General features: G+C 40.8%; 11 protein-coding genes across 11 annotated transcripts; 6 read left to right on the plus strand and 5 right to left on the minus strand.

Annotated features, from left to right (window-relative positions):
• Nucleotides 1-1,817: 1,817 nt before the first annotated feature.
• LOC308089817 (uncharacterized protein) lies at nt 1,818-15,120 on the plus strand. The gene is made up of 24 exons (XM_080434745.1): nt 1,818-1,911; nt 4,649-4,714; nt 4,951-5,045; nt 5,312-5,423; nt 6,119-6,213; nt 6,504-6,591; nt 6,784-6,878; nt 7,039-7,126; nt 8,044-8,138; nt 8,259-8,376; nt 8,533-8,630; nt 9,041-9,128; nt 9,307-9,401; nt 9,742-9,829; nt 10,122-10,216; nt 10,461-10,536; nt 10,932-10,964; nt 11,486-11,580; nt 11,866-11,953; nt 12,227-12,312; nt 12,892-12,979; nt 13,243-13,337; nt 14,526-14,619; nt 14,979-15,120. Exons 2-24 carry the CDS (start codon nt 4,679-4,681, stop codon nt 14,985-14,987), a joined length of 1,950 nt encoding a protein of 649 aa, XP_080290871.1. The 5' UTR covers nt 1,818-1,911; nt 4,649-4,678; the 3' UTR covers nt 14,988-15,120.
• A 6,238-nt stretch (nt 15,121-21,358) lies between these two features.
• Nucleotides 21,359-24,556, minus strand: LOC308090810 (transport and Golgi organization protein 6 homolog; the record flags this gene model as incomplete). The annotated part of the gene is made up of 1 exon (XM_080436083.1): nt 21,359-24,556. The coding sequence occupies one exon, from the start codon at nt 24,554-24,556 to the stop codon at nt 21,359-21,361; it is 3,198 nt and encodes a 1,065-aa protein (XP_080292209.1).
• A 457-nt stretch (nt 24,557-25,013) lies between these two features.
• Nucleotides 25,014-26,402, plus strand: LOC308090811 (ruvB-like 2; the record flags this gene model as incomplete). The annotated part of the gene is made up of 1 exon (XM_080436084.1): nt 25,014-26,402. The coding sequence occupies one exon, from the start codon at nt 25,014-25,016 to the stop codon at nt 26,400-26,402; it is 1,389 nt and encodes a 462-aa protein (XP_080292210.1).
• A 2,711-nt stretch (nt 26,403-29,113) lies between these two features.
• tbl2 (transducin beta like 2) lies at nt 29,114-39,070 on the minus strand. Its single transcript, XM_080435205.1, has 7 exons — nt 38,849-39,070; nt 37,106-37,227; nt 36,316-36,500; nt 34,211-34,362; nt 32,652-32,778; nt 31,868-32,020; nt 29,114-30,821 (listed from the first exon to the last, which is right to left on the minus strand). The coding sequence occupies exons 1-7, from the start codon at nt 38,970-38,972 to the stop codon at nt 30,353-30,355; spliced, it is 1,332 nt and encodes a 443-aa protein (XP_080291331.1). The 5' UTR covers nt 38,973-39,070; the 3' UTR covers nt 29,114-30,352.
• A 5,517-nt stretch (nt 39,071-44,587) lies between these two features.
• Nucleotides 44,588-50,456, minus strand: LOC308090495 (G protein-activated inward rectifier potassium channel 2-like; the record flags this gene model as incomplete). The annotated part of the gene is made up of 2 exons (XM_080435695.1): nt 44,588-44,937; nt 49,556-50,456. The coding sequence occupies 2 exons, from the start codon at nt 50,454-50,456 to the stop codon at nt 44,588-44,590; spliced, it is 1,251 nt and encodes a 416-aa protein (XP_080291821.1).
• An 11,502-nt stretch (nt 50,457-61,958) lies between these two features.
• Nucleotides 61,959-76,106, plus strand: LOC308090812 (hepatic and glial cell adhesion molecule-like; the record flags this gene model as incomplete). Its single annotated transcript, XM_080436085.1, has 7 exons — nt 61,959-62,040; nt 66,692-67,036; nt 70,772-71,053; nt 72,263-72,356; nt 72,737-72,795; nt 73,376-73,443; nt 74,900-76,106. 7 exons carry the CDS (start codon nt 61,959-61,961, stop codon nt 75,140-75,142), a joined length of 1,173 nt encoding a protein of 390 aa, XP_080292211.1. The 3' UTR covers nt 75,143-76,106.
• Nucleotides 76,107-79,693: 3,587 nt separating this feature from the next.
• Nucleotides 79,694-83,419, minus strand: LOC308089794 (cullin-associated NEDD8-dissociated protein 1-like; the record flags this gene model as incomplete). Its single annotated transcript, XM_080434720.1, has 1 exon — nt 79,694-83,419. The coding sequence occupies one exon, from the start codon at nt 83,417-83,419 to the stop codon at nt 79,694-79,696; it is 3,726 nt and encodes a 1,241-aa protein (XP_080290846.1).
• A 3,104-nt stretch (nt 83,420-86,523) lies between these two features.
• Nucleotides 86,524-87,180, minus strand: LOC308089804 (hypoxanthine-guanine phosphoribosyltransferase-like; the record flags this gene model as incomplete). Its single annotated transcript, XM_080434731.1, has 1 exon — nt 86,524-87,180. The coding sequence occupies one exon, from the start codon at nt 87,178-87,180 to the stop codon at nt 86,524-86,526; it is 657 nt and encodes a 218-aa protein (XP_080290857.1).
• Nucleotides 87,181-104,550: 17,370 nt separating this feature from the next.
• Nucleotides 104,551-108,050, plus strand: LOC308090813 (stonustoxin subunit alpha-like; the record flags this gene model as incomplete). The annotated part of the gene is made up of 2 exons (XM_080436086.1): nt 104,551-104,650; nt 106,321-108,050. 2 exons carry the CDS (start codon nt 104,551-104,553, stop codon nt 108,048-108,050), a joined length of 1,830 nt encoding a protein of 609 aa, XP_080292212.1.
• A 10,628-nt stretch (nt 108,051-118,678) lies between these two features.
• Nucleotides 118,679-122,176, plus strand: LOC308090814 (stonustoxin subunit alpha-like; the record flags this gene model as incomplete). Its single annotated transcript, XM_080436087.1, has 2 exons — nt 118,679-118,778; nt 120,447-122,176. The coding sequence occupies 2 exons, from the start codon at nt 118,679-118,681 to the stop codon at nt 122,174-122,176; spliced, it is 1,830 nt and encodes a 609-aa protein (XP_080292213.1).
• Nucleotides 122,177-132,829: 10,653 nt separating this feature from the next.
• LOC308090815 (stonustoxin subunit alpha-like) lies at nt 132,830-136,327 on the plus strand (the record flags this gene model as incomplete). The annotated part of the gene is made up of 2 exons (XM_080436088.1): nt 132,830-132,929; nt 134,598-136,327. 2 exons carry the CDS (start codon nt 132,830-132,832, stop codon nt 136,325-136,327), a joined length of 1,830 nt encoding a protein of 609 aa, XP_080292214.1.
• Nucleotides 136,328-144,179: the final 7,852 nt, after the last annotated feature.

Below are 144,179 nucleotides of genomic sequence, written 5' to 3' on the forward strand. Positions count from 1 at the left end.
ATTTCACATTTGTTTTGGCAGTGTACATGTATGCTTTCTCGATTCTCGTGCCTCATTGAATTGAATTGCACATGCATGGGATTTTGCAGTGTTGGCTCTTTACACTCTTCTTCTCCCAGGCCTGCACCCCCATCCATCCCACAATGGCTTGACTGATTTCAGACAATAAAGAGAAAACCTGGTCCTTGACACCAAGACAAAGGAGATGGTATTGACTTCAGGAGAACAAAAGGAGAGTCCACCTCCCTGTTCACATACATGGAGGAGCAGTGGAAAGCATGACCCATTGACCTAACCCATTGACTCCCAAGGTAATTCCATTTCTTTGGAGTCAATGGATCAAAACAGTTGATATGTATTATGTGTACATTTTGGTTAAATGTGTACATTTTGGTTAAATGTGTACATTTTGGTTAAATGTGTACATTTTGGGTAAATGTAATGTAACCACTGCCTTTTATAATTTACTTGCACAAACTTGTATATAGTAACCTACTGTTTTTATTGATGCGTTTTATTTTTACTACACTGAGAGAAGCCATATGTGCCATTTCATTGAACATGTGTGTATAATGGCAACAAATATCATTGCATGAGCAATCCAATGCAAGCTTTCGGTCATCTGCTTTTTGATTGATTGATTGATTGAATATTTTATTAGGCAAAAAATGTAAAACAGCACAGTTACATTTAAAATACTTTGTCTAACAGGTCCGTTCATAAAAGTCCTTGCGGACTTGTTTCCAATGAGGGCCTTGGTATTCAATTCATAGGCATATATAGTGGCACCACAGTTCAAATATCATTACAAAATAAACAGCAAAAAAAATAACACTATGTACAACAAAAAAAATAAAAAAGAGGGGGAAAAAAAATATGTACAAGAACAGGGGGGGAGGGTCTGCTGTTCTCTCTCTCTCTCTCTCTCTCTGTGTGTGTGTGTGTGTGTGTGTGTGTGTGTGTGTGTGTGTGTGTGTCTGTATTGTTGTATTATGCTTTCTGCTTTGGCAATGTAAACGTATGTTTTCTCATGCCAATAAAGCCCTTTGAATTGAATTGAATTGAATTGAATTGAATTGTGTGTGTGTAGGTGACGTGTGTGTGTGGGTGTGGGTGTGTGTGTGTGTGTGTGTGTGTGTGTGTGTGTGTGTGTGTCTCTCAGTGTGTGTGTGTGTGTGTGTGTGTGTGTGTGTGTGTGTGTGTGTGTGTGTGTGTGTGTGTGTGTGTGTGTGTGTGTGTGTGTGTGTGTGCGTGCGTGCATAGATAGATATATATCTATGTGTGTTGGGGGGAGGCAAACCGACCAATAGGCGTGGCGATTTATACAACACTGAACCGTTGCATCGCCAGCAGTGTTGCCATGTGGGCTTATTATAAGCGACTTTGGGCTTCCTTTTCAGTAAAGTTGCTTGTAAAAATTGGTAGTTGCGTTTTTTTTGGTCTTGTTTCTAAAGTGTAGTTGCTTATTTGGGCTTGTTATCTAAAAGTTGTTCAAACCAGTATTTCTCAAACATTGTCATGGCAAGAACCCCCAAATTCATATATATTTGTCTGTGGACCCCCATCTAAAAACATTTTGTACCAGGGACCTCCATTCAAGATTTAATTTGTGTTAAAATATTCCAAAATTACATATTTTCTTTTTTGAAAACAGCAGACCTACACTACAAGCTCACAACGCGTCGTGTTGTGAGCTTGTAGATCGGCTATTTTCAAACGCAGCCTAGTCGCTTCTTTTGGGCTTGTTTTCATAGACCTGGTTGCTTGTGTCTCTCACTAAATCTGGCAACACTGAGCGTCACACTGAGTGTGGTCAGAAATGAATGTGAATAACTTTTTACATGTATTCTGATCAGCTGTGCTGGAATCTGGAAACAACAAGAAGATCTACTTTCCTCCTCCAGCCACAAGGTATTGTGTCACATTGCTGACATCTGTAACTGATCAGTGATCAGTATTGGAATACATTGTTCATGAATCATGTTTACATAGCCTACTGTTAAAAGCATTGTGGTAGGCTATAAAAGATGCTACATTGTTGATGTACATTGTTACTGAGCTTGTTGCCATTAAATCATTTGATGATTTGATTACCCGAAGGGCAGTGGTGTAAAGTAACTAAGTACATTTACTCAAGCACTGTAGCCTACTTAAGTACAATTTTGAGTTTTTTTTACTTTACTGGAGTATTTCCAATTTTCAGCACTTTTACTTCTACTCCACTTCATCTCAGAGGCAAATACTTTACTCCACTACAATTGTTTGAAAACTTTAGTTACTTTGTAGATTTAGACTATTATTACAAAACATACATTAACCACTTCAACCTTTCAACATTTCTGCCATTTGAAATTAGCCGATCTACAGTGAGCTTGTAGTTGTAGATCTGCTATTTTCAAATTATTTTAATATATTTTATACATTTGAAAACTGGTGGCTCCTGGTGAATCATGACCATAAAATATTTGATTCTGTGGCAAAAGATATTTGAAAACGGCAAGAAAACAAAGAAAGGGTATTTAGCCTATTAAATATAGTATATAAATATTATTTTTACACAGCATCAAATGTTTTTTATGGTCATGATTCACCAGGAGCCTGGATGGCTTGGTTCCAGGCTTAAATATTATATAATATAAATATTTTCTGAAAAAATAATGGTCTTTCTACCTGTGGAACCACAAAATGGCCGCCACTGCTCTATGCTCTGTACCCCTTTAAAGACATACAAATAACATATGTAGTCTCAAATGTATTTTGTTTGAACATTACCTAGAGCAGGGGTCTTCAACATTTTTTTCAGGCCAAGGACCCCTTAGCTGAGAGAGAGATGAAGCAGGGACCCCCACTACTACATATTGTATAAAATTGTGTTGCATATTCAACTTTTTCATAGGTTTCATAGATAGCTTTGTAGACATGTTTGACAACACAGTGTTTCAATATGTTGGATACATGTTACTGTGTACTTTCAGACATTTAACCACTTGAACTGTCAATACTCTGTTCTTGGTCTGCTCTTTTTTCCCTCTACACCAAACCTATTCGCAGAAAATAGCAGATCTACAAGCTCACAATGCCCTCGCACTGCGAGGCGTTTTGTAGATCTGCTATTTCCGGCTAATGTTCCCCTCAGAAATAGGGATGCTACGGTTCAAAAGGTTAAAGGTTCACCCCAAAAATTACTTATTTTCTATCAATTACACACCCCATGAAGCCTTGATTTCATGGATTTGTTTTTGTGGCATTCCTAAGACAATAATTTGATGACCGTGTCGTGTGCATTTCCGGTAGGAGACACACTTTGTCATTAGCCGGTAGGAGACGAGAATCAAATTATTAGCTTAAGAATGCGACAAAAACAAAAAAGAATCCATGGATTCAAGGCTTCATAGGGTGTGCAATTGATAGAAAATAAGTCATTTTTTGGGTGAACTCCTCCTTTAATGTAACTGAAGTATCTTCCAGCCACAGTCATACATAAAATACTTATTTCATTAGTATAAATAAAAAGTTAAAATGAGAAGTCTGCTAAATGTTCCTTTTATAGGGGCACAACAGGTAAAGAGTGGGGCCAGTTGCTTAGAACGGCCAACAGCTACACAGTAGGTGTTTGGGAAAACAAAGACAATCATCTCTTGATATGATTAACCAAAGAAGCTTCTGTTTACCTGTGAGCTCTGTCCTATTGTATTCAGGAAGCCCCAGTCTGTTTAAAGCTTGGCGCATGGGGGACAGAATGTCAGGCACTGATTCATTTAGCATATTACCTGTCTGAGCAGCCTTTAAAGTTTATTCAATCACTGGGTTAAAACACAAAAGTTACTTTTAAGGATGGTATTAGTTCTGGGTAAAACGTATGTTGTAGTTAAAATGAACAAAGTCTTGATAACTAAAGTAAAAGTCATGTGAGGAAAAAGCATTCCCTCTGAACTGGTTTCGGTGTCATTAAAAGCCTCATTGAATTAACTATTGTTTACAGATGAATGGGGATGTGATTCTTGGTATCATTCTAAAGTATATAATGTGTAAAGTATTAATCTCATAACGAAACTTCATTGTGAAATATGGTTTTGTACTGAAAGCAGATATTGTTGAATTGATTTCCATGTACTGTGTGACCCTACTATAATATGCGCTGTAAGCTGTCCGCTCGGCCACGACGGATCAGCCTGTGATTGGTTGAAATTAGGACTAGGAGGAGCTGTGAAACTATGGAGCGCCTTTTGAAATCTACAGTTTGAATGTGAATGCTTTGTGCTGCTATGATCTGGACCCAACTGCAGTAACCATTTTTTGATGCTCCTTGTCGACAAATAAAGACACAGGAGAAAACCGTATCACCCTCGGACCCGTCTCTTTTGCTCTGCACTCTCACTAAAGTGTAGCGTTTTCCACGTCCACGGTGTGTCCGCAGTCTCCGCACAGTAGATACTTCATAACAAACAAACAAAGGCCCCCCTGTAGTAACTCTGAGGACCCCCTACGGGCCGTGGACACCCTGTTGAAGACCCCTGCGTAGAAATCACAATTATTCATGCATAGAAACTAACCATTTTAACCATAGTACCCATATTCTGGGGGGGGGGGGGGGGCAAAAGTAGCCGATCTACAAGCTCACAACATGCGTTCATTCTCATTATCACAGGTCTGCGTGTAGACTGTAGAGTGTCACATCATGGCTGCTAACAGGCTGAAGGAAAATGACAAGCGGGTGAGTACAAACATCGCATACATGAAAAAAAGGGGCTTCATTAACCAATAATGAGCTACTTATAAGGCAGTATCAGTGTAGTCAACATCCATACCGCAGCGCAAATTCAAACCGTTTTCTGTAACGTCCACCGCTAAGTAAATGTTTCCAGTGAATTGCACTAATCTCACAAAGACAAATTGCTTGTAGGTGCAAAACATACCTGGCGATACAAATAATTCCGATTCTCTCCATAGGTGCTGAGTTTGATAATGAGTTATCAAGGTGCCGAGGGCATCAGCATTCAAACCCTGAAGCGGAAACTTAATTTCATGAGTATTCGCATCATATGGTGAGACCCTCTCCTCTCCTACATTATTATTGTTTTACATTTGCCTCTGAAATAGTCAGGTCAGCTCACAGGAACCCTGTGAGCAGAAATGTCATACATATGTCTCTATATGGACAATGCGCCAGCAAGATGTTGTCCCTCAGGGAACTATGTGTCCTAACATGTGGTTGGTTTTGTCCCCATTTCTGTAAGAGCACTTAACAGCATTGTTTAGTTACATATTATCTAAATATATTATGCATCACCTTTCCACTGAACTCCAACAGGAAAACAGTGAAGTGGCTGGTCAACGAGGGACACATCTTTTCCACCATTGACAAGATGCACTACTTGTCGACACACTTCAAGTATCGCAACATGTCAACAGCTGCCATCAATGTAATGTTGTTATATTTAAATAAAATCACACCCTGTGTGAAGTGGGCGGTGTCTTGCTAGCTAATCACAATACTGAATGGAGTCGATCAATCATGTACAAAGGATAAATACATTTATTGAAACACTCTTTATGATGGACAAAACCATAACTTGAAAAAAACAAAATTTTGTTTTTTTCAAGTTATGGTTGCTTATATAGGGCTATGCACATGTGTCATGTGACACTGGCCAATCACAGTCCTGAATAGGCTGTGATTGGCCAATCACAGCGCAGGATAATTCTACTAACTTTTAGGGCCGGTTTCACTGCCCAAGATATTTGTACATTTTTTCAAATCTCACTTATAGGGGCGGTTTCACCGCCCAATAATCTTTTTACATGGCTGTGAACTTGGTTGTGTGCTGTGCCCAATTACCCATCTCCTGTCCAGGGAGTGGACTACAGATACAATTTAGCTTTGTAACTATATCTGGGACAGTTATTGAACTGCCTATTGCCCCTATTAAATAAAGTAAAGAATGCTAAAGACAGATAACTATGAAGCTGGTTCCTTCATGTTCAAAGATATTCACAGTGCAATTATTTTTCATGAATACTGTCGTTATTCAGTGTAGTGTACCAACCTCACAGAGACTAATTCCTTGTTAGTTCAAAACATACCTGGCAATAAAAATAATTCTGATTCTCTCCCAAGGTGCTTAGTTGGATAAAGTGCTTTCAAGATGCTGAGGGCATCAGCATTGAGGCCCTGAAGCAGGGACTTCGAGGCATGACATTGCTTGCCATCTGGTATGACCTTATCTTCTCTACTTTTTATTACATTTTTACATTTGGCTCTAAATGAGTCATGTCAGCTCACAGAACCCCTGTAACCAGAAATGTCATTCAGCTGTCTCTATATGGACAAAGCTGGAGCAAGATGTTTGGTCCCTCAGCGAGCTTTGTCCTAACAGAGCCAGCAGTACAAGACTTTTGGTAAAGTTGATTGTGGTTTGATTTTGTTCCCTTCACTGTGAGAGCACAGTTTAGGTACACACTATCTAAATATTATGTATCATCTTTCCACTGTCTTCTGACAGGGAAGCAGTGAGGTTCCTGAGCAACGAGAGATACATCTATTTCACAATCGATCAGGATCACTACATGTCGACGGACATCATCAATAAGGTAATGATTTTTTCTTCTTATTTTTACAAGGCTGTAAACATGGTTTCCTGCTGCACCTATCTGAAATATCTGTAAATGATTGTATATGCTTCTTAATATTAGTATCCTGTGTAATGCACCAACCTTACAAATTCCATGTATATGGCATGTGCAAAACATACGCAATAACAATAATTCTGAATTGCTCCTAAGGTGCTGCTTTTGATAAAGACTTGTCAAGATGCCAAGGGCATCCACCTTAATGAACTGAACCAGGGACTTTGTTGGATGAATATGTCTATCATCAGGTAAGACCCTCTCTTCTCCTTCATTGTTTTTTTTCTTTAACAGAGCCAGCAGTACAAGACTTTTAATAAAGCTGATTGTGGTTAGTTTTGTTTCCTTTTCTGTGAGTGCACTTACCAAAACAGCTTTGTTATGCATCACATTTCCACTGTCCTCTGACAGGCAAACAGTAGAGTTCCTGTGCAACGAGGGACTCATCTTTTCCTCCATTGATGGGCATCACTACAAATTGACAGACACCATCAGCAAAGTAATGTTTGTATCTTATGTTGTACTTGTACAGTACTAAACAGTATTTTCATATGGCTGCCTGTTGTACATATCTCATGTCCAGGGACTGCAGATTAAATGTAACTATGTTAATTCTTGGACAAGTACGGTTAAATTGTATTTACGCTGAAAATATAAAATATGGGCGGTGACATACATTTTGTCACCAGCTCATGTCCGCGCAGACATCTGTGCACCTCCCAGATTTTACGATTACACGATTACGTTTACTTTATATAAGGACAGAAGTAGTCTGACCTGCTGTGTTATGGGAGCATGTCACAATAAAGGATTAAAGTGATGTTCTTTGCAATAAATGGTAAACTATCAGAACACAATAAAAACCTGAGTAAAAGGACTTTAAGTAAAAGGAGCTTTGCTGAAGGAATTTATTGGCATCTGAGGTCTTCAGAGGATATGGGACAAAAATAATTGTAAAACTAGCCCAATAGACCTCATCTCACAACAGCCTCTTGCCATGGTACCAGTCCTTCAGTTGTCTGAAGGCGATCGTTAGGTTGCACCCTTTAGTTTGCTCTGTGCAGCGTGTTTTTCTTGAATGAATGTGCATCTGCAGCCAGACACCAAGTTTTAGTATGAGAACCACATCACTTCCGCAGACCCTCCTGGTTACATGGACGTGCAAAGCATAATCAGGCTGTTATTGGACCGTCCATTGTCTCTACTAAATCAACAGTTCACCAAAGAAGCTGGTTTCTTCATGTTCAACAATATTCCCCAGGGCAATTCTTTATGTCATTATATTTTCAGGAGAATATTTGGAATAACTGTAAATGTTGCTGTCGTTATCCAGTGCAATATACCAACCTCACAAAAACAAATATCTAATATGGTAAATGTACCTGGCAATAACAATAATTCAGATTCTCTCCTAAGGTGCTGAGCTTGATAAAGAGTTGCAAATACATTGAGGGCATAAACCTCCGGGACCTGAAGGAAAAACTAAATGGCACGAGGCTGTCTGCCCTCAGGTAAGACTGTCTCCTTTCCTACTTATTTCAATTGTTTTAACATTGGACTCAGTTTTGCAGTTTAGTTTAGTTAAACACTATTTAAATATTATGCGCCACCTTTCCACTGAACTCCGACAGGCAAGCAGCGGCGTTCCTGTGCAACGAGGGACACATCTTTTCCCCCATCAACATCAATGATGACTACGGACCGTGTGACCCCATCACTTATCACCACATGTCAACAGACACCATCTCTGTATGTTATCATATTGAAATGTACTTTATATTTTCACATGACTGTAAACTTGGTTGTCTGCTGTACTCATCTCCTGTCTATTTCCTTGTAATTCCTCCGGACTATGTATGTGTAAAACCTACCCGGCAATCAAACGAATTCTGATTCTCTCCTAAGGTGCTGATGGTGATAAGGAGGATTGGTCGAGATGTTGAGGGCATCAGCCTTCAGGACCTGGAGGTGGAACGTAGTGAAATGAGTTTCCAAGCCATCTGGTAAGACCCTTTCCTCTCCATCATTATTATTCATAATAATATTAATTTGGGTGTGCGCTCTTTCTCCTGTGTTTACCTGTCAAGATTTTCTGCCCATTTTGCTTTTCCTTCAAAACACACTTTTTACTTCTACTCCTACAAATTTTGTCCAAAACTCACACAAATCGGTACACATTATCTCTGCGGTCACTTGATCAAGACGCATCTGTCAGATTTAGCAGATTCCATTCTGATTGGCTATGGCTGAATTTCTAAATTTGCAGGCCCTGTCCGGTGTGCTCCGAGGAGCACACTTTTCTAGTTGTGGTTGCTTTTGTTCCCTGTCTTCTGGGAAGAGCACGTGTAGTGTATTTGGATACACTACACGCTATCCAAATATTATACCTCACCTTTCCACTGAACTCCGACAGGAAAGCAGTGGAGTACCTGAGCAACGAGGGGTTCATCTATTCCACCATCGACCAGTATCACTACACACCGTCAAACACCATCAACAATGTAATTTTTTTTTATCATATCGATAATATATATATTATTTACACATAATATGTGTAAATAATTATCCATGTTTCTTGATGCTGTCATTATCCAGTGTAATGCACCAACCTCACGAAAACAAATCTGTGTATGTGCTAAACATTCCTGGCATTAACAATAATTCTGAATCTCTCCTAAGGTGCTGAGTTTGACAATGAGTTGTCAGGACATTGAGGGCATCAGCCTTCAGGGCCTGAAGCAGAGAATGAATGGCAAGACTATGCCTGACATCAAGTAAGAGCCTCTCCTCTCCTACATTTAGTTTTCTACACTCGGCTCTGTCATGAAGCAAGCTAGCTGACGTTTTCTCTTCTTTCCTTTTATATGATGTTATGATATCCTAGGACGAGTGGTACAGTAGATAAATGTCATAACTCCATCCCGGGTCCGCCAGCAGCTAAAAACCTGCGCCTATTTTAGATCCGACGTTCATAGTGACAGAACACTATGCAACGTGATTGTCTTGAATGCGCCCCACCGGAAGTCTCCTTTAACTGGAATTCTCCTTTAACAGTTTGGTTTAGGTACACACTGTTTAAATATTATGCATCACCTTTTCACTGTCCTCTGACAGGCGAGCAGTGTCGTCCCTGACTGACGATGGACTCATCTTTTCCACCATTGACGCGTATCACTACACATTGACAGACACCGTCAACAAAGTAATGTTTTGTATCTTATTGAAATGAACTTTGTATTTTCACATGGCTTGGTTGCCTGCTGTAGCCATCTCTTATCTTATAATGTCGGGTGACTAAAGATTAAGCTGGTTTCTTCTGGTTAAGCAATATTCCACAGCACAATTCTTTATTTTGTTTTGTATATATGGTGAAAATATTTGTAAATAATTTAACTTGTTTCATAATACTGTCATTATCCAGTTTAATGTGTAAAATTAACAAAGACTAATTCCTGCAAAACATCCCTAATGCAAATATTTTATTTATCCTCTAGGTGCTGAGCTTGATAAGGAATTGTAAAGTTTTTGAGGGCATCAGCCTTCAGGACCTGAAGCAAGAACTTAATGGCATCAGTATGCCTGCCATCTGGTAAGACCCTATTTTTCTTGTTTATTATTATTATTATTATTATTAATAATAATTAGTCATGTCCCTTTAACCAGAAATCTCCTCTATACGGACAATGCCTTAGCAATATGTTTGATCCTTTAGTGATTTCCTGTATATGTCCTAACACAGATAGCAATACTAGACTTTTAGTAAAGTTGTATTGTTTATGTACCGTACACACTTTGCAAATATTATGCATCACCTTTCCACTCTCCTCTGACAGGCAATCAGTGGTGTTTCTGAAGAACGAGGGATGCATCTATTCCACCATCAACATGGACCACTACAAGTGTCATGATGTAATATCAGGGGCGGGTAGTAATTTGTCACACAAATAGTTTTTGTTTTGTTTTCCAAAGCGGTAACTTCAAATGTTCCTCTTTAAAACTGTTCTTTTAGTTTCTACCCATTTTGGTTGAAATCGTGCCCATATTTGGAGATGAATGATTAGTCATGATTAAATTAATATGAAGTAATCGATATACCAGTAATAAGCGAGAAAAGCTGCGTGATCGATATGCCAGAAATAAACTAGAAAAGCTGCGTGCAAATGCCATTATTGTATAAGTGAAAGACAGATCCACAGCCGATTTCTTAATGTTCACTGATTTCCACAGGACAGTTCTTTACATCTTAATGTTTTGAGGAAATTATTTGTAAATAATTGTAAATATTTCGTACTGTTGTTAACCAGGACAACGACGTGGCTGCGAGCCCAAATGAGAAGGTGAGTGGAAACATCTACATGAAGAAAAAGAACTCCATTAACCAATAATGTTTGCATGAGCTACTTGTTGGGCTGCTTCTTTAAAATGATAACCGTAGACATAGACATTTGTTAGATGTTGGGGTGAATCAGTCTCTCAACATAGGATAAATATAGAATTTTGATTGTACAACCTACGGTTCACGAGTTATAGGCCAAAATGTATAGTGGCCTGTTATAGCGCCACAATGAGGCGGATTTGAAAAAATCGGGGCGCAAGACTACTGGGAGTTTGCATGCAAAGATTGATGCCAATCGGTCTTGCGGTGTCCAAGATTAGCTGCACACAGACACACACATGGACGGACACACAGACACAGGTGAAAATGGAATCTCCACCTCCCGGCCTATCAGCTTGGCGGGGATAATTACTGTACATGTTTCTTAATACTGTCATTATCCAGTGTAATGTACCCCCCTCACAGAATTCCTTATTTGTGAAAAACATTCCTGGCAATAAAAAAAATTCTGATTCTCCTAAGGTGCTGAGTTTGATAAAGAGCTGTCAAGATGCTGAGGGCATCAGCTTACAGGGCCTGGAGGAAATGATTGATGACATGAGTTTGCCTGTCATCTGGTAAGACCCTCTCCTCTATCACATTATCTCTAAATTAGTCATGTAAGTGCATAAATACCCCTGTAACCAGAATTGTCATACAGATGTCTCTATATGGACAATGCTGGAGCAAGACGTTTGGTCCCTCAGGGAGCTATGTGTCCTAACAGAGCCAGCAGTACAAGACTTTTATTAAAGATGATTGTGGTTGGTTTTGTTCCCTTTTACTGTCAGAGTACTTAACGGCATTGTTTAGGTACACACTAGCCTAATATGATGCATCACCTTTCCACTGTCTTCTGACAGGCAAGCAATTGAGTCCCTGAGCAACGAGGGATACATCTATTCCACCATCGACCAGTATCACTACACGTCGACAGACATCATCAACGATGTAATGTTTTGTATCTTATTAAAATGCACTTTGTATTTTAACATGGCTGTACCCATGTACTGTCCAGGAACTGTAGATCAAATTTGGCTTTGAAACTAATTCTGTAGTCTCTCGCGTAGCCAGAAAACTACTCCACAATCTCTGAATGCTGTACAGAGTCTGGAACTACACCCCATGAAAGCCGAGAAAGGAAACTGTTCATCATTTCCGTTCACGGAAAAGCACCAACCTCACAAAAACAAATTAGCAATGCAAATATTTCTGATCTCTCAGGTGCTGACGTATATGTCGTTTTGGAGTGGGGGCATCTGCATGAGGGACCTGGCGCAAATTTGTGGCAAGAGTGTGCCTGTTATCAAGTAAGATCCTCTCTCTCTCTCTCGGACAATGCTGGAGTAAGATGTTTGGTCCCTCAGGGAGTTATGTGTCCTAACAGAGCCAGAAGTACACAGGCCTGTCACAATTCGTCTAATCGCAATTACTTGAGATAATCCCAATTATTTTAGCATAATCATTTCCTTGTTGAAAACCTTTCACACATTTTCAAATATTTAAAAATATTTAAAAGAAAAAGCAGAAAGCTGATCTACAAGCTTGTAGATCAGCTATTTCTACAAATTATTAAATATGTCAATAATTTCTTTCTGTACATTTCTGTTATTTGTCATATCTGCCCTGTGGAATGTTTGATTACGAAGCCTAAACGGCTTCATATGTTCCAATGTTTAATGCCAAACACGCAATTACATCGTTAATCGCAATTATTTGAGTGACAATTAATCGTCAACTTAAATTTGTAATCGTGACAGCCCTAGCCGTACAAGACTTTATCAAAGATGATTGTGGTTTGTTTTGTTCCCTTCACCGTGAGATCATTTGTTTAGAAATATTCAAAATATCTAAATATTATGCATCACATTTCCACTGTCCTCTGACAGGCAAGCAGTGGGGTCCCTGGTTGACGATGGACTGATCTTTTCTCCCATTGACGGGTGGCACTACAAATTGACAGACACCATCGACAAAGTAATGTTTTGTATTATATTGAAATTTTCACATATCTGTAAACTTGGTTTCCTGCTGTACACATCTCATCTCCGGGGACTACAGATGATATAGTTAATAAACATTCAATTGCCCCTACTAAAATAAATCAAGCCAAAGAAGCTGGTTTCTTCATGTTCAACAATATTCCACGGGACATTTTGTTATACAAACCTCATTGAGACTACTTCCTTATGTGTGCAAAACATACCTGGTGATAAAATTAATGATGGTTCTCTCTTAAGGTGCAGAGTTTGATAATGATTTCTCGAGATGTTTGTGGCATCAGCCTTCAGGACATGAAGCAGATGCTTAATGGCATTAGTATGCCTGCCATCTGGTAAGACCCTCTCCTACATTAATTGTATGTCTTTTTTTACATTTGGCTCTGAATAAGAAATATCAGCTCACAGGAACCCTGCAACCAGAAATGTCATACAACTCTCTATACACAGACAATGCTGGAGCAAGATGTTTGGTCCCTCAGGGAGCAATTTGTCCTAAAGAGCCAGCAGTACTGTTGCGGAGATGTCCTTATACAAGCACCGAATAGCATTATATGGATGACGAATGAAACGGTTATGCCCTAGGGCCGTCCTTATATGGCGAGTAGTACAATCTGCCACTATATAAGGCTGAGCCGATGTCGGATAAGCCAGTCTAGAGATATTTCAGTTCAGTAAGAATAATATTGGAACAGGTAATTGGCCTTACAACCCAATTACCGATAATAAGACTCAATGCCGACATAGGTTACTAGGGCTCCCTCGCAGAGGATAACCCAACTCCTTGCGAAGACCCCCCATTCGAGGATACCGCCCTGATCAGCGGAGCCCTGGACATTCTGCTATCAGCTCTCCACACCCTTTGAACTAGTCACTATAGAATTTAGTTCCCCCCAACAAGAATTTAGTTCCCCCCAACAAGTACAATACATTTAAAGGTATCATGACATTCACTTTTACACCACATTCAAAGTCTTTGTCCTGGTCCTTCAAAAGTGTACAAAAAGTTTTAAGTGAAAATTCCATTCCAGTGATCAATGGCAGGTGTTTTTCTCTCACATTTCTAAAGCCTTTTCAACTGCAATGAAAAAAGAAATCTTTGCCTGCGGGTGTTGCTGGTGAGGGATTTTGCCTGTCAATCATCGCCTCTGCTCCGCCCCCCCCCCAAAGGAAAGGATAGGGGAGGGGAGGGGCGAGGAGGAGAGTGGGCGGGATTAATCGACTGTGACCTCACTGTCGAAGGGCCAAGCTCAGATTACTTTTCAGCCTAATAATTCAGAAAACCCCAGACCACAGAAAATCCACTGAATGTTCTAAGTTCAGTTTTTTTGGGTGTAATTGAGGTCATAAAACCCCAAATAAAACATTGAAAATAAAAAAAGGGAAAATGAATGTCATGATACCTTTAATAAAGCTGATTGTGGTTGGTTTTGTTGTTTTGTTTTCTCAGAGCACTTAACCGTTTTTATTTAGGTACACACTATCTAAATATTAAGCATCACCTTTCCACTGTCCTCTGACAGGCAAGCAGTGTTGTATCTGAGAAAGGAGAGACGCATCCTTGACACCATCGACATGGAACACTACATGTCGACATACACCATGGGGCTAAATGAGGTAATGTGATTGGTGGGGAGTAACTTGTTACAAGTATTCAAAATTAGTAGTTTCTTTTTTCTTTTTTCTTTCATTATATCAGCTATTTATGCTGTTACAATTAGACTCCAATTAGAAATACTTTAGTCTATGCAGAATAAATGTATAGACACTGTATAAACATAAGTCATATGATCACTAGAATGATTCTGACAAACAAGTCTTTCCTTTGATGTAAATTAGCCTATTTCTTTTCTCTCACAATAATTCTTTACATTGTAAAATCTTGTTCATAGAAGCGTTAATTTTCATAGCAGGCAAATCATGAAGCACACTTCTGACACATTGTGAATATGATTCCCATTTCAAACTCCCTACAGATACTATGATCAGAATGTTCAGGGTCACACTGTGAAAACTGACCAGCATCAAGCAACTGCAATGCAAGACACACTTCACAACCAACAAATTGACTGGACTTTCCCCTCTGCATTAAACTATAAATACATTTATGGGTATACTACTGATGTTAATAGTCAACTTTCACATTTGTGTGTGTGTGTGTGTGTGTGTGTGTGTGTGTGTGTGTGTGTGTGTGTGTGTGTGTGTGTGTGTGTGTGTGTGTGTGTTCATGTAATTTCATCTAAAGATTGGATGATTTTATTTGTATGTCATTTCACTTTTGTTTTTGTGATGTTTTATTTTGTTTGGATGTTTTGTTTAAAAAAAGAAAGGAGAACTGTTTTGTTTACTCCAAAAAAATCATAACCTTTATTCTCCAATAAAAACATCTATATATTAAAAGATGTATGCATTTTATTTGGACCACTTCTTCACTCTCATCTCTGAATTGTTTGAATTGAAAGTGACCTCAATATATGAATGACCATTATTACTAAGTTATACTGAGGTAATCAGTTATACTCACCTGTCTCCAGAGTCTGTACAATACATCATCTACATTAACAGTCAGCTAGACATACTGATAACTACATAGATCAAGAACACAGCCAAAACTAAAGAGGAAAGTCAAGGTGAGAACCAATAGAATGTGTTTCCTATTTTCACACTAGCTCCATAAAGAACCTCTCACTCCGCTATATACAGCTCCGAGATGAGGTTCTATGTCGTTACCTTCCATAATCGGGTGAACGTCCGCCAAGGCTCCGCTGTTTACCCTTTTGTATATGTTGTATCCCAAAACTAATGGTAGATTCCAAGCCGCACGGATGTTTAAAGTTTGGTTCGGCGCATAAAATTTTAGGAACGGAGCGAAACTACCCGTTTAAATCGCTTATTTAGTCAGCCTGTGGCCATGTTTCCCATTCAACCCGGAAAACCCCCCTACGTCCGCTGCCAGTACTGCTCCCGGTTTGGCTACAATGGGAAACATGGCCACAGGCTGACTAAATAAGCGATTTAAACGGGTAGTTTCGCTCCGTTCCTAAAATTTTATGCGCCGAACCAAACTTTAAACATCCGTGCGGCTTGGAATCTACCATTAGTTTTGGGATACAACATATACAAAAGGGTAAACAGCGGAGCCTTAGCGGACGTTCACCCGATTCTGGAAGGTAACGACATAGAACCTCATCTCGGAGCTGTATAGCGGAGTGAGAGGTTCTTTATGGAGCTATTTTCACACATGACTTGTAGTTATTTAAGCCCTGTTCAGACTGGCAGTCCAAATATGATTTCATAACCAGATAGGAGTTGGATTGTTTTTTTATGGAGTCTGCTGTCCAGACTGCATAAAAATGATGAGACAATTAATACAAATTAAACAATCTCTCAGGATACCAAATACCTATCCAAAGCATTACATATAATATTCCTTGTCCAAAATTGATGCTCCTTCATGATGATGATGATGCATTAAATTTAAATGCAGTCCAAAGACGTTTCTGTCTGGCAGGAAATGTAGAATCAATGGTTTCTACTATCCACTTATGGAAGCTTGGGGAAGTAATACAAAAACTACAATCCTATATTAAAATTGGGTAATGGGAGGACCGGCCGGCCGATTTTCTATTCACTTGTTTGGTTTGAAGGTCGAAATACACAAGTTTTCCCAGTGTTATAGTGGAGGTATGGTATCTCATCATAACTGTTTGGTTTCAGACATGCATTTCATGCAGACCTGCCAACCTTTCTGCTCTCACCAGGAGAATCCTGTTATTTGACCCCATCTCCTGGACGTCTCCTGTTCTTCCATTTCTCCTGTTCTTCTCCTGTTTTGGGGGATTCCACCCTTTTTGTGTGGCCCCTCACTGATATGCAGCCACGGCCATTCATGTTAATTTGATATGCAAATCACAATGGCAGAATTTGATTGTTTTTTAGTAATCAGGCTAGTGGTTATTATTAAATATGGCTCTTTTATTGCTACTTTTAACTTTTTAATGGATCCTATGTAAGTAAAGGCTGATAAAAGTGTCAAACTCCCAAAATCCACCAGAATACTGGAAATTACATCTACCCCGGGAAATCTCCTGTTATTGGACGGTCTGATGTTGGCAGGTATGATTTCATGGCACAACCACTGGATGGCAGTGCTCATCAGTAACACTGTCTCATAAACTGTCATCTCTCAAGACAGATTCAACAGCCAGCAACTTCAAGCAAATTCAAAGAATCTTTTTTTTGCCGATGGGTTCCCAGATTGGATAAACTGTAATGAGATTATATCTAAACGAGATTAGCCAATTACAGCATTTTAACATTAGATTCAAATAAATCACATGGAAACTAAAAGTAATATATTCTCTCTTTTTTAATTATTTTGTATAGAAAACAACCATATGAATCTTTTCTCCAGGTTAAAGGACATGTTTTCCAAGACTGCCAACAAGTGTCACACTAACAGTGTCACCTGGCTGCCTGCCAACATGCACAGTCCTGTCTAAAAAGTGGCATTATTGACTCAATGTGATGGGCGTCTAGTTTTGTTCAGGCTATTATTAGAGGTGTTCAGATGAGCACCCTATGTATGCAGTTAGCATCCTCACTGGGAATACAGGCACATGAGAACTCTTCCTCTTGGTTCCACATGAGGGTCTCTGTCCTCATTTATGTCCCTTGCCTATATATGGACATCTCTGTATGTGTCTGCCTGCCAGTGGTGTAAAGTAACTAAGTACATTTACTCAAGTACTGTACTTAAGTAAAAATGTGAGGTACTTTTACTTTACTGGAGTATTTCCAATTGTCTATACTTTTACTTCTACTCCACTACATCTCAGAGGCAAATATTGTACTTTTACTTTTTCACTACAATTATTTGAAAACTTTAGTTACTAGTTACATTGCAGATATAAATTATAAAACATACATTAACCACTTTAGCCCTATTTTATACCTAGGCTATTTGAAAATAGCCGATTTACAAGCTCACAACGCGTCGCATCGTGACGCGTTGTGAGCTTGTAGATCTGCTATTTTCAAACATTTTAGTAGGCTACTTTTGGGGGAGGCGCGTTTCACTGTTTTAACCCAGCAACCCTATGTAAATTACACCACAGCTGAGAAGCAGCCCAAAATAATTGGGCCGCGCGGCCAGTCCGCCCCTGATGGGTACCGCACCAAGTAGCCTACTTTGACGAAGTGTACAACGGGTACTCTGTGGGTATATTGCATGTGTTCGGTGTTCCCAACTGGCATCGCCCTTGTATCTACAGTATAAATCCCATGAATCTCTCTGTCAGTGTGTATTTCTGTTGATATGCCCAAATATAGAGATGACTGACATCATAGTGACGTCATAGACTGGCCTCCAAGAACCATGACAACTGAAGTCATTGACGACTGCTATCATAGACCCACCCTTTTAACAAAGCATTTATTTTATCTACTCTGGTTTTACCTATAGGCTTTATGCCCTCATGTTTTAAATGTTTAGTTTCAGTTTCTTAGATGTCTTTAGTGGTGGTATAAATAAAATCCATTATTATTATTATTATTATTATTATTATTATTATTATAGACTGGCCTCCAAGTACTACTGACAACTGTTTCTCAACGATGGGTCCGGGGCCCACCAGGGGTCCAAATGGACCCTTACAGGTCTGTAACTCTGGTCAACATTGTTCCATTTGTACCCTTTCTGAGTTGAATCCCCCTGGGTCTGGCAAACAGGGGGTCCTTGAAACGAAAAGGGCTGAAAACCACTGCAATAAGTAAAGATATAATTAACCATCTGCTAACATGCATGGCAACCGTTTGTGTTGCGTAAGACGTCGGACTTGAGCTCTCTGGACAGCCGGGATATAAAGAGTGAAGATGCTTTAGACATCCACTTTGTCAGACATTGTTGTGAGGCTGGAAGGAGAAAGATAGAGATAGACGGTGATACGGTGATAACTAGACAAGGGTGACAGACAAGGCAGACAAGGCAGACAGACAGACAGACAGACAGACAGGGCAGACAGGGCAGACGGGCAGACAGACAGGGCAGACGGGCAGACAGACAGGGCAGACAGGGCAGACAGACGGGCAGACAGACAGACAGACAGACAGACAGACAGACGATGAGATCCCAGTTTTTCAAGACTCAGGTGTTTTCCTGTTCAGAGTGCACGTATGCCTTCACGTCTCAGGTCTTCCTCCAGAAACACATGAGGAGGAGCCACAATGACCGCTACTGCCAAATGCAGAGGAACGGACAGATCCCCTCAGCAGCCTATCAGGCAATTACCAGCTCTGTAACCGGCCAGAAACAAGAAGACACAGACAGAACAAGGTCTTACAGTTGTCATCAGCGAACAGAGACTTTAACTCATTCAGGAGGAGGAGTGAAGACGCAACAGCTGACCTGCACAGGGAAGAAACCCCACGTCTGTAAACAGTGCGACAAGGGCTTCACTCGGTTAAGCAACCTGAACAAACACCATCGTCTCCACACGGGGGAAATCCCTTTCCAGTGTGAGCAGTGCTTCAAGAGCTTCACAGAGTCACGTGGTCTTAAGAGACACCAGCGTATCCACACGGGAGAGAAACCATACCACTGTAAACAGTGTGACAAGAGTTTTGGCTGGTTGGATACTCTGAAAAGACACCAACGTCGCCACACTGGATATAAACCTTTCCGCTGTCAGCAGTGTAACAAGAGTTTCTCCGAGTCAAGTCACCTGAAGACTCACCAGCGCGTCCACACGGGAGAAAGACCTTTCCAGTGTAAGCAGTGTGACAAGCGTTTCAGTGTGTCAGGTCATCTAAAGAATCACCAGCGTACCCATACTGGAGAGAAACCTTACCACTGTAAACAGTGCACCAAGAGTTTCAGTGAGTTAGGTAGTCTGAAGAGACATCGTCGCATCCACACTGGAGAGAAACCATACCACTGCAAACAGTGTGACAAGAGTTTCAGTTGGCCGGATACCCTGAAAAGACATCAACGTCTCCACACTGGAGAAAAAACGCACCACTGTAAACAGTGTGCCAAGAGATTCACCGAGTTAAGTCCCCTGAAGACTCACCAGCGGATCCGAACGGGAGATAAACCTTTCAGCTGGTTGAATTCTCTGAACATACACCAGCGTGTCTCCATACTGGAGAAAAAGCTTACCACTGTGGACAGCGTGACAAGAGAGACAAGTGACGGCAGCGTATTGAAAACTGTTTCCACTGTTTGTAGTTCTCAGTGTATAAAATGTGAGTTGCGTTTATAGTGTATGTATTTAAAGGACCACTTTGCCCATTTTCAACCTTATATGATTGGTCCTCACTAATGCTCATTATAAGCTAGATGGCATTATTTCTGTCCACTCACACTGTGTCTCAAACAAACAAAAAGAAGAACAATGGCGTCAAACATCACGCACATCGGTACACAGTATCTCTATAGTCATGGGATCAAGACGCATCTGTCCGATATTTCATATTCCATCCTGATTGGCTAAGGTTGACTTCCAAGTTTGCAGGATTGGTCCGTTTTGAACAAAATGTCTGAAATCATGAACGTGGTGTGCGATTTCCGTGAAAATTTGCACGCACATTCCCACTAGGCCGAGGAAGAAATGCCACACTTTTCACATTGGCCTATTATAGCGCCACCAGGAGGCCACAATAACTTACCTGACCTGGCGGAGACCTGTGCTCCGAGGAGCACTTTTTCTAGTTGTTTATGTATTTAAGTACGTTTTTGTGCAGCTATGGCTTTTATTTTATTGTTTGCACCGTGGCTCTGTAGGAGGCAAGCCGCACACTTTAATGCATGATTGTGTAGTGCCCCGGACAAGACACGGCCACAACAGCTCTGCCAATCGGGCTCAGCTCTATTGGCACGGTAGGTGGTTTGCCGAGTGAGAGATTGGGGTTTGATCCCAGCTCGGCGCGAATCACTACATCTGGAATGACATGTAAGAAGCCTTCTCTTTCAGAAAAGTGCACACAACCAAAGTAGCAGTTCCATAAAGCACTTTGCCATCATCAATTTGTGTACAACACTTGTTAACAGATTCACTTAATGCCCTGCCTCCTAAAGACGCATTGTCCAATTTGCACTGCCTCTTTAAAGGTCCTTACACACCGGCGAATGTGCGAATATACGCAAAATTCGGACTTGTTCCAAATAATTAAAAGACGCTTTTTCGCTTCGCTTTTCCGCTTTTTCGCGCCATGTACGCTTGCATTGACTTTATAAGGTTTTTTAAAAAAGCGTATTATTCGTTTTTTAAAAAAGCGTATTATTCGTTTTTTAAAAAAGCGTATTATTCGCACAAAAAAATCGCCCCGGTGTGTAAGGACCTTTACAGCTTGAACTCTATGGCAGAACAACAATTTTCTTTTCCAACCTCTGCTGGGGGAAGAGGAAATTCTTCATGACATCATCAAGCTCTTCCAGTGCCAGCTGAGCGTGGAGCACTGTGATGTCATCGCGGTCCGACCGCACCACCCACTTCAGTGCTCGGTACAGATCCAAGAGAACATCACTGAGAACCTGGGTGGTTTTGTCGCCGAGGCCTCGGATGAGCAGGGTGATAACGTGGACAGCAGCTCTCCTCACCTCTGCCTCCTTCTCTGTCTTGATCAGTGAAGTCAGACAGCAGCTCAGCTCCTGAACTAGCGGTCCCAGGGCATAGTTCAGCCTCTGACACAGTTCTCCCAGATTGGACAGACAGCTGGCTCGAACCGTCTGGTCCCTGTCCCTGGTCCCCTGCAGGAACACTCCGATCAGTGGACGTCCCACGTGTGGTGCCAGCTCCCCCATTGCCCTGCTAGCCCTCATGAGGACCTCTCCTACTTTGAGTCGTGTTTCCAGAGAGTACTCCTTGTCAGAGGAGGGGAGGGATGGGCCATGCTGGAAGGCTTCCAGAAGCTTCTGCAGGATCCTCTCAGGAAAGGATTCAGCCAACACAGCCAAGCCTTGAATGGCAGACAGGTACACAAACGAGTCTTCATGCTCCAGGTTTTCCAAATAGATCATGAGGACTTTCTCCTGGGCCTGGACAGCCTCCAGGTCCCCCTCTTGCACCATCCGTGTTAGTGCCCTGAGGGCCAGTGCTCTGGTTGGCACGTCAGGGTCACACGCCTCCCGCAACAAATCAGAAAAGGCCCTGGTGGAAGTGACAGGGTCACCGGTGCCAGTCATCTCAACTCTTGTCTGACATCCTTCTGGTGCAAATCCTCCGGGGGGATTAGTGTGTCTTATCCGCCCAGGACTGAGTGGGTCCATCTGGGTTGGAGCCCTATCTGCAGCCTGAGAGTTCCCAGCAGCAGAATTGTCTTGAGTTCTCCTGACAGGGTTTTTGGAGCACTGTGCAGCTTGTCGGACATTCTCCGGCTTGTAGGCACCGTGCGTGGCGATAACGGCTTGTAGGCTGGACGCCAGCTCCTGAATGACGACATCAGGGTGTTTCTGGGACAGGTCTTCCAGTGGTGGGAGAAGTCTCTTCATGGAGGCATAATCCTCAGCACTGAGCTGAGCACCAGAAAGCAGTGTGGCCACCAGACCCATACCCATGCTGAGAGTCTGGCTCTCTACCGTCCTCTCAGTGGCAGCAGAAGGGGACCGGTCCAGACCAACACAGCCCCTCTGAAGCAGGGAGACAATGAAGTCCACCATTTGCGTGGCTTTCCTCAGCAGTAGGGTATGTGGCAGTGTGTCACAGACCACAGCCAACACCTGTAGCAGCGACAGCCTTTGACCACTTCCCACATTACGCAGTGACAGGTGCTGCTCCACCTCCAGAAGTGTCATGGCCGACACGTCCACTTCCTGTACCTGTTGCTCGTCCTCCTCTGCTGTCCAGCTGGTCAATTCCTGCAGCAGCTCCAGGAAGAAATCTCCAGGCAGGTCACTGTTCTTGAGCTCAGCCAATAGCTGCATCAGACAATCCAGCCTCCACTGTTCCTCTGACAGATGCTCATACAGTGCATCGTCTTCATCACTGGCGGTCTCTCTGAGTGTCAGCTTGGCCCCTCCCTCACTTCCGAGAGTGAAGTGGAGCCCTGGGGGCACACAATATGTCTGCCCCCGCAGGCCAGAAAGCTGCCTCACGGCAGACAGTGCATCAGAGTGCTCAGCGTGACCCATGTACCACAGCAAGATCTCTTGACAGGGGCCGCGTAGGTGGGAGACATTCTGCTTAGTGAAACAGAACAGTGTGAAGAAAACAGGAAGCACTTCCTCTAATGCCTTCAACATAGGACGTGATGGACTGTTCCCTATAACCCAGATCTTGTACACACCCTCCACACAGCATGATAGCTCCAATTCATCAATGGTACCCTGAGAATCACCAGTGGGGGTGGTACAGCGCTGGAGAGGACTAAGGAGAGGAGTTAGGAGGTACTGTTGGGCAAACTGTTGCTTGTCCTCCACCATGATGTCCACCACCCTAGTGGCCACCCGCTGGAACTGCAAGCCAGTGAGCTTGTCCTTCAAGTATAGCAGATCTAGAATCTGAGGGCAGATCTGTCTGTAGTAGCTGTCTGACGACACAGACTGCTGAGGGCAAGCTGCTAAGATTCTGGCCACACTGTCACATTTACTCCAGTCTGAGTCGCCACCTGGGCCTCCCTCCAGGATGGCTCTGACCACAGCCTGGACCCCATTGGACTGCATCAGCCGGTCAGACAACAGCTGACCACACAGACGTCTCAGCCAAGGGGGAGCTACTCCCGTACCAGCCCTACAACTGGTGCCACTGGAACCAACTGATGGGACTGGTTGTTTTCGCCCGCCTTGGAGGATCAGTAGTTCCTTGATAACAATAGGCTGGTAGACTTTACCAAGAAGGCTTTGGAGGGCCTCCCTGCACGTTTTACGCTCTTCATTACTAAGCACATTCTCTTTTTCACTACTGCCTCTGTCTGACCAGTGCGGACAGTGACCCAGCTGACATAGAGCTGCCATGACATCCCTGAGGTGCCGTGTGAAAACCGGTGTGGCAAGAGATGACAGATCTGCCAACTGCAGCAGGACACTTGTGGTGGTCAAGAGGCGACGTTCCTTAGTAGGCACCACATCACCATGGACTAACTTTTCCACCATCACCCCAAAAGCAGATCTGCAGCCAAGCGGCATGCCCACCCCTGATGCCAAGTAGGGGCTGAGCCCCAGTGAGACCGCAAACTGGAGCGTTGCGCTGAGAGTCTTTTGTTGGATTACACTGAGAACATCTGGAGGTAAGGGTGGCGCCATCTCTAGGGTGCGCAGCCTTTCTGCCGAGGCTGCAGTGTTTCCGTTGAAGAGCACCAACTGGACCGAGAGGTGTCTGGCTAACGTAAGAAGCAGGAGGAGACACTCTTGAACAAAATTCCATATAGCGTCTTCTATGTCACTAGAGAACCACTTTGCCTCAGCCATAACCTCCTCCCTCAGCTTCCTCACTTCTTCAAGGCCCTTTTCACGTTGCAGGTGTTCCAACAACAGAGCTCGGTTGGCCCGTAGTGCTACCACAAGTGCCTCCTGCTGTGAGGACGTAGCGTCACACACAGAGGCCTCAAGAGGTTTCATCAGGACATTTAATGCAGAGAGAATAGCTGAAGTCATCTTGTATATACTTTTGATGTGAAACCCGGATAATTATTTAGACAATTACATCTCTATGTAAACACAATTTAGTGCAAACTAAGCATGCTAATAATAATTGCACATGTTGTTGGAATTATTATCTTCACGTACGCCAACGTATACGTCATGCCACAGCAGCCGAAGCAAGGATCCGGTAGAAAAGCACTAGCCTCACTAAGAGCGGCAGCAGCCGTTGCTGGTATTTATGCATGCCGAGTTCTGTATTTCTATATTTGTAAACATTGACAGTGCCTCTCATCCAATCACAATGCAGGGTTGGAAATAACGCTATAAAAGCTTGTGCAGCTTGCCATTTCAACATTGTACATTGTAGGTCATTTATTACAATCTGTCTAAAATCAACTCTGCATTGTGCACTATCTCCAGTATTACTGCACAGATGGCAACAACAAAGGTTCCGGAGGTCCGGGACATCACACGGATTGAAAGAATAGGTGCACATTCTCACATTCGTGGCCTTGGTTTGGATGATGCTTTGGAGGCAAGACAGGTGTCTCAGGGGATGGTTGGCCAGTTAGCCTCCCGTCGGGCAGCTGGCATCATCCTGGAGATGATCAAAGACGGCCACATTGCTGGCAGAGCTGTGCTGATTGCTGGCCAACCTGGCACAGGAAAGACTGCCATCGCCATGGGTATTGCCCAGTCTCTTGGCCCCGATACCCCATTCACAGCGATGGCTGGTAGTGAAATCTTCTCCTTGGAGATGAGCAAGACAGAGGCACTCAGCCAAGCTTTTAGAAAAGCCATTGGAGTGAGGATAAAGGAGGAGACAGAGATAATCGAAGGAGAGGTAGCGGAGATCCAGATTGATCGGCCAGCCACTGGAACAGGTGCCAAGTTGGGCAAGCTGACCCTAAAGACGACCGATATGGAGACCATCTACGACTTGGGCAACAAGATGATTGAGAGCCTCACTAAGGAGAAGATTCAGGCTGGAGATGTCATCACCATTGACAAAGCCACCGGCAAGATCAGCAAGCTGGGGCGTTCCTTCACCAGAGCCTTAGACTATGACGCAATGGGTGCTCAGACACAGTTTGTCCAGTGTCCACAGGGTGAGCTTCAGAAGAGGAAGGAGGTGGTCCATACGGTGACCCTCCATGAGGTGGACGTCATCAACAGCCGCACACACGGCTTCCTCGCCCTCTTCTCCGGAGACACCGGAGAGATCAAGGCTGAGGTCCGTGAGCAGATCAATGCTAAGGTGTCCCAGTGGAGGGAAGAAGGCAAGGCGGAGATCATTCCAGGAGTGTTATTTATAGATGAGGTCCACATGTTGGACATGGAGTGCTTCTCCTTCCTGAACCGTGCTCTGGAGAGTGAACTTTCCCCCGTGCTCATCGTGGCCACCAACAGAGGCATCACTCGTATCCGTGGCACAAACTACAAGAGCCCTCACGGCATCCCCATGGACCTGCTAGACCGTCTGCTCATCATCGCCACCTCCCCGTACACGGAGAAAGAGACTCGAGAAATACTCAAGATCCGCTGTGAGGAGGAGGACGTGGAGCTGAGTGAAGAGGCCCTCCAAGAACTGACTAGTACAGGGATGAGGACGTCGCTGCGCTATGCCATCCAGTTGATCAGCACTGCGGGACTGGTGTGTCGCAAACGCAGGGGTACACAGGTGCAGTTGGAGGACATCCAGAGAGTCAAACACCTGTTCCTGGATGAGTCTAGATCTTCTGAGTACATGAAAGAGTATGAAAAAGACTACCTCTTCAATGAAACACAAGCAACGGAAATGGACACTTCAAAATGTCTTTGAAGTATTCATGTTGCTGCCACTGGTTCTTAACGGCTGGGAATCGGTTCAGAACTGAACTGTGAATTTGTCTAATTTAAATCAGTCATTCTTAATTTAGTTTGAATGATATATATATATATATATATATATATGTATTTTTTATTCCTGCAGGAAACAGAATTTGAGCTGAAAGTGTGTAAAATGACATTGATTTGCTATTTTCTTAATTTCAAAAGCTCTGTTTGATTCATTTATTAAACTTTGGACTTCATCACTGGCAATCTATCTTTGAGGCCTTGTGGCTGGAAAAAAAGTGGTTTATTTACCTTCTTACCCCTAGAACAGCGGTTCTCAAAGTGGGGTCCAGGGACCCTCAGAGCTCCTTGAGGGGGTCCAAATGGACCTTAACAGACCATAACTCTGAGAGTTATGGGGGTCCTTGAAATACAAAAATATAAATAGTTTTCACTATAGGGCTGGGGTTTTGAACCAGTGATCCCATGACCACTAGTTGTTGTCCATGAAGGTGGTCCCTAAACAATAATGTAGTAAAGTACTTTTTTGTTTTGTTCTTTTGTTTTTGTTTTGTATTCATTGTTTGCTTCTTGTAAGTAAGTAAGTAATATACATTTTATTTATAAAGCACATTTCGAAACAATGTTACACAGTGTTAAAATCTATTCTAGCCTTAATGGGCAGCCAGTGAAGTGCAGCAAATACCGGTGTTACTGTATATGTGCTCTATGATTGGTGTTGGTGAGAATTCTGGCAGCAGCATTCTGTGCTAGTTGTAGTCGGCCCAGATACATGCTGAGTCAGATTTAGTGATTGAGTGATACAAATACATTTGCTAAGTTGTCGGAGGGATTGTCAATATGAAAGTTAAAGTCTCCAGTCAGCACCAAGTTATCAACTTTCATAACAACAGAGGATACAAATTCTGAAAATTCAGTTAAAAACTCACTTTTAGAGCCTGGTGGGCGATAGCACAATAAGAGGATTAGCAGATCCAATCCTAAGCAGGAGTGCTTCAAATGTATTAAAATTATCAGTGACAACAGAGCGGCAAGCAAACTGTTTAGAAAATAAAGCCGCTAAACCACCTGCACGGCCAGACATCCATAGGAGCATTAATAATACTGCAGGCAGCGGGACAAATCAAGGTGATGAGACTTTAAAAAGTCCCTTAAAATCAAGGGCTTGTTACAGGCTGACCTGGCATTAATGAATGTGAGTGACTGTGCGAGGGGTGATGTTGTTGAGTGAAGAGTGTCTGGTCCTGATAAGAACAGGGATGGACAGAGGGCAAAAGAGGATGGAAACACTTCATGCAGGCTCCAAAGTCTACTAAAGTGTCCAGGACTCTTTGTCTATGAATAATCAACTGAAATAGGGAACATGGAAAGTGAGGACCATGCACCATGTCTGCTGGTGAGAAGACAAAATAACACAGGACATGAGTGGGTGAAAGCTGTGTCAATCTCTCGGCTGAAACACGTTGGCTGGCTCCAGGGCTTGGCAGGTCAAGTTTACCGTCACTGGTGCAAACGAGTGGGTGAAATTATTGATTGTATAAGTTCTCAATGTTCTGCAATACTTGTGTTGTATTCACTTCCTTTAAAGATGTTTGAAATAATTATATATTTTGTTCAAGTATTTTATTTTAGATATTAAACTCTCAATAGGCTATTTGTGCAGATTTTGACCTGCTATACTTTCATTTATAACAAATGTCATGTTTTTTTTGGTGCAAATTATAGTGTTTTTTCTACATTATTCTACATTGTGTTTATGCTTACATGTTTTTCAAAGTGTGTGAGCAAATAAATGAATACATCTCATAAATCTTTTTCGGAAGAAACTTTGCTTCCGTTTGTTCATAAAATGTCATGAGCCTTGTATGAATGATATTTTGGACCAAAGTGTGTCAGATCTCTGCTTGTATTTTCAGTTCAATCAAAATAAGTTTATTCTCACACTGATGTTATGTAAACTTCCACATATCTTATGCCACCCTAGCTCTGGTCCATAGCGTAGGAGAACTCCTTCTAACGCTGTGGACCAGAGCTTATGCCACCCAAGAATAGTGTCATGCATTTAAAATTGTTTGACAGTCTACCCAAACAACTCTTTGACATTCTACTTTACTATCATGGTCAGTATGTCTGTGTCAGGGTCAGTATTGTGTGTGTATCATGTTTGTAATGACTGCTTACTTAGCCTGGTTAGGATTTAATTGTGAAAATGTTATAGTGGATCCAAACCTTGTGTTTATAAAACGCTGACATATCTCTCATGCTATAGAAGCATGGGAGATGTTAAGGATATTTGAATACTTAGCCTGATAGTTTTTATTTGTAGAGTGAAAAGGTCAACCACCTTGTGTTTATGAAATAGCAATTCACCACAGAGGCATGGAATAAGTTTGTGACAATTCAATTACACACACAGAGTTGTGTTCAATCACATAATGTTGTTTGGGACAGATTGACACCCGAAGAGTCTAATTCTAAGAGGCCATCCCTATGGCTAAAAACCATTAACAATGGAGATGCTTGTTAAATGACAGTTGACAGGACCAGTCGCAAGTTAGTCCAATAATTTGCGCAATGTTATCATTATAGGATTAACGTGGTGGCTATGTACTGCAATGCAAGTGGATGTTGCTGACATTACAACTTAATATCTATTCATTTCAGACAACAATTGAAAATATTAAACCAAAACCTGTGTTGTTCCATAAAAACAATTTTATTAATTGAAACCGTTTTGAATCTCTTACCCCGAGTCAAATCCAGGTCATTCAATGAAGAGGTCAGGGAGCAAAATTCGCAGATGTCAACTAAAGGCCAGTCCACACTAATGCAACTAGTCGCAACAAAACCGCTCCAAGGCCAGTCCACACCAATGCAACTCCTTGCAACTACCATTGGGGATAATGGTTGCAAATAGTTGCATGTTGCAAGGAGTTGTGTTGGTGTGGACAGGCCTTGAGAGTGGTCAGTCAAAACAGCGGTTCTCAAAGTGGGGTCCAGGGATCCACAGGACTCCTTGAGGGGGTTCTGAGAGTGTACAAATGGAACCAAATTTACCCTTGTGCTTGTGCATGGATTAAAGGAAAATAAAATGTCATGACTGAAAATGTTTTATGATGAAGTAAGTCCTAATGTGCAATTTGTGAAACAGTATGAAAGGAGCCCCTCTACACTAGCACGGATTCCTAAACAATTAACACAATATGCACAATTATGATGTTTTATTAATGCTGTTCTACATACTGCCAGGTGAAGAAATCACAGATTGAAGCTTTAACCTTTGCTTTTAAGTGACATATCCGAGACTATCAAGATTTTATGGACGATGCTTCTGAACATGCTAGTTTGACCACTTCAAATGCTCTAATCTTAAAATAATAACCGAAAATAGCTTATCTACAGGCTTGTAGATGGGCTATTTTCGCTGCGCAACATGCTTTCATAGAAGACATGCTATGCTGGCTTCTATGGAATCCAAATGAGACCATTTTTGACTGGAGGGCAGTCCTCTCGTTTGTTCCTTTTTTTTTTATCCAAAATGAGTTAATAGCCCAGTTAGACTCTTCACATACAAGAGTATGTCTGACATAAATGTCAGAGCTTAAATCGACATGTAAATATGAAATAAATGCATAAACATGTAGCTAAGACCTAAGGTCACTTAATGACTGAAATCAGTCGTGGCGACTGAGAACTTTCATCCATGCATTTGGTTCCATTTGTACGCTCTCAAGAGTTATTATGGGGGTCGTTGTAATAAAAATGTTTGAGAACCATTGAGTCAAAGCAAGTGTGGCAGTGGGGTGTGGTTTGTTGTCGGCTGCAAGGGCCAACAACAAAACCTTTCCGTGGGAGACCTTACACCCGACAACCAACCACACTTTCCACAAACAGCATGTTGAGCTTGAGAAGGGAGAGGGTGGGGTCAATCAAGTCCTAACATTGGTCATCCACAGAGGCTGCCAGCACGGTGTCCAGTGCGCTCTGTGCGTCTTTAATCTGCAGTCGTAGTCGCTCCTTCATAGCTTCGTTCTGGGCCTTTTTCAGCATGTCCTGCATGTCCCTGATACAGGCCCGGTAGCCCGGCGTGTTGTGGAGCACGCGGATGGCTCTGTCGCCGGTGCACACCAGGAAGCGTCCGTTAATGTCAAAGCGCAGGTCGGTGATCTCCTCGCTGTGGACGCTGCAGAGCTCCTCTTCGAGCTGGCCGCTGGTGCCGTTGTACATGGCCACGTTGCAGCCGTTGCTGATCGCCACGACGCGGCCGTCGGGGGACAGCGCCACCAGGCTGCCTTCGGAGGAGCTGCAGGGCACCGTGTTCAGCAGGTACGGCTCCTGCTGCTTCTTGTACTCGACGTTGGTGTTCCACAGTTTCCACGTGCCGTCTTTAGACACGGTGGCCATTCTAAAGGGGAGGGGGGGGAGGCAATGGAAAGCAACTTCACAAACTTGAATTGGTTTCCAAATAGGACAGCAGTCTAACTGTAGATGTATTGTGTGTCTAAAAAGGCAAATGTCCACTGGAAGCAGGAATATTTCAAAAATGAATAGGCGATATCCCTGGAATTCTGCGTCAATTCTTTTTTTATTAAACAGACCAAATAACTAAAGAGAAAACACTAACTACATTCATGGATTAGTAAAGAGTACAGTGATGATTCACTCTCATCATAAAGGACAGGGTTTACCATAACAAATGATTGTTTCATGGGTAGGGTTTCATGAGGAATAAAACAGTAATCTACCGTATATGAACATATAGCTGCTGGTTGAGACAGACCAGACATTGCTGGCAAGCCGACATTGGCTTTAAGATTTTTGTTCCATGTTGAAACAATTCACTGTTGAGCCTTTTGAAGGCGTGTGTGTAAAGAGGTTCATCCTAAGACCCCACCAGATCCAGTGTTATGGTAAATCAACAAGTCACACTTAGTTTTGAACCACAAAAGACATTCTAACGTTTGCTCAACTCAGTAGCACCATTTCCTGATTTTGGACCCAAATCCCACTGTTCTAATGTGAGATCATACATTGTTGCAAGACCATTCCTTTTTTAATTATAATTGTACAAAATATATATATATAAAATAAAACAGCCGATCTACAAGCTTGTAGATCTGCTATTTTCACTACACTTCTGTGCGACACTCTTGTATGATGATGGACATTCATTTATTAAGAAGCATAAAAAGTTGAAATGTGGAGATACAAGGTTTCTGCCCGACAGCGACGATATACAGTATAGAAGTGCCTGTGATGTCAAAAAACACGACGCGTACACCGGATGACATTGTGGCTGTAAACATCAGCATTTTGTGGAAGAAATCCACAGGGTGCATAGAGAGGGGTACATAGGGTAGTTAATTCTTCCCCATACTATGATCTCCTCATATCAGAATAACGGGATATAGGTTCAAAATGGGTGAAGTTTCCCGTTTAAGCATACCGTACCTGTGTGAGTCATTGGAGAAGGCAAAGCAGTGAACCCCGGCTGAATGGCCCTTCAGGTCGAAGGCTCGTGCCACCTCTTTGAACTCGCCGCTCTTCCCAAAGCACACTTCCCACACCTTCACGTCAGGAGTGAATCCACAGGAGGCAACAAACCTGAGGAAGCCAAAAGGCAACACGCATGACATGAGAAGTAAACAACTGGAGTGGACCTTCAATCATTAACATGGAGCTGATGGGCTCGTGTTGCTATTCTGACCTTGGTACAGTACTTCAGATTAGGGCTGGGAAATGTATCAATATTGTATTGATATCGTGATACCGGCACCGGCACCGTTTGAAAAGTACCGGTTTAGCAACAGTATCGGGTAAAACCCCAAATATACCCAACCCTAATTATAACGGAGCTTTCTTATGAGTCTTTGTTTGGTCTTGATGGTGACCTATAACCTTAATAATTATTCCGTTCACTTATTTGTTATGAACAAAAAGTCCCGCACACTGCTCTTGCTCAGCAGCCTCTTTTATTCAAATTGACAGGCGTTTCGGTCCCACTGGACCTTCATCAAGACACTCTTGATGAAGGTTGATGAAGAGGCTGCTGAGCAAGAGCAGTGTGCGGGACTTTTTGTTCATGAGAATATTTTTCCACGTTTGCTTTTGTTTTCACCATCCAACACACCTGCAACCAAAAGAAGTGGATGTGCGAATACTTCCTTTACACACTTATTTGTTATAAAATATGAATAAACCAAAGTAAATGATATACTGTGCACAACAAACTGACCTTCCACATGGCGAGATGGCAGCGTATGAGTTGTTCATCTGGTTGGTGTTGATGGTGGCCAGTACATCCCCTTTAAGGTCCCAGATGTAGATGGTGGTATCGGTGGAGGCGCTCATGATGAACTTGCCTGAGGAACAGGAGATCTCATCATCAACTGTTTACAACTATTTAAATTATTAAAAAAGGTAGGGTAAGTGATATTTTGGGGTTAAAACAAACGTTTTTCGTTAAATGGTTAAAGCACTATATTGTGATTGCTATAGAGTGTTTGTTCAGTAACAGGAGTCTCCATGTCTCTCCAGCTCTTTAATAAACAGTAAATACCATTTCAGGTAGGTAACAAAATGTCAGCCAATCAGGAGAGAGTACCCATTTATCAGCTTAATTTTTATAGTGTTCCAGTTCCAATTTTGTTCTGCTCATTTATTTGTGTCATCACTTCCAATTCCACTTGTTTAATCTGTATCCTGACTGAGTTCTCTATCCTGATTGGATAAGATTGGTGTCCAGACCTGAAAATGTATTTTCGGTTTAATAAAGAGCTGGAGAGACATGGAGACTCCCGTTACTATCAGAATATAGAGCTATTTAACACTTATTTTAACCAAAGTAAATCACTTACCATACCTTAACTAAGTAATAAGTAATAATTGCATTAGACTGAATGGAATACTTTCAGATTTTCTTTTTTAATGAAGCATCAGACTAAAGGTCCTTACACACCGGCGAATATGCGAATATACGCAAAATTCGGACTCGTTCCGAATAATTAAAAGACGCTTTTTTCGCTCCGCGAAACTGGTGTAGAAGCTTGCATTGACTTTATAAGGTTTTAAAAAAAAACGTATTATTCGCATGCAGCAGATAAGTCTCCATGGGGCTACTGTTTAAGACCAATCATCTACAGTCACTTTGTTACATGATGACCTCACCAATTCACTTTGTTACATGATGACCTCACCAATTCACTTTGTTACATGATGACCTCACCAATGTTGTCTCTTTGAAACGTTATAATAGAAAATACCTTGCCATCATTATCGACCATCCTGTCAGCCATAGGGTTTATTATAGATCAGTGGTGTGCTTGCTTATATGCAACAGTGCTCAACACTGAGTTTGATTAACCCATTCAATCCGGGAACGCATACTGTGTGCTTTTTAGATTTCTTTGGCTATTAAAAAATAGCAGATATCAAATCTTTGCTTCTGGGGGTCCCTGGAACAAAATATTGTGAGAAGGGGGTCCGTGGCTAAATACATATAATTTTGGGGGTCCTTGACATGAAAGATTTGAGAACCACTGATATATATATAGCAACATTTTTTTTTCTAGATCTACAAAAAATAGCAGATATACAAGCTCATAGCACGGCACCAAGTGCCCTGCTATGAGCTTGTATATCTGCTATTTTTGAATAGCCAAAGTATAAAATAATGGTTAAAGTGCGTACCTGGTTTTAATGGGTTAATCAATGTCAAATAATCTCACAATCACAATGCCATTACATTCAAACGGGATTTTCTTTCATTATCTTTCAATAAATTCTCTTTTATACCCGTCTCAGCAATGCCAATGTTGAGGATGCTGGTCTTGTGCTTCAGAGGGAAATCGTCAGGAGCAGCTTTGAAGTAGAAGGAACCATCTTCCTTCTTGAGCATCTTGAAGACTCGAATGGTGTCACCGTTGGCCAGCCATGTAATAAAGGCCCTGCATTCAATGATAAGGAGACATCAATGACAACAAGATAAACCACATGTGACTGAAACTAGATGGTCATTGAACATTTTTGTTGATCATCAGGCACTGGTGACCTAACTGTACCCATTAAAACTGGGAAAGCATCCGTGTCATTTTAGATTTTAGCGTTGGCTATTCAAAAATATTTTTAGAAAAATCATGAACATTTGTGCACATTCATTTAAAAACTCAAATCTTTACTTCTGGGGTCCCTGGAACAAAATCTTTTGAGATGGGGGGTCCGTGGCCAAATACATATTATATACATACACATACATTTTGGGGGTCCTTGACATGAAAAATGTTTGAGAACCACAGATATAGCATACGTTTTTCAGAAAACTGCTAGGATTTAGAAGACATTTTTAGGGGTTAATCTGATGAAGGTGTCACCCACAGGTCTACTCTCTGGAATGATGACACTTAACCACTTAAACCGTCAATACTTAGTAAACTTTTTCTCTCTACACCAAACCTCTTTGCCAAAAATAACAGATCTACAAGTGCTTGTAGAGCTATTTTTGGCTAAAGTTCTCCTCAGAATAGGGATGCTAAGTTAATGTAAAAAAAAAGTTCCAATCACACAAAGATTTGGCGGCCCCCCTGTAGTAACTCTGAGGACCCCCTAGGGGCCCCGGACCCCCTGTTGAAGACCCCTGGCTTAAAGCCCTGTAATCATAGAGATGTCATGTTTTTGGTTTGTGTCGCATTCCTTCATGGTGAATGAGGAATGAAAAAACTAAGAGAATACTGGGGTCCAAGATGAGCAACAGCAACACTCTAGTCAAAAATCTATTCATAAACAACACAGCTCTGAGTATAACAGCTCTCAGGAGTATAATCCAAGTGTCCTGTATCTGGTCTGTCTCCTCTCCGGGAAAAAAAACGGGCCTGGGCCTGCACGAGAACTCAGCTTGCGCAGCGCACAAGCACGAGCACGTTCAGAAAATGCTGTGTTTTTGGAAGTAATGAAGACATCTACCGGATACAACACACATGTATTCAACTCTGAAAGCTGCCGTTGTTTTATTAACAGATAAATTCTTTGTTTTTGGATTCTTCACTCACCGTGAAGCAATGCAACACACAACCAACATTCTTCATGAATTCAAGGCTCCAAGGCGTGAGTAATTAGCCCGACATTCAGCCTGAATTTTCATTTAGTTTCACTCCATTATTCAGCCTGAAAGCCCGCTCAGTGCAGCCGATCGGGCCGGGCTGCCAGTTAGATTTTCAAACGAGAAAACCCTGCCTTTCTACAGCGTCACCAGACCCTGAATGCGAGGCTAGCGATTCAGGGACTGGAGCCAGGCTAGCGAGTAATTGATAGGAAAAAAAATACATTTTGTTCCTTTAACACCATCCTAATCTCTCAGGTCTTTGGTTAGCAGTGTGTGAGTTCAGTGTGACATGGGGCGGGGTCAACAAATACATTATCTTGTGAATATGGACGGACAGAGTTTACTCTATACAATACATAACCATGGGTGGAGTGGGGTTATACTTGTACATCATTCTGTACATAGTGTTTGTTTTCATTGAAATGTCGAGTATAGTATAGTATAGGGCTGTCACAATTACAAATTTAAGTTGACGATTAATTGTCACTCAAATAATTGAGATTAACGATTTCATTGTGTTTTTGGCATTGAACATATGAATAAAATATTAATTTCTGTTTGCCTTTAGGCTTCATAATAAAAAAATGCACAGGGCAGATATGACAAATAAGTTAAATATACAAAGAAATTACTAACCTTTAATAATATTATACATGTAAAAATAGTAGAAATTGTGACGCGTTGTAAGCTCGTAGATATGCTATTTTTGTAATAATTGCGATTAGACGATCATGTAATAATTGTGACAGGCCTAGTATAGAATGTGCTTGAATGCAACTTGTAGGCGTGTTTGTGAGGAGACCTGGAGTCTGGGCTGAAGCGGACCAGCGTGGCATGGTCCAGCTCTACGTTGGCTCTGAGACACTTGTGTTCTCTGTCCAGGAAGTCCTTGGTGCTCCAGATCCTGATGGTACGGTCATCAGAGCACGAGGCCAGATACTTCCCATTGCTGCTGAAGTCCAGGCACGTCACGTTGCCACTGTGGCCCTAGGAAACACACACACACTAGAGATGTACCGATACCATTTTCTCCTTCCCAATACCTATTCCGACAACTTGCGTATCGGTCGATACCGAGTACCGATCCCAGTGTGTAATTAAAAAAAATCTAGGACAGTGGTTCTCATGGACCCTTACAGGTCCATTTGGTTCCATTTGTACACTCTCAAGAGTTATAGGGGTCCTTTAAATTACATAGTTTGAGAACCACTGATCTAGGAATAAATAAAAATGCCATTAATAAAGTGGAGCTATAAGTTAGTAAAATAATAATGTAAATAGTACAGTAAGAGTATAAAACAGATATCAACTGAGGCATTCAAAATATTACTGTAAATGACATCGCATTGTGTGATAAATTGCGAGGTATCGGATTGGCATAGACTGGCATACTCGCCGATACCGTTACGAGCATTTTAGGCAGTATTGGCAGCTTTTCCGATACTGGTATCGGTATCGGAACAACTCCAACACCACGCATTTATTCAGTGGCTTTTATCATCGCCGGTGTGAACGCAGCATTAGTTTAGTTCGATAAGGTATTCTTCCATTCTGTACTAAAGGTCAAGGTGCAACGTTGTATTCCAGACTACCTTCAAGGCGGCAGCCAGCAGAGGATGGCTAAAGGTGTGTTGTTGGGGTCTTTCTTTACGGGGCTTCTGCTTTTCCTGTTTCACTTTCTTGGGGGCGGGGGACTTTTTGGCGCTCTCTTCAGCTGCAGGAGAACATGACAACATAGTAAACAAACAATGCATGTACAACAGTACGTTGTGAGACTAAGGCGAAAACATTGAGGGTATTACTATTGCATAGCTGTAGCACTAGCAAAACGAAATGAAGCTGGTCCTAATGCATATCAAATTGGGGGGGTTCTTCTTCCTTGAAACTGGTTGAGAATGACTGAAATGACAGCTGGTATCACTTAAGTTGCATGGAGGACGTTATGTAATGATTTTTTTTTCTTGGATCAGATTAACCTTTTCTGGATCAGGGCCCACTTGAAAATCTTCGGCTGCCATGTTAAAGAAGGAGTTCACCCAAAAAATGACTTATTTTCTATCAATTGCACACCCTATGAAGCCTTGAATCCATGGATTATTTTTTGTTTTTGTCGCATTCCTAAGCTAATAATTTGATTCCCGTCTCCTACCGGCTAATGTATCCGGTAGGAGACACAAATCCGGTAGGAGACACAAAAATCTTTTTGTGTCTCCAAATTATTGTCTTAGGAATGCCACAAAAACAAAAATAAATCCATGAAATCAAGGCTTCATGGGGTGTGTAATCGATAGAAAATAAGTACTTTTTTGGGTGAACTCCTCCTTTAAGTGGTCAGATGGGTTGGCCGCATGCATTTTCAGAGCATGTTTATTTCTAATGATCGATCAATCTATTGATCAATGACACTAACACAGTGAAAACTCATTCGTCAAGGCTTTTAAAGAAAGAATACCCACGAGTGTTTTGCCAATTATTAGGGGGCCCGCTTGCAACATTCTCACGGCCCAACCAGTGGCCCCGGCCCCACAGGTTGAGAATCACTGCAATAAGACACCACAGTTATCACCACGTAACCAGGTAAGTAATGTCCAAGGAAGGAAGTGAAAAACCATGAATGGCCCTCAGTGCAGTCACCACCACCGTTAATATGCAGCAACCTATCATCCTGGCACACAATGGGTTACCTGTTCTTAATATGAAACAGAATGACAGCAACGCTACCATGTAAAGATACACTTGACACCGTCGTACTATGGAGTATAAATAAATGATACCCTGGTGGCATGACGTTCCTTCAGCTCTAGCATTGATACAAGACTGTCATATATTATACGACAGTCTTGGGTGATCTTCAAAATGGTGTTTGCACTTTCTCCCTTTTTGGTCCGTACATCTACTTAAATGTTCAGATTTCAAATATAAAGTGCTTACCCCATGGCTACGGATGTTACAATTATGTACGGGCCCTCAGGGGTACCCGTGTATTCTGTATTGTTCAATAAAAAGCAATTTCATCCGATCGGTGGCCATTTTCTCACAACATTGAATGTATCAAGATTGGAGGGTCCCGTAGTTGAAAGCATACGGAGAAAATGGCCACCGATCATTTTAAAATGCTTTTTATTGAACAACACGGGAGATAAGGGTGTTTCTGAGGGACCATACATAATTGTAACATCCATGGCCATGGGGTAAGCACTTTATATTTGAAATCTGAACGTTTATGTAGATGTACGGACCAAAAAGGGAGAAAGTGCAAACTCTTATGTTGCAGATCATCCAAGACGGTCATGACAGATGACCGTCTTGTGATCCAAGGCTACTTCAGCTCTTACCCGTCGCTGTGTCAGCTGCCATCTGTAGTGTCTCCTCCTTCTGCCTGCCCACCACCGTGGTGGCCACCAGGATGACCAGAGCTCCTATGATGATGGTCAGTGTGAGGAGGGCCACTATCTCCATGTTGCACAAGTTGTTTTACTGTGTGCCACGTCGGTGTTTAAATGCTTGATGCTAACACTGCTAGCCCTTTGCTGCAGCCTAGCCTAGCTCCCATGGATGTGAAGTGAACAACTCTACTGCGCATGGTGCGTGTGAGAAAGGAAACTTGTGATTGGCCGTCGTGTAGCAGCTGTTAAAGAAACTCCACTACCCAGAAGGCAACACTGCAACGGTGGGCAAGACCACTTTGGTAGAGGTTTGGGTTGTGTATGTACCTTGCCATGATGTAACTCCAAAGGTGGACAAGAAATCAAAAATAGTTGCTCCAGTGATTAGAAATTGATCATTCAAAATATGCTCCTCATTCACTTACATTGAAGCAGCTCTCAAAGTCAGTCTTTTAGCATGTAAACGAACGCAAACAAAGTTGATTTAAGGCAGCACTGAACTGGTTTGAGTCTTATCTGTCTGACAGATTTCAGTTTGTAAACGTTAATGATCTTCAATACGTGAAAAGGTTAGATACGGAGTCCTACAAGGCTCTGTACTTGGACCAATACTATTTACTTTATATATGCTTCCTTTGGGTAAAATCATTAGGAAACACTCAATACTAACTCAATACATTTCCATTGTATTGTATTGTATTGTATTGTATTGTATTGCATTGCATTGCATATGGACAGGCACCACTGTATCTCAAAGAACTCATCGAGAGTTATCAACCTGCTAAAACACCAGTGCGTTCACAGTATGCAAAAATGCGTGAGGCTCCAAAAATATCTAAGGTTAGAACAGGAGGCAGAGCATTTAAGTTTCAGGCACCTCAGCTGTGGAACCTTCTCCCAGTTTTGACCCGTGAGGCAGACACACTCTGTATATTTTAGACTATAGATTAAAAGCCTTTCTTTATCATGAAGCCCATAGCTAGAATGCTTTTCTCAGTACTCAGTCACCCTACAAAGTTAAAAGGGTAAGAACTAAGTAAAAGGCAAAAGAGGGAGGGGACCACTCCCTCTCCTCCTTTCTCCTCTCTCCCTCTCCACCCCCACTCCCCCCCCCCTCCCTCCCTATACCACTATATACTATATAACATTATTGTTGTACTATATTATATTATTATATAGCCTACTATATTACACTATTATATTTACTATTATTGTTATTGCTACTTGTATCTCCCTCTCTGTCTAATTAATAGGCTAATTGTTTTTTGTGTGTGTGTGCCCGCGCGCGCGCGCGTGCGTGCGTGTCAAACACTTTTCATGTTAAGGACTCCCAAATTAATACAGTATGTAGGCTATTTGAGAACCACTTGAGTAATGGACTCTATGAATCACAGAGGAGTGAATCATAGGATTAATGTATGGCTGTCAAATGATTCAAAATTTTAATATGATTACCAGCTTAATAATTCATTAGTCATCATGATTCATTACCATTCGTAACTATACGGCCATTATTTTCTCCGTATATTCTTGTTGGAACGGACAGATAAATGATTCTTTCTTGCCTCTCTCGCTCTCTCACTCATGTGATTTGAGCCTGCCTACATAAATTGCACAGCCTTTTCTTCTTATTTAACAGAATGATAATAAAAAATGAAATGACACGCAGATTATGGAATGTTTTTTATTAATTCTGATACTTAGTACCCCAAATAAAACACTGCAGGTTGGAGTTGCAGATGTTATCGCACAAAGCCACTGCACACAACGAGAGAAAGAGCTCTGCAGATATAGTTGAAGGGACTGTTTTAGTAACGGAATGTAAACACACTAAACAGCTTTTGTTGTACGTTTATGTTAAAAACACAACTAAAGATTTCTCAGAGAGTGCAAAGAATCATTAAAGCCCAGAGAAATAGCAGTAGGCTACTCCTCTCAGGTGCATGTTAAAAGCAGGAATAAAATGTATAAAGACGAATGTACACTGGCATATTATATGACAGTGTACATTCTTATATGATTATATGGCGTTAGAGAATACAGGTGAACATTTGGCGAAAATGGCCAATCTACAAGCTGACAACGCACAGTGGTTCTCAAAGTGGGGTTCAGGGACCCCCAGGGGTCCTTGAAGGGGTTCCAGGGGGTTCCCATCTAAATGAATGCTAGGGAGGAACCAAATGGACCCTTACAAGTCTGTAACTCCCGAGAGTTGTGTGTGTCTGTGGCCTTAATGCATGTACCAAACTGGGGATCCTTGAAATTAAAAAGTTTAAGAACCACTGGTGTAGAGGGAGAAAATGAAGGGGCCAATTAAGGATGGGACCCCATGGTCAACAAATTACAGGGTTTAAGTGGTTTTAACATGCCTCTGGGAGGATGTGACAGTAACCAGAGCTAAAACCCCCAGGTGTAAATGAACCCAAGATGCCAATCAGCATGCCACATAGTAATATTGTAATTAAATATCATGATTAGTAATAAATCCATAGACAATGAATAGAGAAGTAAGCATTCGTGTGCCATCCAACTAGGAAAGTGTATACGCACAGTAAAAAGGTGACAGAATGCTAAAGTTCATAACATGAACAAGATGGCACTACTGAAAATAGAAACGTCACAAAATGTGTCAAGAGTGTTTTACGGGGGCACGATAACCCGAGTGTTAGCTGTCCTTCTTAACGGTGTAAACCTTATGAAAACGTGTGATGCAAGGAACCATGTGCACAAGATGAACAATTGTGCCCCTTTACCACATACAGTAGCACAGTGGTTCTCAACCCTTTCAGGCCACGACCCCCCAAAATAATCATATTCGAACATATTCGAATTCGACCCACATGTTGAGAACCGATGCAGTAGTGTAGCAAAGAGAAAGAGTATGTCGCTGCTGAAACCTTGTATCTCCATATTTCAACTTTTTATGTTATTTTTTCCCCCCAGATTAATGCCCTATACTTCATCATACAAGAAGGTCTCACAAAAGTGGTGAAAATAGCAGATCTACAAGCTCACAACATGTCCCATCGCGATGCGTTGTGAGCTTGTAAATCTGCTATTTTTGCTACTTTTGGTCTTTGTGGGTATAGAGCTCATGACTAAATAATAACTACATTGGATCAATATGAACACAGGTTCAGTCCCCCCCCCATTTCCTGAAAAGTCACAGCTTTGGACATACAAGGTTTCCACCCGACAGCGACGATATGTAATATGACTAAATAATATGTAGACATTATTATGCTGATATGATACACATTTCAAAGGCAGGTAAACAAAAGGCCTTCCTGTACTTACAGCTGCAAAGAAACATGGACACCTGAAGACATTATTATCTCCGCCAGGCCAAAGGCAAAGGGCCAGATAATGTTTTCACCCCTGTTGTGTGTCTGTCTGTGTATTTGTTTGTCCGCGGCTGTGTGTGTGTGTGTGTGTGTGTGTGTATACATATACACATAAATGATACAGTCATGCACTTCCTGGCAGAGATACAGCATCTGTTCCACTCACATGGACTACCAGGGAACCCAAATGGATCCTTACGGTCTGTACCCTCTCAGAGTTAAATTATCATTGAGGATTTTTACAGTGTAGGTTAGGATCCCAAAGATAAGAAATTGTTCCATTTGAGTTACACATCCGTAAGGGTCCATTTGGACCCCCGGTGGGCCCTGGACCGGGCGTTGAGAAACAGTGTATCTAGTAATGGAACGCTGTGACTTTGCTCCTGGTGTGGTTAATAACACATGTGAACTAAAACTTGAGTTGTTTTAGTACTCCCTGAAAGTTCCATTTGGTCATTCTTAATACTTAAGTAATCAAATAACGCATCGATTATGGATTGATTGTGATTTTCATTACTTATACTTTCGTTTTTTTTATAATTAGCTTAATGATATTATAAGAGTTTTACAAAGGCACAAATAATATGCAAACACAGAATAAAACACAATCAATAGAGTAATATGAAATTAGATCAAACTAAGTAAAAATAAAATTAAAATAAAGTTAAATAAGAAAAGTGTGAGCTAGTGTTATATTTGGGTTGGAGTTTCAGTATTTTACCGCAGCGTAAAGCCGATATTCAGCATTTGAGATGGGAAGAATGAGTTTATAGTCAGCCAATTGACATCTCACCCTTGTTCACGCCCTGCTTTTAACATTCTATCAGTAATCTAAATCAGTTCTGTCTCTCAACCTCTCTCTAAGTCGGTATGAAAAAATGACCTAATAGTGTGTAATCAAGAACAAAATAAAAACGGACTCATTTAACCTCATGTTATCTGATTACAATTATACTTATACTAAATATGACTGCAATTCTAATGATCACAGATGGTGCCTTGATGATAAATGATCTTTGCACTGGATCAAAACAATGTCCCGGCTATTCTCAGCTAATGTTTGTTTGTTGATGTTTTCTTTTCTTTTTTTGAATACAAATGTATCGTTTCATTGTAAACTTCCTTTAAATTATTTTTGTGAAAACCCCATAAACGGCCCTTTTCTGACTACATCCTGCTCATGCATCATGTGTAGTTCCTTCATATGGCAAGTTGCGTCTCTGAACCAATAACCTCATGTTCAATATCTGAATTAAACTCTAATACAAGAACATCAAAATGGCTGAGCATGCAGCTATACAGTCTCTTGCATAGGCAACTAACACATAAAGAGGTGATTTCAGAAAAGTTGACAGCATCTGCTTCTCCCAATGTGCACACGTTAGAGAATACAGTCTTTAAAGGGCTTCCCCCTGAAATCAATAGCAATTAAGGTTGCTAACAACAGACTTCAGACAGAGATTGATGGCATTGTTATTGTACAGTATTTGTTGTACGCTACCTCATTCAGCCAAATTCTCCAAACAACTTTGTTACACAGCTCCTGTGTTGTGGCAGTAGTGTTTATCGCATGAGAATATAAGATATTCACCAACAACTTGGCAACAGACCACAAGGCTACCGGAGAGCAGCAGGTAATAGCTAATCAGGGATTGGGGAAAGGTTTGCTTCGATTATACTATTAGTTACAGTTGTCTTATAACTGTTAACAATATTTTTGTCTATACACAATACTGAACAAATTAAACGCAGCTAATGTTTATACAAGCTTACACATTTCTGAAAAGTTCTAATAAAGAAAGCTGCAAACATAAGGCATAGAATATGAGAACATATGTACACAGCGGATCTAAGAGAATTGGTATCAAACATCTATCAAATATTCACACTCCTGCAACAAACCATATCATTTGGTAGTATATGTACAAAAATACAAATGGCAATTGCCGTTATACATACAATATTTTATATATATATATATATATATATATATATATATATATATATATATATATATATATATATATATATACGCACACTCACACACACACACACACTGTATGTACAGTACATTTAAAAAAACAACAAAATGGATTTATATCATCAAGAGGATTATTTTGGAACATGCAGTTGTCTTCGTACACGTCTAGCTAAGTGGTAAATGTTTTTTTTTGTTGCAGGCCATCTTGGACTTCGACTGTACTCAGACTGAACCGCCACGTTCTACCTGCGTCCTCAGACCTGGGACCCGAAAGCCCGGCTCAGCGTCCCTGAAGAAGAGACATAACACGATGTCTCGCAATGGACCACAAAACCTTACCTTTCCTCAGTTCCACTGTGCTCCCTACACTTTCGATTCGCTCTCTATGTTGGCAATGTCTCCGTTCCTCTCGCTCTGCTCCTCGGCGGTGGGGCTCTCCTCTTGGCTGTCTGGGCTGGGGATTTTCTCCTCCTCCGGGAGGCCCTGCTGGCTCAGCTTACTGGCCAGTGACCAGTTGAGGGGCAGGCGAGCACGGTTGGTCATGTCGGCCAGCTCTCTGGCGCTGCAGCTGGGCGTGTTGGTCTCATAAATGTCATGGAAGCTGTTGTAGTCCACTTCGTAGAAGCCGTCTTCCAGGGTGAGAACGGGCGTGAAGCGGTGGCCCCACTTGATCTCGCTGCACACATAGGAACTCCTGGCCTGGCACGTCATACCTGCATAACACGAAACATCACGGTACAAATCAACAATCTGGTACCACCCACCCATAAAACAAACATGGGCAAATTCTCCTTCTATAGCACAGCCACCAAGGAATGGAATAGTCTAACCCCATCCCTCAAAAAATGCAGTTCGCTGGGCTCATTCAAAACAGCCCTAAAAACTCATCTTTCTGGAGGCCTAAAGAGCAGCTAGTACCAGTTTCCCTGTAGACAGACGACCCCCCCCCCTCCTCTTTTTTGTACATATTTTTTATTTCCTCATGCTTTTTTTGTACATAGTGGTATTTTTTCTGTATTATCTGTATTTTCATGTTGATTTTTTAACTGTTTGGTTGCTACTATATATGTCTATGAAATTAATTCAAGGACCCCAACGGAAACAAGTCCGCAAGGACTTTTTTGGCCGGACCTTTTAGACAAAAGCATTATAAATGTAACTGTGTTGTTTTACATTCTTTTGCCCAATCAATCAATCAATCAAACTATTATATACTTTCATTTTGTCTTTAAAAAGAAAAGTGATTCCATCTGCCAAATAAGCAGTTGGCTCACAAGCAGCAAGTGAGCTGCAGAAATCAGACAGCCTTGTCTGCAACCGTGATATCAATTTAATCTTGGGGAGATATTGCTATATTGATTGAGCCATTTCCACTTCGATAAAACATTCTGAAATCAATCGGGCAACATTTCAACGATTTCAGCATAAAACCAGCAGCAGCACCCCCCCGCCCACACACACACAAACTATTCCCCTCTCTCTAGGTTATTTTACACTCATAATCATTGACTATCACATGGTGAGGGCAAATATTGTAATTTTTACTCCACTACAATTATTTGAAAACTTTAGTTACTAGTTATTTTGTAGATTTGGATTATTATTACAAAACATAGATTAACCACCTCAGCCCTATTTAAACTTTAAACTATTTGAAAATAGCCGATATACAAGCTCAGAGCTTGTAGATCGGCTATTTTCAAAAGATTTTAATACATTTTATACATATGATACCTTGTGAAACGGAACATTCTGCATAATGAGAACTTGCACTTAAAGTACATTTTCATACCAAAACTTTTACTCAAGTAAATGTTTAATTCCGGACTTTTACTTGTATTTCTACATTGCAGTATTGATAGTAAGTCAAAAAAATTGAGTACTTTTTCCCCCACAGCTTGCATCAAGCCTCTCTTCTGTTTGTGCTGCTGAGTCACCACAACAATAACATTAGTTGAAAACAACTGCAACTCGAAAGACCTCTGTAGAGTGCATACATACCTCCGCCAACACAATGCGGTTGTCAAGATATGCCATTTACAACTGAGATATCAGTGATTATGTAATTTTGGTGCATGTGTGTTACGCCACATAATATACCAATGCTCCAACTGGTAGGAAAGAGAAAGGCACGTCTATCGATACAACTAGAGACCATCCTTGCGATGGGATCACACCAGCCGCGATGCCAAATCGGTGTGTATGGTGCAATGGAAAACATGAGAGTGACTTTGGTGAAACAGGTGAACTGTGCCAGATATATTAAATATGCCTAACCATCCTCAAATGGCCAAATTTTAACCTGTTGTAGGATCCCGGGCTATTAGCGAATGGGGAGAGTTCAGAGTATTCCTCAGAGTGCGTTGGGTTAATGTCCTTTTAGACATTGGCCGGCCGTTGGACGGCCAATACATATATTGGCCGTCCAATATATATATACAAGCATTCTGTACATTGGTGGAGATATTTTTAGTTTTTCCATTTACCATAGGGTAGTCATGGCATGGGAGAATTGGCAGATAACATGGGCCTCATTCCAACAGAGATCAGTTCAAAGCAGGTGTGCTGCTAAACTCTTCCATACACACACATATCCACCAAAGGTTCAGCAATTACTCACACAAACCTCATAATGGGTTGGGTCTGAATTACAGACTGGGGTACCCCATTGGCTTTCATGTCAACATCACCAAAACATAACCATAATTTTAAAATAAATGATGGCACAGAAATAAAACCAGGAGTAAAACACTAAACAACAGCACAATGCACAGCTCAGGTTGTACCTGCTGACCCCTCGGATTGCATCAGAACTGCAGCCTTTCCCTTTACCAGCATTTTAAATGTTAATTCAACTGTGTATTAAAGACCAACTACCCCCCCCCCCCTCACCCCCCCAAATCATGGTTTTGTTTGTTTACTGTTTAATGAAAATTACTTGTCAAAATCCTAATAGTTCGGCTCCGAGGTTATCCCTATTGTCTCACAAGTTCCTAATGGGTTTGAAGATGGATGGATGGAACTTTGTGAAGTGAAGGTGAATGTTTTTTTCAGCCTCCCCCCACATTGTCTTGTTTACATTCTGAAAGCTTTCGCTGTCGCTTCATATAATTGTTCCGGAACAGATTATCGGACCATGTACATTATTTAGATACTGGGCTGTTTGCTTGTCCACATATTATAGCATGTTGTTTGTTTAGACAGATGCTACGTTTGATGTTTATCTGGTATCCTAGTTACTTACTAGCAATTACTTGTTTTCTTAGCACTATTTACATGACCATTTAACCTGATAAATGACTAGGGTTCATGCCATTTACGGATAAGAGCATCTGCTAAACGCTTAAATTGTTTTTGGACAACAATGATTGGACAACTTACAGATGTGAGCTATATTTGTTTTGACAAGATGAACCATACTTGTGGGTAGGAACATTTATTTTTAGACTTTGTTGAGGTTTAAGATGACTAGAGAAAAAAAAGACTAGAAAAAGGTGCTCCTCGGAGCACAGGTCTCTGCCAGGTCAGGCAGGTTATTGTGGGCCAGTAATGTTGATGGAATATGAAGAATCGGACAGATCCATCTTGATCACATGACTATAGAGATAATGGGTACCAATTTGAGTGATGTTTGGACTACAAAAATCAGCCTTCTGGTGGCGCTATAATAGGGCAATGTCAAAAGGGTGGCATTTGTTCCTCAACGTAGTTCGAATGTGTGTGCAACGTTTCACCAGAATCGGACACTGCGTTCATGATTTGAGGCATTTTGTTCAAAACGGGCCACTCAGGCTAACTTTAGATGTCAATCTTAGACAATCAGGATGGAATATGATAAATAAAACAGATCCGTCTTGATCACATTACTTAAGGGCGGCAGTGGCTCAGGAGGAAGAGCAGCCACAGTTCGATCCCGGGCTCCCCCAGAGTTAGTGTCGAAGTGTCCTTGAGCAAGACGCTGAACCCCTAATTGCTCCCGATGAGCAGGTTGGTGCCTTGCATGGTTTCCTCCAGTTATAGGTAAAAACGTGAATCGGCCTGTTATAGCGCCACCATGAGGCTGATTTGAACATTTTCAAATGGCCTTTCTTCCTCTGCCTAGGATGTGGGTACAACATTTCACGCTTCGTTCATTATTTGAGGCATTTTGTTCAAGATGGAGCACTCCTGCAAACTTTGGAAGCCAATCTTAGCCAATCAGAATCTGAAAAATCTGAAAGACCAGTTTTGTTTAATGACTATAGAGATAATGTGTACCGATTTGCGTGATGTTTGGACAAAATCTGTAGGAGTAATATAAAAAAAATTGTTTTGCACGGCCTGGCGGAGACAATTCATGTAACATAACAGTAACGTAATTTAAAAGTCTTCACTTGTGATTTATTCCGCAGTAAAGTCATTGGAGCTGCACCACTGCTTCTGTAGCTTTCTGTAGACAAAACTGTCCACTGTTTTAATGGTTTTGTATAGTTTGCACAACCACAAGCACACCTGCCCTCATCTATTGATAATGAAATGTGATCCTATTTGCATCTCGTTCACAATATGCCTATTGGGCAGCTGATGATCTAACAAAAGGCTGGCTGTGTGGCAACAACACCCATGGTGTATATACTGCCTCCATCCACATTCACTGAATATATTTCAGCATTCATTTTCTTTTATGCTATTCAATGACTCAACACAATTACTCGTGAGACCATCAAACATTAATTTCCTGTAAAAGTGTAAAAAAAAAGTACACTACAAGTACACTACAATTCTCGTTAATTTAGCTACGAGAGAAACAGTTTTACTCTTCAACTCTTACTCTTAATTTGTTCAATTAACAAATACATTAAAATTACCGTATTTGATACTTTTTCTTGCTGGCATTTATGTAGCAAATTGACAGAAGAAGCAAAGTGGCTCTCTTCCACCATAGAAAATTGCTTAGTGGATAGAGAGACCATGGGGCAATCAGAAGGTCACCGTTTCGCCACCCGGCTCGAAGTGTCCCTGAGCAATACACCTAACCCCTAACTGCTTCCCCTGAGCGCTCATCATAACCATCATAGCCTTGGGGGAGTCAATTATATATAGCGTTAAGTGGTTAAAACATAATCCAGCGGGTTCTTTTTACATTTTTAAACGGACCCAATACATTACCACTATACCAGCTCATTAGCCATGGTTGGCTAATTGGAGTGGAACTCTGGGATCTATTAATACACACTTCATTGTGATGATCTTCAGAATTACACTTCCCTTTGCTGTGAACAGCAATTAAAACTGGAACATCTACAATGTCCACAAATCCCCTTATGTCCAGAAAATGTTCTGACTACTTACCTGTAGCTTCCACCATCCCTTCCAGAATGACAACAATCTCATAATCTTCTTTTTTGAGGTGGTCTTGTGAGATCTCCCAGAAGGGACTCTTCTGGTTAATCTCGTGGCAGATGATGAGCGGCGACACCAGAAAGAGCCTGTCATCTCCTGTGTCGTAACCCACATTTATGTCTGTTTGGTTGAGGGGGATGAACTCCCCTTCCTTGGTCTGCTTTGACTTGATCAGCTTGGCTCGGATAGAGGCCTCCACGATATGAGAGTTCCGCAGGTCCCCGACCCGGAACATCAGGCACAGCCGACCGTCCCTCATCGAGATGACCGCGTTGGTGGAAAACACAAGCGTTTCCGCTCGCTTCTTTGGCTGTGAGATCTTAACGAACATGCAGCCAACCATGAAGGCGTTTACAATAGATCCCAGTACTGACTGCACAAGCAGCAAAAGGATGCCTTCGGGGCATTTGTCTGTGATGACCCTATAACCATATCCAATGGTGGTCTCTGTCTCTATAGAGAAAAGAAAAGCCGATACAAACCCATTGAGATTATTGACACATGGTGTCCACTTATCGTCTGACATGTGGTCGAAATCGCCACGTAGATAGGCAATGCCCCACCACATGAGGCCGAAGAAGAGCCACGTTATGGTGTACACCAGGACGAAGATGAAGAGGTTGAACCTCCACTTCAGGTCCACGAGTGTCGTGAAGATATCCGTCAGGTAGCGGTATGTCTCTCGGATGTGCCCGTGGTGGACATTGCACTTGCCGTCCTTTCGGACGTACCTCTGAACCTTCCTGGCCTTCCTCTCCACTTCTTTCAGCTGTTTAGGCAGGTCATCTTTGAACTGTTTGGACAGCTTGGCTGTTCTGAAGATGGCTGTGCTCTCCACATCCCGATCCATGGGGTTCCTGGATTAATTCAAGCCTGCAGTGAGACAAGAGGTAATCAATTAAAGTGAGTCATTTCAGCAAGTTCATGTAGTGATTATTCTAATGTGGATGTCATTGAATAAGATAATACTGGATTCTTTCTCTCTCAAAAAAACAAAATATGACACAGGATTATGTCAGCAAGTACCAACCAATTTCAACCAATAATATCGTGAAACTGAAAAAACAGCCAGCACTCAATAAATGTCCATTTTCGCATTTACCTCTCCCAGACAAAGCAACTGATGCGTTTCAACCTAGCAGGCTTTCCTCAGTGTTGTGTCAAGACAACAGGAAGTGAGGTATAAATAGTGTATGACGCAACATTATTAATAGGGTACCAGGGCAGGACAAATGCTATGTGAAATGCAATGCAATAAGACGATTAAACATACAAATACAGTTTGTAGGATGATCACAATGAGCCAACTCTACATCTACAGTATATACATAAATGCAGGCCACTTCAGGGCCTACTACGTGCCTGTAAGGTTAGCAATCCTAACACACATGTGACTCGTAAGATTCAAAAGTAGATAAGACAAAACATTCCCAAATACAAAAATACACAGTAAAAACCTAGGAGGGAGGCCTTTTGACACACTACAATGTTAATCAACACCCCAATATAGACATATTTGATGTATTAAGGACGTCAGAAGTCATGATAACGTTTGATAGGAATACTCTTTTATTTGTGACTTATTTGTGACACAACTGCCAAGCCCCGATGTAAGGGTCCATTTGTATCGGTAATGGTGTTACACATATAAAATTAATCGACAAAGAAGATGACATAAATACCTCCCCATCACATTCCCATGGTGAACAACAACGCAATTAAATGACAATAAAACAATAACGTAAATGTGTGTACTCAGGCATGCTGGGAAGTTGCACAGCTCGGGACACTTCACAGGTGGGGGACCTCAGGGGTCTCGCTGTCCCCAGCGACCCATGCACCTAAAACAAAATCCCGGAAAAATATTGTCTCTACGACATATTGTTCAGTTTTCCTCTTTGTGGCCACCTAACGGTACAGAAGCTGGGTATAGCTCAGTCGGTAGAGTGCTCCCATTTGAATCACAAGGTTCAGGTTTCAATACCAGGCACTGCCAAGCGTATGAGTAATGTCAACACAACTATGCATATGCTGTAGCTCCAGTCCTATGCCAAACTTCCTATGGGTGACTAATTAAGACATACGGTGGCATTAAAGACAGATTACTTTGAGGATTAATGAACATTTTGATTCCAGACAGTTCTGCTGATCAACCCTCCTGTATTTCTCATTTGTTTTCCTCCTCTTGCTATATGAACTGAGCTATTTTTGATCATAATTTGACACAAATCTGTCACAGACCATCCAATCAAACTCATTCTGATGTGCCGATGCCGCAAATATGTGACTGAGTGAACTTATGAGAAGAGAAGATCAACGGATTAGACAAGAAACTGAAGATATAATGCTTCATGTTGCTCGTATATCACGACAATGAATACTGAAAAATTGTATGTGCCTAACATGTTTGTTACTAGTTATAACATACATAAAATGAATGAATGAATATGAATAGACTGTGTCATAGAATGGATTTCTGTTTTGCTTTAACAAGGATGGATGACCTACTTTTGAGATTGGAGAGATACTGTCTTTCCTCCCAAAAACCAGAGGGACCAGAATGCCACCAGAGAGCCACTTGACACATCGCTCCCAGGGGTGTCCCCTGGGTGGATTGGCCACAGGAGGTGGGCTGTGTCCTGTCTTGTTACATCAAAGTACAGGAGTATCGTCACCCACCCACGACAAGGCCATGCCAGAGAGGGAGAAGATCAGCAGTTAACTATTTAAAACCTGTATACTGTACTTAATTGATCAGGGTCTTCCAGATCGGCCCACTTCTTTCTCCACACCAAATCTCTACAAATCTCTTTGTTGCCTTGCAATACGTTGTTAACTTGTAGATTTGCTAATTTCACAGAATGTTCCGCTATTATGACATGCCCAGAATAGGTATGCTAGGGTTTAAGTGGTTAACCTTGAGTCGCAAAAGTATGTTCTCGATATGGCACTGTATCAGCATCTTTTATCTGTTGTTTCATTCCCAAGGACAAAGGTTTCCGAGGAGTCAGGTCCCTATCTCTGCCTAGTCCTTGAATCCTTCACCATCACCGCTGAGGGACATCAATCAAAGGAAGGACAGACGACATCCTATTCTTAGATAATAGTTCTTTATATCCAAGGGATAACGCTGCTTGCTCTGCCTTAACTGTAGTCACAGTTAGTTAGCCACAGGGGAACAAGATAAAAAGATGATAAAACTTGTCCTGACAGCTCTGTCCCTGTCCCTGAACGTGTGTGGGGATGGCTGATTTAAGCCTGATTCATACTTGCACGCAATGGCGTCGCGCGGCGAAAATAGCAGACTTATAAGCTCATAACGCGTCACGGTTGCGGAGCGTCGCGGTTGCGGATTTGTGCTTTGTTTGATCTAATATATCTATGTATTGGTAGTTTAAGAGCGGAGTCTCTCTTCTGTCTCTGAAGTTTCCTCATTGTCCTTGACTTTGATCTCAAAGTTTTTTGAATTTGTGTTGCATTTGATCGTATAAAAATTGCTACAGTAATATACGTATCAAGTTTTGCTTCATTGATAGAGTAAAGTCTAGCTCAACTGGCCTTTTAGGAGTATTTAACTTCCATATTGTAACGTAATTCCAAGTGAAACAGGATAGGGAGGTGGGACATAATATTGAGCAGAGAGCTGCACAGGTCTCAGGGAATTACACTGATGAGGTGCGAGGTTGAACCGCATGGGGCTTTGGAACCTCCACAACAGATGGACTCACCTCACTCCATCTACCTGCTTTAATAAGCACTCTTCTCAGCCATGGCAGTGACCATGTGAGGTCACCTCGGACCACAAAGTAAAAGAGAGAAGCCTTTATTTGCCCACAAGAGGGACAAAAACTTGCGAGACATACTTGTCAGAGCTGACCTATATAATCCCCCTCAACACTTTTTGTCAACTTTACCTTCTGGTAATTTTCCCTGTCATAACCTTTCATATCTTTTTACATCTTTTGAACTGCTGTGGGTTATGGTTATGCACTCTGAGGTTTCAGGGGATAGAGGCGGTCAGCCCATTAACGAGAGGTGGTGATAGGGACAAGTTATTACCCCAGCGGGAGGCCTTCTGGATCCACAGACTACAGACAGAGCACACGAAGGTGCTCATTAAGGGTCTTAATGAGGAGCTTTTATTGAGCTGCATTTTGTGAATTGGTTCAGATGTTTAGTCAGTCACATTGGCCTTTCCAAATTGGTAGAATTTTCAAACACGTCCAAATTAGTAGAATATGTCCAAATTATTAGAATTAATACATTTCAAATATGTCTATGATATTGGGGCATTGATTAACATTGTGGTGTGTCAAAAGGCCTCCCTTTTTTAAATTAATTTTTATATGTGTAACACCATTACCGATACAAATGGACCCTTACATTAGGGCTTGGCAGTTGTGTCACAAATAAGTCACAATTAAAAGAGTATTCCTAATCCTATCAAACGTTATCATGACTTCTGACGTCCTGAATTTGCACACCTGTACAGTATGTCTTGGACAGTTACTAAATTCCAGTGGAGTAGATATCTTTACTGTATGCTCAGCTTTATTTAATTAATTCTACTGAATTCTACCTAGGCTCCAAAGTAGCCTGACAGTGCGTCGCGCATTCGAGTCCCGATCGGCCTTTGCTGCATGTCACTCCCCATCTCTCCCCATTTCCTGTCAGACTACTATCCTATCAATAAAGGCATAAATGCCCCAAAACAAAACTGGGAAAAAAAAAAAATCTACTGTTCAGTCATCAGACCTTTATCAAATATCTCATATTGGAACACAAATGTGATGCATCCATCACCATTCCGGACTACGTTTTTCTTACCTTTTATATGATATTATTATATCCTAGGACGAGTTGTACAGCAGAAAAAAATTATAACTCCCTCTCGAGTCCACCGCAGCTAAAAACCCGAGCATACGGTCCATGTGTTAGATCGTATTTTTATCACGATTTCTTTTTTTTTATATCTGACATATTGACATTTGTCCACAGTGTTTGTTTTAGATGCGCCTAAAACAAAACGGCAGCCCATTTGGGACAAAAACATTGTGGGCAGTTTTATGTCGTAGTCCGGAATTCTCCTTTAATTGTAAATCTATTAAATAAATGTATGAAAGTCTTAATCCAAGGCCAGGTTTCCTTATGCAGAAAAGATAGCCTGTTTACTTTTCTCATAATTACATGACTGCATGAAAGTCCAAACTAGTTTTGTATTATTTGTGATGCTATGTGCAATTCTGCAACACAATAGAGGCTATATAGTCTGGAAGCATACAGGTTTTCCCATACTCTCTTTTATTTTTTGAGTGGTGTAGCCGCTCCTATAAGTGGGGTTGGGAATTCGTCTTTCCCTGTACTGTGATTGGCTGACTCTATTCACACCCTTTCCGCCGTACCGTGATTGGCTGACTCTATTCAGACCCTTTGCTTTGATTGGCTAGCGAGACGCATGATGAAATAATAACTTATAAATAGCACCACGTACTTCAAAAAATCATTTTTTTTTAAAGTGAGCTTCCATCACTGTGATGACCACTGTTGTTTCTAAATAACACCGCTTCACTTGGGTGTGATTTTTCCATACTTATCCAGACCTGGAAATTACTCAAATTAAATTCCATACTTTTCCATAGATGGGCAAGCCAATATACAGGGTATACTAATGACATCAGGTCTCTCTATATATGGGCATAAAAGGGACAAGGACTGACAGACAGAGATCTCCATATATGGGCATAAAAGGGACACAGGTAGACAGACAGATACAGAGATCTCCATATATGGGCACAAAAGGGACAAAAAAAAGGGACCGGTACAGCAGGTATGCTGACATAGCCCCCGACACTCTCTGACCCATACATATCGGTCAGATCGGCGGTGCAGCGTAGATGTGAGGGCCGCATACGCATAGTAGGGCCGTATCGATATGGTAGCCTCTGTATCGATACGATTATCGGCAAGGAATACGATACGATTGCCGTATCGATTAATTGAACCCACCCCTACCGCATAGCGTCCCAAACTCTAAATGTGAGGGCCACGTAGCGGCCTGAACCTCTAGAGTGTTAAAAGCATCAACATGTTAAGAAAGATCAAAACAAGAAAATGATCTGTCATTGCTCTCATGAAATGTTATATTTTCATTCTGTGTCTGCGAGAGATAGAGAAGAGAGAGAGAGAGAGAGAGAGAGAGAGAGAGAGAGAGAGAGAGAGAGAGAGAGAGAGAGAGAGACAGAGACACAGAGAGGGGAGGGTAGAACTGGTAAACCAAAAATAAAATAGTCATAAATAAAATATGATTTTTGTCTTGAAACCATTGTGGTGTATGATCAAATTTTTCTGACAGGGTGATGATGGAATGGTGGTGGGGTAAGGGAGGCACCAAGATGTAATCTTGTCTAGGTCTAGGACATAAAAATAGTTATGGCTGGCCCTGCTTTTCTCAAGCCACTCCAGTTTCCAATCTCTGCCTATTCAATTGAATTGAATTTCAATGATTTATTTAAAAGGACACTGTACTGCTACACGAATATAGCCTTATAATTACAGAGTATTAAAAGCCTATAGTAGATACAAATTGTGAAACCCTTCCAAACTTATTATCATTTTTATATTTTTAGACACAATTTACCTCCTTTAGGAGAGATAAAAGATAAAAACTATTCAGACAAAGGATGTAGGCTACAAAAAGCAGAGCTGCACCACAACATGCAGGGAGACCATCCATTCAATTAAATATTTTCTGCAAGTTCATAAGGTCGTGTAGATGAATGGAAACCAATGGCTTCCTCTAGGAAAAAAGAATAATTCATAATACATAAATTGTGAAATTATTGGCTGTAATTTAGGCCCGGTTCCTTGAGGGGTTCCAAATGGACCCTTACAGGTCTGTAACACTGGAGTGTACCGGTCCATTTGGTTCAATTTGTACACTCTCAGAGTTATGGGGGTCTTTGGGGATTAAAAAAATAAAAAAAATAATAATAATGGTGACACTGTCATCATATCAATGGGCTAAGCGTGATGCAATAACCACAGGTATTATGTGACTACTGCTGCGGTCTGCATAAAGTTGACCGTTAATAGCAGTGGTTCTCAACCTTTTCAGGCCGCGACCCCTCAAAATAATCATATTTGAACTGGGGACCTCCCAAAATAATCGTATTTGAACTGGGGACCTCCCAAAATAATCGTATTTGAACTGGGGACCTCCCAAAAGAATCGTATTTGAACTGGGGACCTCCCAAAAGAATCATATTTGAACTGGGGACCCCCCACCCTGACAAGCACTTGGAATTGTAGTTGAGGCATTACATTTAGTTTGACTCGGTTCCGCAGATAAACATTGTGAAAATATTGCAAGGCGTTGTGAGCCTGTAGATCAACTATTTTCAAATTCTTTGCCTCTATCTTATTTTGTTTGACAATTTGGCCAATATTTGACCAGTTGTTATAGTAGCCTACAGTTTGTTGATTACTTTTGATGCAGTAATGGCCTTTTTTCATTTTTTTTTTTTTTTTTTTTAGGTACAAAGGTCTTAAAGGTCCCACAGGTTGAGCACCACTGGTCTAATAGGTCCACATCCACGAAACAGTCTGAGACCAATTTGTGTTGTTCTGCTGCATTGTTATCGTTATTATGCAAGTGTTTCCAGTGGAACTGTCACAGTGTCACCTGTCCTGTCCCCCCACAGCAGTGAGAAACCAAACGCTGCGCGCACAGCACAGCACAGCACAGCACAGCCCACCATAATGGAACGTTTTCCCGTCACCATGGTGATGAGAACCCATCCAGTTTATTATGTCTTGGTGGTGGACTAAATATATCATGGCTACAGTGTGTCGTGCAACAATCATCATGTGAAACACACACTCACAGACACACACAGACACACAGACAGACAGACAGACCACAAGATACGCACAAACCTCATATTGAGTTGTAAAAACGGGTGATGATAAATTCAAGGTAATAGCGTTTTATTTTTATTCCCATTTTAACTAAAAACGAAACGAAGGTGTATTCGGCTAATGATCAACATTACCTCAGAGGGGACAGGGGAGACGTTACGTAATTCTTCTTTTCTCCACATATCAGTCAAATCAATAATTTATTGATTTGACTAAATTGAATTGAATTGTATTCAGGTGCTATTTCTTCCACATACTATATTAGGCCTACTGTCAATGTTATGTAACACTCCACTCCCAGTCATGTCTTCAGTTCTTCTTCATTTCGCGCAGTCAACGTATCAGGAATCAGGATACATTTATAGCATTGTTGGACCAAGAATGACAGAGATTCTTTTTTTAATCGATCATGACATTTTGTGTACCTCTGTCAGTCTTGATCGACACCCCCAAATATCCACTGGCGGTCCATGATTAATGCCCGTACTACAACATACATATGCAAATAAAAAAATATAAAGTGCTTGACCTAAAGTCAAAGCTGTCAACCGTCGAGTCGGGCCGCTTGTGGTTAGTAATATTCCGTGTTTGTTCAATATAAATGTTTAAATCCCGCCTGTGCCTGAATTTCACTGTATTCCCCCAACGAGTGTAGTGGCGCTGTTGCAGCAGGTGAACGCCGGTATAACACTCAACGGAAACGAGGAAATACAGTGACATTCAGTCCCAGACGGGATTAAAACACTTCTTTATGGAACAACACGGAATAAAAACGGAACACAAGCAGTCCGCCGCGACTGGTAACATCCGTGGCTCTAGGGTGAGTACTTTATATTTAGAATTTACAAACGTTTGGCGTAGTACGGACATTAGATACGGACGTTTAGTGGAGATTTGCGGGGGATCGACCAAGACTGACAGAGATACACACGTATCGAATACAAAAATAAAATAAAATAAATCTCTGCAAGACCATTTTTATTATTTTATTTTTTTTACATACATTACATCATTACAGTTGCACTAAAGCAGAGCTGGGTGCTTATAAAACGTCGATCAAGGGGAAAAGACATGTATTTCATACCTTGTTCATTAACGCTCCCATCCTTGGTTTCTCCTCCTGTAGCTTCAGCCTGTGGATGTAGTCGACTTGACTCGGTCAGGTGTCTGAACAGCGAAGGGCAGGCTAATTAATCCAACATTTCCCCCATCATGATGACAGTGAATAAACCTACATACATCTCCTCCAGGATACATAAGAATAGATACACCCCCGTCTCCTCCACAGAATGTCAGGGAGAGAACGGAGACAGGGAAGGAGAGAGAGAGAGAGAGAGAGAGAGAGAGAGGAGAGAGAGAGAGAGAGAGAGAGAGAGAGAGAGTAGAGAGAGAGAGAGAGAGAGAGAGAGAGAGGGGAGAGAGAGAGAGAGAGGGGAGAGAGAGGGGAGAGAGAGAGAGAGGGGAGAGAGAGAGAGATGAGAGAGAGAGAGAGAGAGAGGGGAGAGAGAGAGAGAGAGAGAGGGAGAGAGAGAGAGAGGGGGGAGAGGGAGAGAGAGAGAGAGGGGGAGAGGGAGTGAGAGAGAGAGAGAGAGAGAGAGAGAGAGAGAGAGAGAGAGAGAGAGAGAGAGAGAGGGGGTATATATTGTGTGTGTGTGTTGTGTGTTGTGTGTGTGTGTGTGTGTGTGTGTGTGTGTGTGTGTGTGTGTGTGTGTGTGTGTGTGTGTGTGTGTGTGTGTGTGTGTGTGTGTGTGTGTGTGAGGGGAGAGAGAGAGAGAGAGAGAGAGAGAGAGAGAGAGAGAGAGAGATTGTAATGAAATGAGGGGGCAGAAACAGTATAGATATGGCTCATCATAGTGGCTCATATACAGTACTTCCTATTGCGTGTCTCCAGTATTAGTCAACAACATGTAACATTTACTGAAGCATAAAGGTTCCCATGGGACTAATAATAGCCCACTGTGAACTCTATAGCTGTATAATTATGATAAGATATGAGATATGTCTAATCTAATTGGTTGCTAGGTTGTCTCAACAACCATGTCCAACAGAAAGCAATTTTAACCACTCAAACCCCATCTGGGTAACCGGAATCCCTCAGGGCTCAATACTAGTGTCTTTTCTGTTTTATGTTATTGTGGGGAAAGCTTTCGCTGAAAATATTTTAGCTTTTTCAGTAGAAACACACAAGCCTATAGGTTTCTATAGAGTTCAGCGATAGGTCAGTTATTGATTACAATCATGCAGACAAAAACCATGCCACAAAAATCCAGGGGGCTATTAATAGAAGGCAGGAAGGAGTGTGGTATAGATCTATGGGTAAATAGGACAGGCTTGTATTGAGGTGAAGGGGCCACCAGATGGCACCGCCAGACTCTCAGTCTAGCAGAGCAAGTCCTTAAAAAGGCTTTAGTTTTCGAGATACTCTAATCAAAGAGCTGAGAATAAGGAACCACAGAAAGCCCACGATGTGGGGGTGAGGTCCACAACTCTCTAGCTCCTCTCTTATGAATGATAAAACATTTTGCTGTGTTGTCAGATTATTCCATCAACCAACCATGGCCAATTACCTCAATTCAAATGATCTCAATAATCTACCCTTTGTCTCAGATCTGCTGAATCTTGGCATGAAAATGTCAAGGAATCCAAAGCTTTTATTTAAACGTAACTATCTAGACACAGAAATAACTTTTAATAAAGTTAAAAAATGTCATAGAAAATTGGTATCTATTTAAATGTATTCATCTTACATTTTCATGTTTCAAGACATTAGACTATAAGGATTCCATTCATCTGGAAATACATGTCCTATACTGTATAATCTAAGGCTTATCTGCAGAAGTCTAGGCAGATGGTGGTCTTTTGACATTACCACTGGGCTGCTGGTGAACAATGTTGCTTGAGATGGAGGTTCATACAGCTGTAAACTGTAAACATCCCTTTCCATTATATTATTCTCCATTTGTTAGTTACACAGGTGTTTTTCATTTTTATTTGACGATGGGTTCCCAGATTGCACAATAATTGGTTGATGTCACAGATAATAATAATAATTTTTATTTGTATTGCACTTTACATTTGAACAAACCTCTAGTGCTAACCTCAAAGATACCTTGCAATGCACCAATTTGCCATAATCTGCAATTTAAGCCAAATATCTGACATTGTTTTCACACTCTGGTCAGGTATTTGCAGGTTAAAGAAATCTGTTTGCTGCTTCTTACACCCAATTGGAGATGTTTGCTTTAGGGCTTGAAGAAAGGCCATGTGGTCACAATAAGCATTAGTGCTGCAATCTGCCTACTACTGTAGATTATGAGATTATCTTGTACTGTATCTTGTTTGGGAGTAAATTGTGTGCATTTTGGCCTAATGGTGGCACTTGAGAAAAAGTTATGGGGTCACCAAAACCCTGCATTAAAGAGCAAAGCAAATACAATGGCAATCCAGCCAGTAGTTTTGAGATATGTTGTTGGGATCTCTGTCTGAGAGTGGACAAAGTACAAACTGACACTTTTGGGTCCATTTGCGTATTCTTAGAGGTAAATAAACACTCAGGAATGTACTATGTGGTGTGCAATGCAGGGACACGTCACATCATTCATAAGAGTCAAGACTGATGTAAAGTATTGTAAATTGTGAGAAAGCCAGCCAGTAAATATGTAACACAACATCACATGTAAATTCATCTCACAGGGTAATGGTTTTGGCCTATGTATAACTTGCATGAGTTTTTATCAAATCCACTCTGTTGATGAGAATGTCCCATTTCACAGGTTCAAAATGTATCAAAGATCTTTTGAAAATAACTGATCTACAAGCTCACAATGTTTGCTATTTTCAAATGGCCGAAATGTTTTGTAAAAATCTACAAAGTATCTAGTAACTAAAGTTTTCAAATAATTGTAGTGGAGTAAAAGTACAACATTTTGAGATGTAGTGGAGTAGAAGTAAAAGTTGAAAAAATACCTCAAAATTGTACTTAAGTACAGTACTTGAGTACATGTACTTAGTTACTTCACACCACTGCTCCTAACCCACTAGAAATGACTAGACTCGTTCTTGAATCCAGAAGAAAATGAAAGAGGTTGATTTTGAGAGACTAGATTATAAAACATTTCTTTAGTATTTCTTTATTTGACGGATATTGACGTATTTCTTTCAAGGGTGTTTTGTACAGTATTGTCATTTTGTTGGAATGTTGGAAATATCTATTGATAAGTTGCAGCCAGTGAGACAAAACAGCCAAAGACAAACGGGACATACAAAGCACACATACATACACATTGACTCGTGTGCTGCTTGTACGTACACCATGTCCCCAGTCCCAGCCAGCTGAGGCCAGCCTTGAAGGAATGGCTGTGTGCTTTGTAGGGATGTGCCATGGTGGTTAAATCATGCTAATGACCTGGGAGACACACTGAAGTTTAGAACCAAGATGACGGCGGTGAGGGAAGTTTACTCAAAAGCCAATCATCGACTGTTGTTGTTTGTGTGTCTCCTCATTTTGTTCCACTCAGGTATGTTACGTTTTTTAATATAATTGAGTATAAAATAACTTGGGGGGGGGGGAAGAAAAAATGCTTATGTTTGAAATGATGCTGATGTAAAGGGACACGCCTTTCATGAGGTGAGCATGGAACTAAACTAATGGCGTATAGTGCTTGTTTGGTTTAGATTTAGACAAAAATATTTGTTTACATATTACAAATGCCTTGATCTATCCAAGTTGTATTTGACAAGAGCAGAACTTTAATAGTAACCAAAATCTGATCATGAAGTTCTTGAAATATCATTTGATGTAGAATATCTGTGATTGAATATGGCATTACATGACTAAGATGTACACACTGTAGGTGCAATGCAAATGCACTTGGAAAGTTATGTGCACAGACGATATTTATGGGTATACAGTATATTTGGTAGTGCCCATTCTTCCTAGGTGCTCACCCGTCCTTAATCCATATATTCACATAAACACAATGCAATTGAAATCACTGAAAATGTACACTTATAGAATAGATAGTCCAAAATTATAATCCAGCAAAGCATTATGAAATACTTTGTGCTTCAGTCAGAACTGTAGACTCACTCCACATTCTCCACCATAGTCTGAAAACTCACCTCTTCAGACTCTACCTCAGACCCTAGCACTCTTCATCCCTTGTATCCCTTTCTTGCCTATTTTTGTTAGATACTTAGTTATACTATGCAGATGGATGTTGTTTACTTGTTCACATAATGTTGCGTATATTCTTTAGATAGACCTACAGTATACTGTTCGCTTGTCCACAAATCCTAAGAATGTTATTTAGTTCTTAAAGGTTAATTCTTTGCACTCTATGTACATGAGCATTTACGCTGTCTAGGGTTTGTGCCATTTAGTCCGATCTTGCACTTTGTAAGTCACAAGCATCTGATAAATGCCTGAATTGTAAATTGCTTGTGTTGAAATGATAAATATTCATCTGTCCATCGATGTCAATTTACAGCACTATACATCTATATTCTCTATATGGACACTACATGTACTATCCTATGTCATAGTATTCTTTTAGAGAAGCATTCTTTACCTGGGGACAGACTGGTCGTGTATGATGTAAAACATCTGTAATCATTTGGTAAGGCGCCTGCAAGGTTACATACTGTTACTAAACACACATGCACGCTTCCCCCCCAGCTGTGTCTCAAAGCAATGGTTTGTATGTTGTTAGGGCCAGTGGTTGTGTTGTGTCATTGTGTCTATCAGCGGAGACACTGGGCCTGCTGTGTTTGTGTCAGCCTATTATGTGGACAGTGTCGCTGTGAGTGCTCTTTTCATTGGGCTGACATACAGAAGGAAACAAGACCAAACAATCCCAGCCTTTGTTTGTTCCCAGCCCCCCCCCCCCCCCCCCTGGTGACAGCGAGCTGTTATAGCCTGGATTCATACTTCGTCGTGCGGCAGTGTCGACCGGCAGAAAATTGCCGATCTACAAGCCCACAAGGCGTCGCGAATGCGACGCCTTGTGGGCTTGTGGATCGGCTATTTTCGGATGCACGACACCGCTGTACGACGGGAGCATAAATTAAGCATTACCATGGTGATTGAGGAGCTGCTATGCAAGCTTGCTCCAGCCCAGTGGAGATGGAAGATGCCCACACCCACACACCAGGGCCAGTTCCATAGTTAGATACCGGTGGTGGAACGTAGTACATTTACTTAAGTACTGTACTTACTGTAAGTATTTTGAGGTACTTTTATTTTTCTTGAGTATTACCATTTTTCACTATGCTTTATACTTCTGCTCCACTACATCTCAGAGGCATATGTACTTTTATTACATTTATTTGAAAAGGTTAAAAAATAACCATCTACAAGCTCACAATGCATCGCAATGCGACGCATTGTGACCTTGGAGATCTGTTAAAAAACTTTTGAAAAGAAAAAATGTGAAAAGGGACATTCTGCATAATGAGAACTTCAACCTCTTGGTACTTTAAGTATATTGTAATACCAATAGCTTTGTACTTTTACTCAAACATTATCTGAATGCAGGACTTTTACTTGTAACTGAGTATTCCTTCATTGTGGTATTGCTACTTTTACTTAAAAGTAAAAAGCAAATCTGAGTACTTCTTCGAGTGTAACAGTAGCCAGAAGAACAGTGTTCTCTCACTCTGCCCACGCCCTTTGCAGGGCCAGGCCCAGAGCTAATGTTCTTACTAACAGTAGCTGTATTAGACAGAGCCAGAACACTGGCATGCACATTCTCCTGCCCACACCGGCCAAACCTTTCTCATAGTGAATGTGTCTGCCATGCCACCCACAATTTCTGCAAAGTCACGCAGAATGCAGGAATGTGCATATCTTGAAGAGCACGCAGGGTGGTTATTGCTGTTGATGGTTAGCAATTAGCCTACTACAAATCGTTGCTGTCGGGCAGAAACGTCCTATCTCCATATTCGAACTCTTTGAGCTTTTTCCCCCGTAAATTAATGCCCTACTTGATCATACTACAGTGTCACACAAAAGTATCAAAAGTAGCAGATCCGCAAGCTCGAAACTCTTTTTAACCTTGTAGATCTGCTACTTTTGATGCTTTTTTCGTTTGAATCCTGAAAAGTAACAGTTTTGGACATAATTATGAGGTGTCCACCCGACAGAGACGAAATGATGGAGCCTGTACAAAAAAAAAAACGATATCACCTTCTTTACACCTGTAAACCTGTGATGTGACAATAAAACCGATTCTGATTCTAGCGGTTTCTGCCTGGTTGCATAGTGGTAATTGGTCTGTGTCGATAAAGCACCCTTTCCAAAAATGCTTTACAATGTGTGTGTTACATTCACCCATTGTATGGAGTCAACCATACAAGGCACCAACGTGGCGGGTTCAGTGCCTTGCTTAAGGACACTTTGACATGGTGCCAGGAGGAGAGGGGAAGGAACCAGCAACCTTCCGACTCCCAGACGGCTCTACCCCCTGAGCCATTGCTGTGGTAAAAAGGGTTTTAGTGGCTAGTGTGTTGCTAGGTGTTTGGGAGGGTGTTGCTCAGGCACACAGTAGTTTCTATGGTGTTACTAAGACTATAAGATGTCTAAGCGGTTCAAGGTTCAAGGGGTTTCAGGTGGTTGCTAGGCTGCCTGTGTGCTGCGAGTCGGTGGCTAGGGTGTACTAAGTGCTTGTTCGTGTGTTGCCATGTGGTTGCTATGTGGTTGCAAGTGTAGTGGGTGGTAATAACGTGTTAACATGCAGTTTTAAGATATACTATGTAGATATTGTGAGGTATAGTTTCTAGGCAGTTGCTATAGGATTTATTATGTCATGACTACGGTGTTGCTGGTACACATATTTGCTATGGTGTTAATAAGGTGTAACAAGCTGGTTGCTGGGTCATTTTCTGGTGGTTGCTAAGTTGGTACTTGTGTGGCTGTTGTGAGGTTGTCGCAAAGGTGAACTAGGGGGCTGCTAGGGAATATTTATGTGTTTGCTAGGTTATATATACTAACTGTTGTTATTAGAATGTTGCAAGGCAGTTGCTTGGTCTTAATATATGCTAGTAGTGGTGTAATAGCGTTGTTATAGAAACAGTGCTATGACCTGTTGTTGGCCTCCGAATGGAAGGGAGGAGGATGAGGGACAAACTCAACTCCATCCTGGTTAACCTCTCTCATCCACTCTATGGTGAGCTGCAGAAGAGGGTGAGCGCCTTCCTTCAGCCAGAGGCTCACTCTCCCGCAGATGAAAACGGAGCGGTACAGACTTTTGCCATCAGACTGCATAATGCATAAGAACTCTATCCTTAATGCATAATGGTTCTGTGTCGGCCCTGTTCTTGCGGGATTATGTCGATCTGTGTCTGTTTTTGTTTGTCTTGTAGATTATTTATTTTATCACATTATGCTGCTGTAACGCCTCAATTTCCCTTCGGGATTAATAAAGTATATCTCATCTCATCTCATGCAGTGTTGAGGGTAAAGTAGACACATTACCATTACTGTTATGAGTAATACAACTTCTTCTTACAAACTGGTTAATAGTTATTAAGTAGTAATGCCAATCTCAGTCAAACTAGTTAGACTATGAGCTGGGTGTGACTACACACCTGCTGTGCATCACACAGAATAAATCTGGGTGGTGACTGAATTTGAGAATGTACGTGATCTGGGCCAATTATGAGAATTCACGAGTCAAATGAGTTTAGTCAATTTCAGTTGAAGGAAAATATTTCATCAGTGCTTCTCAAATGTTTTAATTTCAAAGACCCCCAGATCCCTGAGAGTGTACAAATGAAGCCAAAAGGACCGGGTTCATTTGGTTCCATTTCTACACTCTCAGACTTACAGACCTGTAAGGGTCCATTTGGAACCACCTCAAGGAACCCAGAGGGTCCCTGGACCCCACTTTGGCTATTCAAAAATAGCAGATATACAAGCTCATAGCGCGGCACGCGCTATGAGCTTGTAGATCTGCTATTTTTGAAAAATCTTGAAAATGTGTGCAAACCTTTGCATATATATTTTTTTTAAGCGAACATGTGTAACTCAAATCTTTGCTTCCTCGGGGGTCCCTGGAACAAAATATTTGAGATGAGGGTCCACGGCCAAATGCATATCATTTTGGGGGTCCTTGACATGAAAAGGTTTGAGATCCGCTGCTTTAACCTTGGCCTCTCCGTTCTCTATAGGTCAGGTGGGTGCAGTGAACATCACCAGTCCCAGTTCCCTCATCAGGGGTACGATGGGAGGAGAGGCCCTTCTCTCCGTCTCCTACAGCAGCATCAGCCTGGACCCGCCGGTCATCAAGTGGCTGCTGCTGCAACGGGACAAACCCGTCACGGTGGTCCAGTCCATCGGCACAGACATTATCGGCACGCTGAGGCCCGAGTACAGAGACCGCATCCTGGTGTTCCCCAACGGAACGCTGCTCCTCCACAACCTCAGGCTCTCGGACGAGGGAACGTACGAGGTGGAGATCTCCATCACGGACGACACCTTTACGGGCGAGGGCAGCATTGACCTCACTGTGGATCGTAGGTGGACATGTTTTTACTGTAAGATTACCTAGCTTTGTGCAGTGTGGTAGTCTTTATGGAAGACCTCTTATCTAAAGATGAGTTTTTGGGGCTTTTATGCCTTTATTTATAGGACAGTAGACTGACAGGAAATGGGGAGATAGAAGGGGAGTGACACGCAGCAAAGGTCGTCGGTATCGGGACTCGAACCCCCGAAATGCTGTCGGGCTGGCATTGCAGACTAGGGTGCCTGGACCGCCACGCTGCCGCCCAGGCCTATAGAAGACCTCTTTAACCACTTGAACCCTATATACTTTGTTGACCCCCCAGGGTTCTATACGTGGCCCGGTACTTTTTCCCCTCTATACTTCACCAAATCGGCAAAAATTGTGTGTGTGTGAGAGAGAGAGCTACAGTTCATTCAACTGCCAACGGTCAACTCTTAATGGTTTATGGCCAAAATACATCTCAGACATGCTTTCACTTTATGAGCCCTTGAGAAGTCTCAGGTCGTGTGGGACTGGGACTGGTCTACTAACGCTTATACTTAGTCATAAGACGCATGCATGCCAAAAATAGCACATCTACAAGCTACGATGATGTGAGCTTTTAGATCAGCTTTTAGATCGACAAAGTAGAAATCGAAGGAAGGACTAGACAAGTCTTTATCAACAATGGCTGATTGGCTCTCAGATGCCAAACAGTGCGCTCCTCGGAGGCCAGATCTCCACCAGGCTGGGTTGCCTGCCCAGGGCTGTGTCAGTCGTGGGGTGTGGCCGTAAAGACACAGAGACACGGCGGAGCGGGGGGAATAGTTTGTACGACGGACGTTGCAACTTTTTGTGTTTGTGACAGCCTCTATGGGCAGAGTTGAAAGCGCTTTTGAAGGTGCACTCTATAGTTGCCCCTCAAGATGCAGTTCCCATTTGGGTATAAGTCATATGATTGGATGTTGCATTCATGATATATGTGTTCTTTGTTAGAAATAGGTCCCGCCCACACAAGGCAAGCATGCAAATGGTATGGAGTATCAAACCCTGTTTGACAGTCAATAATATGACTCACAAGACTATTCGTGGGTGGGGGGTCACATTTCTGCAACAAACAGTGACATTTGTAGCATGTGTGGTCCCCCATATGAGTGGATGTAAAATGGCTTTTGTCTCTGAGGTCCTCAATGTGTGTTCGCATTTGGGGTAGATTGGTCTTCTGGCATTTTTTGTAATATGGGTCCCTCCCACAGAATTTGGAAGCCAATCATGTCCAATCGGAATGGAATATAAAATAAATTTGACACATACATGTTGATCAAATTACTCCAGAGATAATGACAGACAGACAGACAGACAGACAGACAGACAGACAGACAGACAGACAGACAGACAGACAGACAGACAGACAGACAGACAGACAGACAGACAGACAGACAGACAGACAGACAGACAGACAGACAGACAGACAGACAGACAGACAGACAGACAGACAGGGCAAAAACATAATCGCCAGCCGCCTCCCAGCCTTTCGGCTTGGCATAGATAAACATGAATCATGATGTCATGTTATCGTTACTTGAGGAAAGTGGAAATATTGCACTCAGAGTGCATACCTCCGCCAACACAGTTCATGCACAAACACAAGCTCTATTCAGAGGGGTTGGGAAGACCCTTGTTAGCTGCACAGATGAATGATGTATACTCCAGACAATTACACATTTATTGCTGATTGCTGAGAGTGAGAATAACTAAAACCATAATTGCCCTTGGAATTTTGTCTTCAAGGCAATAAGGAGCTGCATAAATCAGCTATTTTCAGTAATCGTTATATAGAGAGAGAGAGAGAGAGAGAGAGAGAGAGAGAGAGAGAGAGAGAGAGAGAGAGAGAGAGAGCGAGAGAATGTATAAGTGTACATTATGTTTTAGTCAGATATGGATGTAATTGGCCAAGCAGCACCTTGTGTCTTATTGACATACAGTTTTAACATTTTATACATTTTCACTTGTAATAGCCCCCCCCCCCCAGAAAAGAATAAATAAAAATCCCCCTACTGTACAGTAGATGCAGATTATGACGAGAGTGAGTTCTAAGATGCCTAGTCCATAAAAACGTGTGTGCATTTAATACTGCTATCATTATTAGTTTTCTAATTAACTAACTTAATCCTTAATCCATCATTCTCATTTTATTTGTTGCCTTCCAATTCTCCATTTGTACTGCAGTCGCTGTCGCTGCCAATCACCCCCGCCCCCCCCCCCTCCTGACTCGCCACATGCCTCATCCAACATGGAATTAATTTCTGCTGGGGCTTTTTATGCTTCATTTATTATTTACAGACACCAGTGCCACATATCTGGAACAAACTCCCAGAAAACTGCAGCTCTGCTGCCACTCTTATTTCTTTCAAATCACAACTAAAGACCTTTCTGCTTTCTGCTGCCTTTGATTGAGTTATTTTTTACTTCTTTTGTTTTATTGTATCCTAATCATTTTTTGTATCCTAAGGAAACTCATTTTATCATTGTGTTTCCTTTGCTTGATGGTCTGTGTAAAGCACATTGAATTGCCTTGTTGTTGAAATGTCACCAGTATATGCCCATATACAGTATGGGCATTATGCTGGTGGCATTTCAACAAGGACTGACAGATACAGAGATCTCTATATATGGGCATAAAAGAGACACCAACAGACCAGTACAACGGTTACTCTGACAAAGCAAATTGCCTTGCCTTGCCTTAGCTAATAGAAGATAGGAAGATTCCCAGAATATTGGCCGTATTCAGTTTCCCTGGGAGATGGGGAAGGTATGATGGACTACGCGGTCTGACCAGTGACCTGACATAGTTTCTGTTGTCCTTTTTTATGTTTATACCCAAAATACAGACTGGCATTTAACAAAGCCAGCAAGTATTGAAACAACAGGAAGTGCCTTGTGATTATGTAAGTCCCTTTTGTTATAATACATTTTATTTGGTGGCTTTGTTAAATGTCATGTTCTGTATTTTTCTTTTGTCAGTTCATTGTAAACCAGTGAAGCTTTTTGAGCTTGTACATAGTACTTACTATGCTTGTACATAGTAAGTAATGTTGAAGACCACTAATTGATTGGCCTTGCATTTTTTATCTCTTCACTATACAATGCATGCAAAAAATATATTGCCATCCCCCAGGGCTGTAGGGCCGATAGTATTTCCTCTCTTCCCCAGAAATTGGCGATCTATAAGCTCACAAAGTGGCGTGGTGCGATGCGTTGTGAACTTGTAGATTCGCAATTTTTGAGGAACGTTTGCCCCAGAATAGGGACACTAGTGTTGATGTGCTTAAAGGGCAAGAACACTTTGGTAGAGGTTTGGTTGTGTAGTTATGATGTAACTCCAAAGGTGTGCAAGAAATTTAAAATAATTTCTCCACTGACTAGAAATTGCCAATTCAAAATATGCTCCTCATTGGAGCATACTGATTTTTCTTTAAAAAACAATATTGGGTTTTGTGATACTGTCAGAATCAGCGTTGTTTGCGTTTGTTGCGGGCTAAAAGAGTGACTTTGAGAGCTATTTCACTGTACAATGCAAGTCAATGTGGATCATATTTTGAATTATCAATATCTAGTCAATGGAGCAATTATTTTAGATTTCTTGCCCACGTTTGGAGTCACATCATGGCAAGGCAACTACACAACCCAAACCTCTACCAAAGTGTTCTTGCCCTTTAAGAAGTCATTGATATGATTATCATGCCTCACCATTATGTCCCCACAGAGCCCATATCCAGGCCTTACGTCAACATGGAGTCCTCGTCGGTGCTGGAGCTCAGCGAGAACTTTGTCCTCAACTGTTCCCACGACAACGGAACCAGGACCACATATAGCTGGGTAAAAGGTGGCAAAGCTCTGGCTAATGAGACGCGCCTGTTCCTGTCACCTGACCAGAGGTTCTTGACCATCACGCGAGTGCTGATGGCTGATGACGACGTCTACAGCTGCTCAGTGGAGAATCCTCTAGGCGGAATGAAGAGCCTGCCCATAAGACTGTCTGTCTACAGTAGGTGATGTCTGCCTTGATATCATGTGCACTCAATGACACACAAATACTCTAGTATTCAGTTTTCCGTTTGATTAATTAGCACACAAAAAGTTTTAAAAAATCACACCCAGTGTGAAGTGGGCGGTGTGGTCACAGTGGTCATCACAGTGATGGAAGTTCACTTAAAGAAAAGTAATATTGTGGACCAACACCCCTAACTTAAAAAAAACAATAAATGTGTTTTTTTTAAGTGCATAGTCCTATTTATAGGGCTATGCACAATTGTCATGTTTCCCTAGCCAATCACAGTCCTGAATAGACTGTGATTGGCCAATCACGGTGCAGGGTTAGGGGGGTACACTGGTGGCCAATCACAGCGCAGGATTTGGGGTGCAAATATCCAAACCTCACATATAGGGGCGGTTTCACCGCCCAAAAATAGGAGGGAAAAAATACATATAACCTTGTGTAGGAGATGTTTAGAAGCTTAGTGGCTTATAGAGAACTTCCCCTTTTTGTAGAATCAGACATAAAAAAGTATACATAGGCCTATTATAAAAAAATGTTTTACCAGTGAAACGTTCAAGAGATTTGCATAAATACAAACAAACATGCATGTACATACACACAGTATATACATGCATATATACTGTATACAGAATAAGAAATAGTATTAATAATCTAATATTCTACATTAAGGGTAGGGTAAATAATATATGTTGGTTACAACAAAAACAAATTTGTTAAAAAGTTAACATAGTGTTTGTTCAGTAACAGGGGTCTCCGCATCTCTCCAGCTCTTTAATAAACTGGAGAATATGCGGTTTGCCAATGTCAGCCAAACAGGAGAGAGCACCCATTTATCAGCTTCAGCTTTTATATTGTTCCAGTTCCAGTTGGGTTTCATCCATAGACAGTGGGAGGTTCCCTGGTTAGACGTAGCGCGTGGAAGGAACACGTTATTCCAACCAGTTCCTTTCCCCTCTATCAGGCGCCCCGGCTGACCCGGGGGAGGCAGTATAGAGACCAGAATTACTGCATGTTTTTGTGAGGGTACCTACCCTAGGGGACACGGGGAGAACATGCAAACTCCACACTCACCCTAACTTTAATCAAAAATTATATTGAGCGAGAGAGGGAGAGAGAGAGGGGGGGCGACGTTGAAAAGATCTCTGCTTAACTTACCTTTGAATTGACTTGACCTCTAGTGTCTCGTGTTTGTACCAGGAAGAAGTTCTCTGTACATCATCCTCTCCACTGGAGGCATCTTCCTACTCATCACCTTGGTAACTGTGTGTGCCTGCTGGAAGCCCTCCAAAAAGTGAGTGCTCACGTTGGCTCATTGCTAAGAGTGAAAATAAGAGTAAAACAAATGCATAAATAAAGAGTACAAGAATGGTATTGTGCTATTAGCCTGATCAAATATGCAGTCTCCTGCGTCTAATTTGCTAAATCAATTATCAAAAACAAATATCAAATATGCAAGTGTGTGACATAACTGTATGTGTACTGTTTGAGCTCTTTTATTGTAGCAAATATTTGTATTACATGCTACATGTAGGAATATTGAGTAGCATAACTGGTCAGTTGTCTCATGGACCTTTTCTATCTCAGTTGAGAAAAAAATCTATGACAATTAATATGAATACCTAAGTGTGAACTATCAATACAGAGGTATCCTTTTTGTTTGTCTTTTTTTAGGAAAAATTATCCTAGTAGAAATCCACTTTTGAAGTCTTACGACCATTGTAAACATACAGGTATGGATCATTCCTCACTTATTACGCCACTAATAGTGATGGATTGTTTACCAAAATGTAAACATCATAAGACATATTACATATTTGTAGTTAAAGGCAGGGTAAGTGATTTTCTTGGGTTAAAATAAGTGTTAAATAGCTCTATATTCTGATATTACTACAGTACGAGAGTAACAGGAGTCTCGCTCTCTCCAGCTCTTTATTAAACAGAAAATGCATTTTCAGGTCAGGATACCAATTGTACCCAATCAGGATAGAGAACTCAGACAGGATACAGATTAAAGAAGTGAAACTTGAAGTGATGACACAAAGAAATGAGCAGACACAATTGGAACTGGAACACTGTTGATATATGGGTACTCTCTCCTGATTGGCTGAAATGTTGTCACCTACCTGAAAATGTATTGTAAGAGCTGGAGAGACAGAGAGACTCTTGTTACTGAACAAACACTCTATAGCAATGATTACTATCAGAATATAGTAACCTTTATAACAAAAAAAACGTTTTGTTTTAACCCAAAAATATCACTTACAGTACCCTACGCTTTAAGGTTTAAATTGCCTGTCTGCTTTGCCACAGTTGACGTTCCAATAGTGATCAAGCCCGAAAGAAAGAATCCAGTGTCTCTTTACATCCTCGAGACAAAGGTATGTGTCAGATCTTCTTTCCTTTGACATAATATGGCTGCTTGTTTAACCTCATGGACCCCAGCATCCTTATTCTGGGGGCAAACATTCTGCGAAAATAGCCGATCTACAAGCTCACACGCAGCGCGTTTTGATTGATGTTGATTGATTGATGTACTTTATTTAGTAAGACATGAGAACATCAGTACATGGAAGTACAAATTCACAATACAAGGTCTACTAAACTGGGAGACTCATTAAGCACTGAGCTTGTTTAAGATGAGATCCACATGCACACAAATCATGATGACATAATAAGAGACAGACAGATATACACAATACTATACAGAATGTCATACAATCAGCTTACAGGTTACTGGTATGAAGAGTGAAAAAAATGTAGAAGAGAAGAAAAAGAAATAGGGGGGGGGGGGGTAGGGGGGTAGGTTAAGACTTAGACAGGGGCCATTTTTGAATTGCAGCCTCCTGAAGGTGTATCTTTAGGGCAGTTTTGAAAGTGAGAAGGGTTTACACTCCTTTACTCCTTTTGGTAGGGCATTCCACATTTTTGATGAATAGCATGAGAACGAGTTCATTCATTCCCTTTGTTGAGCCAAATCTGGGTTGAACATGATGTTCGTTGCGACATGTTGTGAGCTTGTAGATCGGCTATTTACATTTTTGGTGAAGAGAGGAAAAAGGAGCAGAGCTAATAGTATAGAGCCCTGGGGGACCCCGGTCAACTAATTATATAGGGTTAAAGTAGCACTATGTAACTTTTTAACAACTATATAGCATATTATGTCCCACAAAATTATAAAGTTACATAACAATCATCCTTCCATAAATGTACAGACTCAGGGGGGTCCCTGCCAGGGGCTTGACTGTATTACTATGTATAGGGGAGACAATGAGTTTCATCCTGGCATTTGCCAAGGCGCCAAGGCAGAACCTGCCAGTCAAAGCAAAGACATGCTTGCAGAGACTCTTGGGTAATGAAGTCAAAGACGTTGGATGCCATGTTATTTGTGTCCAAAGTGGCCACTGATATCCCAAACTATAGTGCTGCTTTAAGTTGTTAATATTGCTCCCAAATACTTCATGTGAAATGAATCAATATTGAGCGACTGCATGGTCTATTTCTCACCTAAAATGTTATCAGAAATATCATTCAAATATCAAATTTTACCATTGTTCTTTAGTGGTCTGCTATGCAGTTGGTGGACATGGTTATAACAACATTGAAGGGGTCTGCAGTGAAAAACGATTGTACCAAAAGCGAGCAGTCGAGTTGTGCCCGGTACTATGCAGTGGTAAAGTGCCCAGTGACCTGCTCATCAAATTATTGGTTTAGGGATGTGTCAAAAACAAAACCATGAATTCAAGGCTTCATGCGGTGCGTAATTGATAGAAAATAAGATGTTTTTTGTGTGAACTACTTTAATTAATCCAGGAGTATGTTATGCGTTCCTTACAGTGTTCCTTAAAGGGTGAGCACAACTCGTCCTGCAACGGCTCCCCGTCAGAGTCCAACGGCACCCCCAGCGACACGAGCTCCCTCACGCCCTCTCTCTCCTCCCAATCCGCCGACCCCCCGGGCAAGAGGTACCCTCCCACCCCGGCAAGCTCGCCCCCTTCGGGTCGTCACAAGGTCCTGTGCCCGTCCCGATCCCATGACTCTGGCAACAATGGCTTCCAGCACCACCTCGGTCCGGAGTGAAGTGATTGTGGTCAACGCCCTGAGCGTCAAACGTGTGACAACAAAAACGTGAAAAGTGTGGAATATTGTAGGGCTCGAGTGCATGGCTGGCTGCCAAGCTCCCCCCTACCGATATTTCCAACCTTTTTGAATTCCCATTATCATTTCATGTAAAGCACTGGTTCTCAATGTAGTGTCCGGTGACCCTCAGGGGTCCTTGAGGAGTTACGGGTCTGTAACCCGAGACACAGAATGGACCCTGAATGGTCCATTTGGTTCCATTTGTACAGCCGAGGAGTTAAAATAACATTAAGGATTTTCTAGCATAGATTGGGGTCCCAGAGAAAAAAAAAGGGGTCTGTGGCCTAACGCATATAAAACTGGGGGTCCTTGAAATTAAAAGGGTTTGCAAATACTGATGTAAAGTCCATTATACAGTAAACACCCTCTATTGCCTACGACCCTCATGTTTTCTGAAGACTACAGTGTGTACAGCATTTGACGGAGTATTTCTAAATATTGGCTGTTTGTAATGTAGGCGGTTCTGTTGTGTTGGGTGTAGGTGATGTATGCACTGTTTTTTTGTTTTTTTTCCTTAAGGAAAAGGTCAATTCTGTGAACATGCACAACCAGCACTATCGAGAGCAGCAATGAATCACCTGTACTGCATTGTGACATTCCATTTGTATTTGTGTGACCATATTGAACATATTCTGTGAAGGAGTGATTTCCCCATAATTCCCTTTTTTAACATCGCGTATCGTTTCTCCATTCAGATAGTGGGTTTGTCATGACTTTTATGGATTTACGTATGTAAATGTCATCGTAATGATGAAACATTTTGAGGACAATAACAGCAAAGCACTTTGACTTGCTGGTGAAATATACATGTATTAAAGGGATAGTTCACGATTAGTCACCCTGGAGACTTGAATTCATAGATATTATTTTGTTTTCGTCGCATTCCTAAGCCAATAATTTTATGACCAGCAGACCGGTAGGCAGCGGTTCCGGTAGGAGACACAAAGGAGACTCTTTGTGTCTCCTACCGGAACCGCTGCCGGTCATCAAATTATTGGCTTAAGAATGCGTCAAAAACTAAAATATAACCATGAATTCAAGTCTCCATGAATAAAACTTAAAAAAAAGTCATTTTGGGGGTGAACTATCCCTTTAAGGCAAACAACCCAATGCCATTTATGTCACCTTTCAGTTTAATTTCAGTTTAATTTAGCAGCTAAGTCAGTTATATTGCTGTGGCTTAGAAACAGAATGAAGGTCATTAACACATTATTAATAAGTTGTTTTTGTACATATGCATTTTGTGAATTATTTAATGAACTAAAACAATTATACATTGTTTGTTACATGTCTAGATTTGCAGAATTCTGTAATACGTTGGATGAAGAATAAAAAACATATTCAGGCAGGTTGTGGTTCATTTTGTTCGAGAGAGAGAGACAGACAGTGGTGGAAAGTAACTAAAGTACTGTATTTAAGTACAATCTTGAGGTATTTTTACTTTAGTGGAGTATTTCCAATTTTCAATAGTTTTAATTCCGCTCCACTACATATCTGAGGAAAATATTATACTTTTACTCCACTAAACTTTAAAAAATATATATTTGGTTGCTAGTTACTTTTTAGATTTAGATTTGTATTACTAAACATAGGCCTACATTAACCACTTAAGCTCTATATATATTTCGGCTATTTTCAAAACTTGAAATAGGACATTCTGCACAATGAGAGAGAGAGAGAGAGAGGGAGGGGTTAGGTGGCATTCTCCACCCAGAATCAAACCAGGCATGGATGTTATGATTGTGTTGGTTGATGCACCTCCATCCCAGTGGTTCCCCAACGTTGACCCATACTACGGTCCAGTGGTGTAAAGTAACTAAGTACATTTACTCAAGTACTGTACTTAAGTACAATTTTGAGGTACTTTTACTTTACTTGAGTATTTCCAATTGTCTATACTTTTACTTCTACTCCACTGCATCTCAGAGACAAATATTGTACTTTTTTCTCCACTACAATTATTTGAAAACTTTTAGTTACTAGTTACTTTGCAGATATAAATTATTACATTATAAAACATAAATTAACCTCTTTATCCCTATTTTATACCTAGGCTATTATTTGAAAATAGCAGATACAAGCTCACAACGCGTTGCGATACCAATACCAATACTTTTGTACTTTTACTTGAATTCCAGACTTTTACTTGTAACAGAGTACTTCTACATTGCAGTAGAAGTACTCTGTTAATACATATTAATTTGGGGGGTCCTTGACATGACAATGTTTGAGAACCACTGCTCTACAATAGGAATATGCAATGTCACGTGGCCACGTGTCAAGTGGCTGTGGATTTAGAGGCATATAACAAAATAATTTCAACTTGACTACTCCTTTCACTGCACACAAGCGCCCCCAAGTGACATATTTATAAAATTATAAAATACTTTTTTTTATCTGAATTGCCGGCCATAGACATATGCCACAGACCATCTTAGAAAAAAAAAAAAGCGTTTCCCAGGGAGCCATTTTCAGATTTTTTTTGTCTCGTAAGTCAAAGGTATATACCCTAAAGTCTGTCACATAATGCATATCAGAGACAATTATGAGGCACAGTGAAAGCCATAGACAGTGCTTCTGAGCCTTCTTACATCCTAGAGCAGTGGTTCTCAACCTGTGGGTCGGGACCCCCAGGAGGGTCCCCACATGATTGGGGAGAGGGGGGGTCCCCAGATGACAGTTAAGTGACAATTTAAGGACTTTTAAGACCTTTTTAATACCTAAAAAAAAAGGAAGAAAGAAAAGAAAAAAGACCACTACTGGCTGCATCAGAAGTAATCAACTAACTATATTATAAAAACTGGTCAAACATCAGCCAAATTGTCAAATTATATAAGAGGCAATTTATTTTTTAAATAGCAGATCTACAAGCTCACAACGCCTCGTAAGGCATTTTCCCAATATGTGGAATCGAGTCAAACAAAATGTAATGCCTCAACTCCTACAATTCCAAGTGTGTATCAGGGTGGGGGGTCCCCAGTTCAAATGTGATTATTTTGGGGGGTCCCAGTTCAAATATGACTATTTCAAATATAGTCAAATATGATTATTTTGGGGGGTCGCGGCCTGAAAAGGTTGAGAACCACTGCCCTAGAACAACAGGGGGTCCGGGACCCGTAGGGGGTCCAACTGGTTTCCAGCAGTGGTTCTCATTGACTCATTGACTCCAATGTATTCCACAGCTGCAGTTTGCCTTCCAGAGCAACAAATCTGCCGGCTGGAATTGCTGGATAGCGAAAATGACGTAGATGACCGTACCTTATTTTTAATTACTTTGGGCAGACCCAGGAAACTAAAAAGCGGATTTGTCCACAAACCCTGCCTAAAACTAAAATCTGGAGAAAATAAAAAGTACATGTAAGACCTGTGGTTCAAGAGTTTATAGGCCAAAATGTAAAGTGGTCTGTTACAGAGATTCGAAAGAAATCTTGGGGTGGAGGTTTTTCCTTGGCGCCTATTCTGGGAGTGTGCGTGCAAAGTTTCACGTGGATTGGTCCAACGGTGCCCGAGATTAGCTACACACGCACACACATGGACAGGGGCGAAAACATCAACACCTACCAGGATTTTTGGGCCTGGTGGAGAAAAAAAAAGGGGGGGAAAAATGGAGATTGACCATTTAGAAAACGAAATAAATTGGGTGGAGGTTCCAAGGTTCCAAGGTTCCGGCCCATCTACAAGAGTGTCAGTCTGAGTGTCTTGACTTTCAGTGGTTAATCTTGCAAACAATGGACCGATCATCGCCAGATTTCTATTTTTCCTATAGATAATATATGCTTTAGATACATGTTTTTTTATGGAAGTCAATGGCGGTGGGATAGGGGTGAAACGTTGCCGAAATATGGCATCGTAGGTCATAGATGACTGACATCATAGACTAGCCACGTGAAGTCCGAGATCCACATGTAAGCCATACAAAGACCCCATCTTTTTGGTGTGAATATTTTTCACATTGTGAATTAATAATACGAGAGGTTTGGGTCGCTTCGCAGCCCTCACATCTAGGCTACATCACAGCTACGTTGCACCAGTGATTCAACTGATATGGCCATATATGGAGATGCGCAGTAGGGTGGGGTCCTAGCGGCCAAAAAAAAGGTTGGTGCGGCCAAAAAGAAGGAAAGCTGCTGTGGCAAAAATGTTAGAATATAGTTTTATATTAATTGTACAATATGTAAGTACATTGAAGGCGGGGAAAGAAGCCTAAGTATTAGCCAGAGCACTGATCAACAGACTGTGGCAAGTTTGGAGGCAAGTGGAGTGATCGTGTGCTGACCAACCCCGGACGTACTTTTGGAGGTCATTTCAATTATAGTTGTAGGATTAAGATCCGTTTTTATGATCTGTCATCAATATGTCGTCATCAACATGGTGTTAGAGATGTACAGGGAATCTGTGTCGTTATTACACCACGTCTTGTTCAGTACTACAGAGTGTGTGCATGTGTTTACACAGTATCATCATTGTTGCACCATGGGTAATGTAGTCACCTTAGCTGGTGTCCATGGACACCATGGCCGGGTTGGAGTCTTTCTGGACAGAGTCAAAGATTGCCTCCAGCTCCCGATTGGACCGAATCTGAGACTGGAACTGTGACATCAGAGGATAGTTCTTTGCTTCTGGGATGGAGAGTAGAGAGACAACAGCTTGCATCGCACCTCGCTTCAACTGATCCAGTTTGTCAGCATCCTGCTTCACTGAGCCAGCCTTCAGCTTGGTAGCGCAGATAGCTTGTAGAGGTTCTACCAGTTTGTCCAGTCTCTGGATAATGGCGTTTGGATTCAGAGACGAGAGACGAGTCAGCATGGGAAACGTCAACATCTTGATGTCATGGTGGTCTTTGAGTCCGTCCTCCAAATGGTTGAGGAAGGTGAAGATGTCCAGTTTGTCATGACATCCTTCCAACAGAGTGGACATGCACTCAAATGCTGCTTTCCTCAAATCCAAACCATCATCTACTGTGTGTCTGTATGGTCCCATCTGTACCTCTCTGACGAGTTCTTTCCTGACTTTGGTTTCAGTATAAAGATGGGGTAAAACTGAATCCAGCAGCTCTCGGATCAGACTGGGCTTATTATGAGCTGCTGAGGTGAATGTTACCAAGGCAATGCGCCGAACATTTAGGTCTGGGTCTTCTAGGGTCTTCAGGAAGTCGCCTATACAGTTCTTCAGTACATGGTCTATTGGCTGAGGATCAGCAGAGATGGTGAACTTGACAGCTGCTACCACAGAGCTCCTGGCGTAAGACGAACCTGACAGTAGCTTGCCCTTCAGCCTTGGCAGTAGAGTTTCAGGGTCTATCAGAGTTAACTTTCCCAGACATTGAGAAACAACATTTCTGGTTCTTTCTTCCTGACACTCACAGTGTTTCAGCAGCAGAGACGACACTGACTCTATATAGGGCTTCAGATCTTGAAGTGAGGCGGAGCCTATTATCTCCTTTAGAGAGCGCAGTAATAGATACTGTCTTTTGGGGTTAGAGATCTCTGAAAGGATGAAGGGGAGGTACTCTGGCAGGTTGCCAACAGCGATCGAACCCAACGCATACGAGGCTGCTGACTTCACCTCTTCACTGGTGGCGGAGAAAGCATCAATGATGACAGTCTTGAGTTCTGGTTGGCTACTAAGGTCCACATGATGTCCAACTTCACCCAATGAGAGCAAGGCTAACAGTCTGATAGAATCTGTTGAGCGGTTGTTCTTCACATCCTTTATGAACTGTCCCACTATAGCAGGTGCTTCGTTGGGACAGGCTCTGGTGAGTGCTGCCACACATTTAGCGATGGTGGAGTAGGCCTGTTTGTGAGGCAACGCAGTTTGTGAGTGGGGGGAGTAGACTGGTGCTGTTAGCATCTTCAGCAGGTCCTTGAAACTCAAACCTACTGTATTTGAACACACCAGAGCCTGGTAGAAATCCAACATGGCTGCCAGCGCTGCTCCTTGCAGCAGTGGGGAACGAACCAGTGATATGAGCTGGTTGAGGATTCCTCGACTGAGCTTAGCCATGGAGGAAGGGTGTGTCTGCACCAATGTGGATAGGAAGATCAACACCATCTGAGACACGTTCATGTCATTGTCTGATATGAGAGGAGAAAGTTCAGCCAACACTACATCTATCATGGCTGGCGTCACTGAGGGGCTACATTTCTTCAGCAGTGTGTCCAGTGTAGCCAATGTGGAGAGTTTGAGAGTTCTCTCTTTGCCGAGGAATGAGGCAAGGATGGGAACAGCTTCACGAAGAATCGGACGCAGGTCGATGTTCAGAGGAGAGCCTGCTACCAGCGCCAATGCTTTAACAGTAGTGTGTCGTGTCATTTCATGCTTGAGTCGTTCCAGAAAGATGATCAGTGTTCCAGGAAGTTCAGTGGGCAAATGGTCCCCTAGGTTACATATGATCTGGCCCATACAGGAAATGGCTCGTTCATTAACTTCCTGGTGAATGTCAGCGGCTCGTAGGCGCCTAATTGTACAACTGAACAAGTCATTAATGTAGGGGGAGGGGTCAAAACTCTCTGAGCCCCCGGGATATTGGCTGTCCAGAGGTCTGATCACCATGACCAGCTGCTGTGTGACCTGCAGGGCTTCGGAGGTGATCTTATAGAAGGGGTCCCCCACGCAGGCCACCACGGCTGGGACAAGGTCTTTGCAGATGTGTGAGATGTATGGGTGGAAGGCGTTGGGGTTGTAGCACAGGATCCCATGCAAACACGACAATGCATCAATCTTCAGGTTAGAACTACTGGACTGCTTATCATTCAGACTGAAGACTATACCTGGTATTAGTACTGGGATGTGATGGACCACAGCTGCAGGCAGAACCTTCACCAGTTCAGTCAACAAGTTGAAACAACAGTGTCTCGTCTTAACACTTTTCTCCTTTAACTGCTTATGAAGAGCTTTCACTATCATAGGAACCTGACTCTGTAACAGGTTTAGAGGTGTATCTCCCTGCTCCATAGTGTCTGGATCCGACATCCACTTCTGAGCCTTTCCAGTTTGTGTCAGCAGAGAGATATACGCATGGAACACATCTGCCTTCACGTTCTCCTCTCTCTCCTTGAAGCAGGAGATGAGTGCAGGAGAAACAGAGCGATAGAAATCATGCAGCATCTCTTGTCTGGTTGAGACGACACCGTCCAGACACTTCGCCGATGCACGACGCACCTTCCAACTGACGTCATCATCATCACTGTATTCTTCGTCACTACCTCGATAATCTTCATCGTTCTGTTCCGTGTCCATAGCGTTGTCATCCTCGTCTTCGTCATAGTTGTAGTTGGGGTCGTAGGTCAGGTAGCGCAGACACAGTTCAATCACCGTGGGAATGTGAGGGTAAACCTCTTTAGGACACTTCGTAACGAAGGACTCAAAGGCCAGAATGCAGTACTCTCTCAGTTCATCATCGTCGTTGTTACAAAACTTCACCACCAATGGAATGATCTTCTCCAGATGTTCTCCTATGCGGTGTCCAGCCTGTCTGCTGATAGCAGCCATACACTGGATGTATGTTCTGGTAGTTGACATGTTCAGTGCATCCTGTGTGCGTCCCAGTTCAGACAGTAGGTGTTTGATTAGGTCAATGAACACCGAGTTCCCACATGACATTGCGAGGTGACCGAGGGCCGTGATGGACCTCTTTCTGACAGCCAGGCGAGGAGAAGTGAGCTGGGGAAGCAGACAATTCAGGATTGAGGGATGATAACTCACCAAAAGTCCCCCCTGTCTGCAGAGCATGTTGGCCATGATGTCAAGCGCCTTAAGCTGAACGGACAAGTCTTCCTGTTTGGTGATGGCACTGGTCAGTTTGCCAGTTATCTTTTTGCAAACACTGGCTGATAGCGCTGAGGAGCCACCAGAAGCAGGAGGAAGTTCTCCTATAACGGTTTTGAGTCCGAAGGACGAGATGTCCCGGAGCTGCTCATTATCAGACAACATGTTGGTCCACAGCGTGTCCACAATGGTCTCAACCTGGTACTCCTTCACCTTGCTCACCAGAGGGCCCAGGCATTTAACAGCCAGGTTTTGGACTTCTCCATTGTTATCCTCCAACAACTTCAGAATCATCTTCACCACCTTCTTCTCACCGTCGTCGTCCAGTGTGACTGTATCCTTCTGCAGCTCAGACATCAGGTCATTGGTTGCCATGTACCTGAAGTCCTTGTCGCTTGAGGTCATTTTGTTCAACAGACTGGAGACATCATATATGGCACTCGCCATTTTGATCTGGTTAGCTGCTGGTTAGCCTCCCGATAAGGTGCTTCGCTATGACCCAACAGTTGAGTATATGCTAGCTACGCCAAGGACAGATCTTTTAGATTGCGCTGGATGCTTATGTACTCTTGGGCTTCAAGGTCGGCTTGGCTAGCTGGTCGTTGGTTGGAAATTCTGCAGAACAGTCTGGATGTCTTTGAAAACGCTGCAGGTTCTGTAACGACCACTCTGTTTTATACTAGCAGTGACAGCAACCTCGCATTGTGATTGGCTGAGAGGCAATGTCTCCAAATATAGAAATATCTGGCGTGTCATACATCAGTCATGTATGACACACCAACTTGGGAGAGTTTGGGGATCTTCCATATATGGGCAAAAAGTGGGCACAGACACAGACTTCATATTATAGATATATCTTTAGAGAACCACATTGATCACACAGAGACTTAAATTATAGTATTGATTATTATTATTATTATTATTATTATTATTATTATTATTATTATTATTATTATTATTACATTTATTGTCTCCGCCAGGCCGAAGGCATGGAGGAGAGTATGTTTTCACTTTGTTATTATTATGTTATTATATCGTATTGTTGTGTGTCCCACCAACATTTTGTTGTTTGTACCTGCATGAGCGACAAATAAATCCCTCTTGTCTTGATTCTTAAACACTTTTTTTAATTTAATTTGATTTGTGTTCATTTGTGTTTCCCTTGTTGGAAGGCCAGAACAAAGCCAGATGTAGATGCCTGTCAGTCTGAATGATGCCTCGGTGCTTGTAGTAGGTGGCTGACTAGAAAATAGTAGGAGGAGTTGGCAGCAGAGACAGTTTTACCTTTACTTAATATAGCTAATAAACTATATTAGTACATATTTTGTGATCAATTAACTATTTATAAGGCAACTTATAAGCTCCGGACACAGAACCAGACGTACAGACCCGCAGACCCTCTTCTAGACGGCTAGACACCTGCAGAGCCACACCACAATAATAAGCTTCAAACTTCAACATCAATTTAATGATCACATTCTCATTCTCATACTGCAGGTTCTTTAAATAACTCATTCACTGCCAGATTGATTTCTGGCTGTGTTTGCCCACTGCCAGCCATTTACGTTTTTTTTTAAACTTTCAACAGGTCACAACATTTTTTATATTCATTATGATTGCATGTCCAATCGTTTGTAAACACACACGATTTGTGAAACATTCCAATCGCATCGGCTACTTCTCATGCAGCCCCGTGTAAACACACCATTTCTCGTCAAAGATGCACGGTTCTCTTACTTTTTCAGCTGGCCACAGAAAATGGGCATTCATCCTATCCCTTAACACTTATCCATCTTAAAAAGTGAAAAATATACATTATCTGCTGCCGATTGTTGGTGGGCAAAGCTCAGTTTAGGATTTCAAGCAACGACAGCAGTGCACTCTCAAGGGATGAGGTGCACCCGGTTAAATTCAGTACGGCCTGACTCTATAGGACAGTGGTTCTCAACCTGTGGGTCGGGACCCCCAGGGAGTCCCCACATGATTTGGGGGGGGGTCCCCAGATGACAGTGAAGTGACAATTTAAGGACCTTTCAGACAAAAAAAAAAGAAGAAAAAAAAGACCATTGCTGCATCAAAAGTAATCAGCAAACTATACTATAAAAACTGGTCAAACATGGGCTAAATTGTTAAATAATATAAGACAGAGAGAATTGTGAAAATAGCTGATCTGCTATTTTCACAACATTCATCTGTGGAACCAAGTCAAACTAAATGTAATGCCTCAACTCAAATATGATTATTTGGGGGGGTCACGGCCTGATAAGGGTGAGAACCACTGCTATTGGAGACAGACCCAGCTAGAGGAGGGTCTGTGTTGTCTGTGAGTTCTGTGTTTCCAAAGCCATCTCGTAAAATCGATGGACCGATCAGCACCAAATTCATTGTTGCACTTCACACTGCCAGTAGTCCACAGAGGTACCTCCACTATTGTTGTGCACTAAAAAAAGGCTACTGTAGAACCCCACAAATTTGTTTTCACATTGTGTTCTATACCTATTCTAATATTTAACTTAAAAATTATAATGGAAGTCAAGGGGGCTCGGATTGTCTAGATTGAGACACGGTGCATCATCAATATATTTAACTTATAGGACATAGCAGTGGCGGCCATTTTCTGTTTCCACTCAGAAAAAGACAATTTTCCCATAGAGATTTCCAAAAATATTTATATCAATTATTTTAAGCCTAGAATCAAGCCATCCAGGGTCCTGGTGAATCATGACTATAAAACATTTGATTTTGTAAAATAAAAAGTAAAGTAAGTTAATAATAAGTTATTAAATATAGTATATCATATCATATATACTTTTTTTTGTTCACAAGAATCAAATGTTCTATGGTCATGAATCACCAGGACCCTGGATGGCTTGATTCTAGGCTTAAAATAATTGATATAAATATTTTTGGAAATCTCTATGGGAAAAATGCATTGGCCTTTTTTCAGTGGAACCAGAAAATGGCCGCCACTGCTATGCCCTATAACCGTTTGACTGCCTGCCATAACCAGCTAGCCAAGCCGTCTAAAGAGGAAGTGAATGGCAGTAAAATCAGGATGAAACCTTACCCAAATATGGAGTCATACGTAACATCAGATACATCAAAGACGACTGGCGTCATAGACTGGCCACATGAAATCCAAGTCTTGTTGTATACGTTTTGAAAACAAGGGAACCAGGAGACCTGATAACGCCAGACCCCTAGTGGTTGAAATCTGAATGTCCGGACTTCGCATGACGTGTGTGCAGAGGAAAAGAGGGACAGGACAGGAAAAGAGGGACAGACCGACCGACAAAGCCTCATGTAGGCCGACCCCTTGGGTCTGGCAAAAAAAATCACATTTTAATTTCATAAATGAAGTCAATGGGGCTGTCAAAACCTTGCCCAGATGTCATAGATACGTCACAAACAACATAGATGACTGATATCACAGCCTGCAGCCAAATGTAGTACGAGATAAAGACTTGAGCCAAGTCCAGATCTGAGATCTGACCTGGAAGAATTGTTGGAAGGAATGAAATGATACATTGATCAAAGTCACTAAGAGCTTTTCATACCTTGTACTTCTCTTTTCCTGTCTCACTAATGACGCAGATATGTTTTAGATCTCTAAAGTACTCATTGTAGTCTAGCCCGTATCCCACCACAAATCTGTCGGGGACCTCAAATCCTACAAAGTCTGGTCTGTATCCGACACTCCTGGGTGTTCTCTTCACCAGCAAACTTGCTACTTTAACAATTTGGGGATTGTGTTGTTTGAGAAGCTCTAATAATGTCTTCATCGCCTTGCCTGTGTCGACAATGTCCTCCACAATCAGGACGTTCTTCCCTGTCAGCGTAGGCAGGTCATCACCTCTGATCACTTTGATCTCACCGGTAGACTGGTCATTACAGTAGCTCATGAGGCGGATGAATTCCACTGTCATTGGCACTGAGTAGTCACTGTCACCGTTCAGGGCCTCCATGTAAGCCAACAGGTCTGCAAAGAACTTGTAACCCCCCTTCAGCACACAGAGGGCCACAATATGGTGACCGCCCATATCCTTCATGATCTCTCTGGCCAGCCTCTCTGTCCTGTCCAAGATGAGTCCGTGAGGTATATACACCCTCTCCAGGTCAGAAGCGTAGTGCTTTGGTATGCAGAACAGGTCCAGGTCGTAACCTTGGTCCTCGTCGCTGATCACAACACAGGGGCTTGATGTCGCCATTGTCGGTATCGGTTTACCGATGTTTTAATTGACATACAACTTTTAAGTTCCTTTGACTTAAAATGTTAATTTAAAAGTTTGAACTTAAAATGTGTATGTCATTTTAAAACCCTCTGCAAAGAGAGCACCTTATCTCAGTTGGGTGTAAATATGAATCACTTCAGCGCTCCTATATCTCGTAAATGTGCCTCGCGTCTCTCTTTTATGTTGGTGGTGACATCACAGTTAGTTCTGACCTCTGACCATTGTGATTGGCTGAGAGGCATTTTCAATGTGTCCAAATAGAATTATACAACTCAGAGCGCACCTTATTTACAGTGGTGGACAAAGTACTCAACCCCAGTACATGAGTCAAAGTATAGATACTCCTGGTCAAATGTATTACTCAGCTACAAGTGAATTGATTGATTGATTGAATACTTTAACAGTTTGCAAAAAGTACAGATGTACAGTTATACAATGATGCTAAAAGGATAACACAAAAGGCCCTGAGGGCTTGTTTCCATTGTGGTCCTATTTATTCAATTCATCAAGACATAAAGACATACAATACTATACAAGAATTCATCAATACTATATTTACAGAAAAACTGTGGGGGGGTCATTTCTTTTGGCAAGTCTAGACGGCTTGGCTCATGAAGCACATACAAAATGGGATCCACAAAAAGCCATGCCTTTATTAGATAATAATGGATAATAAGACATAATGGAAGTCTATGGGGATCCGATTGGGCTGGCACTGACTGATAAAAAAATAACATAAAAAATAAAATCTGTATAAAAACAATAATGTCCTACAAAGACCAAAAAAAATTATATAATTATAAAACATTACTAAACACGTATGATATATGTGTGATTAGTCAGTATGATATTTTAATGTCTTATTTCACTATCTTTGAAAAATTGCTACGATTAGGTGCAGGTTAGGTTTTATTTAACAAGACATAGTGTTTATAGCTTGTTAGTGAGCACTGTGTTTAAACATGTTGTCTGTCTGGGGTATAAAATGTTATATTATATGTGGTCACATAGCCATATTAGCTTCTAGCTCTGCTCGTGTCTATTGCATTCAATGACCCGTATTGCATCATTAGTCAATGCATCTGTTAAACTCATAAATGTTAAAGCTTGTTAGTTAGCACCATGTCAAAACATTTTCTCTTGGTTTAAATGTGAAACTGTATGTGGACTGTATGTATCTAAGGGACATCTATTCCATCATTTCAAATTCTAACAAGACAATGAATATTTTATACACTTCTATATGGTTTTGTTGTGACTGAATTGGTCCTACACCACTCAGCCACAGTGGTGATTGGTGAATGGACTCACCAAGCGTCCGTGTCAGGGGCCCTCAGTCGCCAAACGTTGTCAAGGTACACCGTTGCACTGATCTGCACCAAACTTGGCACAAACTCTATTCAGGGGTCTGACATAGTCAAAAACCAGGGGCCACTTTTTACAACCCAGCTTACTGTGTCAGGGGCCCCTGAGGCCCATGTGGTACAGCCCAGCTTACTGCTGCCAGGGCCCCCAGGGGGCCCCCAGGGGCCACACGTTGTTAAGGTCCACAGTTGCTCCAGTCCGCACCAAACGTGGCACAAACACTGTTCAGGGTTCTGCCATTAGGATAGTCACACTGAAAAACCTAAATTGCACACATATGGGGAGCTGCAGCAGTGTTACTGCATGCAGTGTTTAACACTTCAAATAGCCATCGTTGACCATTTCCCTGATCAGCGCAACAAGACTAGGATTTGATGGAAATCAAGTTCTATATATTTTCTGTTTTTATGTGCATTTGCAGAACTGCAGCATCTCAGAGTGGTCCAAAGTCAATAATACTTTCAAAAGAAATCAAAAACACCATAATAACTCATAATAACACGTTTAAAAAAACTTGACAAACAACTATGTCACCATTATATTATTACCATTATTAAATTAGACTATCTCCACCAAAGGCTTGGCCTCTGGAGATAAAACTACATTTCAAAACAAAAAATGTTTTGCCTCTCAATATCCAACTATTATGTCCTCGTGAGTGGTAGAAGCAGGTAATGCTGCATTATTAATAGGGCTCTGGTCAAACTGCAGTGGATAATTGAAGACGGATAATTAGATAAACACTGGCCAGTTTAACATGCTCAGCCTGTAGCCAACATGTTTCAGCCCAACAAGTGACGGCTTGTACCTTCTCATGTCCTCTGCTATGATTCCTGTCTTCTCACTAGCAGACATGGTCGTCACATTCCAAGTCCCTCCAGTGATGGGATGGATCTTCTAGGCTAGGGCTAAGAACAGTAAGAAGGTTCAGAGGCACAGGTCTCTATGGCTTTCACTGTGTCTCATCATTGTCTCTTCAAGGTATGCATGGCAGAACATATAAAAGAACACAATATTATTCTATGCTACTTGTTGAGCAATCTCTTGCGGTATAAGGGAACTTCAGAGCTGGTATGGTAAGTCGGCTACAATTACAAGTGACTCAGTGCTATAAAAAATAAATGGGTATAAATTATAAACAGTCTAGTAATGTAGTGTCATAGATAACTACATTAGGCCAATATACAGTGCCAAAGACAAAACTCAGAAAACCTTAAACTAATCATTTTAGAAAATATGACAATCCAAACCTCGATTATGTAAATACCTCATCAAATGAGTTTTTGAGGTAATCTACGTAGTTCTGCAAGGTTTTGTTTTGACTTTCTGATCGGTCCAATCTGAGCTCCAGGTCTTTGAGACGCAATTCATGCTGTTTCTCTGCAGACTGCTTGTTCTGCTTAAGAAATGTTAGCTCAGTGTCCCTTATTCTCTTGTCTGCCTCCAACTCCCGGATCTTGTTCTGAAAAGATGATGCCTCTCTGGAAACAGCCATGGCCTCCGACTTTTCTGAGCACTTCCTCTGAGAGCGCCGCGAGTTCTCCTGGCACTTGCAGCTACTATGCTCGGTCGCCCTCAGCAAGTCACGATAAGTGTCTGCTTTGTCCACTGCGTGCCACTTCAGGTCCTGCCTGATCTTCTGAACCTCTGAATCCTTCTGGTTGTCCATCTGCTTTAAAAGGCACTCATACTTTGTCCTGAGAATATCTACTTCGTCTCTAAACTCTGCCAGCTGACGTAGGTACTTTTCATGGAGGTGTTTCTCCTCCCGGGAGACAGCCTTCTCCTCTATCAGGGCAGCTTCAGATTGAGCGAGTTTCTGCTCCAACAACAGCCTCTGGTTTCTCCAGGACTCTCTATCGGCACAAGCATTGGCCAGCTGAACGTCCTTCTCTCTCAACTGAGTGTAGCATTTACCAACGGCAACTTCAAATTTCTCAGCTCTCTTTTTATGGGCTTGTAGTGTTTCTTTGCTCTCCGAGGCCTTCCCAGACATAGAGGAGATAGCCCATTTTAAGACACCAATGTCCATCTTACGTTCAACGAGAGTCCTTTTTAGAGTCTGGAGCTGCACAGTCAAACGTTCCTTTTCACCTTCCTTTTTGCGTAGCTGCCATTGCAGGCGAGCATAAGTGTCTGCCTCAGATCTGGTCGTGTGAACTGAACTTGCTGTGCTTGCCCGGTCTTCCCTTTTTGAATGCAGTTTTTCACTTTCAGCCTGTGAGAAATTCTTCAGTAAGTCTTCAATCATTTTGTCTCTTTTAACTCGATGAGCCTCTGTCTGGACCCCCTTCAATTGCTGTCGAACCGATGTCGATTTGTTTATTGTTGTAAAACAACACGTGTCAGAGGCAGACCGTCTTGGATCGGCAAACATATCCTCCATGGCATCCTTAAAGGACGCAAGTTGACCAACTGCAGAGCTGGCAGCTGTTTCAGCTTCCTTTAATGTTTTCAGGAGAGGAGGTCTTGATCCCAGCCTTGAGCTGACTAAGTTTGCTGAAGAGTTATTGTTAATCCCTGGGGTTCGTTTGTTGCGACTACCGAGTGCCATGGTCCTTCGTCTTGGCTCAATCGAGTCATCCAGGTCACCATAAATAATATCTTTCCTTGTAGAGCTGAATACTAGAGAACCATCAGCAGACATGGTTATCTGTACAGCGTTATGCAAGGCGGAAACTTTTCAACTGGAGTCCCTGGGCAGGCAGCATTTCACCTGTTGTTAGCAGTGATGTCACAGTTAGTTAAGACCCCACACTGTGATTGGCTGAGAGGCATTGTCAATGTCTCCAAATATAGAAATGTAGAACTCAAACTGCACCTTATTGCCAGACCCAAGGGGTCGGGCTTACATGAGGCTTTGTATCTGTTTTCTCCATACATGGTATGTCACTTTGTCCCCCGGCCCCAGCCAAAAAAGTCTGTCCCTCTTTCGTCATAGAAGGGACATAGAAGGGACACACGTCATGCGAAGCCCGGCCATTCAGATTTCAACCACTAGGGGTCTGGCAGTACCAGGTCTCCTGGTTCTAGTTTACCATACCTGTATCCTAAGCAATGCCTGCCGCCCAACTGTTAGTGAGGCTGTTTTTTATGTTTGCATTCTAATCTATATAACAGTAAAGTTGATGAAATGTGTGTGTGTGTGTGTGTGTGTGTGTGTGTGTGTGTGTGTGTGTGTGTGTGTGTGTGTGTGTGTGTGTGTGTGTGTGTGTGTGTGTGTGTGTGTGTGTGTGTGTGTGTGTGTGTGTGTGTGTGTGTGTGTGTGTCTTTATAAGTCTGTCTTGTCAACACAAATTGTCTAAACCAAATTAAGTGGGCCGGTAAGCTTATAGGTGAGTCTCAATTCAACCTATCAGTTCTTTATTCCTCACAGCTGCAATGTAAGAGGAGATCTCTCAAGACCCCATACTTCCCCATCCTTTACCCAGCTCATTTCAGCGGTTTCTGACCCTGAGGTGCAGAGGAAATAAATTCTCTAGAAATTCCTTCCTATCTGCTGCCATTGCACTGCTAAACGCTAGCATCCCATCAACATTTGACCAGGAGGCCAACTTTTGTAAAACACATTTTTTGATATTACTCCTTCAGATTTCGTCCAAAAATCATGCAAATCGGTACACAGTATCTCTATAGTCATGTGATCAAGACGGATCTGTCCTATTTTTCATATTCCATCCTGATTGACTAACATTGGCTTCCAAAGTTTGCAGCAGTGGTCCGTTTTGAACAAACCCTTTTCACATTGGCCAGTTATAGCGCCACCAGCAGGTAGATTTTTTTAAAACACATTTTTTAAACAAAATGCCTCAGTGAAAGGACTGGGAAGAAATGGCATTCCTTTTCAAGCATTAGTGTTGGAGAGAGTCCCACACACAAGATATCTGTAGGTTAGTCATTAACTGTCTGAGAAGCTGCTTAGTTTGAAGGCGAAATTTTAAGAAAGACTCGGAAAAACCTGGTAGCTTTCCCCTGGTGTATAGTTTTGGAGTAAAGACAGCCAGTGGTGGAACTACTTTCCCGGTATAGGTCTTTATATTAAATAAATGGGGTTTTGGTACGCGTGCACTGCTATGGCCAGAGCATTCTGACTACCGAGGGTATACCTCCATGGCTGTCTAGGTAGGTCGCCAGCTGGCGGCCTGGCCGGATCAGTGGGCTGTGTTAAACTGTTAAAGACTAGGGGAAGTTAGTAAAGGTAGTTTTGTGTGCTAGGTGGAGATTACCTTAACTTTAGGCCGGGGGACATTTTGAATTTTAGCAACACCGTTATTTTTGTTTGTTGTTTTTTGACACGTTGTGGCTTTCATTGTAGTCTGGTTCAAGGCAGGTTTGATGTTTGGTTTAGGTTCTTAGGTAGTTGGTTGCAGGTTAGTGTGGGTTGACTGTTTGTTACATCATCCGAGGATTTGCAGAATCAAAGCATCTGTTAAATGCTTTGATGGCGGAGAAGTTGAGGAAGTTGGCAGAGCATTTTAAGATAAAAGAAAGATCACCTGGTTATTGTAAAGGACAGTTTGGTTCAGTCTGGCCTTTTGCCTTTGGCCACAGACTGTGACTTGTGTTCTTCGCTGTCTGTGAAAATTGTGTGGCCTTTAACTGGAGTAGGGGTAGCTCTGACCAAGCAGCACAAGCTGTTAATTTTACAGTACCAACTTTAAAAAGAACATTCGGAAAAGGCTAGAGAATTTGAACTTGAGATGCTAAGCTATGGTTGGAGTCCTATAAACTGGATCGGATTAGGGATGGTAAATTCCATGATGCTTCAGTAACAGTGGCGCAAGAGTCGGATCCTGTTGAGGACAGTTCTTCATATTTTGATGGTTGCTTGCGCTTGGTTCCTAAATTCCCAGAAAAGGAGATAATGTTTTTTTCTTATTTGAGAGAGTGGTTAAAAACCGGAAGTGGAGCGATTCTGAGCAGACCCTGTCACGATCTGGTGGTGTGGTGAGGACCCAAATGCAAACAGCCAGGTAGTGTTCAACACCCATGATTGGGATTTTATTACAGAATGAACATACAGACAAACTATTTGACACAAACAATGATCCGACATGCACTGACTGGGGAACAAGACTAATATACACATGATGGCTGATTACACATGAGATACAGCTGGGGAAGACAACATAGAACCAGAACAACTAGAACATAACATAGAAATACAACACCTAGACAGGCACAGTCTGTGACTGTGACAGACCCTGTTGTTACAGTGTGGCTGACTGTCCGCTGTGTCCAGTGCTGATCAAAGAACAAGTGCACTATAGTCAGTGGTTCCCCCTGGACCCCCAAATTGACACATATAAGCCCTTTTGAAAATATATGCCAGGGACCCCCACAAGATTTTGTACGGCTATAGCAGTGATTTCTAATTTCAAGGACCCCCAGCATTTGATATGTATTTGAAATTTTATACCATTTCTGGGACCCCCCAAACTACACTGATCAGTGTTAATTTAACTTTGAGAGTGTACAAATGAAACCAAATGGACCCGTTAGGATCTATTTGGTTCCATTTGTACACTCTCAGAGTTACAGACACATAAGGGTCCATTTAGTTCCTAACTATCAATCATTTGGCTGGGGACCCTCTGGAAACCCCTCAAGGACCCCTGGGGGTCTCCGGACCCCACTTTGAGAAGCACTGCACTAAGTCAACTGCAGTTGCTGCTCATGCCTCAGTGTTGAATAATGTCCTCTTCTGAGGATTCTCCTGTGTTTTCCCCTGGTGAATCAGTACAGGTTATGTGACCAAATAAATGTATGCAGGTTATAAGTCGTATGTCACCAGTGGGTTTGTATCTTTAGTAGGAAGTGATAAAAAAAGAAGACATTTTAATACCTGCTGGAACTTTGGATTCTTTCCCAAACACTTTCAGCAGAGACCCAAAAGATTTGGTGTGTGACGGGGCTCAAACGCACAACATAAATCCATTATGAATTAACAATGTAAACACTATTTAATAGTCTATAAAACAGAAACACGGAAGTGGGCATTTTTGATTGAATTGGAAGTCATGGGAACACACAGTTTGGAGCCTGTAGCATGCTGGAAACTGGAGTTATAGCTGTTTTAACCCCAGCCAATAGGAACACGGAGGGGGCGGGGCATCAGCAAATTACAGCCTGTCCCTATTGGCCATCTAAGAGCACCCACCAAGTTTGGGTCCTTTAGCATGCTGGGAACTGGAGTTATGGCTGCCCAGCCAATAGGAACACAGAGGGGGCGGGAGCCCCTGATGTGGCTATTCTGATTGCAGACCCCTGACCAGTGTTGGTGGCAAGTTTGGTGTGGATCGGAGCAACGGTGCGCTTCACAGGTCCACATGTTATGTTTGTGACGTCCACCGTCGACCCACCCTCTGACAATTTTGATATAGGAAAATAATGAAAAACCATTGTAGGAAATGCAACAAACAAAAAAAAGCTAACCCAAAAATGGGTCCCAACCCACTGTTTTGGAAACACATTCATCGGAATTGCATGTTTTAAATCATTTTTGTCTCCACTACCCATATCTATTAATAACATTTAAGTGTGTTACACTCCTGTGTTTAAGGTTTAATTTTAAAGTTAAATGATCTACCTATCTTAACACAAGAGTGCACCATACAAATGTAATATGTGCATTCGTATATAAGCTCTGAGTTTATAATGCTTTTCAAAGGGTGAAAAACGTGATAAACAACTAAGACAAAAACATAAACACAAAGGTCTGCTAGCCTAATGTGGCAGAAAAAAAGTCCCATATCCACGACGATGTGGCGAAAACAACTGAATCCTGGTTATATAAATGCAGTAGAAAACGTGAAATTCCCCTCATCGATTAAGTTCTAAGAGTAAATTGTCTCCGTACGTAGGCAGTCTAAAAAAGAAAAAAGAGGGAGGGGAATAATTAGTGTATGAATTAAGATCTACAACCTCAACGTGTCGCATGCATGATGTCCACAATGTTAGCTTTGAAGTACATAGTCAAACAAAGTCCCATATTCGGATTTGAGAGTATCAAGTATGTTCTGTAGGCTGCGGTTTGTACTTTCAGATTCTTCTAGTCTCTCCTTCATGACCTTCAACTGACACTGGTAGTTAGACTCCATTTCCTCCTTATTTCGGATTAACTGGCTAAATTCTGTTTCGGCATCGCCCAACTGGGACTCCACGTGCCTGTCATCCATCTGACTGTCTGAATACTGCAGGGCACGCTCCACTTGTTGCTGAAGGGTTTTAATGGTTGCCTCTTTCATGTAAATATCCTGGGCCTTGTCTTTGTTGTCACATGCGATCTGCTCCAGTTTCATCTCCAATCTCTCAAGATTATCCTTTAAAAGGTTGTTCTCTTCCTGTAGGGGACCATTACTCTGCTGAAGAGCGAGCGCTTGTTCCTGAGTCTCTTTCAGCTGTTCCTCAGTGAGTCTTTGTTTCTCCACCAGCTTCTCAAGCGTGTCTAGATATTCGAGAAGATTCCCCCTGAGCTTCTTTATCTCCCTCTCCAGATGAGCCTTCACCTCCCGCGCCTCCTTCTGCACATTCTCGAGCCTCAGAGAGTACTCCTCTGATTCCTTAGCAGAGGTAGTTTCGGAGGTTAAGCTACGCTCCGTCAGCTCTTCTCTGTACACTCTGCATTTGTCCTCTTCGGCATGCAGCTTTGTGGTCAGTTCAGTCACCTCGGTTTTAAGACAGGTGATTTCCTTCTCAAGCTGGTGTTTAATGCTAAGGGCACGCTGCTGGTCCGTCAGCTCTTCTATGTATACTCTGCATTTGTCCTCTTCAGTATGCAGCCTTGTGGTCAGTTCAGTCACCTGGGGTTTAAGACAGGTGATTTCCTTCTCAAGCCGGCTTTTAATAGCCAGATCCTTTGTGTGGCGCGTGTACCATTCCTTTGATTTCGAGTGAGCCTCTGCTAGTTGGGTCTCCTTCTCCTGTAGCTCCGTTGTGAGTTGCCTGGCAGTCTCAGTGGCCTGCTCAGCCTGATGTTTCAACACAGATACAGTTTCCATACTCAGTCTCTCTCTATCCTGCCGCTGCAGCTTCAGCGTCTTCAGCTCCTCCTGCTGAGCCTCCATCGTCTGAATCAGGGCAGCTAGGTGACTGTTCTCTGCTTCTTTCCTGCGCAGTTGAGTTTCTAGATGGTTGCAGGTGGACTGGAAAGTTTTGGATATCTCTGCAGTAGTCACTATGCTGCCCTTTTGAAACTCCAAACGCCCGGCGAGCTCGGTAGTCTCTTTCTCTTTGTTGTTGAGTTTGGCCAAAAGGACACTGTTCTTTGCCTCGCAATCAGCCAGTCTCTTTGTTAATTCGTCTTTCTCATAGTCACACCACTCTCGCCTCTCTCGGTCCTGTCGCTGCTGCCTCAGCATCTGCAGCTCATCCTGCTGAGCCTTCAGGTTGTGCTCCATCCTCTGTATCTGGGTAGCTAGGTGACTGCTCTCTGCCTCTGTCTGGAACAGTTGAGTTTCAAGACGATTGCGGGTCGAGTGGAGAGTTTTGGATAGCTCTGTAGAAGCCATCATGTTGTCCCTTTGAAAGTGTAAATGCCCAGCAAGCTCAGTGGTCTCTTTCTCTTTGTTATTGAGTTTGGCCAAAAGAACAATATTCTCTGCTTCACAATCAGCCAGTCTGTTTGTTAACACATCTTTCTCATAGTCGCGCCACTCTCTGAGACGGTTTCGTAGTATGCGGTTTGTGCTGTCAAATAGCTTGACCTTTTCTTGTAATAAGTCCCGCTGTTTTCCAAGTGAAACAGCCTCCGTCTTTGATAGTCTTTTGTCCTTGGGCAGGCTGTCTACAGTGTCCATCAAGGCTGACAGTTGCCTGGCTATGGAATCACCATCAATCTCGGCTTCAACCAGTGTCCTCAGGAGCAGCTCTGTGTCCCCATGATGCTCCGCCGCATCTAATATGATGTTCCTATCTTTGGATGCAGCCTCTGCGGTAGGACGGTAAACATTCATACTTTCTGACTGCTGTGGCAGTCCTGGTCCCTTCATCCACAGCTGCGACTGATTCTTACGCTGTCCTCCTAAATCATCCATCGTCAGCCTGTCATTGCTGCCATGTTTCTCATGCGAGTAACCCTCTTCAGCATCCGCAATTCTGCAAGGGTCACCATGTGATCCAGATGTAAATGGCTGGGTTGACGTGTGCCACTTATATGTTGTGCTTAAATGTTTCTGTGAGGATGCTTCTCCTGGAGGTATCCTTGGACTGCAGGACTTAGACCTGGCAGAGAGGTAAAGGTTCCCGGCATCGTCCTTCGAGTGTGTTTCTCTGGTCTTGGTCCGTGAGTTCTTATTACGCAACCAATGGACATGTACATGTGTCTTATCTAGGACGTGGACATGGACGGGTGGCGCTAAATCTTGTGCATGTGTCTTATCTGGGACACGGACATGAACAGGCGACGACAAACCTTGTGTTTTCATTCTTCACAGGCACTTCCGAATGTTATCATCTCTTATATATATGAAAATTTAGCTAAATACTGTTCAGAAAAACAACAAAACACAGATAAGTTTTACAACCTATCTTTAACAACCATCCTCTCTCTCTTATGCTGGTGGTGACGTCACAGTTGTTCGTCATGATCTCCAAATACAGAAATAGTGAACAGAGTACACATTTACCTATGAAGAAGGAAGGCACTGAAGCAAACTCAGACAATTAAAGCCTTTTAATTACAGGGTGCAGGCAAATAACGTGACAACCTTTCGATGTCAATGCGTCTTCATCACCTGATGAAGATGTATTGACATCGAAACGTCACATCCGCTTTAGCCCCGGATAGTTTTCACAGAGCTTCCGTGCTCCAGACTGTATGACAGCAGCATTTGAAAATTGTTGGAGGCAAGAAACAGTCCAGCTCGCGAGACTAGGAGGTGCAAGAACTACTGAACAAAGGCGTTTGATGTCTTAATGATGTCATTTCGTTCTTACTGACCTACCCAAACCGAGCAAAGTTTGTGTTCGACTGGAGTATGTGGCTTCCTCCAGTGAAGCTGGTCATGTTCTTCGCATTCCAATCACTGGTGCATAGTAGGGTCATCTGTGGCACTTCCGTGACCGTGGAGAGCAAAGGTCCGTTTCTCAATGGATTTGTCATCTAGGAGGGTTATTAAACAAATTTAGCCGGGGTGTATTTTTAAAAGGTTTTAAAAGGAAAATTTGTGAGAGACCAAAATCCAAAATGGCTGCCGTGAAAATGAACTTTTTAATGGTTTGACCTACAATGATGCACAATACATGGTTTCAGAGTTTATTTTGGTCAAGGAATACATCTTTGGTGTTTATATAATGATTTGACCTATTGTTGACCTTCAAATGCAAGATGGCTGCCAATTATGAGCTCCAAAAGGTTTTTTTTTTCAAACTCGTCACAGAGCCTTCTTATTAGGCTCTAATGAAAGATCTGCTCATGATGAGTTGAATAATATGCAGTATAAGTACACAGAAGTAATCTCTGAGGTCAATAAAGGCAGCAATGGCTGCACCACCTACAGGGCAGTGCTCCGTGGATTTGTGTGTAGGGGAATACCACTCATTTTCAACGTTGAAATATGTCTTTAATACACCTTAGCTGTTGTGTGGAAATGAGAAAAAAGTCCCCCCGCCCCCTTCTATGTTGCCTAGAACTGGATAATTGATTGAGATCATCTGATCAGTGACATACGCAGTGACCTTGCGTATGTCACTGATCACATGACCTCAATCAAGAATACCTCAATATGTTGCCTAGAACTCCAGCTTGTACAAAATGCTGCCGCCAGACTGCTGACTGGCACTCGTAGGCGGGACCATATAACCCCTGTACTGGTCTCCCTCCACTGGCTGCCAGTCAGATTTAGAATAGATTTAAAAATCCTTTTATTTGTTTTTAAAGCACTAAATGGACTAGCACCACCCTACATCGCTGCACTGCTGGGCCCCCCGTACAGCACCCGGCCATTGAGATCCTCTGACCAGAGGCTTCTCAAGGTTCCGAACGCCCGGTTGAGGACCGACCAAATGTCCTAGAGGGCCCCCCTGACCTTTGGACCCTTTGGCCCAACAGGCCCGTTCAGGGTTCCAGCTCTGGTTTTGCACCTACAAGGTTTCCACCCAACAGTGATGATATGGTGCTCTCTCGTACACAGAGAAACACATCAATGTGGTGTGACCCCTCTCATATACTGATACTAGCAGTCACAGGGCTAACATCATTTCTGTTATGTCACACATGATATTGTTGTTGTTGTTGTTGTTGTTGTTGTTTACCCTGCACATGAACCAATTTGGGTTGGACATACACATCACTTCATCTTTTTTCCAACTATGTGTCTGTACCAATGAAGATTGACCACTAAATGCTCTGTGTCTCAGTGGCCAAGCTAAGAGAAACCTTATCATGTTATTTGCCTCAATGTTCACCGTTTCTGATGCTGTCAATGCTCTGAATGGGACATTATCACGTTTAGTCAGATGAATGAATGGTCTAGGTGAGATACTGACCTACCCACGTTTAATCAGACTATTGATTGGATCAAGAGATACTGACCTACCGACGGAGGTGTTTTGTATAAAGTATAGTTTTGGACTGTGTCTGAGGCACGCCGTCTCAAGTGAACTGAAGCCACGAGAGGCACCACTGAGCGAGCCAAAGCGAGCGAGTTGCTGTGCCGAACGTTGCGACGTTCGCTTGAGCCGACTCAGCGCCGTCCGAGTTATGTACCGGTAGGCACAGAATCGTAAATCATGTTGTGGGGACAGCTCTGTCCCCGGGTAAGTCAGTATCTCACCAATCAATAGTCTGATTACACGTGGGTAGGTCAATATCTCACCTACAGTACTCAGACCATTCAATCATCTGATTACACGTGGACAGGGGCGTCGGAGTATAGATGCTGAATATGGAAGGAAAAGGGAGAATGGAGAGGGAGTCCTGCACACTGTCTTCACTTATAAAGAATAAGTAATGAAAGGTTTAATATGTCATATTCTTGATAATCCTCAGAAAACTGTTGAAATGTCAAAGTTTGAGGAACTGTGGTGAGTGACATGGATTTCACAGCGGTTGTGTAAATAAGCAGCACACAATCATCTGTGCTTCCTCCAGCTTGAACATTGAACATTGCACCGGCTTCTGATGCTATCAATGCACTGAATGGGACATTATCCCATTCAGTGCATTGATAGCATCAGAAGCCAGTTCCTCAAACTTTGACATTTCAACAGTTTTCTGAGGATTATCAAGAATATGACATATTAAACCTTTCATTACTTATTCTTTATAAGTGAAGACAGTGTGCAGGACTCCCTCTCCATTCTCCCTTTTCCTTCCATATTCAGCATCTATACTCCGACGCCCCTGTCCGTTTTCTGCAAAAGGACTTATCTTAAAACCTTTCATTACGAAAATTGGAGCCACTAGGTCATTATGACCAATTTATGTACAGTATATAATTAAGAATTTACTTTTGTATCCAGCTCCATGTCTCATGTAAAACAGTTCATGGTTGACTGGAGACAGTACTGAACCCTTTATATGTACTGTATATCAGACAAGAATAGATAAAACACATTGTAAGATGGGTGGCAATGCAAAATAGTAGCATTTTTAATACAAATGTGGCCGTGCGTTCCTAGGTGTGCGTGCCTTAACCTGGGTGTCACTTTTGATCCTGACCTGAATCTGAAAACATGTTGACACATTGTGAGCTTGTAGATTGGCTTTTTTTTTGAAAAAAACTACGGTATAGTTCAAAGCTATAAATACAAGCATAAAATAGGGAAAACCTAACACCTAAACCTAACCTCTAAATGCCTAATCCTAACGCTAACCCCAACCTGATTTTATTTTATTTTATTGTAAACCTCTAAATATATGTTTTAATCACAACCATTTTTCTTGTGTGGAGTGTGGACCAGGCAAATTCTATACTTGTGGGGATATTTGGTCCTCATAAGTATAGAAATACAAGCGCTCTCGTGTGCACGCACATGAGCGCACGCACACGCACACACACACACACACACACACACACACACACACACACACACACACACACACACACACACACACACACACACACACACACACACACACACACACACACACACACAAGTAACTATGTACATTTACTTAAGTACTGTACTTAAGTAGAATTTTGCAAACTTTAGTTACTAGTTACTTTGGAGATTTTTATTATTATTATTACAAAACATACATTAACCACTTCAGCCCTATATAAATTTCGGCAGTATTGATACTTTTACATAAGTAACAAATTTGAGAACTTTTTCCACCACTGAAACACACACACACACGCACGCACACACACACACACACACACACACACACACACACACACACACACACACACACACACACACACACACACACACACACACACACACACACACACACACACACACACACACACACACACACACACACACACACACACACACACACACACACATTGTGGGTGGAGCTTCATTAGTTTGTTTGTACTGTATCTCTCTATCAATGTGTCTCCGCCCAGTCTCTGTATATAACAGGTATTAGAAACACATTTTAGTATCACGCCTGCCTGACACTGTGTGACTGACTGCAACTACAACACATTCAACAATTACATTTGAAGGAAATTTCATCCATTGCAATTACATTTGCATTTCTACAGACGAGGACGTTGGATTCATCACGACTTGTGACAGGTAAGGACATACAGGATCAAATTGAATTGAATTGAATTGAATTGAATTGAATTGAATTGAATTGAATTGAATTGAATTGAATTGAATTGAATTGAATTGAATTGAATTGAATTGAATTGAATTGAATTGAATTGAATTGAATTGAATTGAATTGAATTGGCAGGATAATCCAACAAAGAAAATTTATGGTGTTTAGTATTCTGAAAGGTGTAAAATGTTAACTGATCTTAATGGAGGCATAAAAAAAGACAAATTACAGGTTTAAATATGTAATTTCACAGAAAATATTGTTATTTATTGTAAGAAAAAACTTCGTTTGAGACTACTACTTGAGGAAAACTCACCACATAGGCTGCATGGCAACTTCCTGGACCTCACTCTAATCTAATACAAGCCTGGAACTGGTGTTTTAATGCCTCCAAGTACACATCTAGGGTCAGGTTGCCTTTTTGTTCTCAATCCACGTTGTGGATCAGTAGCCAGGGAATTTGGTAAATTCATGCACCTTTTCTGAATTGATCGTACATTTGGGCATTTTCTGCATTATTGATCACAGATCCTCGAGAGGGTAACCTTATCAATAAATATGATCATTATCGTACATCTGCCAACACTGATGGTGTTACATTGGACAATACAACTGTATGACGAGGAAAAAGTAATCATATATATTTTACTCAAGCAAAAGCAGCAATACTTGCATGTGCTGTTAGTCTAAAAGTGCTGTATGCAAAGTTTTACTTGAGTAAAAATACAAAAGTATTGGCTTTAACATATACTTCCGGTAAAGTAAACCTTTCAAAATGTGCCTTTTTATGAATAGCCGATCTACGAGCTCACGACAAGTCATGATGCGATGCGTTGTGAGCTTGTAGATCGGCTATTTTCAAATACCCAAAGTATAAAATAGGGCTTAAGTGGTTAATGTATATTTCGCAATAATAGTCATCTAAATCTGCAAAGTAATTAGTAACAAAAGTTGTCTAATAAGTGTCGTGGAGTAAAAGTGTGATATTTGCCTCTGAGTTGTAATGGAGTAGAAGCACAAAGTAGCCTATTAAAAAAAAGGAAATACTAAAGTAAAATAGAACCAGAATGGTTCCCTTTTTTGGTTCTTGGGACGTCTCATTGGCTCTTTGAGGCACCTTTAACCACTTAAACCCTTGCATCCCAATCGGTCACCTCTATAATGCTTTATAAGCTCATTTATATTGCAATATAATGCCCTTATGAGGCATTATAATGCTTGTTATACATGTTTATAATCATGTATAACGACTTATAACCATGTTTATAATGTTATATAACTGCTGGTCATAATGCATTATTATGCTCAGACTCAGAGGATTCTACTGTCAAGGTGTCACTTTGAGGTTTACTGTAATTAAATATTCAACCAGAAGACGTGTAAAAGTGTGTTGCGGTATGTGTTGTTAAAGACACACACACATATACATTATATATATATATATATATATATATATATATATATATATATATATATATATATATATATATATATATATATATATATATATATATATATATATATATTATAAAATATATATATATATATATAGACTATATTTTTTAAAACATGTGACATATGTGTTTTGCAATAGTGCACAGATTGTAGACATATACAGTATGTCCAGCAGATGAGGCACTTTGTCAGAAAGGATCTCCCCTCACACTGAAATTGATGGTATGCAGCTGTCTGCCGTGTTACTATGACAACACATTGTTATCTCTGGTGCACTTTTCATCTACTAGACGTTTGGAGTAAAAATTTGCTTCATGTTCGGATCAATAACTCTTAAATGTGTTAAAAAGTGTTCATACCCGACCCGAAGCAAAACTCTTCTCATCAATGCATTCAAAGACAGTGTATTGAAGGTAAGGGTAGTTCTCTCCTAGATACACACCCTGCCCCCAAATAATCTTTATCCTTCCAAATAACCTTCAATCTCAAATTCAGAATCATTCACAGACTCATCTAGTTTAGTTTCAGAGAGAAGGAGATAATTCCCACCTTACCGTTGCCAAACATAGATCTTAATTCATCTTAATGTCCCTTTTATGCCCATATATGGAGATCTCTGTATCATCTGTTCTTATCTCTTGTGTGCCCACATATGGAGATACCTGATGGCATCAGTATATGCCCATAACTGGGCTCCTTAAATAAATGGGCATATCGGTCATTGATGTGTTGTTATTATGTATTTCTACTATAACTCATTTAGAATGAATGAATGATTTATTTTCTCCAGTGCAGTGTAAGCCATGGATCCAGAGAGGAGACAAACTATAGAGCTGGCAGCGCTTGGTCGACCCTTCAGCCTTGGCATGCTCTATGACTGTCGCAGAGACTCACTTATCCCAGGTACAGTATACAGCTTTAAATGTAGGATGTGACTATAGACTATACTGCCGTTTATGTTTTTAAACAGATCTAATGATACTACTAATACTACAGTATTATTACTTAGATGTTTTATGTGAGGTACTCCCAGTGAGAATTCAACTTACAAGCCTAATGCTGTATTCAGATTATAAAGCGTGACGCAAAATGAAGATAAGTGTGACACTAAAAGCTATAATATATGTGTTATATACACAAATTAACAAGTAAAGATGTGTTGCAATATTTCGGGTATAATGTGTAGAAGTTTGTGCGAGTTTTGTAAAGAATCTGTAGAAGTAGTTTTGAAGAAAATGCAAAATGGCAGAAATTATTTTTAGGCAGAAATGGGCATGACCTATGTGGGCCTACAGTTCAAAAGATATGTGCCAAAACGCAAAGTGGACTGGTTTAGCACCACCATGAAACAATTGGGATGGCATGTCTTCCTTGGCCTATTGGCAGGCAGCATACAACATAAATAAGTACAGAGATTTAGGAGATTGGCTCTGGACCAGTGGGCAAACCCCCGGCACTGGAATTGAAGCTCATTTCCAGGTTCTCTTACAGCATGCTGTTCCTATTAATGGCCCAGCAGATGGCGCTAGTTCACCTTCTGCAGAGCAGTGCTGGTTGCAGTAAAAATTATTCTCAATAGAAATGAACGGGCGGACTTTACACTTGATTTCATTACCTTAGTAAATACTTTCATAAACACTTTATGTTTTCAATCGCTAGTTTAAAGTCTTTTTTAAATCATCATGATATGCGTTTAGTAAATTATGGTCCCATTCATTTAAAAATGAATGATATAGTAGGGTATGTTTCTACGGCTTTTGCTGGTTCTACCAAGTGAAGACCCGCCCTCGCTGCGGTTACATCCAATAGCAATTGTTTCCGGTTTCATTACGGTACCAGAAGTTCAAAGATGGCGGATTTCAATTATTTTTGTATTTTTGTTTTGGCCACGATCAGAGTTAATTACAATTATAATAGCTGTAATAGAAATGTATAATTAATCATAAGTGTATTAATTTAAGTAAAACATATACTTAAATCTATGCAAGAACATCACACAACCATTTATGACCATTTTAATTAACAACTTGATTCACTTATTTGACCGGAGTCCCCAGGGCTCTATACTAGATCTGCTCCTTTTCCCCTCTACACCACATTGCGTTGCAACATGACACGTATGCTTGTACATCTGCTATTCTAGGTGAACGTTCTCCCCAGAATAGGGATGCTAGTGGTTAAAGCACCCAAATACCACATAGTGTGACCCATTGTTACAAAGCAATATGAGTTATGAGTGCTTATAACTGTAATTATACTAGTATTATTAGTAAGAAGATTATAATGCATTTATAACATAATGTCATTATAAAATGTTTCTGTCAGGAATTAGTGAAGCTATTTCAAATGTTTTTCCACAACATAACTTTGCAATCAATAAACAAAAAATAACAATATGGAACAGATAGCGAGGATAATGTATGGGCAAAGATGAAAATAAAATAAGGAAGAAATACACACTTCACCTGTATTCTGGATGAATTCCAAGGCTGTTTACAAAATATATATTTTATTCATCAACCACAGTGAAACAAGTGATGAAGGTAACTTGCTGTTTATTTCATCTATTACAGGCTTTACATTGTGGGATTTTGAAGATCTACTAAAGGACACAAGAACAAGACCCCAGCTCAACACTGAATTGGAAATAGTCACATCTGAAACAATAGAGTACAAAACTTCATCACTGGATGTTAAAGCTTCCTTGAAAGCAAGTTTCTTGGCTGGACTGGTAGAGGTTGGTGGCTCTGCCAAATATCTCAAAGATTGCAAGACTTCACAAAATCAGGCCAGAGTAACATTAAAATACAAAGTTACCACAGAGTTCCAAGAACTGTCAATGAATACATTTGGACCAAGCAATATAAAACATTCACACGTCTTTGATTCTAACATGGCAACACATGTTGTCACTGGTATCCTTAAAGGGGCACACGCCTTCTTTGTATTTGACCGTGATGTGTCTCATGAAGAGAATTGTCAACACATTGAAGGCAACATGAAGGTAATAATCAAACAGATTCCATTCCTGGCAATAGATGGTCAAGGATCTTTACAAATAGAAGGCAAGGAAATTACAAAAAGTGAGAAATTCTCCTGCAAGTTCCATGGGGACTTTTCACTGAAGAAAAATCCAGTGTCTTTTAAGGATGCAATAGAAGCTTACCAAAGCCTGCCAGAGTTACTGGGATCAAAGGGAGAGAATGCTGTACCAGTGAAGGTCTGGCTGACGCCTTTGCAGGTTTTAGACTCTAAAGCAGCTCAGCTTGTTCGTCAGATTAGCATTGGACTGGTGAATAGAGTTCAAAGTGTCCTGGAGGACTTCGGTGAACTGGAACTGAGGTGCAATGATGCACTGCACAGGACTGTGGCACAACAGTTCCCACAGATTAGCAAGAAGCTGAAAGATTTTAAAAATCTGTGTGAAGAGTACAAGCTGGACTTTCAGAAAACCTTGTCAGAGAAACTTGTTTCAATCAGAGGAGGTGGGGAAGAGGAGAGTGCGCTTGCAGAGGTCCTGAAAAGAAGACACTCATCTCCTTTCAACAACAAAGACCTGAGTGAGTGGATGCGCTGCAAAGAGAGAGAAATAAACATCATCAAGTCCCTTACTGACATGATGAAAAACACAAAGATTGTCTCAAGTCATAATGAACTTGATCAAATAATCTCCAGTCCAGAAACAGAGCATGTTGTATGCTTTGCTTTCACGTCATTGCAAATGGCTGAACCATATCTGTCAACTTTATCAACCTACTTAAGCGAAATATCCAAACAAGTGAACACACAAGATACTGCACTTCATACCCATGATGTAGAAAAGGAACAATGGTACTTTTCAAAAGATGTCTATCAATCACTGAGACAGAAAGCAAAGCTTCTCATTGATTTTTCAGAGGCCAACAAGGAAAACAAGAATATCCACTTCCTAACAACAGCTATACCAAATGAGAGTCAAAAGGGTGCAAGCATCTACCTTTATAAGGGTGGGGTTGAGGTCAATGACAATTTTGAGCCACCTTCAAAACCTGAAAAAACAGAAGCAACTGACATAACCCGTACCAGTGTGACACTCAAGATGCAACCACCAGGATTTGGAGCAGAAGACATCAGCCACTACTCTATTGAGTACTGTGTTACTGGACAAGATGACTGGCAACAACAGACTGCATCTAAAGCTGATGAAGTCACAGTGTCCAATTTGACTCCAGACACAGAGTACACGTTCAGATACCGAGCAGTGTGTCCAGTTGGCAGAGGGCCAGCCAGTGAAGTCAGTAGACGCACGGTTCAAGTTGAGTGACGCTGAGTTCGATGAAATTTGTTTTAATATGAATTACAGTTAATACAGGCAACTAGGCTATTTAAAAAAGGTGCTCGCCTGGCCCTGAACATTAAACCCCTGCATTAAACATTCTTAATGCTCTAAACACAATTAATTATGGCTAATTATTATTATTATTATTTGATTCGGGATATTAACAGCAAATACATACATTCAATACGGTGCGTGCCTGGCCCTGAACAGAAAAACCCAGTGTTAAACATTTTAACAGCTCTAAAAACAATTAATTAGTCCTAGTTATTAATATTATTATTATTATTATTATTTGAATCGGGATGTATTTACGTCGCATAGACCAGACGTTCAATACAGACGTCTGATCCTCAGACAGCAGACCAACGAAACGTTCAATCCTAACGATTTGGTATACTGCAGAACCGTACGATAGAAACGTTTCAGCCTGGAGACAGGGTTGAGTTGAAGCATTCTCACATGAACTATCAGTTAACTGGGAGAAACCCACTACGCTTGGAGATCATTAAAGACCCCACCCACCCCCATAAAATACTATTTTCCCCACTAAAATCAAGAAGGGTAAAGGGATACAAGATCCTCTCAGCACGTACCAGCAGGCTGAGGAACAGTTTCTTCCCACAGGCCATCAGGCTGTTAAATGACAGTGGAAAATGAAATGTGCAATAACTGTACTCTGCACTATGCACTTTCCTTAAACTGATTTGCCTGTGTTTGTTTATTTATTGCTTATGAGCGTTTTTAGGTTGTTTTATCATGTTTTTATTGTTTTATTATTGGAGCTTCCGAGCGTAAGTTTTTCACATGTATGTACCTGTGCATCTAAGTGACAATAAAAGTGAATCCGTGAATCCGAATCCGATGGTGTGACTGTGGAGAGCTACAGTGTGGAGTACGTAAAGGTATCCACTGGAATGAAACATGAACAACTGCAGTGGAATAAACTGACATCAAAAGCTGAAAAGGCCATCATTTCTGGCCTTGAACCAATGCAGCTATGCAGTTAGAATCAGATGTGAGTGTGGTGTAGCTGGTAGAAGCAAGGAAAGCATTACAGTCCCTGTTCAGACAACAGAGGCATGTCAACGTCTGAATTCTACAGGCCTAAATGCACACTCATCAATTCAGGGTCACCCATAGTTTACAAGGTTCCTCTGGAAATAAAAAAAGATAGACATTGATGGATGCAAGAGCTATAGTTTTGGGAAGGAAAGCAAGAGGCAACATCGCACCATCATGGTTCTTGGAGAAATTGGAGCGGGAAAGACCACCCTCATCAATGGGATGATCAACTACATACTGGGTGTCCAATGGGAGGATTCATCTCGGTTCACGTTAATTGATGAGGATCAAACAACTGCTCAAAATGTGAGTCAGACATCTGAAGTCACTGTATACAAGATTAACCATCAAGAGGGATTTCAGATTAACTATTCACTAACCATCATTGACACACCATGTTTTGGTGACATTCAGAGAATACAAAGAGACTGGCTGATCTCAGAGCAGCTGAACAAACTTTTCAAAGACCCACATGGTGTCTCTGAAATTGATGCAGTTTGTTTTGTTGCTCCAGCCTCTCTTGCATGGCTAACACCTACACAGAGATATGTGTTTGATTCTCTGCTCTCAATCTTTGGAAAAGACATATAAGACAACATCAGGGTTTTGGTGACATTTGCAGATGGTAATATTCCACCAGTCCTGGAGGCAATCAAAGCCTCAGGGGTCCCATGTCCAACAAAAGAGGGACAGCCACTTCATTTAAAATTAAACAATTCTGCCTTGTTTGCAAATAACAAATCTCGTGAGGATGAAGTAGGCTCCTTTGATAAAATGTTTTGGGACATGCGTGTCAAAAGCATGAAGAACTTCTTCAAAGCTTTGAACCTAATTAGTACAAAAAGTTTGACTTTAACAAAGGAGGTCCTCGGAGAACGAAAGAAGCTTGGAACCTTGGTTGAAAACTTGCAGAAGCAGGTCATACTTGCGTTAGCTAAGCTCGATGAGATAAAACAAACAGCTCAAATACTTGAAAATCACAAAACAGAGATTTCTGAGAAAAGCGAACAGTGAAAGATATACGAGAAAAGTATCAAACAGCTTTAAAGAAAAAGATGTGTGTTGGACATCATCGCTAAATTTGATGCAGAATATGATGATCTGCAGCTGCAGGTGGTAAATCTTATGGAGATGTCACACAGACTGAAAGATATCGCACTGAAGCCCAATCCACTTTCCACTCCAGAGTAGGCCTACATTGACCGGCTCATTGAGGGAGAGAAGGCTGAATGCAAACCAGGCTACATGGATCGCATTAAGTCCCTGAAGGAAATGAGAGGAAAGGCAGTGTACATGGCTATGGTAGAAAAAGGAGAAACTCTCCTCTCTGACAACATTTTACAAACTGTTCAGGACCAGTACACCACTGACTTTGAGGTTGGACTGTGTATATTAATAATAAAGAAAACAGACAAAAGTATTTTTTCGATATTTATATCAAAAAGAATAAAGTGATCAGTGGGTTCTTTAATTCTAACCCTCTTGTTTACTACTTAGAATGTCCCTGTCGTTGTATTTATGTTGGCAGGACAAAATGAAAATGAAAACAGATTAGACCTTACATGTTTAACTCTAAAACCTATTACATTTACAGGGCTTTATGAATCTATTACTTTTACTCCTTTGTTTTAAACATGTGCTGTATTCAAAATGTTTAACATGAAAACATGTTTTCTTTGTTGTGATTTGATTTGTGATTTTATTTTTATTTTTTATAGTGATACAGTGTGTACAATATGGTAGTTGTTTGCTTTGCATTTTAACACAGCCTACCAAAGATTCCTGTTACAACTCATACAGTTGTCAGACATGATTGAATAAAGTCCTTTTCACCAGAGTTTTCGATTGGTTTTGATGAGCTGAAACTTGCAGATTGCAGATGAGAGTTATTAAACTTAGTAACTTAGTCAAATTAGTAAAGACTATGGTGACCATAATCCTTTGTGTACTGGACTTGGATCATGCTCTGTGCAATGGAAGTAAAGGGCTGCTCAAGCATGTGATGCTATGGGCACTATATTAAGATTATATTAAGTGATGATTATAATCAGTATCCAGCTCAAATCAGGGGTGTAAATAATTACCATGTTGTGTGATGCCCTATCTGTTCAGAAAAATCTATGTCAAAAAACAAATACCTGTTATAGCTGTTCTAAAGCTATACTGTGATGAGCAAAATGGAATTACATAATATGAGATTAACAATAAATTGTATTCACAAACAGTTTCTTTTGTGAAAATAAATGCTAAATAGCTCTATATTCTGATAGTAATCATTGGGGCTATTCTTCCAATTCTATTCAGAAAGCCATACAATATGCCAATAACACCTCCCGCTCTGATCTCTTATCTAATGCACCAAAAACAAAAAATCCAAGTCGGGCTTGTTTTTGTACTGAATATAACCACTGTGCTTCACAAATCAAAAAGATACTCAACAGACACTGGCATGTGCTCCAAACAGAGCCATCTGTGAAAGACCTCTGCAAATCCCCACCCCTTGTTGCATTTAGGAGAGCACCCACAATCAAAGGTACAGTCATGTACAAAAATATGGTTCAAAAGAAGACCACATGGCTGACAACAACTGGAATGTATAGATGTGGTAACTGTGCCTGTTGCAACAACACAACAGACAAGAAATCATTCAATCATCCCCACACTGGAAGGAAGATTCCTATTCATGAATTTATCAACTGCAAATCGACACATGTGATTTACATGCTGTTATGTCCCTGTGGTCTAGCATACGTAGGACAAACTAAACGACCCCTCAAACAAAGAATATCAGAGCACAAAACTGCAATCCGTACAGGAAATATGGATTATGCAATTGCAAAACATTATGCTGAAGCAAATCATGGTTCACCCTCTTCATTAAAATTCTGTGGGATTGAGAAAATTGTGATGCCTATCAGAGGAGGTGATATTCTAAAGAAACTGGCCCAGAGAGAAATGCAGTGGATATACACACTATGACACCCAATGGACTTAATGACGATTAGAGCTTAAAATGCTTTTTGGGTTAAGACTATCTTTGATACCCCTTCACTGTGCATTGGATGTGTTAATTTGTTACTTTATGATATATGCCTCAAATTACCTGTAATTGTCTGTGTTCTTGCATACTAGTGATTGGACCTTGGAGATTGACTTGAGATTTCAGCTGTTGGTGAACTCTGACCCTTTGTATAAAGTGAGTTGAATTGATGTGATATGAATGCTCTGAGGAAGGCTCATAGCTGAAACGCGTAAGCGTTCAATTTATTGGTGTGCCATTAAAAAAAGTGGAAATGTGAGTAATTTGTCCTCCATTTAATTGATTTTTTTTGGATGTGCTACCTTTTTGGAATTTTTTTAATTCCTTTTTTTTATATGTATACTGAATTTGGGTCTAGCACTCCACTGAGAACCCATTGTTGATGCGCAACCTCTTTTTCTTATTTAGTAATCATTGTCTGTTCACTAACAGGATTCTCCCTGTGTCTCCAGCTCTTTAATGAACAGAAAATGCATTTTTCAGGCCAGGATACCAATTATGTACAATCAGGAGAGAGAACTCATACAGGATACAGAAGAAACGAATGAAATTGGAAGTGAAGACACAAAGAAATGAGTAGACCAAATTGTAATTAGAACGATATAAAATAGCTAGATGCAGAGACCCCCGTTACTACATGTATACAAACCATCTATAGCAATGATTACAATCAGAATATAGAGCTTTAACTTTTAACAAAAAAAGATTGTTTTAACCAAAAAATACTTTGAGTATCATTAATTACCTGATGAATGATGAATAAAACATAATTATGAAAGTCTCTGCTGTTTTCTTAGGTGTCGGAATATATGTATAAACGTCAAAATATTCTCATTATAAAACAACAATTTCCATATATATTTTTTTACAGAGGTTTTAATTAGTAGTGTGTGGTATATATCAGACAGAGGTGTTCATTGTGATCCCAGGACGTGAAACAACTGTTTATTGGTTAAACACAGATATGTGACCATGATGATACTCAAATTCATTACATTTGCCACCTGCTCTCTCATAGAGAACTCTCTTCTATGATGAATTGTTACAATTACAGCAATTCTAGAATGATGAAAATCGGACAGGTATATGCACAGTGCATGAACCTTGGTACAGTCAGTTTGCATGAAATTAAAACCTGAAAATCATTTTGCATGAAATTAAAACCTGAAAATGAGTTAATGCACAGCCTTTTCACTCCACTATGACATGGTTAGCCATGCACGTGAACTCTTGGGCAAACATTTGGCGAAAATAACTGATCGATTGATTGATGTAGTTTATTTAGTAAGACATGAGAATAGGACAGTACATAATAGTACATGGAAGTACAAATTCACAATACAAGGTCTACTAAACTGGAACTCTCATTAAGCACTAAGCTTGTTTAAGATGAGAACCCCATGCACACAAATCATGATGATATATAAGAGGCAGACAGATATACACACTACTATACAGAATGTCATACAATCAGCTTTCAGGTTACTGGTATGAAGAGAGAAAAAAAAAATATATATATATATACAAAAGAGGAAAATGAAGGGGGGGGGTAGGTTAAGACTTAGACAGGGGCCATTTTCGAATTGCAGCCTCCTGAAGGTGTATCTTTAGGGCAGTTTTGAAAGTGAGTAGGGTTTTACACTCCTTTACTCCTTTTGGTAGGGCATTCCACATTTTTGATGAATAGTATGAGAACGAGTTCATTCCCTTAGTTGAGCCAAATCTGGGTTGAACATGATTTGTGGAGCTGCCTCTGGTGTTATGATCATGGACTTCATTAACATTTTGGAAGTATTTTGACAAATACAGGGGGATCCCAATGTTGTGGTGTATCTTGAAGACCAGGCCCATAGCAAGTTGCTGTACGCTGTCCTCAACCCTAAGCCATCCAATCCTAGCAAAATGAGCAGGGGTTAGATGGGTTTTGTGATTGAGGCCAAGAAGTAGCCTTACAAGTTTGTTTTGGGATGTTTGGAGCCTTGTTTTTAAGGCCTTGGAGGTGTTGTGATACCATGAAGTGCATGCATAATCATAATGACCTTGAATGAGGGCCCCTGCAAGAATCTTCAGAGTATTCTTACTGACTAGACGATCAATCCTCCACTGATCCTTACAATTCCTTACAATAGGCAAAAATAATGCACATGAACCAATTTGGGTTGGACATACACATCACTTCATCTTTTTTCCAACTATGTGTCTGTACCAATGAAGATTGACCACTAAATGCTCTGTGTCTCAGTGGCCAAGCTAAGAGAAACCTTATCATGTTATTTGCCTCAATGTTCACCGTTTCTGATGCTGTCAATGCTCTGAATGGGACATTATCACGTTTAGTCAGATGAATGAATGGTCTAGGTGAGATACTGACCTACCCACGTTTAATCAGACTATTGATTGGATCAAGAGATACTGACCTACCGACGGAGGTGTTTTGTATAAAGTATAGTTTTGGACTGTGTCTGAGGCACGCCGTCTCAAGTGAACTGAAGCCACGAGAGGCACCACTGAGCGAGCCAAAGCGAGCGAGTTGCTGTGCCGAACGTTGCGACGTTCGCTTGAGCCGACTCAGCGCCGTCCGAGTTATGTACCGGTAGGCACAGAATCGTAAATCATGTTGTGGGGACAGCTCTGTCCCCGGGTAAGTCAGTATCTCACCAATCAATAGTCTGATTACACGTGGGTAGGTCAATATCTCACCTACAGTACTCAGACCATTCAATCATCTGATTACACGGGATAATGTCCCATTCAGTGCATTGATAGCATCAGAAGCCGGTGCAATGTTCAATGTTCAAGCTGGAGGAAGCACAGATGATTGTGTGCTGCTTATTTACACAACCGCTGTGAAATCCATGTCACTCACCACAGTTCCTCAAACTTTGACATTTCAACAGTTTTCTGAGGATTATCAAGAATATGACATGTTAAACCTTTCATTACTTATTCTTTATAAGTGAAGACAGTGTGCAGGACTCCCTCTCCATTCTCCCTTTTCCTTCCATATTCAGCATCTATACTCCGACGCCCCTGTCCGTTTTCTGCAAAAGGACTTATCTTAAAACCTTTCATTACGAAAATTGGAGCCACTAGGTCATTATGACCAATTTATGTACAGTATATAATTAAGAATTTACTTTTGTATCCAGCTCCATGTCTCATGTAAAACAGTTCATGGTTGACTGGAGACAGTACTGAACCCTTTATATGTACTGTATATCAGACAAGAATAGATAAAACACATTGTAAGATGGGTGGCAATGCAAAATAGTAGCATTTTTAATACAAATGTGGCCGTGCGTTCCTAGGTGTGCGTGCCTTAACCTGGGTGTCACTTTTGATCCTGACCTGAATCTGAAAACACGTTGACACATTGTGAGCTTGTAGATTGGCTTTTATTTTTGAAAAAAACTACGGTATAGTTCAAAGCTATAAATACAAGCATAAAATAGGGAAAACACCTAAACCTAACCTCTAAATGCCTAATCCTAACGCTAACCCCAACCTGATTTTATTTTATTTTATTGTAAACCTCTAAATATATGTTTTAATCACAACAATTTTTCTTGTGTGGAGTGTGGACCAGGCAAATTCTATACTTGTGGGGATATTTGGTCCTCATAAGTATAGAAATACAAGCGCTCTCGTGTGCACGCACATGAGCGCACGCACACGCACACGCACACACACACACACACACACACACACACACACACACACACACACACACACACACACACACACACGCACACACACACACACACACACACACACACACAAAGTAACTATGTACATTTACTTAAGTACTGTACTTAAGTAGAATTTTGCAAACTTTAGTTACTAGTTACTTTGGAGATTTTTATTATTATTAGTACAAAACATACATTAACCACTTCAGCCCTATATACATTTCGGCAGTATTGATACTTTTACATAAGTAACAAATTTGAGAACTTTTTCCACCACTGAAACACACACACACACGCACACACGCACACACACACACACACACACACACACACACACACACACACACACACACACACACACACACACACACACACACACACACACACACACACACACATTGTGGGTGGAGCTTCATTAGTTTGTTTGTACTGTATCTCTCTATCAATGTGTCTCCGCCCAGTCTCTGTATATAACAGGTATTAGAAACACATTTTAGTATCACGCCTGCCTGACACTGTGTGACTGACTGCAACTACAACACATTCAACAATTACATTTGAAGGAAATTTCATCCATTGCAATTACATTTGCATTTCTACAGACGAGGACGTTGGATTCATCACGACTTGTGACAGGTAAGGACATACAGGATCACATTGAATTGAATTGAATTGAATTGAATTGAATTGAATTGAATTGAATTGAATTGAATTGAATTGAATTGAATTGAATTGAATTGAATTGAATTGAATTGAATTGAATTGAATTGAATTGAATTGGCAGGATAATCCAACAAAGAAAATTGATGGTGTTTAGTATTCTGAAAGGTGTCAAATGTTAACTGATCTTAATGGAGGCATAAAAAAAGACAAATTACAGGTTTAAATATGTAATTTCACAGAAAATATTGTTATTTATTGTAAGAAAAAACTTCGTTTGAGACTACTACTTGAGGAAAACTCACCACATAGGCTGCATGGCAACTTCCTGGACCTCACTCTAATCTAATACAAGCCTGGAACTGGTGTTTTAATGCCTCCAAGTACACATCTAGGGTCAGGTTGCCTTTTTGTTCTCAATCCACATTGTGGATCAGTAGCCAGGGAATTTGGTAAATTCATGCACCTTTTCTGAATTGATCGTACATTTGGGCATTTTCTGCATTATTGATCACAGATCCTCGAGAGGGTAACCTTATCAATAAATATGATCATTATCGTACATCTGCCAACACTGATGGTGTTACATTGGACAATACAACTGTATGACGTGGAAAAAGTAATCATATTTATTTTACTCAAGCAGAAATACTTGCATGTGCTGTTAGTCTAAAAGTGCTGTATGCAAAGTTTTACTTGAGTAAAAATACAAAAGTATTGGCTTTAACATATACTTCCGGTAAAGTAAACCTTTCAAAATGTGCCTTTTTATGAATAGCCGATCTACGAGCTCACGACAAGTCATGATGCGATGCGTTGTGAGCTTGTAGATCGGCTATTTTCAAATACCCAAAGTATAAAATAGGGCTTAAGTGGTTAATGTATATTTCGCAATAATAGTCATCTAAATCTGCAAAGTAATTAGTAACAAAAGTTGTCTAATAAGTGTCGTGGAGTAAAAGTGTGATATTTGCCTCTGAGTTGTAATGGAGTAGAAGCACAAAGTAGCCTATTAAAAAAAAAGAAATACTAAAGTAAAATAGAACCAGAATGGTTCCCTTTTTTGGTTCTTGGGACGTCTCATTGGCTCTTTGAGGCACCTTTAACCACTTAAACCCTTGCATCCCAATCGGTCACCTCTATAATGCTTTATAAGCTCATTTATATTGCAATATAATGCCCTTATGAGGCATTATAATGCTTGTTATACATGTTTATAATCATGTATAACGACTTATAACCATGTTTATAATGTTATATAACTGCTGGTCATAATGCATTATTATGCTCAGACTCAGAGGATTCTACTGTCAAGGTGTCACTTTGAGGTTTACTGTAATTAAATATTCAACCAGAAGACGTGTAAAAGTGTGTTGCGGTATGTGTTGTTAAAGACACACACACATATACATTATATATATATATATATATATATATATATATATATATATATATATATATTATAAAATATATATATATATATATATATATATATATATATATAGACTATATTTTTTAAACATGTGACATATGTGTTTTGCAATAGTGCACAGATTGTAGACATATACAGTATGTCCAGCAGATGAGGCACTTTGTCAGAAAGGATCTCCCCTCACACTGAAATTGATGGTGCACTTTTCATCTACTAGACGTTTGGAGTAAAAATTTGCTTCATGTTCGGATCAATAACTCTTAAATGTGTTAAAAAGTGTTCATACCCGACCCGAAGCAAAACTCTTCTCATCAATGCATTCAAAGACAGTGTATTGAAGGTAAGGGTAGTTCTCTCCTAGATACACACCCTGCCCCCAAATAATCTTTATCCTTCCAAATAACCTTCAATCTCAAATTCAGAATCATTCACAGACTCATCTAGTTTAGTTTCAGAGAGAAGGAGATAATTCCCACCTTACCGTTGCCAAACATAGATCTTAATTCATCTTAATGTCCCTTTTATGCCCATATATGGAGATCTCAGTATCATCTGTTCTTATCTCTTGTGTGCCCACATATGGAGATACCTGATGGCATCAGTATATGCCCATAACTGGGCTCCTTAAATAAATGGGCATATCGGTCATTGATGTGTTGTTATTATGTATTTCTACTATAACTCATTTAGAATGAATGAATGATTTATTTTCTCCAGTGCAGTGTAAGCCATGGATCCAGAGAGGAGACAAACTATAGAGCTGGCAGCGCTTGGTCGACCCTTCAGCCTTGGCATGCTCTATGACTGTCGCAGAGACTCACTTATCCCAGGTACAGTATACAGCTTTAAATGTAGGATGTGACTATAGACTATACTGCCGTTTATGTTTTTAAACAGATCTAATGATACTACTAATACTCCAGTATTATTACTTAGATGTTTTATGTGAGGTACTCCCAGTGAGAATTCAACTTACAAGCCTAATGCTGTATTCAGATTATAAAGCGTGACGCAAAATGAAGATAAGTGTGACACTAAAAGCTATAATATATGTGTTATATACACAAATTAACAAGTAAAGATGTGTTGCAATATTTCGGGTATAATGTGTAGAAGTTTGTGCGAGTTTTGTAAAGAATCTGTAGAAGTAGTTTTGAAGAAAATGCAAAATTGCAGACATTTTTTTTAGGCAGAAATGGGCATGACCTATGTGGGCCTACAGTTCAAAAGATATGTGCCAAAACGCAAAGTGGACTGGTTTAGCACCACCATGAAACAATTGGGATGGCATGTCTTCCTTGGCCTATTGGCAGGCAGCATACAACATAAATAAGTACAGATTTAGGAGATTGGCTCTGGACCAGTGGGCAAACCCCCGGCACTGGAATTGAAGCTCATTTCCAGGTTCTCTTACAGCATGCTGTTCCTATTAATGGCCCAGCAGATGGCGCTAGTTCACCTTCTGCAGAGCAGTGCTGGTTGCAGTAAAAATTATTCTCAATAGAAATGAACGGGCGGACTTTACACTTGATTTCATTACCTTAGTAAATACTTTCATAAACACTTTATGTTTTCAATCGCTAGTTTAAAGTCTTTTTTAAATCATCATGATATGCGTTTAGTAAATTATGGTCCCATTCATTTAAAAATGAATGATAGAGTAGGGTATGTTTCTACGGCTTTTGCTGGTTCTACCAAGTGAAGACCCGCCCTCGCTGCGGTTACATCCAATAGCAATTGTTTCCGGTTTCATTACGGTACCAGAAGTTCAAAGATGGCGGATTTCAATTATTTTTGTATTTTTGTTTTGGCCACGATCAGAGTTAATTACAATTATAATAGCTGTAATAGAAATGTATAATTAATCATAAGTGTATTAATTTAAGTAAAACATATACTTAAATCTATGCAAGAACATCACACAACCATTTATGACCATTTTAATTAACAACTTGATTCACTTATTTGACCGGAGTCCCCAGGGCTCTATACTAGATCTGCTCCTTTTCCCCTCTACACCACATTGCGTTGCAACATGACACGTATGCTTGTACATCTGCTATTCTAGGTGAACGTTCTCCCCAGAATAGGGATGCTAGTGGTTAAAGCACCCAAATACCACATAGTGTGACTCATTGTTACAAAGCAATATGAGTTATGAGTGCTTATAACTGTAATTATACTAGTATTATTAGTAAGAAGATTATAATGCATTTATAACATAATGTCATTATAAAATGTTTCTGTCAGGAATTAGTGAAGCTATTTCAAATGTTTTTCCACAACATAACTTTGCAATCAATAAACAAAAAATAACAATATGGAACAGATAGCAAGGATAATGTATGGGCAAAGATGAAAATAAAATAAGGAAGAAATACACACTTCACCTGTATTCTGGATGAATTCCAAGGCTGTTTACAAAATATATATTTTATTCATCAACCACAGTGAAACAAGTGATGAAGGTAACTTGCTGTTTATTTCATCTATTACAGGCTTTACATTGTGGGATTTTGAAGATCTACTAAAGGACACAAGAACAAGACCCCAGCTCAACACTGAATTGGAAATAGTCACATCTGAAACAATAGAGTACAAAACTTCATCACTGGATGTTAAAGCTTCCTTGAAAGCAAGTTTCTTGGCTGGACTGGTAGAGGTTGGTGGCTCTGCCAAATATCTCAAAGATTGCAAGACTTCACAAAATCAGGCCAGAGTAACATTAAAATACAAAGTTACCACAGAGTTCCAAGAACTGTCAATGAATACACTTGGACCAAGCAATATAAAACATTCACACGTCTTTGATTCTAACATGGCAACACATGTTGTCACTGGTATCCTTAAAGGGGCACACGCCTTCTTTGTATTTGACCGTGATGTGTCTCATGAAGAGAATTGTCAACACATTGAAGGCAACATGAAGGTAATAATCAAACAGATTCCATTCCTGGCAATAGATGGTCAAGGATCTTTACAAATAGAAGGCAAGGAAATTTCAAAAAGTGAGAAATTCTCCTGCAAGTTCCATGGGGACTTTTCACTGAAGAAAAATCCAGTGTCTTTTAAGGATGCAATAGAAGCTTACCAAAGCCTGCCAGAGTTACTGGGATCAAAGGGAGAGAATGCTGTACCAGTGAAGGTCTGGCTGACGCCTTTGCAGGTTTTAGACTCTAAAGCAGCTCAGCTTGTTCGTCAGATTAGCATTGGACTGGTGAATAGAGTTCAAAGTGTCCTGGAGGACTTCGGTGAACTGGAACTGAGGTGCAATGATGCACTGCACAGGACTGTGGCACAACAGTTCCCACAGATTAGCAAGAAGCTGAAAGATTTTAAAAATCTGTGTGAAGAGTACAAGCTGGACTTTCAGAAAACCTTGTCAGAGAAACTTGTTTCAATCAGAGGAGGTGGGGAAGAGGAGAGTGCGCTTGCAGAGGTCCTGAAAAGAAGACACTCATCTCCTTTCAACAACAAAGACCTGAGTGAGTGGATGCGCTGCAAAGAGAGAGAAATAAACATCATCAAGTCCCTTACTGACATGATGAAAAACACAAAGATTGTCTCAAGTCATAATGAACTTGATCAAATAATCTCCAGTCCAGAAACAGAGCATGTTGTATGCTTTGCTTTCACGTCATTGCAAATGGCTGAACCATATCTGTCAACTTTATCAACCTACTTAAGCGAAATATCCAAACAAGTGAACACACAAGATACTGCACTTCATACCCATGATGTAGAAAAGGAACAATGGTACTTTTCAAAAGATGTCTATCAATCACTGAGACAGAAAGCAAAGCTTCTCATTGATTTTTCAGAGGCCAACAAGGAAAACAAGAATATCCACTTCCTAACAACAGCTATACCAAATGAGAGTCAAAAGGGTGCAAGCATCTACCTTTATAAGGGTGGGGTTGAGGTCAATGACAATTTTGAGCCACCTTCAAAACCTGAAAAAACAGAAGCAACTGACATAACCCGTACCAGTGTGACACTCAAGATGCAACCACCAGGATTTGGAGCAGAAGACATCAGCCACTACTCTATTGAGTACTGTGTTACTGGACAAGATGACTGGCAACAACAGACTGCATCTAAAGCTGATGAAGTCACAGTGTCCAATTTGACTCCAGACACAGAGTACACGTTCAGATACCGAGCAGTGTGTCCAGTTGGCAGAGGGCCAGCCAGTGAAGTCAGTAGACGCACGGTTCAAGTTGAGTGACGCTGAGTTCGATGAAATTTGTTTTAATATGAATTACAGTTAATACAGGCAACTAGGCTATTTAAAAAAGGTGCTCGCCTGGCCCTGAACATTAAACCCCTGCATTAAACATTCTTAATGCTCTAAACACAATTAATTATGGCTAATTATTATTATTATTATTTGATTCGGGATATTAACAGCAAATACATACATTCAATACGGTGCGTGCCTGGCCCTGAACAGAAAAACCCAGTGTTAAACATTTTAACAGCTCTAAAAACAATTAATTAGTCCTAGTTATTAATATTATTATTATTATTATTATTTGAATCGGGATGTATTTACGTCGCATAGACCAGACGTTCAATACAGACGTCTGATCCTCAGACAGCAGACCAACGAAACGTTCAATCCTAACGATTTGGTATACTGCAGAACCGTACGATAGAAACGTTTCAGCCTGGAGACAGGGTTGAGTTGAAGCATTCTCACATGAACTATCAGTTAACTGGGAGAAACCCACTACGCTTGGAGATCATTAAAGACCCCACCCACCCCCATAAAATACTATTTTCCCCACTAAAATCAAGAAGGGTAAAGGGATACAAGATCCTCTCAGCACGTACCAGCAGGCTGAGGAACAGTTTCTTCCCACAGGCCATCAGGCTGTTAAATGACAGTGGAAAATGAAATGTGCAATAACTGTACTCTGCACTATGCACTTTCCTTAAACTGATTTGCCTGTGTTTGTTTATTTATTGCTTATGAGCGTTTTTAGGTTGTTTTATCATGTTTTTATTGTTTTATTATTGGAGCTTCCGAGCGTAAGTTTTTCACATGTATGTACCTGTGCATCTAAGTGACAATAAAAGTGAATCCGTGAATCCGAATCCGATGGTGTGACTGTGGAGAGCTACAGTGTGGAGTACGTAAAGGTATCCACTGGAATGAAACATGAACAACTGCAGTGGAATAAACTGACATCAAAAGCTGAAAAGGCCATCATTTCTGGCCTTGAACCAATGCAGCTATGCAGTTAGAATCAGATGTGAGTGTGGTGTAGCTGGTAGAAGCAAGGAAAGCATTACAGTCCCTGTTCAGACAACAGAGGCATGTCAACGTCTGAATTCTACAGGCCTAAATGCACACTCATCAATTCAGGGTCACCCATAGTTTACAAGGTTCCTCTGGAAATAAAAAAAGATAGACATTGATGGATGCAAGAGCTATAGTTTTGGGAAGGAAAGCAAGAGGCAACATCGCACCATCATGGTTCTTGGAGAAATTGGAGCGGGAAAGACCACCCTCATCAATGGGATGATCAACTACATACTGGGTGTCCAATGGGAGGATTCATCTCGGTTCACGTTAATTGATGAGGATCAAACAACTGCTCAAAATGTGAGTCAGACATCTGAAGTCACTGTATACAAGATTAACCATCAAGAGGGATTTCAGATTAACTATTCACTAACCATCATTGACACACCATGTTTTGGTGACATTCAGAGAATACAAAGAGACTGGCTGATCTCAGAGCAGCTGAACAAACTTTTCAAAGACCCACATGGTGTCTCTGAAATTGATGCAGTTTGTTTTGTTGCTCCAGCCTCTCTTGCATGGCTAACACCTACACAGAGATATGTGTTTGATTCTCTGCTCTCAATCTTTGGAAAAGACATATAAGACAACATCAGGGTTTTGGTGACATTTGCAGATGGTAATATTCCACCAGTCCTGGAGGCAATCAAAGCCTCAGGGGTCCCATGTCCAACAAAAGAGGGACAGCCACTTCATTTAAAATTAAACAATTCTGCCTTGTTTGCAAATAACAAATCTCGTGAGGATGAAGTAGGCTCCTTTGATAAAATGTTTTGGGACATGCGTGTCAAAAGCATGAAGAACTTCTTCAAAGCTTTGAACCTAATTAGTACAAAAAGTTTGACTTTAACAAAGGAGGTCCTCGGAGAACGAAAGAAGCTTGGAACCTTGGTTGAAAACTTGCAGAAGCAGGTCATACTTGCGTTAGCTAAGCTCGATGAGATAAAACAAACAGCTCAAATACTTGAAAATCACAAAACAGAGATTTCTGAGAAAAGCGAACAGTGAAAGATATACGAGAAAAGTATCAAACAGCTTTAAAGAAAAAGATGTGTGTTGGACATCATCGCTAAATTTGATGCAGAATATGATGATCTGCAGCTGCAGGTGGTAAATCTTATGGAGATGTCACACAGACTGAAAGATATCGCACTGAAGCCCAATCCACTTTCCACTCCAGAGTAGGCCTACATTGACCGGCTCATTGAGGGAGAGAAGGCTGAATGCAAACCAGGCTACATGGATCGCATTAAGTCCCTGAAGGAAATGAGAGGAAAGGCAGTGTACATGGCTATGGTAGAAAAAGGAGAAACTCTCCTCTCTGACAACATTTTACAAACTGTTCAGGACCAGTACACCACTGACTTTGAGGTTGGACTGTGTATATTAATAATAAAGAAAACAGACAAAAGTATTTTTTCGATATTTATATCAAAAAGAATAAAGTGATCAGTGGGTTCTTTAATTCTAACCCTCTTGTTTACTACTTAGAATGTCCCTGTCGTTGTATTTATGTTGGCAGGACAAAATGAAAATGAAAACAGATTAGACCTTACATGTTTAACTCTAAAACCTATTACATTTACAGGGCTTTATGAATCTATTACTTTTACTCCTTTGTTTTAAACATGTGCTGTATTCAAAATGTTTAACATGAAAACATGTTTTCTTTGTTGTGATTTGATTTGTGATTTTATTTTTATTTTTTATAGTGATACAGTGTGTACAATATGGTAGTTGTTTGCTTTGCATTTTAACACAGCCTACCAAAGATTCCTGTTACAACTCATACAGTTGTCAGACATGATTGAATAAAGTCCTTTTCACCAGAGTTTTCGATTGGTTTTGATGAGCTGAAACTTGCAGATTGCAGATGAGAGTTATTAAACTTAGTAACTTAGTCAAATTAGTAAAGACTATGGTGACCATAATCCTTTGTGTACTGGACTTGGATCATGCTCTGTGCAATGGAAGTAAAGGGCTGCTCAAGCATGTGATGCTATGGGCACTATATTAAGATTATATTAAGTGATGATTATAATCAGTATCCAGCTCAAATCAGGGGTGTAAATAATTACCATGTTGTGTGATGCCCTATCTGTTCAGAAAAATCTATGTCAAAAAACAAATACCTGTTATAGCTGTTCTAAAGCTATACTGTGATGAGCAAAATGGAATTACATAATATGAGATTAACAATAAATTGTATTCACAAACAGTTTCTTTTGTGAAAATAAATGCTAAATAGCTCTATATTCTGATAGTAATCATTGGGGCTATTCTTCCAATTCTATTCAGAAAGCCATACAATATGCCAATAACACCTCCCGCTCTGATCTCTTATCTAATGCACCAAAAACAAAAAATCCAAGTCGGGCTTGTTTTTGTACTGAATATAACCACTGTGCTTCACAAATCAAAAAGATACTCAACAGACACTGGCATGTGCTCCAAACAGAGCCATCTGTGAAAGACCTCTGCAAATCCCCACCCCTTGTTGCATTTAGGAGAGCACCCACAATCAAAGGTACAGTCATGTACAAAAATATGGTTCAAAAGAAGACCACATGGCTGACAACAACTGGAATGTATAGATGTGGTAACTGTGCCTGTTGCAACAACACAACAGACAAGAAATCATTCAATCATCCCCACACTGGAAGGAAGATTCCTATTCATGAATTTATCAACTGCAAATCGACACATGTGATTTACATGCTGTTATGTCCCTGTGGTCTAGCATACGTAGGACAAACTAAACGACCCCTCAAACAAAGAATATCAGAGCACAAAACTGCAATCCGTACAGGAAATATGGATTATGCAATTGCAAAACATTATGCTGAAGCAAATCATGGTTCACCCTCTTCATTAAAATTCTGTGGGATTGAGAAAATTGTGATGCCTATCAGAGGAGGTGATATTCTAAAGAAACTGGCCCAGAGAGAAATGCAGTGGATATACACACTCAACACTATGACACCCAATGGACTTAATGACGATTAGAGCTTAAAATGCTTTTTGGGTTAAGACTATCTTTGATACCCCTTCACTGTGCATTGGATGTGTTAATTTGTTACTTTATGATATATGCCTCAAATTACCTGTAATTGTCTGTGTTCTTGCATACTAGTGATTGGACCTTGGAGATTGACTTGAGATTTCAGCTGTTGGTGAACTCTGACCCTTTGTATAAAGTGAGTTGAATTGATGTGATATGAATGCTCTGAGGAAGGCTCATAGCTGAAACGCGTAAGCGTTCAATTTATTGGTGTGCCATTAAAAAAAGTGGAAATGTGAGTAATTTGTCCTCCATTTAATTGATTTTTTTTGGATGTGCTACCTTTTTGGAATTTTTTTAATTCCTTTTTTTTATATGTATACTGAATTTGGGTCTAGCACTCCACTGAGAACCCATTGTTGATGCGCAACCTCTTTTTCTTATTTAGTAATCATTGTCTGTTCACTAACAGGATTCTCCCTGTGTCTCCAGCTCTTTAATGAACAGAAAATGCATTTTTCAGGCCAGGATACCAATTATGTACAATCAGGAGAGAGAACTCATACAGGATACAGAAGAAACGAATGAAATTGGAAGTGAAGACACAAAGAAATGAGTAGACCAAATTGTAATTAGAACGATATAAAATAGCTAGATGCAGAGACCCCCGTTACTACATGTATACAAACCATCTATAGCAATGATTACAATCAGAATATAGAGCTTTAACTTTTAACAAAAAAAGATTGTTTTAACCAAAAAATACTTTGAGTATCATTAATTACCTGATGAATGATGAATAAAACATAATTATGAAAGTCTCTGCTGTTTTCTTAGGTGTCGGAATATATGTATAAACGTCAAAATATTCTCATTATAAAACAACAATTTCCATATATATTTTTTTACAGAGGTTTTAATTAGTAGTGTGTGGTATATATCAGACAGAGGTGTTCATTGTGATCCCAGGACGTGAAACAACTGTTTATTGGTTAAACACAGATATGTGACCATGATGATACTCAAATTCATTACATTTGCCACCTGCTCTCTCATAGAGAACTCTCTTCTATGATGAATTGTTACAATTACAGCAATTCTAGAATGATGAAAATCGGACAGGTATATGCACAGTGCATGAACCTTGGTACAGTCAGTTTGCATGAAATTAAAACCTGAAAATCATTTTGCATGAAATTAAAACCTGAAAATGAGTTAATGCACAGCCTTTTCACCCCACTATGACATGGTTAGCCATGCACGTGAACTCTTGGGCAAACATTTGGCGAAAATAACTGATCGATTGATTGATGTAGTTTATTTAGTAAGACATGAGAATAGGACAGTACATAATAGTACATGGAAGTACAAATTCACAATACAAGGTCTACTAAACTGGAACTCTCATTAAGCACTAAGCTTGTTTAAGATGAGAACCCCATGCACACAAATCATGATGATATATAAGAGGCAGACAGATATACACACTACTATACAGAATGTCATACAATCAGCTTTCAGGTTACTGGTATGAAGAGAGAAAAAAAAAATATATATATATATACAAAAGAGGAAAATGAAGGGGGGGGGTAGGTTAAGACTTAGACAGGGGCCATTTTCGAATTGCAGCCTCCTGAAGGTGTATCTTTAGGGCAGTTTTGAAAGTGAGTAGGGTTTTACACTCCTTTACTCCTTTTGGTAGGGCATTCCACATTTTTGATGAATAGTATGAGAACGAGTTCATTCCCTTAGTTGAGCCAAATCTGGGTTGAACATGATTTGTGGAGCTGCCTCTGGTGTTATGATCATGGACTTCATTAACATTTTGGAAGTATTTTGACAAATACAGGGGGATCCCAATGTTGTGGTGTATCTTGAAGACCAGGCCCATAGCAAGTTGCTGTACGCTGTCCTCAACCCTAAGCCATCCAATCCTAGCAAAATGAGCAGGGGTTAGATGGGTTTTGTGATTGAGGCCAAGAAGTAGCCTTACAAGTTTGTTTTGGGATGTTTGGAGCCTTGTTTTTAAGGCCTTGGAGGTGTTGTGATACCATGAAGTGCATGCATAATCATAATGACCTTGAATGAGGGCCCCTGCAAGAATCTTCAGAGTATTCTTACTGACTAGACGATCAATCCTCCACTGATCCTTACAATTCCTTACAATAGGCAAAAATAATGCACATGAACCAATTTGGGTTGGACATACACATCACTTCATCTTTTTTCCAACTATGTGTCTGTACCAATGAAGATTGACCACTAAATGCTCTGTGTCTCAGTGGCCAAGCTAAGAGAAACCTTATCATGTTATTTGCCTCAATGTTCACCGTTTCTGATGCTGTCAATGCTCTGAATGGGACATTATCACGTTTAGTCAGATGAATGAATGGTCTAGGTGAGATACTGACCTACCCACGTTTAATCAGACTATTGATTGGATCAAGAGATACTGACCTACCGACGGAGGTGTTTTGTATAAAGTATAGTTTTGGACTGTGTCTGAGGCACGCCGTCTCAAGTGAACTGAAGCCACGAGAGGCACCACTGAGCGAGCCAAAGCGAGCGAGTTGCTGTGCCGAACGTTGCGACGTTCGCTTGAGCCGACTCAGCGCCGTCCGAGTTATGTACCGGTAGGCACAGAATCGTAAATCATGTTGTGGGGACAGCTCTGTCCCCGGGTAAGTCAGTATCTCACCAATCAATAGTCTGATTACACGTGGGTAGGTCAATATCTCACCTACAGTACTCAGACCATTCAATCATCTGATTACACGGGATAATGTCCCATTCAGTGCATTGATAGCATCAGAAGCCGGTGCAATGTTCAATGTTCAAGCTGGAGGAAGCACAGATGATTGTGTGCTGCTTATTTACACAACCGCTGTGAAATCCATGTCACTCACCACAGTTCCTCAAACTTTGACATTTCAACAGTTTTCTGAGGATTATCAAGAATATGACATGTTAAACCTTTCATTACTTATTCTTTATAAGTGAAGACAGTGTGCAGGACTCCCTCTCCATTCTCCCTTTTCCTTCCATATTCAGCATCTATACTCCGACGCCCCTGTCCGTTTTCTGCAAAAGGACTTATCTTAAAACCTTTCATTACGAAAATTGGAGCCACTAGGTCATTATGACCAATTTATGTACAGTATATAATTAAGAATTTACTTTTGTATCCAGCTCCATGTCTCATGTAAAACAGTTCATGGTTGACTGGAGACAGTACTGAACCCTTTATATGTACTGTATATCAGACAAGAATAGATAAAACACATTGTAAGATGGGTGGCAATGCAAAATAGTAGCATTTTTAATACAAATGTGGCCGTGCGTTCCTAGGTGTGCGTGCCTTAACCTGGGTGTCACTTTTGATCCTGACCTGAATCTGAAAACACGTTGACACATTGTGAGCTTGTAGATTGGCTTTTATTTTTGAAAAAAACTACGGTATAGTTCAAAGCTATAAATACAAGCATAAAATAGGGAAAACCTAACACCTAAACCTAACCTCTAAATGCCTAATCCTAACGCTAACCCCAACCTGATTTTATTTTATTTTATTGTAAACCTCTAAATATATGTTTTAATCACAACAATTTTTCTTGTGTGGAGTGTGGACCAGGCAAATTCTATACTTGTGGGGATATTTGGTCCTCATAAGTATAGAAATACAAGCGCTCTCGTGTGCACGCACATGAGCGCACGCACACGCACACGCACACACACACACACACACACACACACACACACACACACACACACACACACACACACACACACACACACACACGCACACACACACACACACACACACACACACACACAAGTAACTATGTACATTTACTTAAGTACTGTACTTAAGTAGAATTTTGCAAACTTTAGTTACTAGTTACTTTGGAGATTTTTATTATTATTAGTACAAAACATACATTAACCACTTCAGCCCTATATACATTTCGGCAGTATTGATACTTTTACATAAGTAACAAATTTGAGAACTTTTTCCACCACTGAAACACACACACACACGCACACACGCACACACACACACACACACACACACACACACACACACACACACACACACACACACACACACACACACACACACACACACACACACACACACATTGTGGGTGGAGCTTCATTAGTTTGTTTGTACTGTATCTCTCTATCAATGTGTCTCCGCCCAGTCTCTGTATATAACAGGTATTAGAAACACATTTTAGTATCACGCCTGCCTGACACTGTGTGACTGACTGCAACTACAACACATTCAACAATTACATTTGAAGGAAATTTCATCCATTGCAATTACATTTGCATTTCTACAGACGAGGACGTTGGATTCATCACGACTTGTGACAGGTAAGGACATACAGGATCACATTGAATTGAATTGAATTGAATTGAATTGAATTGAATTGAATTGAATTGAATTGAATTGAATTGAATTGAATTGAATTGAATTGAATTGAATTGAATTGAATTGAATTGAATTGAATTGAATTGGCAGGATAATCCAACAAAGAAAATTGATGGTGTTTAGTATTCTGAAAGGTGTCAAATGTTAACTGATCTTAATGGAGGCATAAAAAAAGACAAATTACAGGTTTAAATATGTAATTTCACAGAAAATATTGTTATTTATTGTAAGAAAAAACTTCGTTTGAGACTACTACTTGAGGAAAACTCACCACATAGGCTGCATGGCAACTTCCTGGACCTCACTCTAATCTAATACAAGCCTGGAACTGGTGTTTTAATGCCTCCAAGTACACATCTAGGGTCAGGTTGCCTTTTTGTTCTCAATCCACATTGTGGATCAGTAGCCAGGGAATTTGGTAAATTCATGCACCTTTTCTGAATTGATCGTACATTTGGGCATTTTCTGCATTATTGATCACAGATCCTCGAGAGGGTAACCTTATCAATAAATATGATCATTATCGTACATCTGCCAACACTGATGGTGTTACATTGGACAATACAACTGTATGACGTGGAAAAAGTAATCATATTTATTTTACTCAAGCAGAAATACTTGCATGTGCTGTTAGTCTAAAAGTGCTGTATGCAAAGTTTTACTTGAGTAAAAATACAAAAGTATTGGCTTTAACATATACTTCCGGTAAAGTAAACCTTTCAAAATGTGCCTTTTTATGAATAGCCGATCTACGAGCTCACGACAAGTCATGATGCGATGCGTTGTGAGCTTGTAGATCGGCTATTTTCAAATACCCAAAGTATAAAATAGGGCTTAAGTGGTTAATGTATATTTCGCAATAATAGTCATCTAAATCTGCAAAGTAATTAGTAACAAAAGTTGTCTAATAAGTGTCGTGGAGTAAAAGTGTGATATTTGCCTCTGAGTTGTAATGGAGTAGAAGCACAAAGTAGCCTATTAAAAAAAAAGAAATACTAAAGTAAAATAGAACCAGAATGGTTCCCTTTTTTGGTTCTTGGGACGTCTCATTGGCTCTTTGAGGCACCTTTAACCACTTAAACCCTTGCATCCCAATCGGTCACCTCTATAATGCTTTATAAGCTCATTTATATTGCAATATAATGCCCTTATGAGGCATTATAATGCTTGTTATACATGTTTATAATCATGTATAACGACTTATAACCATGTTTATAATGTTATATAACTGCTGGTCATAATGCATTATTATGCTCAGACTCAGAGGATTCTACTGTCAAGGTGTCACTTTGAGGTTTACTGTAATTAAATATTCAACCAGAAGACGTGTAAAAGTGTGTTGCGGTATGTGTTGTTAAAGACACACACACATATACATTATATATATATATATATATATATATATATATATATATATATATATATATATTATAAAATATATATATATATATATATATATATATATATATATATATAGACTATATTTTTTAAACATGTGACATATGTGTTTTGCAATAGTGCACAGATTGTAGACATATACAGTATGTCCAGCAGATGAGGCACTTTGTCAGAAAGGATCTCCCCTCACACTGAAATTGATGGTGCACTTTTCATCTACTAGACGTTTGGAGTAAAAATTTGCTTCATGTTCGGATCAATAACTCTTAAATGTGTTAAAAAGTGTTCATACCCGACCCGAAGCAAAACTCTTCTCATCAATGCATTCAAAGACAGTGTATTGAAGGTAAGGGTAGTTCTCTCCTAGATACACACCCTGCCCCCAAATAATCTTTATCCTTCCAAATAACCTTCAATCTCAAATTCAGAATCATTCACAGACTCATCTAGTTTAGTTTCAGAGAGAAGGAGATAATTCCCACCTTACCGTTGCCAAACATAGATCTTAATTCATCTTAATGTCCCTTTTATGCCCATATATGGAGATCTCAGTATCATCTGTTCTTATCTCTTGTGTGCCCACATATGGAGATACCTGATGGCATCAGTATATGCCCATAACTGGGCTCCTTAAATAAATGGGCATATCGGTCATTGATGTGTTGTTATTATGTATTTCTACTATAACTCATTTAGAATGAATGAATGATTTATTTTCTCCAGTGCAGTGTAAGCCATGGATCCAGAGAGGAGACAAACTATAGAGCTGGCAGCGCTTGGTCGACCCTTCAGCCTTGGCATGCTCTATGACTGTCGCAGAGACTCACTTATCCCAGGTACAGTATACAGCTTTAAATGTAGGATGTGACTATAGACTATACTGCCGTTTATGTTTTTAAACAGATCTAATGATACTACTAATACTCCAGTATTATTACTTAGATGTTTTATGTGAGGTACTCCCAGTGAGAATTCAACTTACAAGCCTAATGCTGTATTCAGATTATAAAGCGTGACGCAAAATGAAGATAAGTGTGACACTAAAAGCTATAATATATGTGTTATATACACAAATTAACAAGTAAAGATGTGTTGCAATATTTCGGGTATAATGTGTAGAAGTTTGTGCGAGTTTTGTAAAGAATCTGTAGAAGTAGTTTTGAAGAAAATGCAAAATTGCAGACATTTTTTTTAGGCAGAAATGGGCATGACCTATGTGGGCCTACAGTTCAAAAGATATGTGCCAAAACGCAAAGTGGACTGGTTTAGCACCACCATGAAACAATTGGGATGGCATGTCTTCCTTGGCCTATTGGCAGGCAGCATACAACATAAATAAGTACAGATTTAGGAGATTGGCTCTGGACCAGTGGGCAAACCCCCGGCACTGGAATTGAAGCTCATTTCCAGGTTCTCTTACAGCATGCTGTTCCTATTAATGGCCCAGCAGATGGCGCTAGTTCACCTTCTGCAGAGCAGTGCTGGTTGCAGTAAAAATTATTCTCAATAGAAATGAACGGGCGGACTTTACACTTGATTTCATTACCTTAGTAAATACTTTCATAAACACTTTATGTTTTCAATCGCTAGTTTAAAGTCTTTTTTAAATCATCATGATATGCGTTTAGTAAATTATGGTCCCATTCATTTAAAAATGAATGATAGAGTAGGGTATGTTTCTACGGCTTTTGCTGGTTCTACCAAGTGAAGACCCGCCCTCGCTGCGGTTACATCCAATAGCAATTGTTTCCGGTTTCATTACGGTACCAGAAGTTCAAAGATGGCGGATTTCAATTATTTTTGTATTTTTGTTTTGGCCACGATCAGAGTTAATTACAATTATAATAGCTGTAATAGAAATGTATAATTAATCATAAGTGTATTAATTTAAGTAAAACATATACTTAAATCTATGCAAGAACATCACACAACCATTTATGACCATTTTAATTAACAACTTGATTCACTTATTTGACCGGAGTCCCCAGGGCTCTATACTAGATCTGCTCCTTTTCCCCTCTACACCACATTGCGTTGCAACATGACACGTATGCTTGTACATCTGCTATTCTAGGTGAACGTTCTCCCCAGAATAGGGATGCTAGTGGTTAAAGCACCCAAATACCACATAGTGTGACTCATTGTTACAAAGCAATATGAGTTATGAGTGCTTATAACTGTAATTATACTAGTATTATTAGTAAGAAGATTATAATGCATTTATAACATAATGTCATTATAAAATGTTTCTGTCAGGAATTAGTGAAGCTATTTCAAATGTTTTTCCACAACATAACTTTGCAATCAATAAACAAAAAATAACAATATGGAACAGATAGCAAGGATAATGTATGGGCAAAGATGAAAATAAAATAAGGAAGAAATACACACTTCACCTGTATTCTGGATGAATTCCAAGGCTGTTTACAAAATATATATTTTATTCATCAACCACAGTGAAACAAGTGATGAAGGTAACTTGCTGTTTATTTCATCTATTACAGGCTTTACATTGTGGGATTTTGAAGATCTACTAAAGGACACAAGAACAAGACCCCAGCTCAACACTGAATTGGAAATAGTCACATCTGAAACAATAGAGTACAAAACTTCATCACTGGATGTTAAAGCTTCCTTGAAAGCAAGTTTCTTGGCTGGACTGGTAGAGGTTGGTGGCTCTGCCAAATATCTCAAAGATTGCAAGACTTCACAAAATCAGGCCAGAGTAACATTAAAATACAAAGTTACCACAGAGTTCCAAGAACTGTCAATGAATACACTTGGACCAAGCAATATAAAACATTCACACGTCTTTGATTCTAACATGGCAACACATGTTGTCACTGGTATCCTTAAAGGGGCACACGCCTTCTTTGTATTTGACCGTGATGTGTCTCATGAAGAGAATTGTCAACACATTGAAGGCAACATGAAGGTAATAATCAAACAGATTCCATTCCTGGCAATAGATGGTCAAGGATCTTTACAAATAGAAGGCAAGGAAATTACAAAAAGTGAGAAATTCTCCTGCAAGTTCCATGGGGACTTTTCACTGAAGAAAAATCCAGTGTCTTTTAAGGATGCAATAGAAGCTTACCAAAGCCTGCCAGAGTTACTGGGATCAAAGGGAGAGAATGCTGTACCAGTGAAGGTCTGGCTGACGCCTTTGCAGGTTTTAGACTCTAAAGCAGCTCAGCTTGTTCGTCAGATTAGCATTGGACTGGTGAATAGAGTTCAAAGTGTCCTGGAGGACTTCGGTGAACTGGAACTGAGGTGCAATGATGCACTGCACAGGACTGTGGCACAACAGTTCCCACAGATTAGCAAGAAGCTGAAAGATTTTAAAAATCTGTGTGAAGAGTACAAGCTGGACTTTCAGAAAACCTTGTCAGAGAAACTTGTTTCAATCAGAGGAGGTGGGGAAGAGGAGAGTGCGCTTGCAGAGGTCCTGAAAAGAAGACACTCATCTCCTTTCAACAACAAAGACCTGAGTGAGTGGATGCGCTGCAAAGAGAGAGAAATAAACATCATCAAGTCCCTTACTGACATGATGAAAAACACAAAGATTGTCTCAAGTCATAATGAACTTGATCAAATAATCTCCAGTCCAGAAACAGAGCATGTTGTATGCTTTGCTTTCACGTCATTGCAAATGGCTGAACCATATCTGTCAACTTTATCAACCTACTTAAGCGAAATATCCAAACAAGTGAACACACAAGATACTGCACTTCATACCCATGATGTAGAAAAGGAACAATGGTACTTTTCAAAAGATGTCTATCAATCACTGAGACAGAAAGCAAAGCTTCTCATTGATTTTTCAGAGGCCAACAAGGAAAACAAGAATATCCACTTCCTAACAACAGCTATACCAAATGAGAGTCAAAAGGGTGCAAGCATCTACCTTTATAAGGGTGGGGTTGAGGTCAATGACAATTTTGAGCCACCTTCAAAACCTGAAAAAACAGAAGCAACTGACATAACCCGTACCAGTGTGACACTCAAGATGCAACCACCAGGATTTGGAGCAGAAGACATCAGCCACTACTCTATTGAGTACTGTGTTACTGGACAAGATGACTGGCAACAACAGACTGCATCTAAAGCTGATGAAGTCACAGTGTCCAATTTGACTCCAGACACAGAGTACACGTTCAGATACCGAGCAGTGTGTCCAGTTGGCAGAGGGCCAGCCAGTGAAGTCAGTAGACGCACGGTTCAAGTTGAGTGACGCTGAGTTCGATGAAATTTGTTTTAATATGAATTACAGTTAATACAGGCAACTAGGCTATTTAAAAAAGGTGCTCGCCTGGCCCTGAACATTAAACCCCTGCATTAAACATTCTTAATGCTCTAAACACAATTAATTATGGCTAATTATTATTATTATTATTTGATTCGGGATATTAACAGCAAATACATACATTCAATACGGTGCGTGCCTGGCCCTGAACAGAAAAACCCAGTGTTAAACATTTTAACAGCTCTAAAAACAATTAATTAGTCCTAGTTATTAATATTATTATTATTATTATTATTTGAATCGGGATGTATTTACGTCGCATAGACCAGACGTTCAATACAGACGTCTGATCCTCAGACAGCAGACCAACGAAACGTTCAATCCTAACGATTTGGTATACTGCAGAACCGTACGATAGAAACGTTTCAGCCTGGAGACAGGGTTGAGTTGAAGCATTCTCACATGAACTATCAGTTAACTGGGAGAAACCCACTACGCTTGGAGATCATTAAAGACCCCACCCACCCCCATAAAATACTATTTTCCCCACTAAAATCAAGAAGGGTAAAGGGATACAAGATCCTCTCAGCACGTACCAGCAGGCTGAGGAACAGTTTCTTCCCACAGGCCATCAGGCTGTTAAATGACAGTGGAAAATGAAATGTGCAATAACTGTACTCTGCACTATGCACTTTCCTTAAACTGATTTGCCTGTGTTTGTTTATTTATTGCTTATGAGCGTTTTTAGGTTGTTTTATCATGTTTTTATTGTTTTATTATTGGAGCTTCCGAGCGTAAGTTTTTCACATGTATGTACCTGTGCATCTAAGTGACAATAAAAGTGAATCCGTGAATCCGAATCCGATGGTGTGACTGTGGAGAGCTACAGTGTGGAGTACGTAAAGGTATCCACTGGAATGAAACATGAACAACTGCAGTGGAATAAACTGACATCAAAAGCTGAAAAGGCCATCATTTCTGGCCTTGAACCAATGCAGCTATGCAGTTAGAATCAGATGTGAGTGTGGTGTAGCTGGTAGAAGCAAGGAAAGCATTACAGTCCCTGTTCAGACAACAGAGGCATGTCAACGTCTGAATTCTACAGGCCTAAATGCACACTCATCAATTCAGGGTCACCCATAGTTTACAAGGTTCCTCTGGAAATAAAAAAAGATAGACATTGATGGATGCAAGAGCTATAGTTTTGGGAAGGAAAGCAAGAGGCAACATCGCACCATCATGGTTCTTGGAGAAATTGGAGCGGGAAAGACCACCCTCATCAATGGGATGATCAACTACATACTGGGTGTCCAATGGGAGGATTCATCTCGGTTCACGTTAATTGATGAGGATCAAACAACTGCTCAAAATGTGAGTCAGACATCTGAAGTCACTGTATACATAGCCTGAGGCTACGAGCTCAATCCATGGTCTTGAAGGGCGGACCCAAACACAGCCCCCTGGATTTGTGCGTGGCTTCCTATTGCTTCACCAATCTATGTCCCCGCCTCCCCTCCCCCCCTCGGCCTGTGCACGGAGCACGCTGACGTCACCAAATTTAGAGCGACGCCCCTCTGCACTCTGATTGGTTAGGAGATAACAAGGTCCAAGACCATCGTTCCTGCATCGCTCCCCCAGGCTTTTTTTCTTTTGTAACAAAAAAAAAAGCCTGGGTTTCCGAGGCTACTGTATACAAGATTAACCATCAAGAGGGATTTCAGATTAACTATTCACTAACCATCATTGACACACCATGTTTTGGTGACATTCAGAGAATACAAAGAGACTGGCTGATCTCAGAGCAGCTGAACAAACTTTTCAAAGACCCACATGGTGTCTCTGAAATTGATGCAGTTTGTTTTGTTGCTCCAGCCTCTCTTGCACGGCTAACACCTACACAGAGATATGTGTTTGATTCTCTGCTCTCAATCTTTGGAAAAGACATATAAGACAACATCAGGGTTTTGGTGACATTTGCAGATGGTAATATTCCACCAGTCCTGGAGGCAATCAAAGCCTCAGGGGTCCCATGTCCAACAAAAGAGGGACAGCCACTTCATTTAAAATTAAACAATTCTGCCTTGTTTGCAAATAACAAATCTCGTGAGGATGAAGTAGGCTCCTTTGATAAAATGTTTTGGGACATGCGTGTCAAAAGCATGAAGAACTTCTTCAAAGCTTTGAACCTAATTAGTACAAAAAGTTTGACTTTAACAAAGGAGGTCCTCGGAGAACGAAAGAAGCTTGGAACCTTGGTTGAAAACTTGCAGAAGCAGGTCATACTTGCGTTAGCTAAGCTCGATGAGATAAAACAAACAGCTCAAATACTTGAAAATCACAAAACAGAGATTTCTGATGTCAAAGAAAAGCGAACAGTGAAAGATATACGAGAAAAGTATCAAACAGCTTTAAAGAAAAAGATGTGTGTTGGACATGATCGCTAAATTTGATGCAGAATATGATGATCTGCAGCTGCAGGTGGTAAATCTTATGGAGATGTCACACAGACTGAAAGATATCGCACTGAAGCCCAATCCACTTTCCACTCCAGAGTAGGCCTACATTGACCGGCTCATTGAGGGAGAGAAGGCTGAATGCAAACCAGGCTACATGGATCGCATTAAGTCCCTGAAGGAAATGAGAGGAAAGGCAGTGTACATGGCTATGGTAGAAAAAGGAGAAACTCTCCTCTCTGACAACATTTTACAAACTGTTCAGGACCAGTACACCACTGACTTTGAGGTTGGACTGTGTATATTAATAATAAAGAAAACAGACAAAAGTATTTTTTCGATATTTATATCAAAAAGAATAAAGTGATCAGTGGGTTCTTTAATTCTAACCCTCTTGTTTACTACTTAGAATGTCCCTGTCGTTGTATTTATGTTGGCAGGACAAAATGAAAAGGAAAACAGATTAGACCTTACATGTTTAACTCTAAAACCTATTACATTTACAGGGCTTTATGAATCTATTACTTTTACTCCTTTGTTTTAAACATGTGCTGTATTCAAAATGTTTAACATGAAAACATGTTTTCTTTGTTGTGATTTTATTTGTGATTTTATTTTTATTTTTTATAGTGATACAGTGTGTACAATATGGTAGTTGTTTGCTTTGCATTTTAACACAGCCTACCAAAGATTCCTGTTACAACTCATACAGTTGTCAGACATGATTGAATAAAGTCCTTTTCACCAGAGTTTTCGATTGGTTTTGATGAGCTGAAACTTGCAGATTGCAGATGAGAGTTATTAAACCAATCCAGATCATAATGAGTCAAATTAGTAAAGACTATGGTGACCATAATCCTTTGTGTACTGGACTTGGATCATGCTCTGTGCAATGGAAGTAAAGGGCTGCTCAAGCATGTGATGCTATGGGCACTATATTAAGATTATATTAAGTGATGATTATAATCAGTATCCAGCTCAAATCAGGGGTGTAAATAATTACCATGTTATGTGATGCTTTATCTGTTCAGAAAAATCTATGTCAAAAAACAAATACCTGTTATAGCTGTTCTAAAGCTATACTGTGATGAGCAAAATGGAATTACATAATATGAGATTAACAATAAATTGTATTCACAAACAGTTTCTTTTGTGAAAATAAATGCTAAATAGCTCTATATTCTGATAGTAATCATTGGGGCTATTCTTCCAATTCTATTCAGAAAGCCATACAATATTGTGCTATTATGTCTCTCATCACAAACATAAAACCTACTAGTCTCTTATAGTTGAGTGAGTTGACTTTGTCAACTTTTTATGTTACTGAAATAACATCACACAAATTGAACGTTGCTTTTGACATGGGACTACTGCTGTATACGTTTACTATTCTTACTGTTATTCTACTCTTGTTGAATATTGGTATTAGCATATTGACTATTGGTTAGCTAATTTGATGACTAAATAAGACAATCATGTTTTCATAATACCATAGTGTAGCATTATTTTAGGAGTCCTGTTGTGACTCTTGTATTGAGGGAAACATTGTGTTGACAAGATGTAATGGTATGTTGTATGTAGGGAATAGAAAAGCAGTGGACTGGATATAGAATTTTGTGTGACTGTTGGTATATGGAATAATGATTTTTGGTGATTGCTTTGCCAATGTGGAAAGGAATAATGCTGTAACTGTTGAATTCATATGGATTGCTCCTGTGACATACTGAAGTGAGAGTGTGTGTGTGTGTGTGTGTGTGTGTGTGTGTGTGTGTGTGTGTGTGTGTGTGTGTGTGTGTGTGTGTGTGTGTGTGTGTGTGTGTGTGTGTGTGTGTGTGTGTGTGTGTGTGTGTGTGTGTGTGTGTGTGTGTGTGTGTGTGTGTGTGTGTGTGTGTATCCTGATATTTGGGGGGGTTATTTAATGCCAGTGAGGATGCTGTGTATGATTGCGATGGAGAACAATACAAAATGAAATCTATGATTCCTTTAGACAAGTGCAAATAATATTTGTACCAACAACTTATGATTAATGCATTATCTCTAGGCTAAATCATTTGTTTGTTTGCTTGTTTGTTTGTTTTTGTTGAATGAAGTGTCTCATGACACTTTTTTGTCTAAAAATAATTAGGCTTTGGACTGTGGATGAAAATAAATGTTTATCACAGGATGTTATAAAAAAATAAAAATAAATCTCCAGCTCATCAAGCTTTCAATCTCACATGAAATTCAGACATAAATCCAATACACTGCAGCATTTATACACTATTTATAAACTTTCTCTTCTCCCTCACATGTTCATTTCAGGATGTAATTACTGCCAGATCACTCACTCTGGCTCTCTCTTCAATTGGCTCCTTGTAACGTTGCTCTGGAATAAAAAGTTATCAAAACATGCAATGTTACTTCAGTCTTAAGCAATATTTTTGTTGTGTTTTATATTTTCAAAAACATTTCAATTGTGTTTGTTATTAGCTTGTTATTTGATGGCTCTCAAAATGTTGCATACCGGCGTGTTGTGAGCTTGTAGATTGTAGAAATGTAATGACTTTCCCAAAATAGGGACACCAGGGTTAATTAAAACACCAAGTCGTTAAAATAATAATAAAACATGAAATTATATATTATTTTTTAATTTGCATTACAGATATTGCAAGAAATGCAACATGGACAACTTGAAGCAGCACTATGTAACTTTTTTAATGAATAAAATTGTAATTGTTTCTGTATGGTAGATTATGTTAATATAATATAACTTGTGCAATTGGGTAGGTTGTATTTTGTTTCCCTGCTCTTCTATGGAGAAATTCAGATTGTGTCATGTCTCACCTAGATAGACACAGAATCTGACTCGAATGCAGCACTGCAGCAAACCGGGTTAAAATTTGGGGTAGAAGAGGATAGCTTTAAGGGGTAATAATTCCCTTTGCCTCCCATCTCTATGGCTCAAGTAAAACACAGTTTGTGTGGTGTCGTCCACCATCCATACAGACTCAGATTTGTTGGTTTGAATGTGAACCCTGAACCCTACAAATCACACGCGAATTAACACAGGGATGACCATGGCAGCAAATGAATCGTCCAGGTGTGTTACCTGTTTAGTGCTAGACGACTTCTGATTTTCCAGCACAACTAATTTGACAAGACATCAATGTCACCATGACACAAAACTCATACGATTAATTATTTTTTGTCAAGTCGAATGGGAAATGCATTTGTCTCATAAGCAAAGCTGCACAGTGTAGAAAGGCTATACTTGAAAAGACACTTTCCGACAAACCCCACGGCATTTCACAAGACTTCTGCAGAGAAAAAGAATAATGTAACTGAATATTTTTGCAATATTTTAAGTAAAGTATTTGTCTCATCAGCAACAACTTCACAACGATAATATCCACATAATATCACCACACCTTTCTAACTGAGAGTGAACTGAAAGAAGCAAAGGGGTCTTTTTGGTTCAGCTTCTGAAATTCAGGCTCTGGAACAATGGGTCTCAGTCGACCAAATGTCCTAGAGGGCCCCCCTGACCTTTGGACCCTTTGGCCCAACAGGCGCCCGTTCAGGGTTCCAGCTCTGGTTTTGCACCTACAAGGTTTCCACCCAACAGTGATGATATGGTGCTCTCTCGTACACAGAGAAACACATCAATGTGGTGTGACCCCTCTCATATACTGATACTAGCAGTCACAGGGCTAACATCATTTCTGTTATGTCACACATTATATTGTTGTTGTTGTTGTTGTTGTTGTTTACCCTGCACATGAACCAATTTGGGTTGGACATACACATCACTTCATCTTTTTTCCAACTATGTGTCTGTACCAATGAAGATTGACCACTAAATGCTCTGTGTCTCAGTGGCCAAGCTAAGAGAAACCTTATCATGTTATTTGCCTCAATGTTCACCGTTTCTGATGCTGTCAATGCTCTGAATGGGACATTATCACGTTTAGTCAGATGAATGAATGGTCTAGGTGAGATACTGACCTACCCACGTTTAATCAGACTATTGATTGGATCAAGAGATACTGACCTACCGACGGAGGTGTTTTGTATAAAGTATAGTTTTGGACTGTGTCTGAGGCACGCCGTCTCAAGTGAACTGAAGCCACGAGAGGCACCACTGAGTGAGCCAAAGCGAGCGAGTTGCTGTGCCGAACGTTGCGACGTTCGCTTGAGCCGACTCAGCGCCGTCCGAGTTATGTACCGGTAGGCACAGAATCGTAAATCATGTTGTGGGGACAGCTCTGTCCCCGGGTAAGTCAGTATCTCACCAATCAATAGTCTGATTACACGTGGGTAGGTCAATATCTCACCTACAGTACTCAGACCATTCAATCATCTGATTACACGGGATAATGTCCCATTCAGTGCATTGATAGCATCAGAAGCCGGTGCAATGTTCAATGTTCAAGCTGGAGGAAGCACAGATGATTGTGTGCTGCTTATTTACACAACCGCTGTGAAATCCATGTCACTCACCACAGTTCCTCAAACTTTGACATTTCAACAGTTTTCTGAGGATTATCAAGAATATGACATGTTAAACCTTTCATTACTTATTCTTTATAAGTGAAGACAGTGTGCAGGACTCCCTCTCCATTCTCCCTTTTCCTTCCATATTCAGCATCTATACTCCGACGCCCCTGTCCGTTTTCTGCAAAAGGACTTATCTTAAAACCTTTCATTACGAAAATTGGAGCCACTAGGTCATTATGACCAATTTATGTACAGTATATAATTAAGAATTTACTTTTGTATCCAGCTCCATGTCTCATGTAAAACAGTTCATGGTTGACTGGAGACAGTACTGAACCCTTTATATGTATATCAGACAAGAATAGATAAAACACATTGTAAGATGGGTGGCAATGCAAAATAGTAGCATTTTTAATACAAATGTGGCCGTGCGTTCCTAGGTGTGCGTGCCTTAACCTGGGTGTCACTTTTGATCCTGACCTGAATCTCAAAACACGTTGACACATTGTGAGCTTGTAGATTGGCTTTTTTTTTTGAAAAAAACTACGGTATAGTTCAAAGCTATAAATACAAGCATAAAATAGGGAAAACCTAACACCTAAACCTAACCTCTAAATGCCTAATCCTAACGCTAACCCCAACCTGATTTTATTTTATTTTATTGTAAACCTCTAAATATATGTTTTAATCACAACCATTTTTCTTGTGTGGAGTGTGGACCAGGCAAATTCTATACTTGTGGGGATATTTGGTCCTCATAAGTATAGAAATACAAGCGCTCTCGTGTGCACGCACATGAGCGCACGCACACGCACAAACACACACACACACACACACACACACACACACACACACACACACACACACACACACACACACACACACACACACACACACACACACACACACAC

Source organism: Gymnoscopelus braueri (assembly GCF_963280865.1).
Source record: "Gymnoscopelus braueri genome assembly, chromosome: 8".
NCBI lineage: Eukaryota > Metazoa > Chordata > Actinopteri > Myctophiformes > Myctophidae > Gymnoscopelus > Gymnoscopelus braueri.

Bases quoted from the DNA above. Each gene is read 5' to 3' on its own strand.
- LOC308089817 (XM_080434745.1), top strand. From the start codon at position 4,679: ATGGCTGCTAACAGGCTGAAGGAAAATGACAAGCGG. The intron at 10,965-11,485 runs GTGAGTGGAAAC...GATTCTCCTAAG, and splicing joins CTGCGAGCCCAAATGAGAAG to GTGCTGAGTTTGATAAAGAG. The intron at 11,581-11,865 runs GTAAGACCCTCT...GTCTTCTGACAG, and splicing joins ATGAGTTTGCCTGTCATCTG to GCAAGCAATTGAGTCCCTGA.
- tbl2 (XM_080435205.1), bottom strand. From the start codon at position 38,972: ATGGAGATAGTGGCCCTCCTCACACTGACCATCATCATAGGAGCTCTG. The intron at 32,779-34,210 runs GTATAAAAGAGA...CCTGTTCCTCAG, and splicing joins CATTGGCATTGCTGAGACGG to GCAAGTTCATCATGAGCGCC. The intron at 30,822-31,867 runs GTACGGTATGCT...CCTCCCCTTTAG, and splicing joins TTCTCCAATGACTCACACAG to AATGGCCACCGTGTCTAAAG.